Source organism: Phyllostomus hastatus, unplaced genomic scaffold, assembly GCF_019186645.2.
Source record: "Phyllostomus hastatus isolate PE091 unplaced genomic scaffold, TTU_PhHast_1.1 phas_contig_38, whole genome shotgun sequence".
Lineage (NCBI taxonomy): Eukaryota > Metazoa > Chordata > Mammalia > Chiroptera > Phyllostomidae > Phyllostomus > Phyllostomus hastatus.
This window is the reverse complement of record NW_025333869.1, coordinates 3167214-3311392: the sequence shown is the minus strand read 5'-3', so window position 1 is coordinate 3311392 and position 144179 is coordinate 3167214. Positions and strand designations below refer to the sequence as shown.

At 38.2% G+C, this 144179-nt stretch overlaps 2 protein-coding genes across 9 annotated transcripts in view; both read right to left on the bottom strand.

Annotated features, from left to right (window-relative positions):
- Positions 1–45930, bottom strand: part of BMS1 (BMS1 ribosome biogenesis factor) — a 49872-nt gene extending 3942 nt beyond the window's left edge. Inside the window, exons 1-20 of one of the 3 annotated variants that reach the window (XM_045842168.1) lie at positions 45826–45930; positions 44174–44385; positions 43283–43473; positions 41456–41535; positions 28115–28303; positions 27335–27477; positions 26501–26622; positions 26006–26199; positions 24823–24962; positions 22423–23168; positions 22117–22218; positions 21528–21551; positions 21263–21423; positions 16675–16756; positions 6734–6807; positions 5558–5734; positions 2636–2824; positions 2365–2545; positions 2111–2169; positions 987–1109 (exon numbers count right to left, since the gene is read on the bottom strand). In XM_045842168.1, coding sequence (XP_045698124.1) covers positions 987–1109; positions 2111–2169; positions 2365–2545; positions 2636–2824; positions 5558–5734; positions 6734–6807; positions 16675–16756; positions 21263–21423; positions 21528–21551; positions 22117–22218; positions 22423–23168; positions 24823–24962; positions 26006–26199; positions 26501–26622; positions 27335–27477; positions 28115–28303; positions 41456–41535; positions 43283–43473; positions 44174–44349 — 3153 coding nt within the window. In that variant the 5' untranslated portion in view covers positions 44350–44385; positions 45826–45930. The other 2 variants (XM_045842169.1, XM_045842170.1) reach the window with 2 other exon arrangements.
- A 40038-nt stretch (positions 45931–85968) lies between these two features.
- Positions 85969–142909, bottom strand: ZNF248 (zinc finger protein 248). Of its 6 annotated transcripts, XM_045842004.1 has the most exons (8): positions 142668–142909; positions 142173–142235; positions 141601–141646; positions 141363–141461; positions 141229–141267; positions 107674–107821; positions 107290–107385; positions 85969–92101 (listed from the first exon to the last, which is right to left on the bottom strand). In XM_045842004.1, the coding sequence occupies exons 5-8, from the start codon at positions 141241–141243 to the stop codon at positions 90612–90614; spliced, it is 1749 nt and encodes a 582-aa protein (XP_045697960.1). In that variant the 5' UTR covers positions 141244–141267; positions 141363–141461; positions 141601–141646; positions 142173–142235; positions 142668–142909; the 3' UTR covers positions 85969–90611. The 6 variants fall into 6 exon arrangements, with proteins under 6 accessions (XP_045697960.1, XP_045697961.1, XP_045697959.1 ...); XM_045842005.1 differs by lacking the exon at positions 141601–141646; XM_045842003.1 differs by lacking the exons at positions 141363–141461; positions 141601–141646.
- Between the last annotated feature and the right edge of the window lie 1270 nt (positions 142910–144179).

Sequence of the window (144179 nt, the reverse complement as noted above, 5' to 3'; positions counted from 1 at the left end):
TAAAACATAAAACAACACACTGAAGGGTGATAAAAATAATAATAAAATGTATTTTCCCTATAAAAGTCAAGAATTAATGGGTCAAGAATACAACTCTATTTTATCTTCCCCTAAATAATATTAATTAAGACTTTATTGTGGACTCATTAACATGCTCATCACTAATATCATTGTTGAACAGAAGATCCTAAGGTATTTATTGGACTGAACTGGACTAGACAGCCTTTGCTGTAATCCCACAGGGCTGGACTGTAGCTCATTTAGCATTACTTAAGGTGCGAACAATCAGAAAATAATAAAAAGCTAGATAAATGCTACATAAAAGAACATTTTAATACCACCTTAACTCTGTGTTAATGGGAACACCCCTTCTAATGAAATTTTCAATAAAGGTCACTCAAACTACCCTCCTATATTATATTGTGTAAGTGTCCATTTCTGTCTACACTTGCCAAGAAGTCTTTTGAAAACTGCTTTGTCTAACTTTCTACTGATCTGTTCGACAAACTTACGATTTTTCTCTTTTCTTAAGGCAAATCAAAAAGGTAGGAAACAAAGCCCAGTGAATGATTACACATTTCAATACTCTATGACAGTCTCACATGGAAGTAGTAATAAGTTAATAGTCTCATTTACTAAATATCTCTATTTTACTTCACCCTAAGATTTCTGAGAATATTTAAGTAACACAGAGACCAACAGAAACAAGTAAACTAAAAACATCAAAGATAAAGTTTATAAAAGATTTAAAATCCTGTCCTGAAACATCAGACCTATATTTCAGAAGCATTTCATTCCTCCTTTAACAATACAGGGGTGGGTAAAATAGGTTTCTCATACAAATAATACAGTCACAATACAAATAAATTCAGTAGTTAATAAATTACAATAAAAGAATAAACTGTGTTTTGCATATTCACAACTGTAAACCTTTTGTCCACCCTGTATCTACATTTATATGTATGTGAATATACAGATACACAGACCTTAATGAATGAAGTATTCTTGAAAATCTTATATGGAAAACCCGTTAGCTTTAATTTTTTCACAATTTTTATGGATTTATCCAGATCAAGAACAATTCCTGTGGCAGCAATCCGGAAATCAGGCTAAAAAGGAAACCCCCAAAATTTGAATTCAGGAATAGTATCAGCAAAAGAAAAATGACAATTCTTTGTAATATAATAAATTAACAAAGTATATTTCATTAACAATCAGCTAAGGAAAAATAAGAATACCTGAACATGCAAAACAATATTTTAACAAAAGCTATCTGAAACTATAAAACACACATAAGTCAAATTAATGATGATGTCTTCAGTATTTTTCTGAGTATGATTTCATAGTAACATAATTTCACAACAACGTTGTACTTGAAAAGTAAAGAAATATGAAAATTTGGTTACAATGTTTAAGAAAGTAAATTTTGGACCTTCAGGTTGGGTTCCACCTGCTCATTATTCTGTTTTCTTTTCTGTTAAATGGTGCCAATAAAACCTGCTCTCATTGATCAAATGAAGACTGTGTGAACATACTTTGCTAAATCAACATTACAGGAAAGTGGTCTTGCCCTGACTGGTGTGGCTCAGTGGACTGAGTGCTGGCTTACAAAGCAGGGGTTGCTGGTCGATTCCCAGTTGGGGCACATGCCTGGGTTGTGGGCTGGGTCCCCAATGGGGGGACACAAAAGAGGGAAACACACACTGATGTTTCTCTCCCTCTTTTTCTCCCTCATTCCCCCTCTAAAAATAAATAAATAAAATCTTAAAAGAAAAATTCCAGGGAAGTGGTCTTATATCTAGCTAGTATCTGATATATCCCCTGAACCTAGTATAGTATTTAGCACATGGTAACCACTGCTTCAGTATTTTTAAAAAAATAAGTCCCAAAAGTGCGTAAAAATATAAAATGTCATCAGTACCATTATAATTCTTCTAATTCCCTCTTCTCCACTCTGCAATGTATTTAAAAAGTAGGAAAATTAAAAACAAAGAGAAATTTACTCTACACACTAAAAATAAGTAATTTTCAACTTAGTTTCATGTACATATTCCATGTTCAAGATATAATTCAAACACAATATGTAAAATAAAACATCCAAGATATTTACCGTTATACCACTGACAAACTGTATTGCCAACACTCCAGTTCCTTGTGGAGTAATAGGACCTTAAATAAAACAGAAAAAAATATATAGTGAACCACATAATTTGGGATCTGTTTTAAATACATACTTCAATCCAAAAATAAAGAGAAAAATATTATGAATTGAGATTTTAAAAAAGGAAAAAAGCAAAACTATAATGATAAAGCCTAAAAGGTTTAAATTAACCTATAAGCAAATTATTCTTCATCACATTTTACCCCAAAAGGTTGCTCCACAATGCATGTGCTGTGGGGTGTACTTTAAAAGCCTTTGTCTTCCATTATGGTCTTCAATATAATACAGTGGGATGGTCTGAAACCTCCTCCACCCTACAGAAAAAATGATTGGATCTCGGGACTTGAGGATTTTCTTATACCAACGATGTTTCTTCAGGCGCATCTGAGAGGAGAAGAGATTTCAATAAGATTATTCAGTGAAAGTATGTCCAAAAAAACCTCAACTCTCAACCACACAGCACACGGTACCTACCTGTACATATCCAAGACTGCCCTCACTATTGCCCAAACCACCCAAAATAATTGGGTAATGGGGGTCAAAGTTAAGCACGAATTCACAGGGGACATTCTCTATCTCAATTCGGACATACATCCCAGGTCGAAAACCCTCATATTGAACTCTGGCTTCATCATCTTGATCTTCAAATTCTGCCCGGTTAAGCTATGCATGGGAGGAAAAATTTTTTAAAAATTAAAAAAAATTTCACAATGCCGTTATCTTTAATAAATATAAGATTAATACATAAAAATGAACAATTTCAAAATAAAGGAACCACGAACAGGACTATTTAGGCCTTATCCTTTAAAAATAATATGAATTATATCTGCATATTTTGTTCAGAATATGTCCCAGCAAGTTTCTTCTCTGTTGCTTCAAGGTGTAGCAAATGTGACCAACTCAGAAAGGACCCTTTAATGCTGGTCAGCAAACACTCTCAACTTCCCCAGTTTATTTCGAACTTGTTCACCTTTCTTCAAATACCCAAAATCAATCTCTTCATCCCCATTTTTTATTTAAACATTTATTTATTTTTAGAGAGAGGGGGAGGGAGGGAGGAAGAGAGGGAGAGAAACATCAATGTGTGGTTGCCTCTCACACACCCCCTACTGGGGACTTGGCCTGAAAACCAGACATGTGCACTGACTGGGAATCGAACCCATCACCTTTTGGTTTGCAGCCCGGTGCTCAATCCACTGAGCTGCACCGGCCAGGGCCATGCTCATTCTTAGCTGCTTTTCCTAATTTACTCAAAAGCTAAGCAATCTAAAGATCTTCAACAGCCAACCCTTCTACTGGTGTTTACCCAAATCTAGCCTTTTATTATAGCTCTACACTGTTCAATATGGTAGCCACACATGGCTTTTTAAATTGAAATTAATTAAAATTAAATAGAAACTTAAAAATTCAGTTACTTGGTCACATTTCAAGTGACTGGTATCAATCTGTGGCTAGTGGCTGCAACCTAGTGCAGCTCAAACACATCCCTCATCACAGGAAGTTCTACTGGGGGGCTGTTACACATTACTTATCAATCCATTTAACATCAAACTTTATTTGCACACTAGATATCATCTACTCCTGACTTTATTCCAACAAATCTTGCCTGTTAGTTCCCTCATCTTAAAACCTTTTTTTGACTCCACTTCCTTCAGTAGTTCCCATTTTTCTGCTTCTTTCTGAAGAAAAATGTCACAAAAGTTTTCTGTAGTTTCAGTCTTCATTTCTTCTGCAACCATTCTCTTAAATTCCTTAGAACTGGACTTTAGTCCACACTCCATAAAAGTGCTTGACAAAGTCACTTAAAGGCCTCAACATTCCTAATCCAGTGGTCATTTTGTCTTAATTATAGTTAACATATCAAGGAGATTTGAAGTAACTTATCACTTCCTTCTACAATGGCTTCCAGCATACCATATATTCTCTTAGATTTCTGATGTCTCCTGAACACTGCTCAATACCCACTGATGATGCTTCCTCTCTTCCCAGAACCTCATAATGGAGTACCTACCCAGTGTCAGTACTGGTCCTCTCCCCTCCTGTCTCTGTTTTTACTTTCCATGTCATCCTATCCATCTCATGGCTTTAAGCAGCATCTAGATCTAAGTCCCCGGCTCCAACTTCTCTCCAGAACTCCTCACTCACTACTTGCCACTCTACTGTCTGAAAGATAACCCAAACCGCATGGATCTAAACTTCATCTTCCCAAACCTATACCAACTAGAATTTTTTCTGTCTTACTTAGGAAAACCCAATTCTTCCAGTAAATCATCCTTACTTTCTCTCTCACACACCCCACATTCAATCCACCAGGAAATCCTAGTGATGTACTTTTAAAACAAAGTATAAACCCAGGATTTGATACTTTCTTTCACTTCCACTGCCACACACCTCCCCATCCCCCAGGGTGAGTTATCTTTCTTTCATCTTACTGAACTCTTGCCAGAGCAATCCTTTCAAAGGTAATTATATCATAAGTATTTCTCCTCTGATCAAAGGGCCCCTATTTCACTTAGAGTAAAAAGGTTAGTCCTTTACAATGGCTCACAAAGTTCTACGTGATTTTAAATTGTAAATGCCTAAAGCAAAGACTTCAGAACTAGCCTTACATTTCTCATTCACTTCTGTCAAGTCAGTACAGACCTGAAACCATCATGTTAACAAACAGTCAGTACGGGTATTTCTTTGACTAGATGAAGGCCTAGGTTGAATAAAACCTGTTGACCACATTTTCACAAATTATACATTTAACTTGCAGAAGGTGTATTAAGGTACGCTCCAGCTTACAGAGATTATTGGTAACCCCACTTGTCAAAGTACTCACACTGACTCCATACACATCTTTGTGTGTCTTTCAGAGTGAGTTCAACATCCCCAGGTAACAGGGCTAAACTATCTCCCTTTCAGCATTTTACATGCCCTCTTTATCTCCACATCTGACCTTAACTCAAAATATCCCCTGAACTCTGACCAAGTTTTCCTTAAGAACACTGGTGTGTGCATAAGCCGCATAGGCCACAAATCACCTTATTCAGATGATTTGATCATGGTTGCAGGAAGTAGCAATACGAATGCTAAGGCAATACTGGCATTTAAATAAACTCACTGCCTCAAATAACTATACTGTGAGGCCCTCAGAAGTAGTAGTAACGTTTCACCATTTCTGTTTCCTCAGTACTTAACGCTTGGTGAAAAATAGGTACTGATATCTTTCTGGTGAATTTCTAAGAGAAACAGATGACTGAATGAATAAACACACTCATCTGCACATTGATCTTGGAGTCCTACTGAGAAGCACAGAAATAGGTCAGAGAGCAGAGAGCCAGAGAAAGTTAAGTATTCAATACACTGTATTATAGCCTTGAAATGAGGCTGATAGGATCTTAGCTTTCTTACCTGTGTTTGTTTCTGCATTTCCCCTTTAAGATCATCAAAGTATGTGTTTTCTCCTTCATCATATTCCGCATCAAACAACTCCTTCAATTTTCTCTTCTTATCCAAATGCTTTTTCTTGACACTTTCCTCTGCACTGGGTTCAATTTCTTCTTTAAGTTCTTTCTCTACATCATCAATCTTAAATTTCCAGAAAAGAAAATATTGTAAAAGCTTGTGAAGATCTTTTTTCTTTTTAGACTTAAAAAACATTAAAAAACTTCTACTGAGCTACAAAAATCTAGTTATGATCATCATGAAAACAAAACAAAACACAGCCTTGGGCTATAAATAACATGTACTGCCATTCCTTAATCTGCCTGGGAATGCCAAATATGAAAAAAATAATAGCAAATGTCCCAAGCTCAGATGTGCCCAGATACTGTTCTAAAGAAATCTTAGGGAGAAGAGGGAATTAGTTTTTCTAAATGGCACTAAATTTTTTTTTTGCTTAGATATAAGTAGTTTCTTCCATTTTTAAAAATTGAATTTATTGGGGGTGACACTGGTTATGGAAATTATATAAGTTTCAAGTGTAAAATTCTATAATACATCATCTCTTTATACTGTATTGTATGTTTTACTATCCCAAGTCTCCTTTCATCACCATTTATCTCCCTCTTCTGCCTGCCCCCAACATACTTTCTTTCCTGTATCACCATACTATTTATTATCTGTGTCCATGAAGGTTTTCTTTTCTTAATCCCTTTGTCTTTTTCACCCAGGCCTACAACCCCCTGACCCCTAATAGCTGTCAGTCTGTTCTCTATGAGTCTATTTCTATTTTGTTAGTTAATTTTCTCCATTAGATTCTGCATATGATTTAAGAACAGAATGATGGCAAAAGGAACGATGGAGACAAACAAGGTGACCCAAGAGCTAAAACTTTCAATGACTGAAGAATCATAAGAAGGGGTAATGATAAGAAGGGGTAATAGGTATTAGTCCAAATATCAAGAATAACAAATAAACCAGTAACCTTTGATCTGACCCCAACCTCCACGTTTTCAGGAAGGAATCCATCCAGTCTCTAATCTACACAGATAATAAGATTAGGATTTCTTAAAACAGGTCTCTCTTGGAATATACTGACCACAGATCAAGGGCCAGTAGCTGACACTGACCATGGCAAATTCATACCTGAGTATCCAGGCCTGATTTTCCCTTGTGCACATCCCCTGTTTCCAAGTCTTCAAAGTCACCATAGAGCTCCTCTGGGAAAAGAACAACCAAATAACTCCTCTGTGAATAGGCTCTGCATGTGACACTCTAGTACCACTCAGAACCAGATGGAGAGTGTGTTCTACACCCCAAACTTCATTTTTACTATTCCTACTGCTACATGACTCAGAAAAATCCTGCCCTTACATAGGCTTCTTTTTCTTGTTACAACCCAACCTATATTTCCATACTTTACTTCAACATCCCACATAGCCAAGAGCTATTTTTCCACTATAAGTAATAGACACCATATCGGAGGTGCACAGTAAGTACTATGCACGGCCCTGTAGGTGAGATCCCCAAAACCTAAAGTTCAAAGAGCGGCTTGAAAAGCCATGGCTTAGATAACAGCACATGTGAAAAAGAGTCTCACCAGTAAGCTCAACATGACAAAACTGTGTGACATACCTAGGGGAAAATCTTAGATTACAAAAGAATAGTACCTAAAATAGTACCTAGAAAGAATTAGTACACCAAACCAAACAGTGTTGAGCCCGCATGGAGAGCTCATTCATTCATACAGTCACTTTTGAAGCTCTAAGTTCAGTTATGATTCTTACCCTTAAAAGAAATAAGACAAGTAAAAGTCCTCTGGGAGGCAACTTTAGGAGGGTATTAAAACATTTTCCTATAAGAAAGAGTGAAAAAACCAAAGAGCCAACGGAAATGTAAAAGATGGGAAGATTCCATTGAAATAAAAATAAGATATTTAGAAATAAACAAGAAATGTGCTAATCTTTAACTCAGTATTATAAAAGCTTTAATAAGCTACCAAAGGACACACAAAATAACACTAGCTAACACTGTTATTTGCTTTACATACCTGGCTCTGCTCAAAGTACTTTACATGTCTTAACTACACTTTTCAACATGACCCAGTGAAGGAGGTATTATTAATATTACCCCCTGAACAAATAAAGATTACCATGTATTTGGAAATGAAGACTCAATTATCATTAAGATGCCAATTCTCCCTTTAACAGTTACAATAAAAATAACCACCAAAATTCTGGTCTGGAAAAGATGGTGTATACATGTTTCCTTTGTTTCTCCCAGGTATGTATATAACCATCAACTCCAGAAATACCAAAAGAGCAAAACCAACGGAAACCCTCAGGAAAAAAACTGAAGAACCAAATGGAAATTACAGAACTAAAAACACAATTAACAGAAGAAAAAAAACTAGCCAGATGACTCTGTAATAAACAGAGGTGACAGAGGATAGAATCAGTAACCTTGAGGCCCAATCAATAGAAGTTACAGTCTAAACAACACTGAGGGGGAAAAAAAAAAAAAAAAAGATCAGAGCCTCATGGCCCTGTGGAACAGAAACAAATATATCATTAAAGTCTTACAAGGAGATTGAGGCTGAAAGACATAATGACTCAAAATGTTTGAATTTGATAAAAGACATAAACTTACTGAGCAAATCTCAAACAGTAAATCCAATAAACTCCACATCAATCAAACTTCTGAAAACTAAAGACACAACAAATTCTTCAAAGCAGCCAGAAAGAAATGACAGATTGCTTGTAGGGGCACACCAATTCCATTAATAGCACGTCTTCTCTGAAATTATGGAGGCCACAAAGTAGCACATTTTTCAAGTGCTGAACAAAAAGAACTGTCACCTACGATAAGTTCTGTATCTGGTGAGGCTATATACTTTTGGGAAATAAAGATATTCTTAGACAAAGGAAAACTGCAGGAATTTGTCATTAGCATAGCTATAGCTACCCTTTAAAATGGATAAAAATGTTCTTAGGCAGGAGGGAAATCATAAAAGGAAAACCTAGGACCATCAGGAAAAAAGACAAAACAAAAAAGATAAAAATATGGATACATTAAACTATCTTCATGAGTTTTCAAAATATTACACACTAAAACCACTGTAAACAAATCAAAATAGAAGAAAAAGGAAAAAGAAAAAAACAAGAATTAGAATTAGAATAAAAAATAAGAAAATATCAGGCTTAAGATACATACCCATAAATACCTTAAATGTAAATGGCATAAATGTGCCACAAAAAACACATAACTCTACTACACACAGTTTACAAGAGACTCACTTCAAACTGAATACATAAGTAGGCTAAAAGTTAAAGGACGAAGAAAGATATACCATGCAAATTCAACTTTTTAAAAAGCTGAAGTGCTCTATTTATATCTTATAAAGTAACTTCAGAGCACAGAAAATTACCAGAGAGAGTTAAAATTTCATGTGCTACCCTGATATCTTTGAGCCTCATAGGGTCCCTGACAGGTATGCTCCTTACATATGAAAAAATATCCCTACTCTACTAGTTCCTTTATCAGCTGAACCAGTGGCACCTCATCTAGTCCCCAAACTAAAAGACCATGAATTTATTGAAAAAAGCTAATCCATCTTCTCGAGGAAAAACCAATGGTTATCCTGTGCTCTTTTAAGTACAAAACTTGCCTCCCAAATGCAATCCCTGCACAGTGTAATGGTGTTTTTTTCCCTCTGGCTGTGAGTGTGCGTAACTAATAAACCACAACTGTCCCCATCTGTCTAGTGTCAGATATTGGCTGTTCAAGCATTCCCATTACACTAGGGCGGGAATCCCTCCCTCATAAATGACTGAATACAAAGGGACCACAATATGTAATGGCAAAAGGATAAATCTACCAGTAAGATGTAACAATCCTAAATGTGTATGCACCAAACAAAACCTCAAATAATTGAAGCAAAAAATGATAGAGCTGAAAGAAAAGGAAGTAAATCTATAATTTCATCTGGCAACTTCAACATCCTCCTCTCAGCAACTGATAAAACTAGACAGAAAATCAGCAAAGATATGGAAGATCTGAACAGTCAACCCATCAGAATCAAACTGATACATGTAGAATACTATACCCAACAGCAGCAGAATACATCTACCTCACATCTACAAAGACAGGATATATGTGGGTAATAAAGCAAATCAGAACAAACTCAAATAGTTTGAAATTGTGAGTATGGTGTTAGGAACTCCAGGTCAAGATGGCAGTATAGGTAGATACAGATTAGCTCCTTGCATAATCATTTCAAAAGCACAACTAAAATATAGAACCATCACTCAGAACCATCAGAAATCAAGTTGAATGAAACTCAGACAAGTACAGAATTAAAAAAAAAATACATCTATCCAAACTGTTATGAGGGGAAGAAACATGTAATAGGCTGGTCCCATATCCACACATGCTACATAAAAATTTGGGAGGGCTATCTCAGGAGTGAGGAGTTACAGCCTCACATCAGGACTCCAAGACCAGGGTCCTAGTTCGTGGAAGCAGAAACCAGTGGGAATTGAGTCAATGGAAGAAATTTCTGGAGTTCCAAGCAGTTCCTCTTAAACAATCCACACATGGACTTACACAGGCTCACTCCCTCTGAGCTCCAGCACTGGGGAGTAGCTTGAAAGGCACCAGAAGCATACAGGGAGGAACTGAAGTGTCTGGCATCAAGGCGAGAGCTGGGGGCATAGCTTTCTCCCAGACTGGAAGGCAGACAGAGGCCATTGTCCCCTTTCTGTACCCACCCCCCTACAGAGCCACAGAGCCAGCAGGCTGGTACCATATCTGAGACTCCATCAACCTTGCTAACACTGTTTGCCCCCGCCCTGAAGATCTCCAGAGACTCCCTCCTACCCAAATTACCTGCACACATGAACTGTTAAAGTGACTTTCCATAAGACTCCCTGGTCTTGGCTCATGCTTCAGAACACCACACAGATCCTCTTAAACAAGCAACAGCCAGCCTCAGTGAGCCCCCAGCCCCTTGTACCTCTCACTAAGTGACCCCCAGGCCTGGCACTACAGCAGGCAGCCTAGATTCACAGCTTAGCCTCACCTGGGAATTTCCCAGCCCAGTATAAGTAGCAACCTTCTGAGACTGCTTCACAGCTCATGCAGGGTGGGCCCAGGCAGAAACATGTGGGGGCTGACCTTGGCTTACACTGCCCAGGAAACTCCAGAGCCTGCACAACCAGTGGACAGCTACAGGCCACGGTGTTGTACCACCTTGCTGGCCCTGCACAGCTGATCCTCCATGGAGAGTGGAGGTTGGAGGGGTCACAGTCAGATCTTGCAGCTGACTGGCCTGGGAAAGTCCCTCCTATTGAATTGTCAAGAACAATGAAGGCTCAACTACAAAAGGATGGTGTACTCAGACCACACAAAAGGCACAGCCTGAGTATGCAACTTTGCTGATAGGGGAGGTTGTACCACTGGACCCTACAAGATACCTACTACATTAAGCCAAAACTACCAAGACAAGGAGTCCTGGCATCTCCACCTAATACATAGAAACAAAAACAGGGAGGCTGCCAAAATGAGGACACAAAGAAACATGACCCAAATGAAATAGACAAAAATTTCAGAAAAGGAACTAAACAAAAGGGAGATAAGCTATCAGATGCAGAGTTCAAAACGCTGGTTATAAGGATACTCAAGGAACTTAGTGAGGACCTCAACAGCATACAAAAGAGCCATTAAAAGGGGAATTTAACACCCCACTATCAAAAATGGATAGATCTTCCAAAAAAAAAAATCAACAAGATATTGCATCATTGAACAATACCCAATCAAATGGACTTAACTGATATATAGAAACATTCATCCCAAAGAGGCAAAATACACATTCTTTTCAAATGCACATGGAACATTTTCAGAGATAGACTACATGATGGGACACAAAACAAGCCTCAACATATTCCAGAAAACTGAAATCATATCCAGCATTTTTCTCAGACCACAAGGACCTGAAAGTAGAAACCAACCTCAAGATAAAAACTCAAAAACACTGATAATCTTCTCCAGATTACAACTGATACCACAGAAATACAAAGGATTGCAAGATATTATTATGAAGAACTATATGCCAAGAAATTTGAAAACCTAGGTGAAATGGACAAATTTCTAGAAAAATATAATCCTCCAAAACTGTATGACAACTGTGTAACAGTTGACAATATTGAAGCAGTAATCAAAAACCTCCAGGCACACAAAAGCCACGGACTGGACGGTTTCACACGAGAATTTTACAAAACATTTAAGGAAGAGCTAACCCCTATCCTTCATGGACTACTCAAAAAAATCCAAGAAGATAAAAGACTCCCAAACTCTTTTTATGAAGCCAGCACCATCCTAATCCCAAAACCAGTTAAAGACACAACAAAGAAAGAAAACGTCAGGCCAATACTACTGATGAACATAGATACTAAAATCCTCCACAAAATATTGGCAAACCACATGCAGCAATACATTAAAAAGATCATACACCATGACCAAATGGGATGCATCTCAGGGATGCAAGGATGGTACAATATTCACAAATCAATAAATGTTAATACATCACATAAACAAAAGGAAAGACAAAAATTGCATGATCATAGCAAGAGATGCAGAAAAAGCATTTGATAAGGTATAGCACCCATTTATCATAACACTCAACAAAGTGGGAATAGATGGAGCACTCCTCAACATAACAAAGGCTATATATGAGAGATCTACAGCCAACATCATACTCAATGACAAAAACTAAAAGCTTTCCCACTAAGATGAGGAACAAGACAGGACGTCCACTCTCACCACTCCTGTTCAACATAGTATTAGAAGGCCTAGCCACAGCAATCAGACAAGAAAAAGAAATAAAATGCATCCAAATTGCAAAAGAGGAAGCAAAACTGTCATTGTTTGCAGATGATATGATAGTATATAAAGGATACATGTATAAAGGAACATGTATAAAGGACACATGGACAAACCCAAAGGGTGGTAAGATTGAGGGTGTGAAGTAGGGATGGAGGTGGCAAGGGGGGAGTGGTGAGGGGGAAAAGGAGACAATTGTATTTAAATAACAACAAAAAAATGCCATAAAAAATAAAATTATGGGAAACAGGAAAAAACAAAAAAGAGCTAGTCAGAAACAAAAGATACATTATTTTCTGTCCCTGCTTTTCATGATTTTGTATGTTTCCTGCCAAGCCCTTCTGGCCTTTGATGTTGTTGGCAGGTCAATGGGAGGGGCTTACCCAGGCCAGTCAGCTGCAAGATCTGTGACCCCTCCAACCTCCACTCTCCATGGAGGATCAGCTGTGCAGGGCCAGCAAGGTGGTGCAACACCGTGGCCTGTAGCTGTCCACTGGTTGTGCAGGCTCTGGAGTTTCCTGGGCAGTGTAAGCCAAGGTCAGCCCCCACATGTTTCTGCCTGGGCCCACCCTGCATGAGCTGTGAAGCAGTCTCAGAAGGTTGCTACTTATACTGGGCTGGGAAATTCCCAGGTGAGGCTAAGCTGTGAATCTAGGCTGCCTGCTGTAGTGCCAGGCCTGGGGTCACTTAGTGAGAGGTACAAGGGGCTGGGGGCTCACTGAGGCTGGCTGTTGCTTGTTTAAGAGGATCTGTGTGGTGTTCTGAAGCATGAGCCAAGACCAGGGAGTCTTATGGAAAGTCACTTTAACAGTTCATGTGTGCAGGTAATTTGGGTAGGAGGGAGTCTCTGGAGATCTTCAGGGCGGGGCAAACAGTGTTAGCAAGGTTGATGGAGTCTCAGATATGGTACCAGCCTGCTGGCTCTGTGGCTCTGTAGGGGGTGGGTACAGAAAGGGGACAATGGCCTCTGTCTGCCTTCCAGTCTGGGAGAAAGCTATGCCCCAGCTCTCGCCTTGATGCCAGACACTTCAGTTCCTCCCTGTATGCTTCTGGTGCCTTTCAAGCTACTCCCCAGTGCTGGAGCTCAGAGGGAGTGAGCCTGTGTAAGTCCATGTGTGGATTGTTTAAGAGGAACTGCTTGGAACTCCAGAAGTTTCTTCCACTGACTCAATCCTTGCTGGTGTTTGCAGCCAGGACTTATGGGGATTTACCTATGGCACTGGAACCCTGGGCTGTGGGTCCTAGTGTGGGGCTGGGACTCCTAGGTCCTGGGATATCCCTCCTAAAGTTTCATCCATCACACATAGATATATGACCAGCCCATTTCACGTGTCCACCCATCCTACTAGTCTGGGTGGATGTGGTTTCTTCAATTCCATAGTTTTCGGTCTTCCATTCAACTCCATTTCTAATGGATCTGGGTAATGGTTGTTCTGTATGGTAATTCTGAGGATTGTGCAAGGAGGCGAGTCATGTTTACCTATGCTACCATCTTGACTGGGAGAGTAAATCCATTTCTAAATATCTGCTCTACAGGATATTGCCACAAATTATTAAGAATGTTCACTGTGACTTTATGTGTAAATAAAAAACTGAATATTGAATGATAGTTAACTGTTAAGTAAGTGATGGCCCATCAACAGAACATATAGCCATTAAAAAGAGGTTGCTCCAAAGAATGTGACAAAAAAGGATGTCTATGTCACAATTCTCACTTTAATAAATCTGTCTTATGAAAATAAAAAATGTGATCCAAGAGTTATATCAAGGTGGTGCAGTGTAGCATTATTTAGAATACGGGCAAAGTAAATTGTTTATATAACAATAAAACTATGAATTAAATTATAATGCTTCAATCATAAATGCAATCTTCAAAAAAATATTTGACTATTTGACATATAAGTAGAAAAATTTATTTATATACACACATATATCTCTATAACACTTGTAAATGACTTGAAAGGTTAATAAAAGGTTTTATTATAGATGATAGAAATTATGGTATGATATGTTTTTATTCTAGTGTTTCATAATATATACTACCTTATCATTCAAAAGAAAAAACGTACATATTATTTGAGTACATTTTTCACACACACACAAATCTATTTTTAACAAATACACAATTTATGAAACATTTCCTAGTTTTCTTCACTGTCCATATCTAGTAAATCATTTAACCAGGGGGATAAAATAAGGTCACCATGCAAGAACGAACCAAAATATTATCCATAACACTTGTCAGTGTTTCCCAAATATTTTACAATGATTTTCTTCATTAAACATGTAGAAGAGGACTTCCGGCGAGATGAAGGCATAGGTGGACGCACCGTACTTCCATGCACAACCAAGATTAGAACAACAACAATTTAGAGGCAGAATAACACCCAGAACTGACGGATAATTTATCTGAATGGAAGTCGGACAGCCAGTAAGTTGAAGTAGACCCATTCATCCAGACCGGTAGGAGAGGTGGAGAGGAGCAGCCGGGCAAGGGTCGTGGTGTGTGGAGAACAGGGAGAACTAGGTGCATAAGGCATCCGGGAGAGCGTAAGGCATCTGGGGTGCACAAGATTGCAGCGGGTGGACCCTGAGTACGCAAGTGGCAGCTGGCGGACCCAGTGAGGCGGCGATTGTGGAGCAGGAGAGAGTGCACAACCCAGGATCCCAGAGAAGGGACTGAGGTCCCAGGAGAACGGAGCTACCACCACTGTTCCCTCCCACCCCCACATACAACGTCACAATCTAGCAACTGGGGTGCCCAGCCCTGGTGAACACCTAAGGCTCCGGCCCTCACTGTAACATGGGGCGACCAGACCAAAAAAAAACGAGAGAGAGACAGAGAGAGACAGAGAGAGAGAGAGAGAGAGAGAGAGACATGTCTCAAACAGAAGAACAGATCAATTCCCCAGGACTCATCCTTTTGAGCGACCAAGAGATAGCCAATCTATCAGATGCACAGTTCAAAACACTGATGATCAGGAAGCTCACAGAATTGGTTGATTTTGGGCACAAATTAGATGAAAAAATGCAGGTTATCATAAAAGAGATGAAGGAAGATGCACGGAGAACCAATAATGATGGGAAGGAAACTGGGACTCAAAACAATATAGTGGACCAGAAGGAAGAAAAAAACAACCAAACAGGAAAGAACGGAGAAATAAGAATTCAAAAAAACGAGGAGAAGCTTAGGAACCTCCAGGACATCTTTAAATGTTCCAACATCCGAATTATAGGAGTACCAAAAGGGGAAGGGGAAAAGCAACAGATTAAACACGTATTTGAACAAATAATAAAGGAGAACTTCCCCAATCTGGCAAAGGAAATAGACTTTCAGGAAATCCAGGAAGCACAGAGAGCCCCAAAGAAGTTGGACCCAAGAAGAAACACACCAAGGCACATCATAATGACATTACTCAAGGTAAAAATGAAGGAGAGAATCCTAGAAGCAGCAAGAGATAAGGGGACAGTAACCTACAAAGGAGTTCCCATCAGAATGTCAGCTGATTTCTCAAAAGAGACCTTCCAGGCTAGAAGGGGCTGGAAAAAAGTATTTCAAGTCATGAAAGACAAGGACCTATATCACAGATTACTCTATCCAGCAAAGCTTTCATTTAGAATGGAAGGGCAGATAAAGTGCTTCTGAGATAAGGTCAAGTTAAAGGAGTTCATCATCACCAAGCCCTTATTTTATGAAATGTTAAAGGGACTTATCTAAGAAAAGAAGATAAAGAAAAAACATGTATAGTAAAAGGACAGCAAACTCATAATTATGAACAACCACACCTAAAGCAAAACCAAAAGAAACTAAGCAAACAACTAGAACAGGAACAGAACCACAGAAATGGAGATCACATGGAGGGTTAGCAACAGGGGAGTGGGAGGAAAAGGTACAGAGAATAAGTAGCATAGATTGTAGGTTGAAAATAGATAGGGGGAGGGTAAGAATAGTATGGGAAATGTAGAAGCTAAAGAACTTACGACACATGGATATGACTAAAGGGGGGGATATGGCTGGCAGAGGGTATACAGGGTGGAGGGGAGTAAAGGGGGGAAAATGGGACAACTGTAATAGCATAATCAATAAAATATATTTAAAAAAGAAAAAAGTAAAAAGGGAATCAGAAAATATGAACATGGAAAAAAAAACATGTAGAAGAAAATAAAGAGAAGGTAGTCTTCTCTGAAGAATATATCCCTTTACTTACCATCTTCTGCTAAGATCTTGGCTGCATCTTTATCCTCTTCCCACTTCCCAGTCACGAAACAATCTCTGATACTGTTCATAACCTTATATAGAAACATCAGCACTTAATTAAAGTGGATGGGGGAAGTCCTATCAGGCCAATGACCTCGTAAGTAAACAGTTATTTACCAATTCCACTGATTTTCAAAGTCTTTTAGTGTTCTTAAAGCAATGCAGTTAAACAGAATTTTTAGAAATTTGATGTTACTATTTGCTACTCCAGACATACTGTTGCTGTTTGAAAACTTAATTCCTTTGACCAATGATAATATTCTGACAAAAACAGAATGTCTTATATGAGCATAACAGTGTGAAGAGTACCGAGGAAGTTCCAAGTCTCAGATATGCCAGATCATCTAGTATACACAGGTAGTAGACACTTGGTGCACCTCTCAAATACAGAATAAAATCTTGTACAAACTCTCCATTTCAGAGTCTGTTTCCTGGGGAACCTGACATAAAACAGTCCACGACATTCACTGACAAGGCCTCAAAACCACACTTATGTAAATATTACATAGGTCTGAACTTTTACCTGAATTGTATTTTGGTTATGAATCATGTTTTTCATACACAACCTCACTTTCAAAGAGTACCCTCGAGGCTAGCATGATTACAATGAATGCAAAAGGAAACTTGTTCATGTACTCATTCCTTTATGCCTACAATCACTAACTAAGCATTCACTGAACATACCTATTTTATGCCAAGAAGTTCTGTAGGTAAACTCTTCCCAGGTAATCTTTATTTCATTAAGATTAGTAATCGACTTAGGGAAACCAAATTAGAACAAACAAATTAAAAAAATAAAGAAAGAAAGAACCTCTATTAAAAGCTCTCAATAAGCTAGGAATAGAGGAAAACTTAAAGTAAAAAAGGACATTCATTTAAAAACTCACAGCTAGTATCACATTTAATGGTGAAAGACTGAGACCTTTCTCTCTAAGATCAGGAACATGACAAGGATGCCTTCTCTCACTTCTCTTTTAACATTCACCTGGATATTCTAGGCAGGACAATTAGACAAGAAAATGAAATTAAAGATATCCAGTTTAGAAAGGAATATGTTTCTATTCACAGATAATATAATCTGGTAAACAGAAAATCCTAAGAAATCCACTGAAAAACTATCAGAATAAATGAATTCAGCAAGGTTGTAAAATACTAGATTAATATAGAATAATAAAACATTTCTATACATTGTCAATGGACAATCTGAAAATGAAAATGAGAAAATAGTTCCTTTTACAATAGCATAAAAAAAGTAAGGTACAAATCAACAAAAGTACAAAGCTTCTACTCTGATAACTATAAAACATTCTTCAAAGACATTTCAGATCCAAATAAATAGAAAAGCATCTTATGTTAATGGGTCGGTACATTCAATACTGTATTGTTAAGACAGCAATACTACACAAAGTGATCTATAGATTTAATACAGTCCCTATCAGAATCCCAGCTGGCTGTTTTGCAGAAATGGTAAAGCTGATCCTAAAATATGGAAAACCCAAGAGATCCAAAATAGAAGAAAAAATCTTGAAAAAGAGCAACAAAGTTGGAAGATTCACAATTTGTGATTTCAAAACTTACTATGAAACAATGGTAACCAAAACAGGATTATGCTGGCATAAAGACACATAGATCGATGAAATATACTTAAAGAGACCACAGATAAACCCATATTTCTATGCTCAAATGATTTTTTGCCTAGGGTGCTAAGACAAGGCAGCGGGGAAGGAACAGTCTTTTCAATAAACGGTGCTAGAACAACTGGAGCTCCACATGAAAAGAATAAAGCTGGGTTCATCTCACACCAAATACAAAACTTAACTCAAAATGAACTGAAGATCTTAATATAAGAGCTAAATTATAAAACACTTAGGAGTAAATCTCCATAATCTTGGATTTGGCAATGGTTTCTTAAATATGATACCAAACACACATCAAAAATATAGATAGACTGGGACTTCATTAAAATTTAAACCTTCAGGTTTCAAAGGGCACAGACAAGAGAAGCTACAGATTGGGAGAAGATATTTGTAAATCATATATTTGATAAGGAACTTCTATCCTGAATATATAAACTGCTTTTACAACTCAGTGATAAAAAGATAAATAATCCAATTTTTAAAATAGGCAAATGATATAGATATTTCTTCAAATAGTATATAGAAATGGCCAACAAGCACAGATGAGAAGTTGCCTGATATTATCAGCCATCAAGGAAAGGCAAATCAAAGCCACCCTAAGATACCACTCACACCCATCAGGTGGTGGTAATAATAATAATAATAATAATAACAACAACAACAATACAGATAATAACAGTTCTAGGACATGGAAAAATCAGAAGCCACTTTTAAAAAGAGAAATGGGAGAACATATGAGGAAAAAAACTTTAACTGTTTTAATAATCATATTAATAGTAATGTGTAATATTATGCTGACACTAGTATGTATAATGTGCCAAATAAAGCAAATGAATAATTATACAGTTTTCTAATTTCACCAAACAGGGAATAGTTTCTTCAGTGGAAAAACAGAGTTACAAATATCAGATGGAAGAGGTTAAATAAAAACCCTGTAGTTCTCTGAATCTGAATTGGAAATATCTGTATAAATCCTCCTACATTTGGTCACTGAAATGGTCTAGAAACAATGACCAACCTGTAGCAATGAATATTCCCATGTCTAGATTGTGATGCTGAAATACCATTTTGCACTGAAACAAATCAGCTCATTTCTTGGCTGCTTCATGTGTGGCATCAGCAACAAGACAATGTGGCGGATAAGGAGTACCTCATCATTTCAGAGAGCAACAAAGCACTCAAGGACCAGTAGGATCATGTCAAAAGAACACAGGGACCAACATGAAGACTCTTGCTGGCCACAGATGAAATAAACCTGAGCATCAGTAAGGATAACAAGTACAGTGGAAGGAAACACTCATCTATATTTAAATTTGTGAGTTCAAAATGATACTTTAAAAAAAAAAAAAAAAGTCACCTTTGGAGAATCATCCTGAAAACTGTTAGGAGGAATCAAGCATTTATCCTGCTTATATGGAACTGGGCAACCAAACAGTAGATGAAGGTAAGTTTCTCTTTATAGAAGTATTCTAGCTAATAAACACTAGAGAGAAATTTAAACAGAGTATCACCATTTTATATCCTTATAAATTAATGGATTGAGGCACGGAGGGTCAACAGCTTTTAAAATAGATAACTTTACGTGCCCCCTAATGAAAGAACACCACCACCTAAGAAGCAGCCTTGCTGAAAATAAAAATCAAACCTAAATCCAATCAAACTTCCAGATGTGCTGTCTTTAAGGTAGCTACAACCACATGGTTATTTAAATTCTAATTAAGATTAAATAAAACTTAAAATTAAAAATTTATTTCTTCTCATTAGACATTAAAAGTGCTCAACAGCCACAAATAAGCACATTGGACAGTTCATATACAGATTAGTTCCATCATCACAGAGTTCTAGTGCTATTTCTCTGTATCAATTTATAGGAAATACAGAGGACAGAGATGCCTGAAGAACTGTACATAGGACTGCAGTGGAATCCATGAAGTCCAGAACATGAGAAACTACACAACATATACTTAGTTTTTTAAACATATTAAGTGTAAAGGTGGTAGGGGAAAGATGGGCAGAGAAAAAATTGTATATTTGAAGATTAAAAGGCACAGTGAAAAACAAACCCCCCCAAAAACCAGTAAAAGTAAACTATGCTGTTTAATGATGCAAATTTAGAGGATGAAATTATTCTATAAAGAAAAAAATTATTACCAGAGAGTCATGGTTCCTTCCGTAGGGACAGAAATGACTGTGACTAGGATGGAAACAGTGCTTACGAGGGTGCTCACCTAGTAATCCATTAATTTAAACAACTGTTTTATGTGGTCTTCTAAAATCTATATTAAATTTTACCATAAAAGTTGCATAGAATCTTATAAAGTACCTATGTGCTGTTTAGTAAATTAAAATACCTAATATGATCAAGACTGCACCTCTTTGAAGAGTGACATTTAAGCTAAACTGAATTGATCAAAAGAAGCCAGCTTGGGAAGATCAGAACATTCTAGAATAGAGGCAAGAGGTATAAGATGGGATTAAGCCTGGTAAATTTGAGCACTGACTGAATTCCAGTGTGACTAGACAGTGGTGAGCAAGGAAAATTTATCACCAGTGTCATATATTTGTTTACAAATAGCATAAATTATAAATATTAACTCAGGGACACTGGATTTATTCTAATTATAAAACAAAATATTTTAAATGTATAAAATTTATGTGCAGTGCTTCAAGTACTATCCATGCTAAAAGTTGAATATTTTACTTTTCTCCATAACACATGCACAGGGTTTGACTTAAACTCAGAACATGTTACTGCTTAAGATGCACAAAAGATCCACTCCAACAACCGGGAAAATATCCTGTTATAAAGTAATAGGTAGGCAGTATTAAAATCACATGATCTTCTTTTAGAATTCTCTAATTCTCTCAAAAATCAAACATACCATTTATATTCAGCCTTACCTCCTCTAAATCCCAATCATGGGGCACCTCCAATTGAAATTTGGAGCAGTCCAAAGCCTCAGCCTTGTGCTTACACTCTCTGGTAGGCTGGGTGACACGAAACAAGCCTCCAAGCTCTTCCCTGGTATCACCTTCTTCTTCTTCTTCATCGTCCTCTGTCACTAAAGAGACCACATGATGGAAGAGAGGACTTGGGACTGAGGGTCCCTCTTGGATGTGTCCTTGAGCATATCAGTCAGAGAAAAGTCAGGGAACTACTGCTTACCATGTCTGGGAGACTTCTGCCTTCCTGTAATGCAGCAGCAAAGAGACCATTGAGGAGAAAATAGAGTTGGAGGAGGAAAGGGAAATATACAGGCAGAACTTCCAATTATCATAAAAGGGTTCTCTGGGGGAATGTTGAGTCCCTAGTCACTAAGAGCACTTAAGCAAAAGCTGAATGGAAATGAGTACACACCAACCTCCTAATTCAATTCTCCTAGCTCACACATACTCCTTTAGCCTTTTTCTAATCATGTAATAACTGGGGACTGCAATTTAAGTCCCTGCTTTATATTTTCGTGTCACTAAATTCTACAAAAAAATTGTCACAAAGGACTTTGTATAGAGGATACAAATTGACATAATGGAGAGTATTCTCATCCAAAGTTTTATGACAAACCCATAAATCTATTTCATATGACCAATTTGTGGTTCTCATAAGATGTTGATTAAAAACATCTGCCAAAACAACAGCCAGAAATACTTTATGGCTGTCACAAGCACCACTCAAACCTCCAACCAATTTCCTCACTGCATTTTCAGAAAATAGTCTAAGAATCTGTGCGTGTAGATCTGAACTGGAGGTCTTTTACCTGTCCCATAAATAAGCTTTTGAAGATTGGGAGTTGCTTGTTGCTGTCTCAGAAAGGCCTCAGCTGCCTTCCTGGAAAGGTCCTCCTTCCATTTGAGGGCACCTGAATGGACCAACACCAACATCAATTAAGTCTATTTTTCTGTCATCTCTGCTTCAAGCTCACTGTTCATTCATCCTGAATCCTTTTATGAGGTACAGTATTTGAACAGATAACAAAATATCCAAAACAGCAGACCCCCCAGTGTAGACATTCTAGTTGTAGAGCATTTTAGTGCCATTTATAAACAGAGTTAAATTTACATACCTGATGTTTCTATGGAATATATATTTTCCTCCTTGTAATCTTCTTCCTCTTTGAGTAAATCTATATCACTGGTCTCATCAGTTGAATTCTCTGACCACAGTTTCTGACCACTGACCACCTGAGAAAGCTTTGGAAACTTTTTTCTAATAACCTCTTCATTTTCTGTATCCTTTTTCTCTGTACTGAGAGAGGAGCTTTCTTCAGATGCAAATGCCTCTTCAGTTCTGTAATGACCTGAATCTGAAACAGCAAGGGTTACCTTTTTCATTGTCTTCTCCAGGTTCATACTGTCAATCAAACCATTACTTTGTAGAAGACCTGGTTTACTGCCTTTTTCTATAGACTTAGGTTCTAAAATAGCCTTTTCTCCTTCTGCAGAAGAACCCTCTTCTTCACTGCTTTCATCAGCTTCCTCTACTTCTCCTTCATCTTCTGAGCTCCTCTCAAAGTCATCATCACTGTCAGCAAATGCCAGTACATCTCTCTCAATGTTTTCTTCCATCTCCTCAAGTCTCGGCCATTTGACAACCTTATCAACCATATACACTTTACCAGTCATTTCAGCATCTTCTTCCTCTTCTGTTTCATCACTAGAGCTATTTTTCAACCTGTCACCTTCAGATATTTCTTCATCATCTTCAATATCACCAACTCCAGACACATCTTCATCACCTCCAAAAATGGCTTTCCGACGTACTCGACCAGTTTTCAAATCCATCTGCTTTTCCTCTTTTGGTATCCGCAGCCTAGATTACCAAGTAAAGCAAAATAATTCCATTTGTATAACAATCTGCTATTCTCGAAATGTCAAGTCAATAACTATGCAAAGAAGTAGAAAATAATATCAAAGGAATGGTTTTAAATAATATAGCACAGAAAGGAATTATCTGATAAATACCAGAATAGTTAATAAGCAAACTCATACATAATTCCTTAATAAAACTCTTCCAATAAACTTATAGAGAATAAAAAAATAACCTTAAAAGAATAAACTAGCCCTCACTGGTGTGGCTCAGTGGGTTGAGTGCCAGCCTGTGAACCAAAGGGTCACCAGTTCAATTCCCAGTCAGGGCACATGCCTGGATCGTGGGCCAGGTCTCCAGTACGAGGTACACAAGAGACAACCACACACTGATGTTTCTCTCCTTCTCTTTCTCCCTCCCTTTCCCTCTCTCTAAAAAAATAAATAAAATCTTTAAAACAATAGATTAATTTTAGAGAAAAACTGCTAAAATGGAAACGAATGTTTAATAAAATATCTTTTCCATTATGTTCATTTTCATAGTGTTCAATAAAACAGACATTAAGAATATTGCCATTTGAAATCACCAATATAATACTTGATAAAGAATCATCATCAAAATACTAAAACCACAGGATGAAATAAAAAATTATGAAGCTATTTAATGTAGCCTAAACCAATCAGGAAAATACTAAAAATTGTACTAAAAGAGAATGGACAGGCTACCATAACCAATAATAACAAAATGATAACTATATAAGAAAACTGTATAGAAAAGAAGAAATGCTCACAATATAAGCATAGAACTTTTACATAAATTATGACTGTAACTTTGTTAAAAAGATTATCTACGTAGACAAGGAGTACTTGTTATCTGCATCACGCTAAATAGTTTATGTATACATTACTGCATTTAATCATCACAACTCCTATAAGATATAAAATAGATGCTCAGAGAGACAATTTCCCAAAAGAGCAGGCCTACTGCACTCAACTACCATGCTACACTGTCTGCTAGTTAAATGGCAGCAGATGATTATTTCCTCATTTGTACATATTTATAAGATGTTACAAACTAGAAAATCTCAATCATTTTCAGACTGATTTTTACTGGTAGTCATAAATCACTACAATAAAACAAATTACCTACTAAGTATAAAGTATACAAATCCCCAACCCAGACTGAAAGTAACTCACATTAGGCCACACAGTTAGTGGAAACTGACCCACAGGAGATACAACACAATTTAAGTAAAATTTCTAGAGACAAGATATGTGATTTCTAGTCAGCCTCATGAACCAGCTCCCTGATTCTGCTTGTTCCACTATTTTGATCACTAAAAGAAAGCCAAGCAGCCCCAGATCTCCTAAAGAGTAATCTATAGAGAAGGCTTTGTGACAGTAGAGAAATATTCAGGGTTTGTTAAAAATGGAATTCTCCATATTCATACAAAAAATGTCATGTAAAAAAAAGGTGTTATGTAATGTCACCATGTAATGTCACCTAAGTGAAGAGCCCTCAGAAACAAATGCGCATACAAAGCAAAATAAAACATTCCAAATTAATCCCGCCAAAATGTGTTATGGTGGCAGTTATGAGGGACACAATCTTCTGTAGCATAATTTTTTTTAAGAAAAAAAAAAAACAAAAAACTTACCATTGATTATCTATATCCTCTGATCCCAGTGGTTTGGAGTCAGAAAAAAGTGTCACTCTACTTGAAGCTATCTTGGCATCAATAGTGGAATGGGTGGAAATGAGACTCTGAACCAGTTCATGGGTGGGTCTAGTCTCATCCTGTCAAGGTCACCAAGAAATGAAAGTCAGGAATGCACAAGGATTCTGAAGAGACATTTGTTTCAATTACTTTTTCAAAATTACCCAAAAGACAATTCTAAAACACCCTTCTTACTGTCCCCAAAAAGAAAATTCTTACAACAAAGTCTAAATCTGATTTCTTTCTTTATTAAACTTTTCCAAAGTTCACCAAGTATACAACCTGATAACCTACTTAGCTAGAAAAACTTTCAGTGATGCTGCAGAATGCACTCATTTTAGCCCAATAAAATATCATTTCTGAACAGTAAAAGATAAAAATCTGGAGTCCATTAAAAAAATTGCTACTTTTTAATTCAAATATTTCACTTCAAGGAATTTGCTGCATAGAAAGATCCCTCCTAGTGAGCAAAGCTACATGTGCAAGGTCTCACTACATCACTGTTCAAACCAGGGGGTATGGGGTGAGCCCATTAGCACTCCAAAGATTGCTATGGTAAATCAGGTTTATTCCTACAACGAAATAGTACAAAACTGTATAGAGATAGAAGCAGCTCTACAAATACTAATAGGGAACAACAGAATCACATATTATGTGCTCCCAAAACCTGTACAAGCATTTAAAACTGGATCTCATCAAATATGACTTATCTCTTTTTCACACACACACACACGCTATGTAGTATTATACCACATGATAGTATTTACATATAGCATGTAATAATCTAAACAAATGTGTATATGTTTAAAGAGGAAAAAAAGAGAGAAAGACCAAAGAGAGCTAGAAGACATTCATTTCATATAAAGAGAGGTGGAAGTACAAGGCACCAAACTGCTCGCAATTCTCATGTTGGGAGATGTGAGATCTCCTCTAGATCTTGCGGAAGAGAGGTACAAAGGACAGACTTCTCCTTTCTGCTTGGTAGAGTTAAATATTCTGCAGATTTATAACAGGCATTATCATAAATTTGAATACAGACTTAAAAGCTTAAGTAAATAAAAGGTATTTTATTTCCTCTGTGACTTCCTACTTTCCTTCCTACTTCCTGTAACTTTCCTCTCACCGATCCCTGAAAGCCATGGCTGCCACCAAGGTCGACATAGACAGCATCTTTGTCATATAGCACACCACCAACTCCAGAAAGCGGGGCATAAACCAACTTCTCCTTTTCATTTAAACAGCGCTTCTTTTGTTGTTCAGGAAGGGCACAGGGGTCTGGTAGGAAACTGATGTCACTCACAGCAAAATCCCCTACGCCTGGAAGAAAGACAGGAAGTGGCTTCAGCTGACAAATCTATCAACTGTCAGCAAAAATGGTCCATAGTCAGAAAGCTTCAACCAGGACAACAGCACCATTTGATACTGGCATTGTGCCTCTCGAGCTAAACACCACCATCAGAGCAGAGAGATCTGGTCAACTCAGTGTCTGCTGGCCAATACAGAGCTGAGTTACTCTCAAAATCTCCAGCAAGGGAGCTTTATCTTGTGATGCCATTTTTCAATATGCCCGAGATATGAAGTCATCTCAAAAGTTCTATAATTACTAGTGAAATAATACCTGGCATGTGAATGTGGCTTTTATTTTTCAAGTGTGCTCCTCTTAAATAACCATAGAGAGACAACTTTCGGTCACATTTGATATTCATTCGGATATCTTCTGGCTTTGTCAAATCTTCCATCCTAGAAAAATAAAACCCAAACACATGGCAGACATGAATGTCAGAGTTCTTGTACCTCCCTTTGTGTCAATAATTCATCACATTTACTAGTTCACAAAACATGTTAGAAAATTAAAGAAAATACAGAAATAAGCAGGCACAGTTCACCATCAACCAGAGGAAAAGAAGGAAACACACGACTGAACCTTTCTAAGGCTCTACGTAATATATATTCTATAAGTATGACTGAAGAAATGGGACATATATTCCCTGCGGTCAGAAAAGAGTACAGAACCTACCCAGAAAAAAACTTTTATGATAGAGGATTAAGCTTTGTTCTGGGTTTTTTCTTTTTTTGTTTTGTCTTGTTTTAGTGTGGCTTGGGTTCTGGCAGGTGGAAAAATTATAGGCTGAGAAAATAATATGAAAAAAAGCATAAAGGAAGGAAAACAAAATACACATCTGAGTGACTAGAGTACCATGGGTGAAGCCACATCCTGTAGCCCTAAATGCTTCAAAATCCTCACATTTTTCTAAATATTTCATACTTTATTCCCAAAGTCACAGCATCTTTAAATAACAATACAAAAAAGTAGGTATTTTCCATCAACTACATTTCTCCCCCAACTATTCAAAAATAAGCATAAAATAAGCTCCATTATTATTCTTTTTCTAACCTCCTTATCTTTGAAATATCTGGGCAAGGGAGAAAGAAATGTACATTAACTTTTTACCTGTCTGCCAGGATATAAGGATGAGAGGTTTGCCATGTAAGAGGCCTAAACTTCATCACTGTAATAAAACGACCCAGATTGTGAATTTCTTGGTTTTGATATTCTCCATGTACCATTCCAGAAAGATAGAAGAGCTTGGCACCCTAAACATTAAAAACAAAAAAAATTAAATTTCAACTAAATTCTTGTCAAGAACTACACTAAATAAAAGTCCTCTAAATAAGAAGCAATCCTAAGAAAGAGAGACTTCTAGGAAACCACTGTGCCAATGCTTCCAGAACCTCTCTGGCCTCTTTTGGGAACTGTCTTGTCAGGGCTTCCTACGGACAAAACTGTAAATACACTTAGTTTCAAAACTGCTCTCCAGTCAAGCAATGGCATCTGTCTGGAGTACTGCAGTGGGGTTCTTGGGCACAGAAAACATCCTGTAACCAATGGGCCATATCAGTATGGAGGGGAAGGAGGAGTAGCAGTATGAGTACACTATAGTTCTGGTTCTATAACTACAATATGAGAAACTCTGGGCAAACTCTATTAACTCACAAATCTAAAACACTTAGAGCCAGATACTGCCTGGTACTGGGAAGAGAGACAAATAAGACACACTAAAAAAGGTATGTACTAAAGACTATATTGAGGAAATATGCCAGGGACTATCAACAGATATATAAAGGAAACTCAGGAGGTGAATCTACAGACATATTGTTAATTTCTCATATTCATCCAGTCTATTTTTAAAGGATTACAGTGTTAGTATTCAATAATTAATTATCTTCATACTGGATAGACTTCTGTCCAGAATCTGTGCTTTAATCGCTTCTTCGTCTTCTTTAGTTGCTTATTGTACTTGAAGGAATCTAGGTGAGTGAGAACGCCCATAATTTTAGGAAAGCCATGTACTTGACAGATGTTTAGAAACTCAAATGTTTCCATTTCAAACCCGAAGCTGGCATCTATAAGCATCAGAACCTAAAAACAGAAGACATTTTCTCAAGTAAACTACCAAAACAGATCATCAGCAAACTATGGCCTATGGGCCAAATCTGACTCTTCACCTGTTTCCTAACTGAAGTTTTACTGGGACACAGCCATGTTAATTCATTTATGTATTGTCTACATCTGCTTTTACACTACAGCTACAAAGTTAAGTCATTGCAACAGAAATTATGATCCATAAAACCTAAAATATTTACTATCTGGCCCCTTACAGAAAAAAGTGCTAACTCCTGCTCTAACCTAAATCAAATGATTAGTTAGGGATAATCATGATAGAAAAAAAAAGAAAACACCCTTTTATTTCAAGCATTTCAGTGTATGAGAAATAACTCAGAAAAGGCTGGGTCTAATTTAGCCCATACCTGGAAAGTTCTTACTTTAAAAAATAAAGTGTTTGGCAAGGTGTTATTAAGCTAAATAACATCTCTACAGGGAAACAAAAAAACAGATCTCTGACACCCAAAAATGGGAGATAATGGTAATAAATGAAAAATATAAAAAATGTATTTTTAAACCAAGAATTTTTGTTTCGATCTAATACAGAAAACAAAAATTTTTTTTGCAAGGAAGTGTGTAGCAGAAAAGCTCGATCTTAGATATTAATCTGTAACACGATATTGCTCAGAAACTAAAAAAAAGAAGGCAACCAGTTTAGAATTGAGTCAGAGGACAGTAAAGCTATAAATGGTAATCTACAAGAAAGTACAAGCAGACTTCCAGCTAAAATAGAGGTGTAGGTGGATACACCATGCTTCCTTGCACAACCAAAAGAGGGACAACAAAAATTTAAAAGCAAAAAACAACCAGAACTGACAGAAAATAAAGCTGTTGTAAGTCTGACAACCAAGGAGTTAACAAAAGATTCATCTAGACCAGTAGGAGGGACAGAGATGGGCAGCTGGGCAGAGAGGACTTCCAGCAAGGTGGCAGCTAGAGGACTGGAGTGGGCGAGGCAGAGGTTGGCAGACCTGACAGTCCCACATTTGTGTTCAGATAAACTGGGAGGAACAACTGGGCAGTGAGACAAATCACATAATCCAGGGATCCAGTGTAGGGAAATAGAGCCTCAAAGCCTCTGCTGAAAAAACCTATGGGGGTTGAGGCAGCAAGAGAAAACGCCCAGCCTAACAGGAGAGTTCGCTGGAGAGACCCACAGGGTCCTAGAATGTACACAAATCCACCCACCTGGGAATTAGAACCAGAAGGGCCCAATTTGCTAGTGGGTAGTAGCAGAGGGGACTGGAAGCCAGCAGAGAGCTGACCTGTCCGCACTGTTCTATCTGGGACCCCACCCACACATATAGCACCACAACATAGTGACGTGGGTTGCCCCACCCTAGCGAATACCTAAGGCTCTGCCCCTTACTATGTAAGACCTGCACTGAGACAAAGAAATATGGCCAAAATGAAAGAACAGTTCAAAGACCCAGAAAAACTACTATTAAGCAATGAAGAGATAGGTAACCTATCACATGCAGAGTTCAAAACACCGGTAATCACGATGCTCACAGAACTGATTGAGCTCAGTTGCAAAACGAAGGAAGAAATGAAGGCTATACAAAGTGAAATAAAAGAAAATATACAGGGAACTAACAATTGAGGGAAGGAAACTAGGACTCAAAACAAGAATTTGGAGCACAAGGAAGAAAGAAACATCCAACCAGAACAGAATGAAGAAACAAGAATTCAAAAAATGAGGAAAGGTTTAGGAACTTCCAGGACAACTTTCAACATTCCAACATTCAAATCAGAGGGTTGTCAGAAAGAGAAGAGGAAGAGCAAGAAATTGAAAACTTAATTTGAAAAAATAATGAAGAACTTCCCCAATCTGGTGAAGGAAATAGACTTCTAGGATCCAGGAAGCTCAGGGAGTCCCAAAGAAGTTGGACCCATGGTAGCACACGCCAAGGAACATCATAATTACATTACCCAAAATTAAAGATAAGGAGAGAATCTTAAAAGCAGCAAGAGAAAAGGAGATAGCTATTTACAAAGGAGTTTCCAAAAGACTATTGGCTGATTTCTTAAAGGAAACTTACAGGCAAGAAGGGGCTGGAAAGAAGTATTCAAAGTCATGAAAGGCAGGGACTTACATCCTAGATTATTCTATCCAGCAAATCTATCATTTAGAATGAAAGGGCAGATAAAGTGCTTCCCAGATAAGATCTAGTTAAAGCAGTTCATCACCACCAAGCCCTTAATTATATAAAATGTTAAAGGGACTTATCTAAGAAAAAGATAAAAAATATGAACACTAAAATGACAATAGATTCACAAACATCAACCAAACTTAAAGAAAAAAAAAGCAAGCAAACAATTAGAACAGGAACAGAATCACAAAAATGGAGATCACCTGGAGGGTTATCAGAGGGGAGGGGGCAGGGAGGAATGATAGGAAATGCACCGGAATAAGTAGCGTAAGTGGTAGGTATAAAATAGATGGGGAGGTTAAAAATGTGTAAGAAATGTACAAGCCACCTGGCTGGTGCAGCTCAGTGAACTGAGAGCAGGCCAGTGAACCAAAGGGTCGCTGGTTTGATTCCCAGTCAGGGCACATGCCTGGGTTGCAGGCCAGATCCCTAGTAGGGGGCGTATGAAAGGCAACCACACACTGGTGTTTCTCTCCCTTTCTCCCTCCCTTCCTCTCTCTCTAAAAATACATAAATTATTTTTAATAAAAAGAAAAGAAATTTTGAAGCCAAAGAAATTATATGTACAACCCATGGACATGAACTAAGGAGGGGGATGCAGGTGGGAGGGCGCGGTGCACAGCAGAGATGAATAAAGGGGATAAAAATGAGACAACTGTAATAGCATAATCAATAAAATATATTAAAAAAATAAAGAGAAAAATGGCACCCAAATCGAAAAGGAGGAAGCAAAACTATCGTTTGCAGATAACATGATAGTGTACACAGAAATACCTACAGATTACCCCAAAAAACTACTCAATCCCATACATAAATTTTGCAAAACTGCAGGATATAAAGTCAAAATTCACAAATTGACCAAAGGGTTGTAGGTTCGATTCCCAGTCAGAGTACATGCCTGGGTTGCAGGCCATGATCCCCAGCAACCGCACATTGATGTTTCTCTCTCTCTTTCTCCCTCCCTTCCCTCTCTAAAAAATAGATAAATCTTAAAAAAAAAATTCACAAATCAGAGGCATTTTTCTACACCAGCAATGATATATCAGAAACAGAAATCAGGAAAAAAAAACAAACCATTTACTATAACAAGAAAAATAAAATATTTAGGAATGAACTTAACCAAGGAGATAAAATACCTGTACTCAGAAAACTATACAACACTGAAGAAATTAAGGAAGACACAAATAATGGAAACATATACCATGTTCATGGATTAGAAGACTTAACATTAAAATGTCCATACTACCCAAAGAAATCTATAGAATCAATATACTTCCTATCAAAATACCAATGACAATATTTCACCAATATAGAACAAATATTTTAAAAATGCCTATGGAACCATAAATGACCCCGAATATCATCAGTAATTCTAAGAAAAATGTAGGTGGGATCATAACACCTGATATCAAACTAAATTATAATGCCACTATATTCAAAACAGTCTGGTACTGGCACAAGAACAAACACATAAATCAATGGATCAGAGAGCCCAGAAATAAACCCATGTCAATAGTCAGTTAATATTCAACAAAGGGGGCAGGAGCATAAAATGGAGTGAAAATAGCTTCTCCAAGGCGGCAAGGTAGGTGGGAGTGGAGCCAAGTTCTCCCTGTGCCCAGCCGGAACACCTAGCAGGTTGACTGAGGAACAGAGTGAACAGCCAACGGAATCCCAGCTTATATGAAGTTTGGAGGCCAAACTTGCAGAGGACACTGAAAAACAGTGAAGATACTGTGCTCTAACTGTAAGGTCTCTGGGATCTGCACAGGGGACCAGAGCTGCTGTGGCACCGGCCTGGCACCTGCTGCAGGGTATGAGGAGGAGAGTTAGCTCACCAGCTGCCTCCCCTACCAGAGCAGGGACAACACCGTGGCACCAGGAGGGATCTGGACGCTGGTGGTTGCTGGGGAAAATAATGATGAAGTGGGAGAGACACACAGAGGCATTACACATCCGCTGGGACTGTGGACGCCAGCACCAGAGAAACGGGGATGCCAGGAGACACCTGGAGAAGAGAGGAGTTGGGCTGTGTGGGACCCTGACTCGGATAGTCTCTACACTGGTTGGAAAGTCGGGCTGTGTGGAAAGCCTTGCACTTGTTAAGAATGTTGGGAAGCTGCTTTGGAAGGAACTCTCCAGCAGTGACTGGCTTGCCCCAGGGTGATTTCAATTGCCGACGCCCAGAGACTGAGTGGCCCAGTATGGAACTCGGCCACTTAGCTTGTCTCATGCTGTGCATAGCTAAGTGGCTGATTTGAGCCTGGCAGCTCATGGAGGACATGGGTTAGAGGCCAGGAAACCATGAATCTTGTGGCCCACACCTGGTCCCCATCCTCTCAAAACCATAGGAAACGAGAAAAGCAAAGCCCAGCCCCCCCCCCCCCCTTCCTGTGGCATCTAGGAAGAGCAGCAGAACTTGCTGAACAGTTTTAAAGTCAGCAAGAGGTTTATTATTTCTTCTTTCTTTTTGGTTCCTCCTCTTTTTTTTTTTCCCTTTTTTTGCTTCCCCCCAAGTGAGACACTAAGATGTGGAGTTATGAAGGGTCCAGAGACAGATCAAAAGGGAGAGGGTTAAGACCTACCCCAAAACTTGAGAAACTGAGACAAATGTCATTTTGCTATCCCATAGAGCTGGCATTTTATTGTTTGTATTAATATTGTAATATTAATATTATTAATAATGTAATATTAATATTATTTTTTCACTATTTTTAGCACTTTCGTTAGTATTTTTTAATTTCTCTTCCTTATGTTTAGTTTTGCTCATATTATTTCTCTGTTTAATTGCATTATTTCCTTATTCTTTCTTCATTGTATTTTAATTTTCCTTCTTTCACTTCACTCAAGTTCCAATAACATACAACTGTTGATCGGGTACTTTCTATTCTGGTTATCCAACTCTTATATTTCCTGTCATATTACTGTTGTTCCAGTACTATTGTAAATAATTGTTGTTCCATACAATTGTACATACTAACACCAACCCTCTATAATCTTAGCCCACTTCCCTTTAATCCTGAGCATTACTACTGTTGTGGTTAACTCTATTCTCTCTCACACTACACCTACCTTCTATCCTTTAATCTCACTATATCTCATCATCTAACCTTGCACAAGAGCTCTGTTTTCTGGATTCAGCTCACAATCATCCTCCCCTCAAACAAGAGTCTTTCCTCTCTTTCACCCTTTAAAAAAAAGTGGCTAGTTTGGTGAAATATGACAGTTAACTCTATACTTATCCAAAGAATCTCCTATTTCTTCTCTACTTGCTGCTATTTTAAATCCCATAAAATACTCTTCCACTGTCTTAATTCATTTTGCCTACCCCCTGACACTGACCACATACAAGAATAGGTGGGAGCTGTGAACATCAGTATACCAACTGGAGGAGAAAAACCACCAACAAAGGAACCACCAAAAGGTGAAAACCCAAGGACAACAAGAGAGCCCACACAAACAGAAGAAAGGGCAAACTTAGAGGGTCAGGACAAGGAGATCAAACAGAACATACCACTGAACCCCACAGAATTCTTACAAGTTCACCCTACAAAGATAGCTAACAAAACAAAACATCAGCAAATGCAGAAAAAAACAAAGAGTCATCTAAAATGGAGAGACAAAAAAAGAACATGCAATTGTAAGGAATAGAAGACTCCCTACTAAAAGAGCTAAATGACATGGAAGTAACCAAACTATCAGATATAGAATTCAAAAGAATGGTTATGAAGATGTTCAAGGAACTCACAGACAACTGCAAGGACGCTGAGTGAGAACTACATCAGCATGAAAAAGGAAATAGAAACTATAACAAAACAAGGAAGAAATGAGCAATAAAATCTCGGAAATAAAAAACACATTAGAAGGAATTACAAGCAGGATGGATGAAGCAGAGGATCAAATCTGTAGGCTGAAGGATAAGGTAGAAAAAAACACCCAGATAGAACAAGAAAAGGAAAAGAAACTCAGAAAGACAGAACAGGTGGTAAAGGAACTGCAAGACAACATGCAATGTAACAATATACACATAACAGGGACACCAGAAGAAGAGCAAGGGATAGAAAACCTGTTTGAAAAAGTAATGATGGAAAACTTCCCTAATTTGATGAGAGAAAAAGTGACACAAATACAGGAAACACAGAGAGTCCCAATCAGAGGAACCCAAAGAGGCCCACTTCCACACACATCATAATCAAAATGGCAAAATTCCAAGACAAAGAGAGAATCTTAAAGGCAGCAAGGGAGAAACAGGAAGTAGCATACAAGGGAGCTCAGATAAGGCCAGCAGCTGACTTCTCAATGGAAACCCTCCAAGCCAGAAAAGAACGGCAAGAAATTATTCCAAGTAACAAAAACCAGATGCCTGCAACCAAGACTATTTTATCCAGCAAGGCTCTAAATTAAAATGGAAGGCCAAATAAGGAGCTTCACAGACAAAACAAGTCTAAAAGAATACACCTCCACCAAACTAGCTCTGCAAGAGATGCTAAAGGGACTGCTTTAAGAAAAGAAAGGAAAAGAGTAGCGGAGACAGGAGCACAGGTACAAAAAAACGGCAATGAATAAGTACCTATCAATAATAACCTTAAACATAAATGAATTAAATGCTCCAATCAAAAGACATAGAATAGCTGAATGGATAAGAAAGCAAGATCCACGCATATGCTGTCTACAAGAGACCCACCTCAGAATTAAAGATCTATACAGACTGAAAGTGAAGGGGTGGAAACAAGTATTCCAAGCAAACGGACAAGAAAAAAAAAAGCCACAGTAGCAATACTCATATGAAACAAAGGAAAATTTTAAAAAAGGGCCATAAAAAGAGATGCAGAAGGTCACTTCAAAATACTCAAGGGAAGAATCCATCAAGACATAAACATTGTAAATATATACACACCCAACATAGGAGCACCCAAAAACATAAAGAAAATCTTAGAAAACTTCAAGAAAGTTATTGACAACAACACAATTATAGGAGGGGTTTTCAACACCACACTGTCAAAAATGGACAGATTTCCAAACAAAATATCAACAAAGATACTGCAGCACTGAACAATGTCCTAAATCAAATGGACTTAAAGGATATATATACAACCTTTCCTGAAAAAGCAGCAAAATACACATTCTTTTCAAATGCACATGGAACATTTTCAAAGACAGACCACATGACAAGGACACAAAATAAGCCTCAACATATTCAAGAAAACTGAAATCATATCAAGCATTTTCTTTGACCACAAGGGACTGAAACTAGAAACCAACGCCAAGGGAAAAAACCCAAAGCACTCAAAATCATGGAGATTGAATAGCCTGCTATTAAACAATGAATGAGTCAAGAATGAGATCAAGGAAGAAATCAAAAAGTTTCTGGAAACAAAGCCCTGGCTGGCGTAGCTCAGTGGATTGAGCGTGGGCTGTGAACCAAAGCCTTGCAGGTTCAATTCCCAGCCAGGGTACATGCCTGGGTTGCAGGCCATAACCCCCAGCAACCGCACATTGATGTTTCTCTCCCTCCCTCTCTCTCTCTCTCTCTCTCTCCCTACCTTCCCTCTCTAAAAATAAATAAATAAAATCTTTAAAAAAAAAAAAAGGTTTCTGGAAACAAATGAAAATGAACTCACTACAACCCCAAATTTATGGGACACAGTGAAGACAGTCGTGAGAGGGAAGTTCATAGACATAGTGGCCTACTAAAAAAAAATAGAAACATTTCAAATAAACAACCTACCCCTACACCTACATGAACCCAAGGAACAAAGACAGCCCAGAGCAAGTAAAAGGAAGGAAATAACCAAGATCAGAGCAGAATTAAACAACATAGAAACTAAAAGCACAATTCTAAGGACCAATAAATCCAGCAGCTAGTTCTTTGAAAAGATAAACAAAATTGACAAGACTGTAAGTGGACTCACCAAGAAAAAAAAAAGATAGAGTACCCAAGAAAACACAATCTGAAATAAAAGAGGAGAGATTACAATTGATACCACAGAAATACAAAGGACTGTAAGAAATTACTGCGAACCACGTGCCAAGAAATTTGAAAACCTAGGTGAATGGACAAATTTCCAGAAAAATATAATCTTTTTTTAAAAAAACTGAATGAAGAACAAGCAGAAAGCCTGAACAGACCAATAACAGCTTATGAAATTAGAGAACTAATCAAAAAACTCTCAGCACACAAAAGTACTAGACCACATAGTTTCACAGGAGAATTTTTCAAAACATTTAGGGAAGAGCTAATCTCTATCCTTCTCAGACTATTCCAAAAATCCAAGAAGATGGAAGACTCCCAAACTCTTTTTATGAAGCCAACATCAACCTAATCCCAAAACCAGATAAAGACACACCAAAGAAAACTTCAGGCCAATATCACTGATGAACATAATGCTAAAATTCTCAACAAAATATTGACCAACCACGTCCAGCAATACATTAAAAAGACCATACATCATAAGCAAGTAGGATTTGTCCCAGGGATGCAAGGATGATAAAATATTCACAAATCAATAAATGCAATACATCACATAAACAAAAGGAAACACAAAAATCACATGATCACATCAATAGGTGCAGAAAAAGCATTTGATAAGGTAAGAAATCCATTTATGAGTAAAACACTCAACAAACTGGGAATAGAGGGAGCATTCCTCAACATAATAAGGGCCATATATTAGAGACCTACAGTGAACATCATACTCAATGGGCAAAAACTAAAAGATTTCCCACTAAGATCAGGAAGAAGACAAGGATGTCCACTAACACCACCTCTATTCAACATAGTATTGGAAGTCTTAGTCACAGCAATCAGACAAGAAAAAGAAATAAAAGGCATCCTAATTAGAAAGGAGGAAGCAAAACTGTCATTGTAGATGACATGATAGTGTACACAGAAAACCCTTAGACGCCACCAAAAAAATGCTTGACCTAAGAAATGAATTTGGCAAAACAGCGGAATACAAACTCAATATTCCGAAATCAAAGGAATGTTTGTACACCAACAATGAAATATCAGAAACAGATATCAGGAAAAATAATCCCACTTCCTATAGCAACAAGAAAAATAAAATACCTAGGAATAAACCTAACAAAGGAGGTAGTAATGTATACTCAGAAAACTACACAACACTGAAGAAAGAAATTAAGGAAGACAAACAAATGGAAACGTATACCGTGTTCATGTACTGGAAGAATTAACATCATCAAAATGTCCACACTACACAAAGCAATGTATAGATTCAGTGCAATACCTATTAAATTACCAATGGCATATTACACAGATATAGAACACTTCATGAACTTACATGGAACCATAAATAACCCTGAATAGATGCAGCAATTCTGAGAAAGAGGGCAAAGTAGGAGGGATCACAATATCTGATATCAAACTGTATTATAAGGCCACTGTAATCAAAACAGCCTGGTACTGGCTTAAGAACAGACACATGGAACAATGGAACGGAATAGTGAGCACAGAAATAATCCCAAGTCTCTATGGTCAATTAATATTTGACAAAGGGGGCAGCAACATAAAATGGAGTAAAAATAGTCTCTTCAACAAATGGTGCTGGGAGATCTGGACAGCTACGTGCAAAAAAATGAAACTTGACCACCAACTTACACCACACACAAAAATAAATTCAAGGTGGATAAAAGACCTAAATGTAAGCCGTGATGCCATTAAAGTCCTAGAGGAGAACATAGGCAGGAAAATCTCAGATATTCCACACAGCAATATTTTCACTGATATGTCCCCTAGAGCAAGGGATATAAAGGAAAGAATAAACAAATGGGATCTCATCAAGATAAAAAGCTTCTGCACAGCTAAAGAAAACAGCATTAAAATGAAAAGAGAACCAACTATATGGGAAAACATATTTGCCAATGATACATCAGAAATGGGATTGATATCCAAAACATATAAAGAACTCACACGACTCCACTCTTAAGGAGACAAGCAACCCAACTAAACAATGGGCAAAGGACTTGAACATACACTTCTCCAAGGAAGACATACAGAGAATCCAGAGACATATGAAAAAATGCTCAATATCGCTAGCCATCAGAGATGCAAATTAAAACCACAATGAGATACCATCTCACATCAGTGAGAATGGCCATCATAAACAAAGCACCAAACAAGTGTTGGAGAGGTTGTGAGAAAAGGGGACCCTACTACACTGTCGGTGGGATTGCAGGCTGGTGCAACCACTATGGAAAACAGTATGGAATTTCCTCAGAAATCTCAAAATAGACCTGCCTTTTGACCCGGCAATTCTACTGCTAGGATTATATCCTAAGAACCCTAACACACCAATCCAAAAGAACCCATGCACCCCAATGTTCATAAGAGCAGAATTACAGTAGCCAAGTGCTGGAAGCAACCTAGGTGTCCATCAGTAAATGAAAGGATCAAAAAGCTATGGTACACTTACACAATGGAATTCTACACAGGAGAAAAAAAGGAGCTCCTATCCCTTTGCAACAGCATGGATAGAACTGGAGAGCATTATGCTAAGTGAAATAAGCCAGGCAGTGAAAGACAAATACCATATGATCTCACCTTTAACTGGAACCTAATCAACAAAATGAACAAGCAAGCAAAATATTACCAAAAACACTGCAATTTAGAACAGGCTGACAGTGACCAGAGGGGGAAGGGGAGGAAATAATAGGGGCAAAGGGTGAAGGGTTTACGGGATTATATAATCCTGTAAATGGACACATGGATAATAACAACTGGGGGTGGAAACAGGAGAAGGATCTGGGAAGGGCTGGGGTGGTGGGGAGGGGTGGGGGGAAAAGGCAGAAAACTGTAGTTGAGAACAATAAAAAATACATACATACATACATAAAAATTTAAAAAGGAAGTGACATCATTAAAGTCCCAGAGGAGAACATAAGCAGAAAAATTAGATATCCCATGCAGCAATATTTTCACCGATACATTCTCTAGGGCACTGGTGTCAAACTCATTTTAACGGGGGCCACATCAGCTTCACAGTTGCCTCTAAAGGGCCGAATACAATTTCTTCAACTCTTTAACAGTTAAAAGTGTAGTTACATTTATACAGTCCTAAAATTATTTCGGCCCTTTGAAGGAAACTGCAAGGGTGAAGTGGCCCCTGGTGAAAATGAGTTTGATGCTCCTGCTCTAGGGCAATGGATATAAAAGAAAGAATAAACAAATGGGACTACAGCAAAATTAAAAAGCTTTTGCAATGCTAAAAAGAACATCAACAAAATGAAAAGGGAACCAACTCTATGGGAAAACATATTTGGAAATGATACCTCAGACAATGGTTTGATCTCAAATATATGAAGAACCCACATGACTTCACTCCAGGAATACAAACAATTCATTTAAAAAATGGGCAAAGAACCTGCACAGACACTTCTCCAAGGAGGACATGCAGATGGCCCAGTGACACATGAAAAAGTACCCAACATCACTAGCCATTGGAAAGATGCAAATTAAAACCACAATGAGATACCACTTCACATCAGGTAGAATGGCCATCATTAATAAATCAACAAACATGTGATGGTGAGGTTGTAGAGAAAAGGGAACCCTAGTACACTGTTGGTAGGAATGCAGACTGGTGCAGCCACTGTGGAAAACAGTATGGGATTTCACCAAAAAGCTCAAGATGGAACTGCCTTTTGATCCAGTGATCCCACTGCTGTGATTATACCCTAAGAATCCTGAATCACCTGTATCAGAGAAACTATGCACCCCAATATTCACAGTAGCATTATTTACAATAGCTGAGTGCTAGAAACAGCCTAAGTGTCCATCAGCAAATGAGCAGATCAAAATACTGTGGTTCATTTACACAATGGAATACTATGTAGCAGAAAGAAAGAACTCCTACCCTTAGTGACAGCATGGATGGAATTGGAGAGTATTATGCTAAGTGAAAAAAGCTAGGTGGTGAAATACAAACACCATATTATCTCGCCTATAACAAGAATCTAATCAACAAAACAAACAAGCAAGCAAAATAGAATCAGAGACATGGAAATAAAGAACTGTGAGTGACCAGAGGGAGGGTGGAGGGGGAAAATGGGGAAAGTAAGGGTCAGGGCAAGTCAAGAAACATGAACAGAGGACTCATAGGCAAGGACAATAGGGTGGGGATTGACTCTGAGGTGGGGCAGGGTAGGGAAAAGCAAAAGGAAAACTTTGAAACACTGTAACTGAACAACAATAAGAAAAAATGTCTTGTTTCCCCACTCTTTATATGGCTTAACTTATTTTTCACTTTGGCTTTACTTTTGCTAGTTTAAAAAATAATTGATGAACACTAGCATGTCTGTAAATGCAACTGAAGCTGCACAATTTCCGTATGTTGAGTACTATGTACATTTTTTTATTATAAGCTCTCACAACTCCTCAAAGGCAATCCATGTATTTATTTTATCACAATCTTTTAGAATGGAGGATGGTTCTGGAATCATCCAAGAGCAGAGCTCCCACCCCCTAAAAATTATTTAACTTTATTAACTTTATTTAACTTTAATTATTATTTAACTGGGATCCTTGATTTCATCATATGTAAACTGGAGATAATTCCTATTTATCTCTAAGGCAGACTAGGGGATTTGATAAGCTAAAGTTGTAGAAAACACAGTGCCCAGTAAGAAACCAAGTAATGGTACTTAATCTTGTATGTATGTATGTATGTATGTATGCACGTATGTATCTCAATGGGCTTTTATTAGCTATGATTGTTAAAGGTTTTCTCTGTCCTATGATTTGCTTTTAGATTTTAAAATTCATTGTGCACCATCTATTTTTATTATAAAAATAGTTATCATGACCATCATCATCAATTCAAACACCTGTTACATCCCTGATAATACATTTCTCTAGTAATTATAAACCTTCCTTCTCTTCAACATGGGATAAATAATCAACATGGGACTACACTGGTCTAAGTCCCCATCAAAAATTCTACTGCCTACACCACCTTACCAAATCTGCTACTTTAGCCAGGTCAATCATCATGTTAATGTCACATCCACATTCAATAATGGTGAGTCTACGCTTTTTACCTGTAAGTGAAAAAGATAAAAATTTTACTTTTAAAGAAATCTTGAAAAAAATATATCCATTAACTCTAATTAACATTTTTTAACTGCATCCAGTAAAACACCATATATACTTACAGGAAGGAGTAGGCAAAATGTTCATTTTTATAGGCAAAAACTGATAAGATATATCCCATCTTGGTTTTTGTGCTATGTTCTCTAATTTTAAAACATTACCAGAAGCCTACTCACATGAATAAAGTGCTCAAGCAGGTAAAATTCCAACTAAAATGGGCAAACAGGTAGGTTTCATGACCCTGATCCTGCTGTTCTGCAGTGGGCTAATACTTCTATCTCTATCAAAGCATCCTGTTTCCATTATAGCTAAAAAATCATAATAGAATGTCTTAAAAACAAAGAAAAGCCTCAGTCCTACTACAGCTGATTCTTGAATGAGGAGGTTAGAACTACATCTCTGAGCAGTGGAAAATCTGCATATAATTTCTGACTCCCCCAAAACTTCAGTCATCCCTTGGTATCCATGAGGAATTGGTTCCAAAATGCCCATAGATATCAAAATCCACAGGTGCTCAACTGCCTTACATAAAATGGCATATGACAATGCACACAGTTGGCATCCACATGCAGACTCCTAACCGCAGATCAAAAATACTCTTTTGATCCATGGTTGGTTGAATCAGACGTGAAACCTAGGAATGCAGAGAGCTAACTGTACATTTATCAAAACAAATCCACACATAAGTAGACCTATGCAGTTCCAGGGTCAACTGTACATTAGCTACAATAAAATTTCAGATTCTGCCCTGGCTGGTATAGCTCAGTGGATTGAGCACAGGCTGAGAAGCAAAGTGTTGCCGGTTCAATTCCCAATCAAGGCACATGCCTGGGTTGCAGGCCAGGTCCCCAGTGAGGGCCACATAAAAGGCAACCACACAATGATGTTTCTCTCCCTCTCTTCCTCCCTCCCTTCTCTTCTCTCTAAAAATAAATAAATTTAAAAAAAAAAAAAGGTCAGAGTCTACCACTGTCATTTTAAGAATCTGTTTCATCTTCCTTCAAATTTAGACAGGGTACTATCTTCCAAAGCAGATAAACTCTTACAGGAAAAAAAAAAAGAGAAAAACTCCCTTACTTCCACAATGGAAGTACCTGCTATCTGTTAAATGAAGGTGCTCCCACAACCAAGCCAGCATGCCCAGACTGCCAAGCCTTTCAGAGGAGCATACCTAGCATATCCACACTGCAGTCAGAATAAGGTATACATCTACATCATTATTATCTCTAGGAATCTTTTTCTGAAGCTACAGCCAACTTAGTAAAACTACAAGAGAGGTAGTATGAAGTGACAGTATTACTTTAGTATTTACCAGTTAAAAAAATGGTTCAATAGCCCTGTGTGAGTCAGTTGGTTGGAGCATTGTCCCACACACCAAAAGGTTAAGGATTCCATCCCTAGTCAGGGAACATACCACATATCTAGATTGTAGGTTTGATCCCTGCTTGGGACGCATACAGGAGGAAACTAATTGATGTTTCTCACATTGATATCTCTCCCCCCAACATCCCCACCGCCTCTCCCTCTCTCCCTCTCTCTCCCTCTCTCTCCCTCCCTCTCTCTCTCTCTCTCTCTCTCTCTCTCTGATCAATAAATGTATCCTCAAGTGAGGATTAAAAAAAAAGTTCAACAAAGACAAGCATGCTTCTCAGACAACACCACCTGCCATGTTAGTCTTGGGTAGCACCCTCCCACCTGACACAATTGTTACAGGGCCTCTGATTTCCGTCAGCTTCTGCCTGGTGAAGTTCCGAATGAGGCACCGAATCAAAGTGCTCTTTCCAACTTTTGGAGGTCCCATCACCACCACCACTATTGGAGGGGGCTCTAGTGGAGTTCGATCAACTACTGGAACATGATGCTTTTTTGTCTTCAAATCCTGAGTCCTATTTGTAAAAAAAAAAAAGTATATTCATTTTCAAAATATAAAAGGCATTATCCTTATAAGTAAAGATTTTAAAGAGAGCAGAGTGGACAATATATAGATACAATTGACTTGTTAACTTCTGGCTCCAGCCCAAATAACCACTTCAACAGTGTAGAATATTGTATAGTTTTATTAGTTGATTACAGTAGTTAAAAAGAAAAAGGACATACATGGAGACAGTGAATCATAATGAGTAAGAACAGAGACTATGGAGTTAAAATTTGGCTCTCCTACTAGGAGAATATAATTCAATCATGTTTAAAGTATACTTCTTGGTACATAGTAAGGATTCATTAAATAAAGCTGTTTAATATTACACATTACAACTATATAAAACATACCCAGAGGGAAAAAAAAATAAGCACACTGATTACCATAGAAATTCTTTAAAGTTTACAGGTATATAAATTTTATAAAGAAAAACTACTACTAAGCTTTTTTTCTTGGGGGGAAAAAAAAAGCCAATCAGTATACAGATGCTGGTGGCAAGGCAGCTTCCACAGGAAATATTTCTTATATTTTTATAAAAGAAATATGGCATGCATCCCCATGTCCATCAGAGCTGAACAGACTCATAAATCTAAAAATCACCTGAAGAAACTCTTACTGTTTAAAAAGAAAAAAAAATGAAAGAACCACTAGAATCCAGCTAAACGTACCTGTGAAAGGATCGAGCCATCCGTACAGCAGATTGGACTGCAAAAGCTTTGGGGTTTCTCTTCTGGGTGTCTTCTTCATCACCAAGTTGGAGATCTTGCAAATGTCGTTTCTTTTTCTTATCAGGTTTGGGCCCACTGTTTTTCTTTCTGTGTTTCTTCTGGTCCTTAGCTTCCATGGTGACTTTTTTTACCAATTCACAAGTAACTCTAACCTACAATGAATGAGATGGGGGTGGGGGAAGTATTTTATAATCCAGACAACACCCAGGGAAAAACAGTAAATTTCATTTTTTTTCTTTAAAAAGTTATGTATTTGTTCACCCAACATGAGTAGGCACTACTTAATATTATGCCCAAATTCATGCTCTGCTATGCTATAAATTAAGTTACCTCTGCTTAGGTTACTACCTATTCATCTTAAGTTTCTACATCAACATTGTTCCATTTCTACAATGATGGAAACATCTACAGCTATACTTTTCAACACAGTAGCCACTAGTCACATGCTGTACCAAGTGAAACTGAGAAACTGAAAATTTTAATTAATTCAATTCTAAATTTAAATAGTCATATGTGGCTAGGAGTCACCATACTGGACAGGCTCAGCCCTAAGTATCAATTGGACTAAAGAAGTGGCTCCAAATGTACACTATTTTTAAGATATTTTATTTTAAAAAATTAAAGCATTTTAACAACCCTCCAACATGATAGCAGTATTATTTTTCTTGATTCTGTAGAACTTCTAAATTATAATCACCCATGCACATTTAAAAAACAATACTACCTCTGTTTGGTTGGTTGGTTGTGGATGATGCCTAGAGACCCTCATGATCTCTGAACTTCCTAATAATTCATGCCCCATAAATTGGGAACCACTAGGTTTAGTTTTTTAAGGAAATCAGGCTGCATAAGAATATGGTTAGCAAAAGGGGGAACGGGGGATCATGTCATCAAATTGCGTTACTGAATTAACTTCAGTTCAGAAAATATGTGTCTGCCTATGATGTGCTAAGCACTGTGCCAGGAGATGACTACAGCTATGATCTGACCAGTGGAGAAATTCAAACTAATGTCTTCAGAGCCATGCAGTAAGGCCCACATCAGAAGGTTACACAGTAGGTCAGTCGGATTTCCACACACACCAGCAGGAATATTTAGCAAGTCGATATACACCACATAACATCAAGAAATAGTACTCGGGAGTTAGGAGAGCTGGATTCCAGGAGCACTTTGAAACTAAATAGGTACGTGACTCTAGGCCATTACTTTTCTTCTCTACACTTTGGTTTCAAACTTGTACGTACTTGATGACTGTCTTCTTTTCGGAGGCGGAGATGAGGGGGGAGAAAACGCATTTTGGAATTAAAGAGATGTGGCTCAAGTCTAAATCACCGGCTAGTATTATTCCGCCATGAAATGACCACTCAACTCTCCATCCCATCTTTTCCCCGAGTCTAGGGTCTCATTACAAATTCATTAGCCACTCCAACGACTTCGGAGCACTTACCCCGCAGCTGCCGCTGAGTCACTCGTCGGGAGGAGATTGCCCGAGAGACTGAACGAGGACCTTAGGCGCTTCACACGCGACCCTCCCAGCGCCCCAACTCCAGAGACCCCATTACCGCCTCCTCCCTCAGGCCACAGGCACTTACCTAGTTTACAACTGCTACTCTCCCTCAGGCCCGCGTGGAGGATAGCCGGAAAAGGAAGGACGCCTTAAGCGAGTACTGTAACCAAGGACCGGAAACAAGGCGAGGGCAGAAGAAAGAGACCCGTGGGGGAGGACTTTCCAGGTAGAACCACAAGGAAGACTTGTGATTGGCTAATGGTTGGGCGCGAGTGACGTCTGGGCGAAGCGTTTGTTCCCAGCCGCCCTGACTGCCCACGGAAAGAGCGGCACTGGGACCGCCCGCCACAGCAATTACCGTATTCTGCTGTGTATAATGGCCAATGGTTTTTCCCAAAATTTTGGGGGGGGGGGAAATAAGGATGTGCATTGTATATGAGTAAATACCTAGTATCTGTTTTTGTGTTTATATATTTTTTGTAACATTGGATTTCTTGAACCACAGTATGTTCAAAAGAATGCTAAAATTTCTTTATAATATAAAAATAAGTATCCAAATATAAATAATTAGCCCTGGTTGGTGTAGCTCAGTGGATTTGTTAGGATTGAGTGCCAGCCTGTGACCCAGAGTGTCACAGGTTCAATTCCCAGTTAGGTCACATGCCTGGGATGCCGGCCAGGTCCCCAGTAGGGAGCTTGTGAGAGGCAACCACACATTGATGTTTGTCTCCCTTTTTCTCCCTCCCTTCCCCTCTCTCTAAAAATAAAATCTTTACAAATATAAATAAATAAATAAATGAATAATGAATGAATGAATAAATTATCGAATTAAAAAGTTAAAATGAAAGATATTTTCCTGAAAGTTTGGACCAAAAATGTGAGTGTGGGTTACACACGGGAGTGCATTTTACACGGCAAAATATGGTACTATACGTCCGATGTGAGATTCCCAGCATACTGTGCTACAGACGCCAGAGTGACCAGGGAGGCCATGATGACAGTGCAGCCTGGCACCTCTTCCTTGGTGTTAGACAAAGCCTGGAGTAACATTTTGTTCTGTTCATCCGAGAGGCACCGTCCCCGTCCCCAAACTGGCCTAGTGGAATGTCACTCAATTGGGTCACTGTGACTTATCTGCTTGGTCAACCTTAAAGGGGACAAAGATGGACATTTCTTGGGCTCCATTCATGCTATAATTCCCTCCTTTGCCAGGACAAACCGACTCTGAGGGCAAGGATAAGCTGACTCAACATGAAATGCCTCTGCCTTTCTCTGTTCCTGGGAAAGGGGCTTTCCATGAAAGAATGCAGCCTCTTGCAGGTTTCTTCTGGCACAAATTTGTCCATTCCCACATGAAGGACTGCCTTGGAGGTTATCTAACCCCTTTCTCGGGTGAGGTGGATGCTCTTGTGCCTACAGAGTTTCTACCTACCTCTTGTCTTGGAGGTTTTCAGTATTCTACCACTGCCCCACAGGGCACAGTTCTTCTGCCCCACAAAACTTGAGTGCGCTCTAGTAATTAAAACCCGCCCCCATACTTCATGCCCTTACAGTAAGCCTTTTTTCTCCCTCTGTATGTCACAGGTATCCCACTGAGTGTCACTATACATTCTGCTATACTAGAGAGGCTACCTTCCAGGGTGCACACTTTCCTCATCTGTGAAGTGCTTATAATTTTATAACTTGAATGCTATCCATCTATCTTCTTGTAGATTTCAGTGTACAGATAATCCTTCTAACATCTGCTTGCTTGGCTCCACATATCTCACAGCCCTTGTAGTCATACCCCAGAACTTGTTAGGTCTAAGGTCTGCAAACCCTGAAACATCCCACTCTGACTACCACCTCCTAACTTTCCAGGTTACTCCCAGAAACCAAAAGTCCTGTACCCTTACCTGTACCTCCAACCCACATCTTACTACCTTCCTCCCTTGATGACTTCCCCTCCCTCCCTAGTAAACTAGCTTACACTCTATGGAAAATCATTATCAGGAGTCTCCTGCATATTTTCTTAACTCCCTCATCTCCCTGTCACCTCACCACATCTGCTTAGTAAAATGAGAATGCTGGAGAAACCCAATTCTCCACCTCTATGCTACAGCAGTGCAACTAAACATGGCTAGGGGAAAACCCAGAATCACGCTGAATGCCCTCACTTTAATAATTCTAACCTTTGCTTGGTCTAAGCCATTCTTCCAAATGAGTATTTCTTACCTCTCTTCTCCCTTTAGTCTTCCTCACTACCCACCCATCCTACTTCACTATGGAAATGGATGTAGAAACTCTCACCACTGCCAACTTCTGCCACCATATTTATTAATGCCCTCTTCTGCTCCCTGCTTATTACAGTAGATGAACTTATTGTGTCCACCTAAACAAATCCTGCACTTGAATGCTGGATCCTATTATCTCCAGGGCATCTCTCCAGAAGCTAGTCTCTTCTTTTCCCAACATCATCAGTTTTTACTATTCTCATCATCCTACAGCATGCAGTTATTTCTTTCATCTTCAAAACAAATAAACTCCTCTTGACCCCATTTCCTATACCAGATGCTACACCTTTTCTCTACATTACCTTGTAACAAAATTTCACAAGAATTGTCGATGTGTTCTCTGGTTCCTCTCCTATACTGTTTTAGGTTCACTTTGCTCTCAGAACACCACCTACTAGCCCGACTTATTTTCCTCTCAGTGGCATTTACTGGTACTTCCACTCCTACCTGACCTATTTAAGTAAGACTTTATTCTTTTTTTCTTCTGTGTCTATATTTATTCCCTATCTTGGGTGTTGTTATTCTGTCTTATATTTTTATATGCCATCTGTATTGGTTATCAATTTTTATATCTCTCCTACAAATTCATTCTTCATTGCCCACTAGGCAAAAATGGAGTTGGGCCCTTAAAATATTTTTCCTTTCACTCTAGCATGATGTTAAGTTTTGTCAGTAGAGGGAGATGGAGAGACTTTGCAGGAATAAGCAGATTTTCTTTCTGGTTCTGCTCTGCTTTCTGCAGGTGGGCGACTTCTCCCGGACTGATGCTTCCAGTACTTGCTGGCCAGCAACACCCTTACTCATTCTCCCCACCATGTCCCAGCAGGCTTGTCATGAAGTGACTCTTCTGAAACACCTCCCCTTTCCCAACACCTAGAGAAAGATTATCAATAAGTTCCAGTGGTACAGTGCCACAGGGACTCCCAGCACCAGTAGGCCATGGCCATACTCCTCCAATGGGGTGTAGAACCCTGCTGGGTAGAGGGAAGAGGGGACTCTTCCTGGGCCCTTTCTATGCTCTAGGGTAGTGGCTACTCCTTAGATCTTCTATCATATTCTTTGAAGTTTTTTTTTGTAGCTCATACCTTGTTGCTCCAATTCTCTGTTGTAGTTAATAATTGTTAATATAAACTTTTCCTGTTCAAATTACTCTATGGTTCCTATTTCCTGACTGTACCTTGACCAATATGCCATCATTGGCCAACAACTCCAAAATTTACATCAAAGATTCAGACATTGCTCTTGAACTCCAGCTGCCTCTCTGATATATCCATTTGGATGCCTACTAAACATCTCAAATGTAGCATGACCATGAGAAAGCTCATGATCCACCCTTTAAAACAAACTGCCTTGTTTTTATCTTAATATATGACCATTCCATCCTTAAAGCTGATTAAGCCAACCAAACACCTCAGGCATATCGTTATCTCCTCTCATTTTCTATTTTTTATATCCAACCTGTCAGGAAATTCCTGGTGACTTTACCTTTACAATATACCAAGAATCCAACAACTAAGTACAATCTCCAATTTAACCATTCTGTGCTGAGTACGCATCTTATCACACATGGATTACTGCAGAACATCTTGATTGGTCTTCCTGCTTCTATCCTTCCTCTTGTACATTCACTCCAGAATGTGGTAGCTAGAGCAATCCTGATAAAATATAAGGCACCATTGGGAATTTATTTTATTTTTTTATTGTTGTTCAATTACAGTGGTCCCAAATTTTTCCACATCCTCTCCCTACACTAACCATTCCATAAAACCTCAGTCCCACAGTCAATCACCACCCTGTGGTACCTGCTCAGGGATTCTTTATATGTATCCTTTACATGATCCTTTTACATGTTCCTTACTTGCCCCTTCTCTTCCTTCCCCTGTTATCCCGCCCTCACCTTCCCTCCAGTCACTGTGATTTGTAACTTAGTTCCATATCTCTGGTTCTATTCAGCCCCTTTGTTTGTTTTGTTCATTAGGTTCCACTCAGAGGTGATATCATATGGTGTTTGCCTTTCATGGCTTGCCTTACTTCTCTTAGTATAATACTCTACAGTTCCATCCATGCAGTCACAAAGGATAAGAGTGAGTTCTTTCTTTCTGCTGCGTAGTATTCCATTGCATAAATGTACCACAGTTTTTTTATCCACCCGTTTATTGATGGACACTTAGGCTGTTTCCAGTACTTGGCTATTGTAAATAATGCTGATTTGAGCATTGGGGTACATACATTCTTTTGAATTGGTGTTTCAGGATTCTTAGGGTATAATCCCAGCCATGGGATGACTGGATCAAAAGGGAGTTCCATCTTTAGTTTTTTTATGAAATTCCTTGCCATTTTCCACAGTGGCTGCACCGGTCTGCATTTTGACCAACAGTGTACAGGGGTCCCTTTTCTCCACCACCTCACCAGCATTTGTTTGTGGATTTGGTTACGATGGCCATTCTGACCAGTGTGAAATGGTGTCTCATTGTGGTTTTAATTTGCATCTCTCTGATGGCTTGTGATGCTGAGCACTTTTTCATGTGTCACTGGGCCATCTGTATGTTCTCCTTGGAGAAGTGTCTGTTCATGTCCTTTGTCCAATATTTAATTGGATTGTTTGTCTTTCTGGTGTGGAGTCATGTGAGTTCTTCATATATTTTTGGATCAACCCTTGTCTGAGATATCATTTGCATATGTTTTCCCATACAATTGGTCCCCTTTTCGTTTGGTTGATGTTTTTCTCTAGCCATGAAGAGGCATTTTCATTTGATGTAGTTTCATTTCTTTATTCTTTCTTTTATGTCTCTTGCCCTAGGGGAAGTGAAGTATTGCTGAAAATATTGCTGCATGGAATATCTGAAATTTTCCTGTCTATATTCTCTTCTAGGGTTTTTATGTTGTCAAGACTTATATTTAAAGCTGTTATCCATCTTGAGTTATTTTTGTGTATGGTGTAATTTGGTGGTCGAATTTCATTTGTTGCATATAGCTGTCCATATCTCCAACACCATTCACTGAAGAGACTATGTTTACTCCATTTTATGTTCTTGCCTTCTTTGTCAAATATTAATTGACCACAGTGACATGGGTTTATTTCTGAGCTCTCCATTCTGTTCCATTATTCTATGTGTTTGTTCTTCTGCTGGTACCACACTGTTTTCATTACCATGGCCCTGCATTATAGTTTGATGTCAGGTATAGTGAAACCTTCTGTTTTTTTCTTTCTCAAAATTCTGAGACTATTCAGGGTGGTTTATGGCTCCATATAAATTTTTGAAATGTTTGTTCCATGAATTATGTCGTTGGTATTTTAATAGGGATTGTGTTGAATCTATAAATTACTTTTGGTTGTGTGGACATTTTGATGATGTTAATTCCTCCAATCCATGAACACAGTATATGCACCCATATATGTGTCTTTATTTGTGTCTTTTTTAATTTCTTTCTACAGTGTTTTGTGGTTTTCTGAATACATATCTTTTACCTCACTTTTTAGATTTTTTCCTAGGCACTTTATTTTTCTTGTTGCTATATCAAATGGGTTTTTTTTCTGATTTCTGTTTCTGATATTTCATTGTTTGTGTACAAAATGCCTTTGATTTCTGAATATTGACTTTTTATCCCACTGTTTGGCCAAAGACAATTAGATTGAGCAGTTTTTTGAGGAGTATATCGGGTTTTCTCTGTACACCATTATGTCTTCTGCAAACAATGACAGTTTTGCTTCCTACTTTCCAATTTGGATGCCTTTTATTTCTTTTTCTTGTCTAATTACTGTTGCTAGAACTTCCAATACTATATTGAATAGAAGTAGTGAGAGCAAAGCCCCTTGTCTTTTTCCTGATCTTAGTAGGAAAGCTTTTAGTTTTTGCCCATTGAGTATGATGTTGGCTGTAGGTTTCTCATATATGGCCTTATTATGTTGAGGTATGCTCCCTCTGTTTCAACTTTGCTGAGTGTTTTTTATCATAAATAGATGTTGTACTTTATAAAATACTTTTTCAACATTTATTGATATGATCATGTAATTTTTGGCTTTCTTTTTGTTTATGTGATGTATTATGTTTATTGATTTGTGAATATTGTACCATCCTTGCATCCCTGAGATGAATCCCTCTTGATCATGGTGTATGTTCTTTTTAATGTATTGCTGGATGCAGTTTGCCAATATTTTGTTGAGGATTTTAGTGTCTGTTTATGTCTTGTAAATAGATTCCTCCACTAGGTATTATGAAGTGACTTTGTGTCTCTTTTTATGAGCTTTCCTTTCAAGTCTATTTTTGTCTTATATAAATATTGCTACCCTGGCTTTCTTTTCCTGCCCATTTTCTTGGAATATTTTCTTACAACGCTTCACTTTCAGTCTGTTTAGTTCTTTTGTTCTAAGGTAGGTCTCTTGTAGAAAGCATATGTGTGGGTCATATTTTCTTATTCATTCAGCTACCCTATTCCTTTTGATTGGATAATTTAGTCCATTTACATTTAAGGTTATTATTGATAGGTAATTATTCATTGATATTTTTCTCTTTATAGCTGAGTTCCTCTCTCTGTCACTCTTTTCCCTCATCTCTTAAAGCAATCCCTTTAGCATGTCTTGCATGCTGGTTTGATGGAGGTGTATTGTTTCAGCCTTCATTTTTCTGGGAAATTCCTTATTTCATCTTCCATTTTAAATTATAGCCTTTCTTGGTTGAGTAGTCTTAGCTGCAGGTCTTTGTTTTTTGTTGCTTAGAATATTTCTTGGCATTTCCTCCTGGCTTGCAGTGTTTCTGTTGAGAAATCAGCTGCTAGCCTTATTGTACCTCCCTTGTATATTGCTATTTGTTTCTCCCATACTACCTTTAAGATTCTCTCTTTGTCATTAACTTTTGGGATTTTAATTATGATGTCTTAGAGTAGTCCTCTTTGGGTTCATCTGGATTGGGACCCTCTGTGCTTCCTGAACTTGCATGACTTTTCCTTTTACCTAGTTAGGGAAGTTTTCCATCATTAGTTTTTCAAGCAGGTTTTTTATCCTTGCTTCTTTTCTTCTCTTTCTGATATTCCTGTGATGTGAATGTTGTCATGTTTCATGTTGTCTTTAAGTTCCCTTATGTTATCCTCATTCTTTGTGAGTCTTTTTTCATCTTGTTGCTCTGCATGTGTGTTTCTTTTACCTTATCTTCCAGCTGGCTGATTTGGTTCTCTGCCTCATCCATCCTGCATTTAATTCCTTCTAGTGTATTTTTTTTCAGATATTGTATTCTTCATTTCCTCCTAGTTCTTTTTTATATTTTTGATTTACTTTCTCATGCTGTTGTAGTTCCCACTTAGATCCTTGTAGTTTTCACTGAGTTCCTTGAGCATCCTTGTAACCATTTTTTAAAATTTCTGTGTCAGATAAATTTCTTGCCTGAATTTTATTACCCCCTTTTCTGGGGTTTCCTCCATTACCTTTGATTTGGGGTTCTTCCTTTTTCTCCCCACTTTAGGTGACAATTTTTGTTTTCTTCATGTCAAGATGTTCTGCTTTGCCTTCCTGTTTTTGTTTGTTGGACTTCTGTGTTAGGAGTTCTGTGGAACTTGGTGAATTCTCATTGATCTCTTTATCTGGATGCTCTAGGGTTATCCTTTATTCAGTTTGTGTGGGCTCTCTTGTTGTTTGGGTCGTGCTTGTTGTTGGCTCATCATTGGTGGACTCTCCCTTCCTACTGGCTTACTGGTAGTCACAACTCCTACCACATCTTGTATGTTGCTGTAGAGGTGTTGGTTGACAAAGCAATAGTACTAGAAAACCAAATCCATGCCAGCAGAAACCCCCCTCCACCACATCAGCAATATCAACTGCAATTGAGCAAAGATTATTAAAGGCAAAGAGAGATTAAGGATACTATAAGATAGGAAAAGGGAAATATGAGATAAATAAAAGAGGGAAAATGATTTTGAGTGGGAAAGGGGAGGAGAAATAAAAATTTAGGGAATGGAAATGAGGCAAAGAAAGGGAGAGAACACAATTTAAAAGAAGTAAAATGTGGAAGCATGATCACAAAACAGAACAAGAAAAGGGAAGAGTATACTATGAAGTTTGAAGTAAAATTTAAAAAGGTATTGAACCAACAGGAACAAAACTGCAGAAAAAAACACAGCAGGGTCAATAGCAGTGACAGCACAGTGAAGATTAATAAAGGTGGAAAGAGAATAAGAATATTGTACAAAAGAGAAAAGTGAATATAAGATGTCTACAGAAAATAAAAATGATTTTCAGAGGATGAGGGGAGAAAAGTAGTAAGAGTAAATCCCAAGCTAAGAAAGGGGAAAAAAGTAAAATAAAATTCCTAACTCAACTGATAAAGGGCAATCAGGAGGCAAAATGAAGTAAGGCAGAGGGAGAGTATCCTATGGGATTCAAAGTGCAAAGAAATATTGAACAAATAGGAATTCCACTGGAGAAGAACAGCAATAACCATTGTATCCTCACCAAACTAAACACAATGTATAAAAGTGGAAAGGAAATAAGACTATTATAATGGGGGGAGAGAATGTGAGCTTACTCAAGGAAGGAACAATTCTTTTGTGAGGATAGATGGTGGAAAAACAGTAAAAGTAAGGAATGGGAACATGGCATAGTGTCAGAGAAAATAAAGTTTACAACAACAATAAGGCAGGCTAGGAAGATGGATAAATGGAGGAAGACTGTAGAAGGGTGCTAGGTGGCATTTTGAATAACAATAATATTAAATATACATATATAATCTGAATAAAAATATTTTTAATCTGAATAATATATAAGTATGTTTATATCTAATCTGAATAAAAAGAATAAAAAAGAAAAGATTGAGTAGTGAGTTAGTTGGAATACACATGAAATGAAAGGAGAAATATTAAAAGGCTATATGAATGGGAAAAAAGAAGAAATAAAGAAAGAAAATATGTAAGTTCTGAGGAAGAGCAAGGTGAGATTCATCTCAGCTGTTGGAGTTTGCCTTCTGACGTCTTTCTGGATCTGTCTCTAGTTTTTTATCAGCTAAAGGACCCAGGATGCCTCAGGGGACCAACTTCTGGCAAGACCACCTTTAACTCCTTCCCCTACCTCTAGAGTGAGCTTCTATTGCGATGGAGAGGGTGAGACCTCTGTGTCTCCTCTGGGAGGCACTGCTCAGTCTTCTGGGGAAATTGTGGGTGCATTCCTCCAACTCCTGTCTGTTCCAGTTTATTTCCAATTATATGTAGTTTTTTATTAAATAGCTGTCCATTTCATAGGGAAGAGGGGCAATCTATGTAAGAGTGTCAGCTCTTTCCTGCTTGGTGTATACTGCAGTTCTGTGTGTAAGCCAAGGCTGGGTGGCACCCTGAATCCCCCTTGCTGCACACTGTTGAGCTTCCTGCTTTTATGGCCTCAGTGAAATAGCATCCTAGGACCCAGTGTACTTTGTCTGCCTATGGGGAGTTCAAAATGGGCCCTTTTAGGCATTAGTCTTGCTGTCTTACTCTTGCAGAAATGCCCCCTTCAGGTTGTTAAACCTGCCCAGATGATTTTGCACATCTTTCCCACTCCTGCGGGAGGTGGGGATTGGTCTCAATCTTCCATTCCCAGAGGTTCACTAAGGAAGGGGGCCCAGTCTGGCCTCCAATAATCTCAGGTACACAGTTCCCTACCCACTGCCCTCACAGCCCTCTGTGGCCTACACTCTCCACTCTGTGTTGTTGCACTGGGCTAGAGCCAAAGAACTACCTCACTTTTCACCCCTTTGAATAATTGGCCCAAGAGCACTGAGTGGTAGCAGATCGCACGCACAATCTTCCCTTCTCATTGTCTAGACAGCTGTGTGTATAGTGTCCCTCCCCTGCCCACCTCCACTCCCCTTTTAAAACAGTCTCTCTGGGTGCTTCTACTGCAGCACCAAGCCACTGCCCAGCATCACACACACACTCCACCTCTCTAATAGGTCAAGAGTCTATCTGAGTCATGATCAATTGTGGCACTCTTTCTTTCACCAGCTCCAGGTATAGACAATATCTCTCTCACTCTGGCACTATCCCAGTTGGCATCTGCTGCCACAGCTAGGGTGTGCTGCTAGCTGTGTGCAATATAGGCTGTTTCATCCCCATGACTTTGCATATTCAAGTCATTCCTGGGTGGATCTGGGGGTTCCTTGCACTGGGAGGGGAGGGAGCCTCTAGGTTGCTATCTCTGACCGGACTCTCCAAAATGCTGGTGCTGCAGTAGCTGTTTGCTGGCACCACACCTGGGGACTTTCCCCTTTCACCTATAAAACATCCTTACTGTTCATTTTGAAATGTCCTCTGTACTCTTTGGCTTCAAAACTTCATATCAGCTAAGATTCTGTTCACTGTTCACTTTACTTTTTGGAAGATCAACTAAGTGTCCAAGTTGGGTGCAAGAGCAAGTGGGCTTGGCTCCCACCTACTTCACTGCCATCTTCTGATCTTTTGGGAATTTAAATTAGTATCAACACTTTGGAAAATGGTGCAGCATTTTCATTATTAGTGAGTATACGCTTACCCTATTAGCCAGCCCCTGACAGAAATATACACTGAAAGACCTGCATTAATACAAGAAGTCCATGGCATTGTCCAAACTGGGAAAATGTCAAAAGTCTATCAGCAAAAGCATAAGTAAAACTGTAATATATTCATACAGTGCAATAATATTTAACAATGGAAATAAACAACTATGAGCAAGAACATAGATGATGTTTAGAAAAAGCCATACACAAAGGAGAATGTGTTGTTTGATTTCATTTATAAAAAGTCTGGAAGTAGAAATAATGTGGCAATTAAAGTCAAGATGATTGTACTTTTGTAGAGAAGGGGATGCATAACCTGGAGGGAAGAGCCCTGTGAACAGCTTCTGCAGTGTTAGTGATGTTCTCTTTCCTCAACTGGGGCAACTCAATGGATTGTTGACTTTGTAAATATTTTTTAAAATTTTCTTGTTCTATCGATTCCAGAGAGAGGGGCATTGCGTGGGTTTCCGGCCAGCAGTGACCACGGAACGCTGTGGATGGCTCGACGATAAACACGCAAGAAAAAACACATGCACAGAGACAGACTAGTTTCTGTGGGGAAGTAGGGACAAAATGGCCAACCCCCCTAGTGCGGAGCGTGCCAATTTACAATCCATACCTACTTTTATTGGGCTCATTTTGCATAATAATTCAGGTAAAGTACAGTACTCATTAGGGGGAAGTAAGGAACCATAGAAAACAAAGAACTCTGCCGGTCTATTGAGTCGGGGTCAAAGAGCTGTAAGACTGAGGAACACAATAACTTCCTCCTAAGACCCTTCTCATTCAACTGAGAGCATTCTAAACAAAGAAGGTTTCACAGTAATTTACATATTCTTTCTTAGGCCTGATCACCTGGGGAATCCGCCCTTTTCAGCACAGAGCTGCACCACCCTGTCATTGTTTCAGGCTTAGGTGGAGCACGGGAACTAAGGCAACCAGGAGATAAGGAGTTTTTCTCTCAGACGATGAAATCTCAGTCTATGTCAAAACCGAGGAGTGAGGGTCCATCACCCCCTTTTGCTGCAGCCCCCCAAGTCCTTCTTTTGAGGGACCTCCCAAAGTGATCGTGCCTGGCTTAGGTCGTTCCCCCCGTGGGGAATCTTACCCGTCTTTGGCTAACCGACCAAGCTTTTTGGGGTTCAGTCATGAATAAAGCAGCAGAAGCAGCATTCCTGCCAGGGAGATAAGCTTTTGTCTCCTTGCTGGCTCACGGTTCCAAGGGCATTCCCTTAGCCTTAGCCTAGGCGGGGGTTTCAGCTTCTGATAGCAGGCAGGGCGGTTCCCAACAGAGGGGGAGGGAGGGAAATAGAGAAAGAGAGAAACATCAGCATGAGAGAGAAACATTGCTTCTTTGCCTCTTGCACATGCCCTGACTGGCAAACAAACCAGCAACCCAGCCATGTGTCCTAGCCAGGAATGGAATCTGGGACCTTTTGCTTTGCAGGACAATGCCCAACTAACTGAGCCACACCAGCTATGGCTGGTTTATAAATATTTAACAAGCTATTTTTGTATTTTGTGTGATTTATGACGGTATATTTATTTCAATTTTTAAAAGGTTTATAAAACAACAAAAGCATATAAGATCATTTGATTCTTCTGCTCAAAACCTTTCCATCACATCCATTTCCTTTCAGGAAATAGAAAATATCCTTACAATAACCTCCCCAAAGTACACATTTTGGCTCTTCCTTCTCAGTTCCTTCATCTCCTATTATGCTGTAAATTGCTCACTGGACTTCAGTGTCACTGGCCTCCTTGATCTTCCTTGAAGGTATTGGTATACTTGTTACAGAACAGAACAAGGGGGGCCTGGAACGATACACTATTATTGAAAGAAGGCCCCGGGTCCGTTATGTCCGCCGCCAGAGGCAAGACGTCTCTCAATGCCAGAGATTCGTGAAAAGGAAAGGAAATGTTTATTTAATGCTATACAGACATAAAGTAGTGACCTAATGTCTTCATCAAAATCCCAAAGTCCCTTAAAACACCCACAAACAGACACAGTCCTTCCTTCCTTCCTTCCCCCTTTGCCCAGTCCAGAGTACCGTATCTCAGGAAAGGAAACAGAAGTCCATGGCTCAGGCAGTCCTCTGGTTCTTCCCAGTTAGTCCTCCATCTCGACTGGGAGACCTCCCTGCGTTCCCGGCACCCTCAGCTGAGTCACCGGGATCTCTGCTAAAACCAGGTGGTGGTTCCCCTTCTAAAGCTGTGGGGGTCCCTGCTCTGTCCAGGCCTCGTGGTTCTCCCTTTCAGGGCTGCGGGAGTCTCCACTCTGTCAAGGCCGCGTGGTTCTCTCCTAAAGAAGCACGGTTCTCCTCCTCAAGGCTGTGCATGGCTCTTCTTCTCAGGGCTACGCATGGCTCTCCTTCCTAAAGCAGCATGGTTCTCCTCTCAATGGCCGAGGTCCTCCCCATTCTGCTAAAGCCACATGGTTCTCTCTTCTCTCAGGGCTGCGCATGGTTCACCTCCTCAGGGCTGCACATGGCTCTCCTTCTCAAAGCAGCATGGTTCTCCTTCAATGGCCGCCAAGTCTGGGTTTTAAATCCCCGTGGCCAATCTTTCTCTGCAGCCTCATTTCCAACTCCTCCCACACTTGGCTTCACATGCCAGAACTCGTATCCTTCCAGCTTTACTGGGCTGCCATCTTGAGTCTGGGCAGGTGTGGCCCCATATCCTGGAGCCAATCTTCTCCGAGCTCCCACGCAGGCGCTGTAGCTTGGGGGATCAGCCCCCAGTCACGTCTTGGTGGGGAAGTTACTTCCATTCCCCTGGCTCAGAGATGATCACAGCTATTTAACGTATCTAAGCGACCAGCCAAAGGCTATAGATATGTTAAATGACCATGCCAGAGGGTAGCTGCAAGGCTGTTGCTATGCAAAACAGCTCTCAATGGCCCTGCTCCATTTGTCCCTTCCCCCAACCCACACCGTGGGGGGTGGGGTGGAGACATCTTAAAATCTCCTGGACACCTTGAGTTCTGGACCCCATTTTAAATGCCCATTTGGGGTCCCCCCTCTTGGCTGCACCCTGTAACATACTCAGGTTTTGTAGTCTTTGCATTGGTTCCTCTTTCTCCACATATTCATGTAGACAATTTTCTTACCTCCTTTAAACTTTTGTTCCACTGTTGCCTATATGAGTCTTTCCTTGACTCACACACCTTACCACCAGCTCTCCTAGTGCTCTTACTTTGCCATATTGTATAGCATTAACTTGAAACATATGTGCATGTAATTGACTATCTCTCCTTGCTAACAGCAGGAGAAATTTTGTCTTTTTTATTCACCGATGTGTCAAAAGTGACTAGAACAATGCCTGGCATATAGTAAGTGTTCAACCTATTTGTTGAATAATGAATGGATTTGAAAATGAAAGTATGATAGGCAGTTTCTGATATGGCCCTAATGATACCCACACCATGGTATTCACAACTTTGAATTCATCCTTAACTGTGAGCTGTTCCTACTTTACTCACTTCTAATGAATGAAATCCAGTGACAGTAGTGGGATGTCACTTCCATAGTTAGGTTTTAAATGACTGTGATTTCTATTTTGTGGGTATGCTCTCTATTTCCATCTCAGCTCACACACTTTGATGAAACAGGTTGCCCTGTGGGGAGGTCAAGATGGCAAGCAATGGAGGACAGCCCCTGAGGGTTCCTCTCTGCATCAGACTGAGACCCTCAGGTTAACAGCCTGCACACAACCTGGAAGATTATCTTTCCCCAGTTATGCTTTGAGATTATTACTGCTGAGGTTTCAGTCTGTGAGAGACCCTAGGCCAGAGGCATCTACCTAAGCTATGCTCACATTGTGACGCATAGATACTGAGATAAAAGTGTTGTTATAAGCCACTAAGTATTGAGGTAATTAGTTACACAGCAATACATAGACAGTATGGGAAAAGAAAACATGAAACTCTGTTGGGAACTGTCCTGTCTGCTCTCAGAAGTTGTAACCCCACCCCCCACCATGGCTAAGGCTGAGTGAGTGACCTTTGGACCATAAGCCACTAAGGAGACAAAGCTTATCTTCCTGGCAGGGGCACCGCTTCTGCTCCTTTTTCTTCACCCTGCCTGGTCCCCAATGCTTGATCGGTTAGCCAATGATAGATAAGATTCCCCAAGGGGGGAACGACCTAAGACAGGTATGATCACAGGGAGGCCCCAGGGAAGGACTTGGGGGGCTACAGTAAAAGGAGGTGATGGACCCTCGCCCCTCAGCTTTGACATAGCCTGAGTCCTGATTCTGTCTGCAGGAAGTCTCCTAATCTCTTGGCTGCCTTACTTCCCCTGCCTGACTTAAGCCTGAAACATTGACAGAGGGTGGTGCAGCCCTGTGCTGGAAAGGGTGGGTTCCCCAGGTGATCAGGCCTAAGAAAGAATATGTAAAATCCTATGAAGCCTGCTTTGTTTAGAATGCTTTCAATAAGTGATAAGGGTCCAAGCAAGAAATGAGTTTGTTCCTCAAAGTTTTATGGCTCTTTAGCTATTTGACCCTGACTCAAACTAGGCCCTCAGAGTTCTTTGTATGTTATCTATTGCTTGATCCTCACTGCCTGACAATGATTAATGAGCTTTACCTGTATTCCTGTGCAAATGAACCCAATAAAAGCCCATTGAGGAAAAGGCTCTTGGCCCTTCTCCTTTGAGATTGGCAACCTTTCCTCCCCAAGCAGATCATGTTTTGGTAGACTTATTCTCATCCGTGGTGGCTGGTGGGGGGGGGGGGCCTGTCGGTGGAGCCACCCCACAAAACTTTTAAATAATACTCATAGAAAGCCAAAGTCAGAGAAAAATAAACATGAATGATTATTTGTATCTAAAACTTGCCACAGACTTACAGATGTTTTTAATGTTAGGCCAAAAATGGATATAAATGATATATCAGAAGTCTCCGGAGACATGGAACCAAGAGGATGTGCATATATATCGAGGGGGAGAGAGAGAGAGAGAGAGAGATATTTTAAGGCATTGGCTCATGCGATTGTCGGATTGTCAGGTCTGAAATCGTTAGGGCAAACCCAGATGATGCAGCTCAAGTTTCTGGAGGCAGAACTCCTTCTTCTTTGGGGGATGTCAGCCATTTCTTTCAAAACTTTCAGCTGATTGGATGAAGCCCACATATATTATGGAGGGTAATCTCCTTAACTCATAATCTACTTATGTAAATGTTGATCTCATAAAAAGAAAAACCACAGCAACATCAGGACTGATTGAAATAGAGAACTATTTATAGGGAAATAACAGTAGAGTGAATGAAGCTGAGAATCAAGTCAATGACTTGAAACATAAGAAAAAATAAAAACAACCAATCAGAATAGTAAGAAAAAGAGGGGGATGGAAGATGGCAGCGAGGTAGGTGGGAGATGAACCCACTTGCTCGTGTATCCATTGGGACACATAGCCAATCTTCTGGAGAACAGAGTGAATAGCCAACAGAATATCAGCTTGTTTGAAGTTTGGAAGTCAAAGATTGCAGGGGACATTTAAAAATGGACAGTAAGGAGATTTCAGAGGCTGATGGGAAGGTCCCTGTGCCCTGTGCCCTGTGCCTGTGCCAGCAGCCCTCTGCCAAAGCTGCTGTGGTCCCTGGGCCCTGCATAAGGGACTGTAGCTGCCTTTGGAGCTTTGGAGGAGAGCTGGGTTAGCGATTGTAACTTTGCAGCTCCCTCCTTTCCCAGAGCGGGGAAGGTAGTCCCTAACCAGGAGAGACCTGGATGCTTGAAGTCACTGGGGGAATAAAGATCAGTGGGAGCCCTGGCTGGTGTGGTTCAGTGGATTGAGTGCCTGCCTGTGAACTAAAAGGTTGCCAGTTTGATTCCCAGTCAGGGCACATGCCTTGGGTTGCATGCCAGATGCCCAGTAGGGGGTGCATGAGAGGCAACCACACATTAATGTTTCTCTCCCTCTCTTTCTCCCTCCCTTCATTTCTGTCTAAAAATAAATTTAAAAAAATGTTATTTAAAAAAGATGCAGTGGGAGACATAAAAGGCTGTGTTTACTGGCTGGGACTGTGGTAGCTGCCTGGGACAGTGGCAGCATAATTGGGGAGTGGGGTGACACCTGAGGGTGGGAGAAGAGAAGGGCCATGATAGGCTGTGACCCACATAGTCTGGAGACTGGTAGGAACACTGGGCTGTGTGAAAAGCCAGGCACTTGTTAGGGAAGGCCTCCCACAACCAAGGGGAATTTGCTCAATAAAAGACTTGCAGCCACTGGGCAAAGACCTGTTGAACTGTGGCCAGGCCAGCCAAGAGGGAGGAGGTAGGGCAAGACTTGCTCCAAATCAGGGTGCCTCATGGACTGATCAAAATGATAGGGGACTCAAGGGTTGGAAAATTTTAGTTTAAGGTAATTATAAGCCTAGCAAGTAATGTATATGTTAAAGATTTTGTTTCAGAAACTACAGATAGATAAGGCCCATTCTGGCTCTTCAGAAAACAGCTGACCTCCTGAGGCACTGCTAAAGATTAAAGATTACCACCTGGGGACAAGTTGAGGCATCTGGGCCTTTGTGTTCCAGGGAGAGACAGATGACCACCCACTCCTGGCAACAGCTAACTGCCCAGGACAGGAATGTTGCAGCTTCTTTCACCTAATTCTCCCTGAACTTCAAAACCCCTCACCGCACCTTATTTATTCCCTGCTATAAAAACCTTGGCCCTAGAAAGAAAAGACAAAATGGTTCTTTTGGGTGCAAACCCATTGTCTTCTCAGATCCCTGCCATCTGAATAAAGCTCCCATAAAGATTCAATTGTTGTCATTGCTTATTGGGTTTGGTAGTGACAGGCAGCTCGAACACCAGTTGCTTTTCCAATTTCTCTTCCAGTTTCAGAAGAGAAGCATCAGGGACTCAGAGAGGTGGCAGCACCCAGAAAAACTTAAAGGGGAACTAAAATGCCCTGAAGCGACTTTGCACATGCACTGTGCCCGGGCCTACATAGAGGGGGGAGGAGGGATGAGAGTTGCACCCACTTGGTACACCTCAGGAACTAATCAAAGGGTAGCTCAATGAGGTGGATTAAAGGTGCTAGCCTGGCACATATGGACAGTGTGGGCCAAGCACTGGTCTGACTGCATGGGCTGGAGAATGGGCCCCTATGAATATTGTAGCCCAGACCAAGCCCCCGTCCTCACAAAGCCACAGAGAAGGAAAAAAGAGAGCCCAACCCTCCTCTGCCTGAACCATCCAGGAAGACCAGCAGAACCCACCTGGCAGGTTTAAAGCCAGCAGAGGACTTTTTTTTTTTTTCCCTCAAGTATGAGACAGTAAGACCTGGAGCTGTGAAAGGAACAAACATAGATCCAGATAGAGATCAGAAGGCTAATACCAGCAACTAAGACAAATATCACTTGGCTATCCTGCAGAACTTGAATTTGTATTTTTATTATTATTATTATTTTGTTATATTTATTTTTTTATTTTTTAAATTTTTTATGGTTGTTCAAGTACAGTTTTCTGACTTTTCCCTGACTTCCCCCACCAGCCCCAAGGATTCCATCTCCCCTCGGTTTTGTCCACATGTACTACGTACATGTTCTTGACAACCACTCCCCTTTTTCCCCCTAATGTCCCCTCCCACTGCCCCTTTAGTTACTGTCAGTTTGTTCTTAATTCAAATGTCTCTAGTTATATTTTTCATGCTTGTTTGTTTTGCTGATTAGGTTCCACTTAAAGGTGACATCATATGGTTTTTGCCTTTTAGCCCCTGGCTTATTTCACCTAGCACAATGCTCTCCAGTTTCATCCATACTGTTGCAAAGGGGAGGAGCTCCTCCTTTCTTTCTGCTGGATAGTATTCCATCATGTAAATGGTCCATTCATTTACTGATGGGCACTTAGATTGCTTCCAGCACTTGACTATTGTAAATTGTACTGCTATGAATAATAGGATGCATTAGGGTTCTTTTGGATTGCTGTTTTAGAAATCTTAGGACATAATCCCAGCAGTGGAATGGCTGGATCAAAAGACAGTTCCATTTTAAATTTTCTGAGAAAATTCCATACTGTTTTCCACAGTGGCTGCACAGTGTGCAATCCCACCAACAGTGCATTAGGGTTCCCTTTTCTCCACATCCTCTCCAACATTTGTTTGTTGATTTGTTTACAATGACCATTCTCACTAGTGTGAAGTGGCATCTCTTTGTGGTTTTATTTGCATCTCTCTGAGAGCTGGTGATGCTGTGCATTTTTTTTCATGTCTTTGGCCCTCTGTATGTCCTCCTTGGAGAAGTGTCTCTTCAGGTATTTTGCCCATTTTTTATTGGGTTGTTTGTCTTTCTGGAGTGGAGTCATGTGACTTCTTCATATATTTTGGAGTTCAAACCCTTGTCTAAGCTATTATTGGAAAATATCTTTCCCCATACAGTTGGTTCTCTGTTCATTTTAATGCTATTTTCTTTAGCCGTGCAGAAGCATTTTAATTTTATGAGATCCCATTTGTTTATTCTTTCATTTATGTCCCTTGGGGACATATTGGTGAAAATATTGCTCTGTGGAATATCTGAGATTTTCCTGCCTATGTTCTTCTCTAGTATTTTTATGGTGTCATGACTTATATTTAAGTCTTTTATCCACTTTGATTTTATTTTTGTGTATTGTGTAAGTTTGTGATCAAGTTTCATATTTTTTTATAGCTGTGTATATCTCCAAACACCATTTGTGGAAGAGGTTACTTTTACTCCATTTTATGCTTCTTCCCACTTTGTCAAATATTAATTGACCATAGAGACTTGGGGTTATTTCTGGGCTCTCTTATAGGAGACAGTTCTGCGTGGGATGGGCCCAGACAGGACTCATACTCACAGATAGATTCTCTCGGGGGAATCAGGCCTGCATTGTACCTAGACTGCTATGAGACTTGCTTTTGCTAAAACTTCCTCTCCCTGAATTGAGGCAGCAATATTTACTGCATTTAGGAAGTAACTTCCTAAAATCCATGCTAAACCTTCCAAGGACGAGTGTAACCATTTCAACTACTTTTCCCTTTGCATTTGCAAATATCCTTCTGTGATGTGATTAGAGGCATCCTCTCCTTTGTTTTCTATAAAAGGTAACCACCTAAAGCAAACCTGTGCATAGTAAGTGAGGACCATCATGTAATGTACCCAGAAAAGCAATAAAAGCTTATGAAAGCAAGGGTCGAAGTGCTCTCTTCTTGAGAGAGTGGCCATGCTGTCCCTTTTCCTCCATAGGACTCGGGAGTCTATGTGAATTTGTCTCATGTCTCATCCACAATGTTGCAGGCCCCATTAGCCGGAGTCCGCATCACTCTCTATTCTGTTCCATTGTTTTATATGCCAGTACCAGGCTGTTTTGCTTACAGTGACCTTGTAATACAGTTTGGTATCAGGTATTGTGATCCTTCCTACCTTGTTCTTCTTACTCAAAACTGCTGAAGCTATTCAGGGTCATTTATGGTTCCATATAAATTTTTGAAATGCTTGCTTTATATCTGTGAAATATGCCATTGGTACTTTAATAGGGATTGCATTGAATCCATAAATTGCTTTGGGTAGTATGGACATTTTGATTATGTAAACTCTTCCAATCCATGAACACAGTATACGCTTCCATTTGCTTGTGTCTTCCTTAATTTCTTTCTTTAGTGTGGTGTAGTTTTTTTGGGAAAGGTGTTTTACATCCTTGGTTAGGTTTATTCCTAGGTACTTTATTTTTCTTGTTGCTATAGGAAGTGGGATTTTTTTCCTGATATCTGTTTCTGATATTTCATTGTTGGTTGTCAAAAATACTTTGATTTCTGAATATTGACTTTGTATCCCACTGTTTTGCCAAATTCACTTATTAGGTCAAATAGTCTTTTGGTGGAGTATAGGACTTTCTATGGACACTATCATGTCATCTACAAACAATGACAGCTTTGCTTCATCCTTTCCAATTTGGATGCATTTTATTTCTTTTTCTTGTCTGATTGCTGTGGTGAAGACTTCTAATACTATGTTGAATGGGGGGGGGGTGAGAGTGGACATCCTTGTCTTCTTCCTGATATTAGTGGGAAAGCTTTTAGTTTTTGTCCATTGAGTATGATGTTGGCTATAGGTCTCTTGTATATGGCCTTTATTGTGTTGAGGAATGCTCCCTCTATTCCCACTTTGCTGAGTGTTTTTATCATGAATGGGTGCTGAACCTTATCAAATAATTTTTCTGCATCTATTGATAGGATCATGTGGATTCTGTCTTTGCTTTTGTTTATGTGATATATTACATTTATTGATTTGTGAATACTGTACCACCCTTGCATCCCTGGGAAGAATTCCACTTCATGATGTATGACCTTTTTACTGTATTGTTGGATGCAGTTTGCCAATATTTTGATGAGGATTTTAGCATCTATGTTCATCAGCGATATTGGCCTGAAGTTTTCTTTCTTTGTTGTGTCTTTCTCTGTTTTTGGGATTAGGATGATGCTGGCTTCATAAAGAGTTTGTGAGTCTTCCATATTCTTGGATATGTTGGAATAGTCTGAGAAGGATAGGGGTAGCTCTTCCTTAAATGCTTTGTAAAATTCTTCTGTTAAACTGTCTGGTCCAGGGAATTTGTGTGCCAGGAGGTTTTTTTTTTTTTTAATTAGTATTACTGCTTCAATTTCATCAGCTCTTATTGATCTGTTCTGGCTTTCTGCTTCTTCTTCATTCAGTTTTAGAAGATTATCCAGAAGTTTGTCCATTCCACCCAGGTTTTCAAATTTCTTGGCATGTAGTTCTTCATAGTAATTTCCTATAATCCTCTTGTATGTCTTTGGTATCAATTGTAATCTTTCCTCTCTCCTTTCTGATTGTGCTTATTTGGGTCTTTTCTTTTCTTGATTATGCTTAAAAGCTTGTCAGTTTTGTCTATCCGTTTGAAGAACCATCTGGATTTATTGATCCTTAAAAATGTTCTTTTAGTCTCTATGTCATTTAATTCTTCTTTTATCTTGGTTATTTCCTTCCTGCTTCTTGTTGTAGGTTGGCTTTGATGTTATTCCTCCAGTTCTTGCAGGTGTAGGTAGGGGTAGGTTGTTTATTTGAAATGTTTCTATCTTTCTCAGGTAGGCTTGTAGCTCTATGAACTTCCCTCTCAGGACTGCCTTCACTGTATCACATAAGTTTTGGGTTGTTTTGAGTTCATTTTCATTTGTTTCCAGAAACTTTTTGAATTCTTCCTTGATCTAATTCTTAACCCATTCATTGTTTAGTAGCATGCTATTCCATTTCCATGAGTTTGAGTGTTTTTGAATTTTTTCTTAGGGTTGGCTTCTAGTTTCAGCCCCTTGTGGTCAGAAATATTGCTTCATATTTCAAAATTCTAAAATTTTTTGAGGCTTGTTTTGTGTCCTGCCATGTGGTCTATCTTTGAAAATGTTCCATGCTCATTTGATAAGAATGTATAATTTGCTTCATTGGGATGAAACGTTCTATCTATATCAGTTGAGTCCATTTATCTAGGACATTGTTCAATGCTGCAATACCTTTGTTAATATTTTGTTTGGAAGATCTATCCATTTTTGACAGTTTGGGTGTTAAAATCATCTACTATAATGCTGTCATATCTCTGTTGAAGTCCTCCAAGATTTTCCTTATGTATTTGGGTGCTCCTATGTTTGGTGCATATATATTTTTAATGTCTATGTCTTCTTGATGGATTCTTCCTTTCAGTATTATGAGGTGACTTTCTGGGTCTCTTTTTGTGGTCCTTGTTTTGAAGTCTATTTTGTCTCATTTGAGTATTAATATCCCTGGTTTTTTTCCTGTCTGTTTGCTTGGAATATTTTTGCCAGCCCTTCATTTTCAGTCTTTGCAGGTCTTTTGTTCTCAGGTGGGTCTCTTGTAGGCAGCATATGTGTGGGTCATGCCTTCTGATCCATTCAGGTATTCTATGTCTTTTGACTGGAGCATTTAATCCATTTAAGTTTAAGGTACTTCATAGGTACTTATTCATTGCCATTTTCCTTCCTTGATATCTGTATCCCCCCCCGCCCCGTCTCGCTCACTCTTTTTCTTCCTTTTCTTAAAGTAGTCTCTTTAGCATGTCTTACAGCGCTGGTTTGGTGGAGGTGTATTCTTTAAGCCCTCTTTTGTCTGGGAAAATTCTTATTTCACCTTCCATTTTAATTGAGAGCCTTTCAGTATAGATCAGTCTTGGTTGCAGGCCTTTGTTTCTCATTACTTGGAATATTTATTAACATTTCCTTTTGGCTTTCAGGGTTTCCACTGAAAAGTCAGCTGCTAGCCTTATCAGGGCTCCCTTGTATGTCACTTCCTGTTTCTCCCTTGCTGCCTTTAAGATTCTCCCTTTGTCTTGGAATTTTGCCATTTTGATTATGATGTGTCAGCCTCTTTGGGTTCCTCTTGATTGGGACTCTCTGTGTGACTTTTTCTCTGTACAAATTAGGGAAGTTTTCCATCATTAATTTTTGAAACAGGTTTTCTATCCCTTGCTCTTCTCCTCCTCCCCTCCCCCTTCCTCCCCCTTCCTCCTCCTCCCCTTCTTCTTCTCCTCCTCCTCCCCCCCCTCCTCCTCCTCCTCCTCCTCCTCCTTCTTCTCCTTCTCCTCCTCCTCCTCTTCTTTCTTCTTCTTCTGGTATCCCTATTAGATGGATATTACTACATTTCATGTTGTCCTGCAGTTGCCTTAACACCTCTTTTTTCTTTCTGAGTCCTTTTTCCTTTTCTTGCTCTTTCTGGGAGTTTTTTTTTTTTACCTTGTCCTCTAGCTTGCTGATTTGATCTTCCGCTTTGTCTAACCTGCTTTTGATGACTTCTACTGTGTTCTTCAATTCAGAAATTGTATCCTTCATTTCCTCTTGGCTCTTGTTGATAGTTTCTGTTTCCTTTTTCACGCTGATATAGTTTGCAGTGAGTTCATTGTACTTTCCCTGTAGTTTTTGGTAATTCTCAGTGAGCTCATTTAGCTTCCTTATAACCATCGCTTTGAACTCAATATTTGATAGTTGACTTGCCTCTATTTAATTTAGCATTCTTTCTGAGGCTTCCTCCTTTCCTTTCTTTTGGGGTTTATTCCTTTGTCTTCCCATTGTTTGTGAGACTCTTCTTGTTAGCTTCTGCTTCTTAAATTGACCTGTTCTGACTCCCTGGGTTTGTGGTGTGAAATTCTATGGTTGGAGACCTGTGAGGTGAAGTCTCCTTGATCTTCTGAACTTGCTGCTCTTGTGCTGTCATTTACATTGGATGTTGGGATGTATTTGTCTTTTGATTGTTGTTGGGTCTTTGGTGGGTCCTTCCCTCCAGCTGGCTGACTGAAGGTCACTCTGCCCACCATGTTTTGTATGCAGTTGTGCATGTTCAGACAAGTTGTGTTGAACCTCGTTCTTCTGTCTGAGGTTATGAGGCTTCTCTCTCACTATTGTTCAGTTGTTTGTTATTGTTTCTCCACCATTTAGTTGTAATTCTAGATTGGTCCTGGGTGGAGGTGTGTGTGGCTTCCACTCATTCCTCACCACCTTCCTTTATTTTCTCTTGGAGTTCCTTTGTTGATGGGCTCTCTCCCAGCAGGTATATTTGTGTTCACAGATCCCACCTACTCTTGTATGTTATCAGTTGTAGGTGGCAAAGCAAAATGGTTTAAGACAGTGGAAGTGTATTTTATGGTGTTTAAAGTACCAACACATAGAAAAGAGATAGGAGGTCCTTTGGATATAGGTAGTGTTAGCCGTGATACTTCACACAACTAGCCACTTTTTATAACAGGTGGAAAATAGATAAGACTCTTGTTAGGGGGGGAAGTCTTGTGAGGTGAATACAGCAAACAGTATTTGTGGGTGGTCAGATTTGAGATATAGTGAGAGTAAAGGATAGAAAATAGGTCTATTATGCAAGCGAATAGAGTTAACCACAATAGTAAAACAGCTCTGAAAGATGGTGAAATGGGCTAAAATCCAGGAGGGATGCTATGTAGTATTTATAATTGTATGGAAGAACTACTATTTACAATAATACTGGAAAAAACAACATATGATGGGAACTATAGTATCTGAGTAAGAAGAGTAGGAAATACACCACCTAGAGTAGTGTGCTACTGGAACACAAGTGAAGTGAAAGAAGGAAAATTAAAATACATTATGAAAGAGAGGACAAGAAAAGCCAATTAAACAATGCAATTAAACAAAAAAAATAAAATGAAGAAAACTAATCAGAAGGAAGAGAAATAAAAATACTAATAAAATAAAAGAAGTAAAAATAATGAAAAAATATAATAAATAAATAAACAATAATTGTAAGTTCTATGGGACAGCAAAGTGAAATCTGTCTTAGTTACTCAGTTGGGATTAGCTTTGTGTTCCCTCTTTGGGTCCATCTCTGGACCTTTCACAACTCCAGGTCTTATTGTCTCACTTGGGGGAAAAAAAGAAAAGAAAAAAAGAAGAAGAGAAGAGAAAAAAGGCCTCCTGCTGACTTTCAATCCATCAAGCGAGTTCTGCTGGTCTTCCCGGATGCAGCAGGCTGAGGTGCATTGAGTTTCGCTTTTCTCCCTTCCTATAGTTTTGTGAGTACAGGGGACAGGTTGGGGCTGCAATCTTCACAGTTGCCCAGCCTCCAGCCCAGTTGCTCCATGCTTGCCAGGCCCTCACTGCCCATCTGCACCAGGCTGTGACTTTAAACCACCAGTTGTCCTGTCCTTGAGGTTCACTAAATAGGGATAACTCACACACCACCTCCTCCCTCTTTCCTGTCCTACATGCTAGGCATTCTCAAAGCCCCTTTGGGGTAGTTTATCTCCCCCACTGAGTTAAGTCTTTCTGGGGACTGCTAACTACCTGAGCCTTGCTGCTTTCCTCTATGGGGGCCACCTCTAACTTCCTTTCAGTGAGCCAGCCCAGCTGCGCAGGGGCAGGGGCACTGCCATGGCTTCTGCATTGGGGATAGGGGCATGGCCTCAGCAGTGCTGAGGCAGAGTTGCCAAACAGTGGCCAAAGCCTTTTTTTGAATAAAATCCTCCTGTTAAAGCCTGCCACTCTTAACAAGCTCCCAGCCTCTCACACAGCCCAATTTTCCAACCAGAGTGAAGATTATTTGGGTCAGGGTCCATCATGGCCCAACTCTTCTCCCTTTTTCAGGTGTCACCCGGCTCTCCAATTTCTCTGGCAATGACCCAGCCAGTGTCCACAGTCCCAGCAGGTGAACACTGCCTCTGTGCATCTCCCACTTCATCTTTATTCCCCCCAGCAATTTCAAGCATCCAGGTTCATCCTGGTGCCTCTGTGTCCTCCCTGTTTGGCAGGGGAGGTAGCTGCTGATTTGGCTCTTGTCCAAAGATACTGCAGCAGGAGCCAGCAGGCACCAAGCTGGGAACTGCAGCAGCCCTGGTCCCCGAGCTGCTTTCAGGGAACTTACCGTCCCAATGCAATCTCCTTACCATCTGTTTTTCAATGTCCTATACAGTTTTGGTCTCCAACCTTTACATATGCTGGGATTCCATTGGCTTTTAACTCTGTTCCTCATAATATCAGCTAGGTGTTCCACCTGTGCACAGGGGAAAGTGGGCTTTTGCTCCCACCTACCTTGATGCCATCTTCCAACTCCAACAGGCAGCTAAATTGAGAACAAAGAAGTAAAATTGTCACTCTTTGCAGGTGACATGATTTTTTTACTTTATTTTTTTACATGATTTTTTTAAATATAGAAAACCCTAAAGACTCCATCAAAAGCAATTAAAAACATTAAAAAAGAAAAGTTGCAGCACACAAAAACAAAGTTTCAGTACAAAAATGCATGTCATGCCCTGACCTGGTGGCTCAATTGGTTAGAGAGTTTTCCCATGCACCAATAGGTTGCAGGTTTGATCCCTGAATCCCTGACTGAAATGCATATGAGAGGCAAACAGTGATCTCTCTCTTTCTCTCTCTCTCTCTCTCTCTCCATAAGATCAGTGAACATGTCCTTGGAGAAGGATTTAAAGGAAAAAATCCATGTCATTCTTACATACTTACAATAAAACTTTAGAAACTAATAAAAAATTCCCTTTGTAATTACAACAAAAAAATAAAACTGGTAGGAATAAACTTAACACAAAATGTTTATAAACTCTGTATTAAAATACACATTATTTATAAAATTGAAGGCACAAATAAATGGAAAGATGTTTTGTGTTCATAACTTAGAAGAAATGGCGTAGTTAAAACAAGTATCCATCAAAATCTCAATGGCATTAAAATATAAAACAAAAAATCTGAAAATTTGTATAGAACCATGAAAGACCTGAAATAGCCAAAGCAATCTTTAGAAAAAAGGACAATTTCAGGGGTATCACACTCCCTTACTTCCAAATATAATACAGTGCAACAATAATTTTAAAAAATTATTGGAATAAAAAGACACATACATTGATGCAAATAAATTTAGAGCCAAGAAATAAACGCAGAAGTATATGGGCAAATCATTTTTGACAAAAGACTCAAAGCATACAATGTAACAAAGCCTCTTCAATAAATGGTGTTCAGAAAACTGAAAAGCCACATGCAAGAAAAATGGTATAACTGTAATAGAAATGAAATAAAAATGATTTAAAATAAAAAGGAAAGCAACATGCTAAAGAATGAAAATAGACTGTGATGTCATCATATACAAAGACCTAAATATAAGACCTGAAACAAACATTACATAAGAAAAACTATGTACTAAACTTATGGACCTTGGTCTTTAAAAGGGTTTATTAATTGTACTCCAAAGTCAAGGAAAGTAAAATAAAACTAAACAAAATAAACTATGTCAAACTTAAAAACTTCTGCACAGTGAAAGAAACCATTAACAAAAAGGCAGTCAATTTTGCAAATGATAGTTCCAGCCAGGGGTGAATATCCAAAATATATAAAGAATACGCACAAATGAACAACAAACAAACAAACTAATTTAAAAATGGACCAAAGACCTGAACAGACACTTCTCCCAAGAAGGCATACAAATGGCCAACAATATATAAAAAGAAGCTCAATTTTACTACCTTTTAGGGAAATGGAAATCAAAACCACAAAGTGATACCTGTCACATCTGTTAAAATGGCTATGCTTAACAAGACAAGTAATAAGTATTGGAGTGATTGTGGAGAAAAAAAAAAAAACAAAACCTCATTCACTTCTGGTGGGAATGTAAACTGGTACAGCCACTCTGGTAAACAGAATGGAGGTTCCTCAAAAAAATGACAATAGAATTACCATAAGACCCAACAACCTATCTTCTGAGTATCTACCTGAAAAATTTACGAACATTTATTTGCAAAGATATATGATCCCGTATATTCACTGCAGTGTTACTCACAGTGGCAAAGACACCCATACAACAAAAATGGGGTTTTTTTGTTCTTTATTTCAATGTCTCTGGTTGTACTTTGCTTGCTTGTTTGTTGATTGGGTCCCATTTATAGGTGAGATCATATGGTAATTTTTTCTCACCTCCTGGCTTATTTCACTTAGCACAATGCTCTCCAGTACAAACTGATGGTAACCAGAGAGGAGGCAGGAGAGGGATAATAGGGGATTACAGGGGAAGGGCCATCTAGGAACATGTATAAAGGACTCATGGACAAAGCCAAAGGGGATAGGTTCAAGGGTGGGAGGTGAGGATGGGTGGGGTGCAGGATATGGTGGAGTGAAAATGGAGACAACTGTACTGAACAATAAAAATTTTTTGATAGATAATTGAATAAAGAAGTGTGTATATAATGCAATGGAATACTACTCAGCCATGAGAAAGATAAAATACTGCTATTTATGAAAACATGGATGGTTCCTGAGAATATCATGCTAAAGAGAGTAAGACTCAAAAATTCAAGAACCATATGATTTCACTCATATGTGGGATATAAAACTGAAAGCAACAAATGAACAAACAAGGGGAAAAATGCATATACACAGACAACAGTATGGTTGTAACAAGAGGGAAAGCATGGCAGAGAGAAGGTAGTAAATGATAAAGAGGTTCAAATATATAGTGATGAAAGATTTAAATTTAGGTAATAAACAACATTAGGCAATTTCAGTGGATATATTATAGAATGGTACACTTAAAACTTATATAATTTTATTAACCAATGTTGCCCCAACAAATTTAATCAAATATCATCATCAAAGAAATCTAACAAAAACAAGTTCCTTTACTAATATAGATTAAAAATCATCAACAAAATATTAGCAAACCAAATTTAGCTGCATATTAACAGGAACATCATTATCAAGTGAGGATTATTGCTGGATTACAAGAACAGTTTAATATAAGAAAATCAAATAATGTAATGCATCCTTTTTTATAGAACAAAAGGTAAAACCAATGTTATGATCTCAACTGAAAGAGAAAAGGCATTTGACAAAATCCAAAATCCTTTCATGATGAAAAAACTATTTAAATGAGAAATAGATGGGAATTTACTTAACCTAAAGGCTTCTATGAAAAGCCCATGGCTAATCTTATATCACTGGTTCAAGACTACTGGATCCTTCCCTAAAATCAGAAACAAAACAAGGATGCCTGCTTTCATGACCGCTATTCAATAGTGTACTGAAAGTTCTAACCAGAGCAATAAGAATAAAAAAATTTAAAAGGCATCCAAATTAAAAAGAGGAAGTAAAACTATGTCTATTCAAAAATTATATGATTCTTTACCCAAATAGTCCAAAGTATCCACAAAAACAACTATAGGTAATAAATTCACCAAAATTCCAGGGTATAAATAAGGTCAACATGCAAAATTATTATAATCAAATTTTTAATGTTTTCAGAATTTATTTTTTATTGTTGTTCAAGTACAGTTGTCTCTATTCCCCGCCCCCCCTACACTCCCTCTGCCCCACCCATCCCTGCCTCCCACCCTCAATCCTACCCTCTTTGGCTTTGTTCACGGGTCCTTTATACATGTTTCTTGATGATCCTTGCCCTATTTTTCCCCATTATCCCACTCCTCCCTTCCTTCTGGTTACTGTCAGTTTGTTCTTTTATTTCAAAGTCTCTGGTTCTGTTTTGTTTTTTTGTTTGTTTTGTTGATTAGGTTCCACTTACAGGTGAGATCATATGGTATTTGTCTCACCAACTGGCTTATTTCACTTAGCATAATGATCTGCAAATCTATCCATGCCGTGGCAAAGGGTAGGAGCTTCTTTCTTTCTACTGCATAGTATTCATTGTGTAAATGTACCATAGTTTTTTTTTTGTTTTTTTTTTTTTATCCATGCATTTACTGTTGGGCACTTAGGTTACTTCTAACACTTGGCTATTGTAAATTGTGCTATTATGAACATAGGGCTACATAGGTTCTTTTGAGTTGGTGTTTCAGGATTCTTAGGGTATAATCCCAGCAGTGGAATTGCTGGGTCAAAAGGTAATTCCATTTTTAGTTTTCTGAAGAAATTCCATACTGGTTTCCACATTGGCTCTACCAGGCTGCATCCTACCAACAGTGCACTAGGGCTCCCTTTTCTCCACAATCTTGCCAGTACTTGTTGTTTGTTGATTTGGTTATGATGGCCATTCTGACTGGTGTGAAGTGGTATGTAATCATGGTTTTAATTAGCATCTGTCTGATGGCGAGTGATGCTGAGCATCTTTTCATACGTCTCTGGGCCCTCTGTATGCCCTCCTTGGAGAAGTGTCTGTTCAGGTCCTTTGCCCATTTCTTAATTGGATTGTTTGTCTTTTGGTGATTTTATTTACTTGGGCCCTCTCTTTCTTTTCTTGATGAGTCTGGTTAAATGCTTGCTGATTTAGCTTATCTTTCAAAGAACTAGCTCCTAGATTTATTGATCCCTTGAATTGTTCTTATAGTGTGTATGCCATTAACTCTGCCCTGATCCTGATTATTTCCTTCCTTCTACTTGCATGGCATTTTTTAAAGTATATTTTATTGATTATTCTCTTACAATTGTCTCAGTTTTTTCTTCCCTTTATGCAGCACACCACTGCAGCATTCCCCCAAACTTAGTTCATGTTCATGGGCTATACATATAAGTTCTTTGGCTTCTCCTTTTCTTATACTATTCTTAATGTCCCCTGTCTATTTTATGTCTACCAATTATGCTTCTTATTCCCTGTAACTTTTCCCCTTATTTTCACCCTCCCTCTCACCACTGATAACCCTCCATGTGATCTTCATTTCTGTGATTCTCTTCCTGTTCTAGTTGTTTGCTTCATTTTTGTTTTTATTTTTTAGGATCAGTTGTTGATAGCTGTGAGTTTGTTTCATTTTACTGTTCACAGTTTTTTTTATCTTTTTCTTAGATAAGTCCCTATAACATTTCATATAATAAGGGCTTGGTGATGAACTCCTTTAACTTGACCTTATATGGGAAGCACTTTATCTGCCTTTCCATTCTAAACAATAGCTTTGCTGGAAAGCATAATCTTGGATGTAGGTCTTTGTTTTTCATCACTTCAAATATTTCTTTCCAACCCCTTCTTGCCTGTAAGTTCCCTTTGAGAAATCAGCTGATAGTCTTACGGCTACTCCTTGGTAGGTAACTGTCTCCCTTTTTCTTGGTGTTTTTAAGATTCTGTCCTTATCTTTAATCTTGGGTAACTTAATTATGATGTGTCCTGGTGGGTTTCTTCTTGGATCCAAATTCTTTCAGACTCTCTAAGCATCCTGGATTTGCATGTCTAGTTCATTTGCCATTTTGTGGAAGTTCTCCTTCATTATTTTTGCAAATAGGTTTTCAATTTCTTGCTCTTCCTCTTCTTGCACCCCTATAATTCAGATGTTGAAAAGCTCAAAGTTGTCCCCGAGGTTCATCAAACTTTCCTCATTTTTAAAAAATTCTTGTTTCTTCATTCTGTTCTAGTTGAATGTTTATTTCTTCCCTTTGTTCCAAATTGTTGATTTGAGTCCCAGTTTCCTTCCCTTCACTGTTGGTTTCCTGTATATTTTCCTTATTTCACTTTGTATAGCTTTTGTTTCTTCCTTCATTTTGCAACTGAACTCAATCATTTCTGTGAGCATCCTGAATACCAGTGTTTTGAACTCTGTATCTGATAGGTTGGCCATATCCTAATAACTTAGTTCTTTTTCTGGAGTTTTGATCTTTCACTTGGGCATGTATTTTTTATTTTGCCTCCACTTAACTGTTGTGTTAGATTGGGTGGAGCCCTACGTATTTGACACAGTGGGCTAACCAATTTCACTGCATTGTGGTGCTTTATGTGGGGGAGGGGTCAGAGAGGGATCAATGGTGTTTGTTCAGCTCTTGCTACACTTTCCATCACTTCCCTCCTTCCCACAAGTGGATTGTGCCCTTTCACATGCTGATTCCCAGGTGGATGGGCTTGTGTACATTCTAGGATCCTGTGGGCCTCTCCAGTGGACTCTCCTGTGAGACTGAAGGTTTCTCCCATCAACGCAACCCTCACAGGTTTTTACAGCTAGAGTTTTTGAGGCTTTATTTCACTGCACCAGATCCTTGGGTTTCAGGGTTTATCTTGCTCCCCAGTTGTACCTCCAGGCTTATCCACATGCAAATGTGACACATCCCATCCATGTGCTGTCACCTTGCTTGGTGTACTATCTGTCCCAGCTTCCCATCTTCACTCCTCCTATTATTCTGAATGAATATTTCTTCTTTAACTCCTTGGTTGACAGACTTTCATGCAGTTTGGTTTTCTGGAAGTTCTGAGGTTTTTGTTTTTAAATTGGTTGTTATCCCTCTTTTGGTTGTGTGAGAAAGTAAAGTGTTTTCTACATATGTCTCCATTTTGGCTGGAACTGATCTGTTTGTTGTTGTTCCTCCAGTTCTTATAGATGTAGGGTTAGGTTTTTTATTTGAAATGTTTCCTTTTAAGTAGGCCTATATTGCTAAGATCTTCCCTCTCAGGACTACCTTTGATGTGCCCCATAGGTTTTGGACTGTTGTGTGTTCATTTCCATTTGTTTTCAGGAACTTTTTGATTTCTTCCTTGATCTCATTATTAACCCATTCATTGTTTAATAGCATGTTATTCAGTTTCCATGAATTTGAATGTTTTTGAGTTTCTTCTTGATGCTGGTTTCTAGTTTCAGGCCATTGTGGTCTATGAAAATGTCTGATATGATTGCAATTTTCCTGAATTTGTTGAGGCTTGTTTTGTGTCCTATCATGTGGTCTATTTTGAAAACACTTCATGTGCATTTGAAAATAATGTGCATTTTGCTTCTTTTGTTTTTTCCCCACATTTTTTATTGTTCAAATAGAGTTGTCTCAATTTTCCCATCACCACTCTCCCCCCAACCCTAGCTATTCCCACTGCCTCCCTTTATCCTACCCTCCTTTGGTTTTTCAAAAAATAATAAAAACGAGTAAAGGACCTAAACAGACCTTTCTCCAAAGAGGACATACAAAGACAACAGGTACATAAAAAGATGCTCAATGTCACTAATCATCACGGAAATGCAAATCATACTCCTGCTACTTACTTACTTATGTTTACTTACTTACTTATGTTTACTTACTCCTGTTAGAACTATGTCTTCTTTATTAATTTACCCCTTTGTCATAATAAAATTCATTCTTTTTCTCTAGTAATAAATCTCATCTTGAACATTTTGTCTCATACTAATATAGATGCTTCAACTTTTTAAAATCATAATGATATGCATAATGTTTTTTATCCTTGATGTTTGAAACTTTATATTTAATAGTTATTTCTTGTAGATTGAATATAGTTGATTCTTAAAATCCAATCTGAAAATATCTATTTTAATAGAGATATTTAGAAAAATCTACAAAACAGTATCATTTTCTACCTTGATAGTTTAATTCTTTTATCTTTCTGGGGTTTTTTTCTAAATGTTTTGTATGTTCTTTGCTCATTTTTCTCCTTTTCTGGTCCTTTGCTGAATCAACTTTATTTTTGTATTCCATTTTATGTCTATTTGACTTATTATTATATCTCTTTGTTTTATTTTTACTGGTATTTCTTTTATTTATCTATTCTTTTAATTTTAATTGTTATTCAGGTATAGTTTTCTGCCTTTTAACCCCATCCCAGCCCACCCCCAGCCCTCCCCACCTCCCTCCCTCCTGTATTTTGCTTCTTTGGGATGAAAGGTTTTATATATATATATTATATATATTATATTATATATTATATATTATATATTATATATTATATATTATATATTATATATTATATATTATATATTATATATATATATAGTCTGTTAAGTCCATTAGCTCTAGTGCTTCCTTTTAGTTCCACAATATCCTTGTTGATATTTTGTGTAGAAGAGATACCCATTTCTGACAGTCGGGTGTTAAAATTCTCTTTTAAAAGTTTGTTGCTGTCTACATCTTTCTTGAAGTCCGCCAAGATTTTCCTTATATATTTGGGTGCTCCTATGATGGGTGCATATATGTTTACAATGTTTATGACTTCTTGATGGATTCCTCCACTGAGTATTATGTAGTGTCCTTCTGCACCTCTTTTTATTGAGACTATTACAATGGACTCTTGCAGTTGATTTTGTCTAGTATAAGTATGATATCCCAGTTGTGTTTTCCTACCCATTTGCTTGGAATATTTTTTCCTAACCCTTTACTCAGCCTGTGTGGGTTTTTTGTTCTGAGCTGGGTCTCTTTTAGACAGCATATGCATGGTTGATGTTTTCTTGTCCATTCAGCTACCCTATGTCTTTTGATTAGAGTGTTTAATCCATTTACATTTAAGGTTATATTGGTAGGTACTTATTCATTGCCATTTTCCTGCTTTCTGCCTCTGTTGCTCTCTCTCTCTCTCACTCTATACTTTCATCTTCTTAAAGCAATCTCTTTAGCATTTCTTGCAATGTGGGTTTGGTGGAGGTGTATTCTTTTTGCCTATTTTTTTCCCCCTGGGAAACTCATTATTTTATCCTCCATTTGTTGTAGGCCTTTTTGCTTTTCATTACTTGAATATTTCTTGCCATTCCCTTCTGGCTTGTAGTGTTTCTGTTGATAAGTCAGCTCCTAGCCTTATGGGAGCTCTATTGTATGCTACTATGTTTCTCTCTTGCCTCTTTTAAGATTCTCTCCTTGTATTTATAATTTGGCGTTTTAATTATGATGTGTTTTGGAGTGGGCCTGTTTGGGTTCAAATTGATTGGTACCCTCTGTGCTTCCTGAACTTGCATGAATTTTTCCATCTGTAGGTTATGGAAGTTTTCTGTCATTATTTTTTGAAACATGTTTTCTATCCCTTGACCCTTTTCTTTTTCCTTCTGGTATTCCTATGACTTGAATGTTGTTACATTTCATATTGTCCTGAAATTCCTTTAAGCTATCCTCATACCTTTGAGTCCTTTTTCATGCTGGTGGTCTGCCTGGGCTATTATTTCTGCCTTGTCTTCCAGCTCACTAATTTGGTCATCTGCTTCATCCAGCCTCCTTGCAGTTCCTTCTAGTGTGTGTGTGTGTTTTTTTTTATTTCAGATACTATATTTTTCATTTCTTCCTGGTTCTTGTTTATAGTTTCTATTTCCTTTTCCATGCTGTTGTAGTTCCCACTCAGTTCCTTGTAGTTGTCACTGAGTTCCTTGAGCATCCTTATAACCATTCTTTTGAATTCTATGTCTGATAGTTTGCTTGCCTCCATTTTTTAAGCTCTTTTACTGGGGATTCTACTATTCCTTTTGCTTGAGAGTTCTCCTTCTGTCTCCCCATTTTAGTTCATTCTTTTTGTTTCTGTGATTCTAGATGCTCTGCTTTGCCAGATGTCTTTGTGGGGTGAAGTTTCGTGGTAGGTGTTCTGTGGGACTCAGTATTGTGGTCTTTTTGATCTCCTTGTCTGGATGCCTTAGGGTTGCCCCTTCTTCCATTTGTGTTAGCTCTGTTGTTGTTATTGGGCTGTACTTGGTGGCTTCTTTGTTGGTGGGTTCTCCCCTTCAGTGGGCTTACTGGTAGTCAGAACTCCCACCTTGTCCTCTATGCTTTTGTGCAGGCATTGGTTAACAAAGCTGTATTAACAGACAACCAGACCTATGCCAGCAAAAAAACACCCCTACCACATCAGGCATCTCAAGCACAATTGAGCAAACACTAGCAAAGGCAATGAAAGGTTACAAATATTATGTTATGACAAAGGGGATATGAGATAATTTAAAGAGGGAAAAATGTTATTGAGTGGTAAGAGATAGGAGAATTAATAAGAGTTGTTATAGAACTAAGGTAAAGAAAGGGAGATAACAACATTTAAAATGTAGGTAAATGAAGGAAGGGCAAGGCAAACAATGTAGTAAGAAGAGGGAAGAGTATACTATGAGGTATAAAGGAAAATTGAAAAGATATGGATGAATGGGAGCAAAATTGTAGAAGAACCATCATAGGGTAGAATGCAACACCAACTGAATGAAGTTTAGTAAAGGTGGAAGTGAATAAGAATATTGTATAAAAGCAAAATGTGAATATGAGATGTCTACCATAAAGATAAATCATTTTAGAGCATGGGGCAAGCAAACCAATAAGAGTAAAGACTAAAGCCCAGTTAGAGAAAGGTTAAAAAAAGAAAGAAAGAAAGAAAGAAAGAAAGAAAGAAAGAAAGAAAGAAAGAACATTCCTCAATCAACTTGTCAGTGGTAGGGGGAAGGTGAAATGGAATAAGACAGTGGGAAAATATTCTATGGGATTTAAAGTACAAACAGTGAACAAACAGGAGTTCCTTTAAAGTATAGCAATGACCATGGTATTTCACCCAACTAGCTACTTTTTATAAAAAGAGGAAAAGAAATGAGAAATTAGAGGGGAAAAAGAATGTGTGCTGACTGAAGAAGAGCACTTATGTGAGGTTAGATGGAGAAATAGTATTGGTAAGGGATAGGAACATGGAATAATGTGAGAGAAAATAAAGTTTAACACAACAGTAATAAAGCTCAGGAAGATGGGGAAATGGTTTAACACAAGGGAAGGGTGTTATGTGGGATTTGGAATAACTATGATAAAAAATATATAATCTGAATAATAAGAATAAAAAGTAAATGACCAAGTAGCAAGTTATTTGGAACATAAGTGAAGTAAAAAAAAAGAAAAATTAAATGCAATATGAAAGGGAGAAAAACAATACGAACAAATAAACAGAAAACCTCCTTAAATGAAAAAGAAGATACATTTTTAAAAACATGCTGATGAAGAGCAAAATGAAATTTGTCTCAGGGGTTGGTGTTTGCCTTCTGACTTTTTGGATCTGTCTCTATGTTTGTCTCAGCTCCAGGTCTTACTGTCTTACTCTTGAAGAAAAAAAAAAAGCCCCTGCTTTTCGTTGTTAAGCCTGCCGGGCTGGTATTGCACATCTTCCTGGCTCCTGCAGGCAGTCAGGGTTTGGGCTCCATTTTTCTTTTCTGGTGGTTCAGCAAGGAAGTGGACTCAGCCTGGATAACAATAATTACAGGTACCAATTTTCCAGCCCATGCCCTCAGAGCACTGTTGGCCCACACTCTCCACTCTGCATTTATGTCAAGCTGGCACTGATAAAGCATCTCGATTTATACCCCTTTGATCAATCCATGAGGTGCATTGAGTGTGGGCAAATTGTGCTCACAATCCTCCCTTCTTGATGGCTTGGCAGCTGTGTGCACAAGGTCCCTGCCTAGTATGCTTTAGTTCCGCTTTTGAAAAATTTCTTTGGGCACCACTGCTGCTCTGAGCCACTTCCCAGCTTTCCACACACTCCAACTCTTGGGCAAGTCCAGAGTCTCTCTCAGACATGGCCCACCGCCGCCCACCTCTTCTCCCAGCTCTAGGTGCCGCTGGGATCACCCCTGCTCTCTAGCACTGCTCTGGTCAGCAACTGCCACCTGGCTTGGGTCCCCTGCCATATTTGCCTGCGTGACTTCCCCCCCCACCCTCCGCTCACTCCCCCGTGACACACGTTCAAGTCTCTCCTTGCACAGGTCTGCGATTTGCCCTCCCTGGGAGCAGAAATGGCTGCTAGGTTGCTATTACTGACCCATCTCTCCAATGTTTTCCCTGGGGCAGCTAATCAATATGTGTTCTGATGTGGTTTGAAGCCAGCTACTGGGTATGTTGGTTCTGGTGCCTTTAGAAATGGACTCCCGTAGGCATCAATGTCAGACACTGCCTGTGACTAGCTTTGGGCTACCATTTAGCAGGTACTTGGCAATCCGTGGATGGTAGTTGCCTGTGGTGGGACTGGGTTCTTGTGGGACTGGGTTCTTATGGAACATACCAAGCCATACACCAAGACTTGCTATCACCCATACTTAGTCCAGGGCAGGTCAATGAGAGCACCAAGGAAACCTGAGATCCATCATTATTTGCTGGCTGCCCTCTAGGCTTAGCCTCTGAGTTTCAGGCAGTTTGTGATTTGTGAGAAGCTGGTTTCTCAGTTATTTACCATGTAGAGGAAATGATATCCACTTGGTGTATACAGATTCTAGCCTAGCACTTGTGCTGGCCTCTGAGGTCACTCAGCAAAAGTTTCAGAGTATGCCCAGGCCAGTTGCTACCTGCCTGAGGATTCTGGGGCATTTGTGGTGGGGCTAGTGCCTCTTTCCAGGCTGACGTGTTGAGGAGTTGGGGTGGGCTCAACACAGGAACAGTTGTGCCCTTCAGGCACACAGGGAAGAAATGTCTATCTTCTGAAAGCCACACAACTCAGCCTGTGTCTCTGGCACTCCAAAACCTGGTCAAACTTCGAGAGCTTCTCAATAGAGGCTGTACTGTGAACTCTCATGATGGAAGACTAAAAAAGACCTGTCCACCTGGAGCAATCCTGGTAGGGAAGGGCCTCAGGGGACTGCCAAGGAGGGGCTGGTGCCACTCCCCAGGCTGATGCCTTGGGGAAGTGGGGGCCAGTCCAATACCAGAAAGGTGGTACTGCTCAGGGTACAGGAAAGAAATAGCCCTTGCCCAACAGCCCCACAACGCAATTTCTCCATTTGTAAATCTGGGTGTTGTTTCATGAAACAGAAACACAGATATACAAAACTGTTGGTTATAGATGTACAGCGGAAACTTGGTTCTCAAACTTAATTCATTCAAGAAGCATTTTGTTTGAAAACTGAAATCTTTGTCACCTGAGCTATGCATGACTGATCATACAGGTATCAAGCATGGAAGGTTGTTGGGTCAAGAATCAAGAACCAGATTTTTTCAACAACCAAGGCATTTTTCCATGAACAACTTGGTTGAGAACAGAGTTGTTGGAGAACCAAGACATTCAAGGACTCAGGTTTGACTGTATAAATATTGCACACACACATAGTTCTTCCAGATACCCAAATAGCTCGCTCTCCACAGCAGGCTTTTCAGTGAGGTCTTTCCCACTCCATGCTATTTAAAATCAATCCATCCTTTAGATGACTTTTTCTAATTTTATTTTTCTTTATAATACTTTTCCCCTACAGGTGTATTTTCCTGATATAATTGCTGGTAGCAACAAGGATTCAAACTACATAGTTACGGTGCCTTCTCAATAAAAAAAAAAATCATTCCTAGATTAATACAAACGTGGGGCCAAGATTTGCTCTCAAGGACTGCACGTTACTATAGAACATAAAAATGTTGCATTGAGTAGCCAAAAGCAAAATGTTAAAATGTCCATTGAGGCTTTGGATCCATGCCCAAAGTTTTTTTGAAATTTGGTCCAGTCCCTAACCTCCATGGAGACATTTAGTCCACAGCAAAAGGTCTTGAAATCTGTCACACCAAAACATTACATGAGTGTATCTGGTCCATGCCAAATGGTCCTGGATATTTGGACTTGTAAAAAAAGTTCACACTTAGAAAATATCTGTGGATTCAAATAGCCTATAATGTTTATTTACACTTTTGTTTTACAGGACTAAAACACAAAAAATGCTCTCATGTTTCACTGGTAATTGTGTTGTCGCTGTATTCACAATAATCCTTGCTTTAGTATAGAAGCTGGAAAAGGCACATGGGGTTAGGTACCTGGATCAGATTTTGAATTGTAAATAAAGAATGGGATTGGAATTAGCTGTGTGCACTGAAGATTCAGAGAAATTCATAGAGGATTAAAAACCACAGATGGGATCTCGTGATGCATGGTGCAGTTAATATGTCACTAGGCATTTGGTTGGGTATGGCTGTTTTCAATAACCATAGAGTATAAAAGGGAAAAACTATTCAAAAAGCATTTCAGGAATAAGAATGGGTGTGGCTCTCTTACCACATAACAGTCAGGTATAACAGCTGTCATAGAGGGAATACTGGACATCCAGAAACCCCAATAAATATCTTATTGCCCCAGATTAATGTTTGATGTGTCTCTTGAATTAATGTCCTACAAAGGCATGACTGCAGTAGACTGCAAGAAAGAGTCTGCTGCTATTTGTAGAAGTTTTAGCAGGTGTAACTCTTACCTGATGGCATGGACCACTATACTCTTGCCTGGGGCCTACTTACTGGCTGATCCAGGGTGGCCAAATCAGGTGTCAAATCCGTAAGACATTAATAAGAATTATTCCTCCAGTAAATCAGCAATCATTGGTCAGCTAGAAAAGGAGAAAAAATATCTTCTGTTCCTTAGCAAAATGACATCTTTATTTGAAAACTCTTCACATAATATGGCAGAAATAATATACTCACATAAAGAAAAGGCAATACATATTATAAGTTTTTGTATTTTCCATTCCTTTTACAAAGACAGTACTAAAAGGTACCGGTACTGTGAAGATAGGAGAACCTACAATGCCTGATGTACAACTATTCAGGATATGAATAACATTCAAGACAGGAATGGAAAACATTAGAGAAAGATGGTACTGAAAGGAGAGTAAGGAAAACCCTGGGTGAGTTAAAACATGCAGAAGAGCCAAATGTAATACCATCACAGGTACTTCAAAGAGTTCTCCAAGATATTCATCATAAAGAGATCCTGTTAATGCTACCAGGAAGGAAACTTATTAAAGAGGCATGTAAAGATTAAAAACAGACACTAATCACCAAACTCAACTTTATTTCATGAAGTTGAAATTAGAGGAGTATAAAGTGATCAGGTATGAAGAACCACTTCTTATGCACAATTCTGGTTCTTGAGATGATGTAATAATTTTTATTTATACAATTTTGGACAATATTCAATATTTAAGTGCCAGTACTACATTATTCAGTGATGGCATCTTCAGTACAGCATCAACACAGTTCAGTTATTTACTATACATAGTTTAGTATTGGGTTATACTCGCCACTGATTAATGCCCAAACAATAAAAGATGAGGAGCCACTTACAGATATATTTGCACAGGGAAGAAATCACATTAACCCTTCATTGTGCATGATGGATTTTGATATTGCAAATATAAATATGATTTGACTACTACTAAATGAAAATATGCAAGTAAAAGGATAGTCATTCCACAACCACTATAGTAAACAAATATTTTGGGGGGATCAACATGCAAGTAAATGACAATAAAAAGTAACTCCTGTAAGTGTATCCATGTTGTTTAGACATCAATTTGTACCTTTGGAAGATGTAAATAAAACTTAAATACATTATAGAGAATGCCCAAGAAAATTTAGATGACCTAATAGATTATGTTGGGGGAATTTATGTTCTTGGAAGGTGTGGCAGAGGCAGTAGACCAGAATCTTTCAAGACTTCTACCAGAAACTTGGAATTTATACAGAGCAATACTGAAGGCTGATCACGGGACAAACAACACAGTGAAATGGTGGCATAACAAATTTCAAAACTGATGGTGGAGTATTATCCTTCAATTTGGAGAACTACTGAAGTGTCAAAAGATAAACAGCAAAGCAATAAAGCTATCACACAGGTACTTGGTGGTCACGGTCAAATACAGTCACCAACTTCACAATATCATCAACAAAATCAAATCTGTGTAACTAAAATTGTTAACAGATATAATAAAGTCAATAATCAGGTTGATATATTCTTGAGAGAAATTGGTCATTGACTTTTAAAAGTAAATGTACGACAAAGTTCATGACAAAGAAAAACAAGAATAAATGTGAAATACAAAATTCATCATAAATTATAATAACAAATAACATTTTAACAAAGTTAAATGTATTATTTAATGAATCAAGGACCAACTGTTTCAGCAGATATTTTAGACAGGACCAAATGCCTCCATGGATGCTTTGTACAGGACCAAATACCAAAGACATTTTGGTGTGGACCAAAGGTCACCATGGATGTTTTGGACAAGACCAAATATCAAAGACCTTTTGATATTTGTCTTGGTGTGAAAGGTATAGACCAAATATCTCAATGTTTTGGACAACACCAAATGTAAGGATGTGATAAAAATGCCCTATCAAGCCAACAAGACAAAGCGTGAATAAATCAACAGTGCAGGGACAACTGGCTATTTATTTGGAATATAGAAACACTTACTTCAAACTACATGTAACAAAAAACACCACAGACAGATACATGAATAATGCAAATATACATGTCTGCTTCAGGCATGTTAGAAAGACACACCTGCTACAATGCTCAGTTCCAAAAGGAATTTCCTTAGGACTCCAAAGCAATACAAAGCAGAAACACAACTTTCAACTAGTAGAATAAACTTCTAATACCCAGACTTTACATAGGAATTTATAGGAATTAAAAAATACTGTGCTGCTTGTTCTCCACTGGCTCCAACCAGATCTTCTCTGTGCCCACTTGGGCTTACCTGCAGATGGCATCTGCTTGGGTTCTCCGAAGGGAGGCACCAGCAATTTGGTGTCACATTTCTGGTAGTGACAATATCTACTATACGGTGGCCTCTCCTTCATGAGGCCAAGTTTTGTTGGGCTCTGGTAACACTTGTTTCCCTCCTTTGCTCCTTTAGGATTTAGAATGGTAACCATGGCTTCCTGATGATGCTAGTCTCTAGGTTTATCAACAGCCCTTGTCTCTGGCCCACACCAAATCAAGTCTGCCATTAAAATCCTCTAGAATTGTGTTTTTCCCCAGAACCACGGCTGACACAAGGCCCTTCCCTATATTAACCTGTCAAAAGAAGTAATTCTTCCCAAAAATCACTGTATAGAACATTAACACTTAGAAAAGAATTCACCTCTGTTGGGGGGAATGCCTTCAGCTCTAAGCAATAGCCCTAAGAATAAATACAAAACCATTATTATCACATTAAGTCCTCACAGAGAGAAGATCCAGATGAAGTTGCACATCTCAGTGGATGTCACCTCCAAGTCAAGGTTTTCCCATCTTTTGTACTGTTAACTTCAGGCTATTGCCCTTTGGGGCCACAAACTATAATATAACATATAGACATGAAAAAGTCCAGTAGAATAGAGACATGTCTTTTTATGTCTGTCCTAACAATATTTTATTGATGAGATTTTTCCCAGAAGTACTGCAGAATATTTTCCAAACATCTCATTGCTCACATGACCACTCAACAAAATCTTTAGAATATCCATGATTAACTCAGACTTGTTGGATTTACCCTTGTATCATCTGGGAGAACAAAACAAAGACATAACAGAGCCCAGCAATTAAGAAGTACAGTCTCTTGGAACTGCTTATCAACATGTTGCACTGAAACATGGGGAACAGTAGGACAAAGGCAACAGAGAGAATATATGATATTCTATCACATGAAAAACAAATACATAGTTCCTGGATTACATACAACTCAGGTTACACATACCATGCCTAAAGAGATACAGCAATGAAATAGCAAGAGTATAAAAGAGGCATTTCATTACATGCCACTACTATTTATATAGTACAGTATTACTGTTTATAACTGCTGTTAATCTATGTGAAATATATGGAAATATCATTATTATTAACAATTACAATACTGACTGACCAAGAAGCAGCATAAAAACCTCAGAAAAAAAGTTTGGCTTTTTAATGGAAGTAGTAGTTCAGTAATAATGGCTGTGCTCATTCATATATGCAAAAAAAAAATTCAGAAGGTAGGTGATATGGTTGTAAAATAACATATACTGACCACACTTTAAAAAGACTAAGGTACTATTAAGAATAGAAATGAAGCAGAGGTAGTTAAAACCCTCATATTTTGCCTTATTTATTGAAGAGGCAGTTTAGCAATAATGGCCATGGCCATGTATTTATATTAGGAAAGAAGAGAAAGGGTATGTGGTTTGTACCCTAAATTTTCCAAATATATATATTCTTATATCCTATTGTGCTGGTAAATATTTGACAATAGGTTCTATGAGAAAATAACCATAAATTGTAGAGTTTGCCAAATTCCATGGTGTAAATACTTCCACTAAAGTCAAGCTACCAACATGATGGAACTGAATGTAGAGTTAGAAAGAGATTGTGCAGTAGCACACCATTATACAGTATTTTCTCTATGTAGATTAAAAATATAAGTAACATAAAGAACCAACAGTAAAATGTTATAAAATAATTAGGAAGTAGTGAGTGTTGAATATTTATTATGTTTTTAATATAATTTAATTGTAACTCTATATAATTTAATTTTTCAGTGACTATGTGTAACAATTGGCACACAAAATGTCTGAAAATTTGACAATCAGCAGTACTTCCATGCTAGTATGATCTTATTCTAGCACACCACTATATGTGTGTATGTGTGTTTAAATATATTTATATGTACATAGTGTAATTATGTCAACCTATAAAGATACTGGTGCTATTTTGTGTGGGAAATATTAATATAGACCTCAATAGGTGTTTAACTCATGTTCATACTTTCTCTTCACAAGCATGTTGGGCTCTAATGTACAAATTAAGCATACATCAAATTTCTGTTATATCAGAATACTTCTACTTAAATAAGGCCTGCACACATTAGGGACTCTTTACATAAATGTTTAATGCTAGTTATTCAACATTTTTTAAGCCTCAAATTACACTGTGAATACCAATATAACTGAATATCGCACATTATACTTACAATAAAATTTTGGTATCATTTGCAATATGACACTTAGGTAACATAAATTCTGTATGAAGATCTTTACCATATTACTTAAATAAATTTTCCCTTAGTAAAAATTTTCTGACAAAAATTTAGTTTTTCTTAATATCTTCTACATATTTAAAACATTAATATGGTTTTATTTGAATACCGATTATCTAAATTACAATAACTTTTGAGTAATTTGCCATGTTCTTTGGGTTTCATTAATCTCATTTTTAAAAACTAAATAATGAATTTGAAAGGGTGGATGAAGGTTTCTGAATATTCAGGATGTTGAAAGAGCTTTCACCCTTGCATGAATTCTCTGATGTTTAGTGAGCACTGACCTCTGACTAAAGGTCTTCCCACATCCATTACACTCATAGGGTTTCTCTCCTGTGTGAGTTCTATGATGCTTAGTAAGAGCTGATTTCTCACAGAAGGTTTTCCCACACTCATTACATTTATAGGGTTTCTCTCCCGTGTGAGTTCTTTGATGTACAATGAGATTTGACTTCACACAGAAGGATTTCCCACATTCATTGCATATAAAGGGTTTCTCTCCTGTGTGTGTTCTCTGATGTACAGTTAGTGCTGACCTGTGGCAGAAGGATTTTCCACATGCATTACATTCATAGGGTTTCTCTCCTGTATGTGTTCTGTGATGTTCAGTGAGGTTCGACTTCACACAGAATGTTTTCCCACACTGCTTACATTCATAAGGTTTTTCTCCTGTATGAGTTCGTTGATGGTTGGTAAGGTGTGGTTTCTGACAAAAGGACTTCCCACATTCAGCACATTCATAGGGTTTCTCTCCTGTGTGTGTTCTCTGATGTTGAGTGAGGTTTGACTTCTCCCAGAATGTTTTCCCACATTCAGCACATTCAAAATTTCTTTGTCCTGAGTGAGCTCTCCGAGGTTGGGTGAGATGTGACTTCTTGTTGAAATTATTTCCATTTTCTTTGTGCTCATAACGTTTCCCCCCTATATGTACTATCTGATGTCTAAAGAGAGCTGATTTTACCCCTGTTTTGTGCCTTACATTATATTCATGGGGAATCTTTCCTGCGTAAGTTCTCTGATGGATAATGAAAGTTGAATTATCATAGAAAATTTGCTCATATTTATTATATTCATAAGGATTCTCTCCTGTAAGAGCTTTTTGATGTCCCAATCTTAAATCCATACAGAAGGAATTCCCACAAATACTGCATACATATAGTTCTCTTTTCAAATGAGTTCTCTGAGATAAATTGAGCTTGAAACTTTGGATGAAGGTTCTTTGACATTCATTATATTTACAGAGTGTCCCTCCTATCTGAGCTTTCTTGTTTGAGAAAAATGCTGCCTCCTCTTGGAAGCTTTGTCCATTGTCAGTATACTCAAAAGGCTGGTCGATAATTGGTTGAGTAAGATCCTGGAAATGACCAGGGATATTCCTTTTTTGATTATAGTTATAAGATTTTCCTCCAGTAGGAATTTTCTCATGCCTAATATCAAAAAGCAATTTTTCATATAAATTAAATTTATCAGGCTTTGTTTCAGAATAGTTCTTTCTACTAGTAATTAAGCCTGAGATGTTCTTCAAATTCATTTCACAAGAGTCACATATCTCATCTGAAATATTTCTTGAAGGAACACAGTCTGCACCCAGACTGAAAGTTTTCCTTACTTTATCACCACTTAATGTTTTGTTGGTGGTGACAGCAAATTCCCAAAAATGTTCATCTTCATTTTCCTGGCTGTTCTCTATCAGGTAATCAACTTTCCAGTTTTCTAGAAATGAGAAAAATAACCACATATATGAATATCAGTATCCTTCTATTGGAACTGGACTTTTACATAAATGTCTTATTATATAGTCAATTTTTTGTTTTAGGCCCATTTTCCTGGTATGAACTAAATCCAAGTATACATTTCCTGTACCTTCTGCTTTGAGTGGAAACTACATGCTGCAGAGGAAACAGTGAAAGGAAAGCAGCAATGATATTTAACACTTAGATAAAACTTCAAAACTGGACAAAAATAGAAATAAAATTCAAAGCACAGGGAACTGAGGAGTGGCTGATTCAGAAACATATAAACTCAAGGAAATGGAGTGAGCCCAAAAGAGACATTAAACACAGAATAAACTGACAGTGAAGATTAGTAGACATGGGTCTTCAAAGGATGAACTACATTTGGTAAAGGGAGAAGAACTTAGTCCTAATTCCCTCATACACAGATTACTAAGTTAGGATTTTTTTTTTTTTTAGAATACATGCCTCTACTCTACACACCAGTACCAAACTAAAGTTCTGAAAACACAACTTCCTCAAGTTCAAAAAAATAGTCCTATAATCTAGGACCTAGATTTTCCCTTAATTTAGTTCACAAAAAAATAATTATTTAAAAAAATGCTATGAGGCAAATTTGTAAAGGTGAAATAAACTCAAGACATGGTGAATGAGCATAGAGGTTTTCTGAACATTGTTTATTTAGGAAGAAACTCAGAAAACTGGATGAGCTCAACAAGGGAAGTTATTGTTTTTGTGGGGTTTATTTATTTATTTATTTTTAAGGGAAACAGACTGAAAAACATATTAGAAGAAGAATTTGATTTGGCAGAGGCAGATCATGGTTTATGTCCTTACCTTCTTACAGCTTGATTACTATGGTAAGTTCCTCATTAATATGTACTTTTTCTCACCATTTGATATATCAAAATCAAAATCAATTTCTGAAAGCATCCATTTCCTTATGTTTTACAGAACACTGTTTTACTGTAGATTTCAACTCTCTATCTAGCTGTGATTCACCACAACACAAAAGTTCAACAGAAAATACAACATAGATGAATAACAGACCATCTCTGGAAATGGACTAGGTTCATTTTATTTCCTCACAGCTGTTAATAAAATTGTTCTAACCATCAAGTCATATGTTTCTTACTTCCCCAAATAATTTTATTTCTTTAAATCTGCTTTTATTTCTGAGTATATCTATTATGTTTAGGTTTATAGCCTTTATACTTAGTATCATCTGTGGATTTTATTCACCTGTAAGACCCTTAACAATCACATTGCTCTATATGGTTCTGAGATCTTAAAGTAGACATTATCATAAAAATTTTGGGGTACACTTCACTGTTGTTACCTAAGGTAACAATGACAAAAACATGTTTAAAAAACCTATAAAGGTCCTGAGCCCAGCTCGCAGGACCAAATGATAGTTATTATCCTGGAAAAAAACAAATCAAAACAAAAACTAAGTTAACTTCCACAGATGTGAGTACTAATTCACATTTTGTACTCAAGCCACCATTCCACAAGTCCATTAAAAATATCTCTCTGTAACCCTGGCTGGTGTGGCTCAGTGGACTGAGTGCTGGCCTGCAAACCAAAGGGTCGCCAGTTCGATTCCCAGTCTTAGGGCACATGCCTGGGCTGCGGGCTAGGTCCCCAGTAGGGAGAATGCAAAAGGCAACCATACACTGATGTTTCTCTCCCTCCCTATCCTTCTAAAAAAAATAAATAAAATCTTTAAAAAATATATCTCTGTGGCTCTAACTGGGTCTCTTATAAATTGCTCATTTCCAACAATACACCTTTGACTTAACTAGCTGCATTCCAGCCTGGTTCTCTTTGGAACCTGGACATCCTTCAGAAAATGATACTTTCTTTAATGCTACAACAAACCACCAAAATAAAAAAAAGAACAAAATCAACAAACTCTATAACATTCCTACCATTTTTACTCCATTTGCTGCCTTTAGAAGTTACTGTCTGTATAATTCACTTTAATGTAAAATAAATCTCTTGTTCAATGTTATGCCCTTTGTAATGGCCACAATCTGGATTGTGGCAGGTGTTACCAAAATCCCTCTGACTTCATTGAGGAGACAGTACTTTAATAATTATTAAAAAGAAATGTGCATTTCTTTTCAACCTGTACATGATGAACTGTAATACAGAAGGATAAAATATGGAATGTGTATTTAACACAAGGATTACTGAATGCTTTGTGAATGGATAAAAAAGGAACTCTTCTAAATTTGACTCCAGGATTAATCAACATAATAACTATTAAAATAATAGAATTAGGGAAAGTAAGAAAGAGCCTTCAGTTAAGGAAATAAGAAAAAAACGCTTAGCAAGAGACATATGATCAGGTTTGAGTTTTGGGGGATACAGCCACTAGTGGGTTAGGGTCATCAAATATGGACTATTAGTTATAGCAAATTAAGCTCTAACTTAAAATAAATGAAATACAACAGCCATTACTATGTACCATGCAATATCTAAACACTTTATATGTACAATATTAAGTGTCTGAAAATGCAAGAGAATAAGAATATAAATTAGATAAATGAGTCGGCATTTGCAGGGTTCTGGTCCAGATGGTGGCATAAGTAAATGAGGTACTCAAATCTTCCCACAATCACTTCAACACTACAACTAAATTACAGAACAACCATCTTTCAAAACCACCTGAAATCTAGCTGATCAAAAGTCCTATAACTAAGGATATATAGAAGCCTACATTGAGACTGGTAAGACGGGTGGAGATGTGAAACAGACAGGTCTCACCCATGTGTGGCAGAAAAAGTCAGGAGGTATACAGAGCAAGGGACATAAAGGAAAGAACAAGCAAATGGGACTTCATGAAAATAAAAAGCTTCTGCACGGCTAAAGAAAACATCAGCAAAATGAAAAGGGAACCAACTGTATAGGAAAATATATTTGCCAATGATACTTTGGACAAGGGTTTAGCTCCAAAATATATAAAGAGCTGACATGACTACACTCCAGGAAGAGAAACAACCCAATTAAAAAATGGGCAAAGGACCTGAACACTTCTCCAAGGAGGACATACAGAGGGCCCAGAGACATATGAAAGGATGCTCAGCATCACTAGCCATCGGAGAGATGGAAATTAAAACCACAATGAGATACCACTTCATACCAGTCAGAATGGCCATCATAAACAAATCAACAAACAAGTGCTGGCAAGGTTGTGGAGAAAAGTGAACCCTACTACACCACTGCTGGGAATGTAGACTGGTGTAGCCACTGTGGAAAACAACATGGAATTTCCTCAGAAAACTGAAAATGGAGCTGCCATCAGAACCGGCAATTCCCACTGGTGGGATTATGCCCTAAGAATCCTGAAATACCAATTCAAAAGACCTATGCAGCCCAATATTCATAGCAGCACAATTTACAATAGCCAAGTGTTGGAAACAGCCTAAGTGTCCATGGGTAAATGAGTGGTACATTTACCATGGGTAAAAACTGTGGTACATTTACACAATAGAATACTACACAGCAGAAAGAAAGAAGGAGCTTCTACTCTTCATGACCATATGGATAGAACTGGAGAACATTATGCTAAGTGAAATAAGCCAAGTGGTAAAAGACAAATACCATATGATCTCACCTATAAGTGGAACTTCATCAATAAAACAAATAGGCAGGCAAAACAGAACCAATGACATGGAAATAAAGAACAAACCAACAGTAATCAGAGCGGGGGGAGAGGAGGATAATGGGGCAAAGAAGGGGAAGAGTCATTAAGGAAAATGTAGAAAGGACTCATGGACAAAGACAACAGGGGTGGTGGTGGTGAGGGCTGAATGCGGAAGGTGAAGGTGGGTAGGGCAGGGGAGAGAAATGGGGACAACTGTAATTGAAAAACAATTTAAAAAAGAAAAAAGAAAAAAGAAGGAAGGATATCTCAACTACAGAGGTCTCCCCTGAGGAGTAAGGGGACCCAACCCTACACTGCACTCCCCTGCCCACAATTCCAGTGCAATGAAGAGAAGTTCCCATAATTTCTGGGACTAAAACACAGCTTGGATTGCGGTTGAGTAAGATGGATGTCTTCAGAAGTCTCAGACGCTCCTCTTAAAGGGCCTGTGCACAAACTTACTTGGGCTCACTCTGAGTTTCTGTGGTGGGGCACCAGGGACATAAGGAGGGAAACAGAGTTGTCTGGCATTGGGCAAGAGCTGGAGGGGCAGCTTTCTCACAAACAGAAGGACTATCAGAGGACATTGTTCCTTTCCTGGTACCTCCCCCGCAGCCTGTAGGCAGGCACCATATCTGAGTCTCCTTCAGTGCAGCTAACTCTGTTGGCCCCACTCAGGTGATTCCTTGAAACCCTGCCCCACCAGTCTTTTAGGCCCAACCCAGGCTGTTTCCAGTGGCTTTTCCATACAAATGGCTTCCCTTGGCTCAAGCCATTTTAGGAAAGTCTGAAGCCATACTTCAGACTTTCCTAAAATCTCTCAAAGTAGCATCATCTGGCTTCAGAACGTGGCCTTTCCCGGTCAACTCCAAGCCCAGTACAAGTAGCAGCCATCTGCAGACCACTTTACAGGCCATGCTAGGTAACCCTAAGCAGGGCACAGGTATCAACTGACCTTGGCCTGTACCACTTGAAAGTCTCCAGGAGCCAGCACACCCAGTGCACATCAGGCTACACTGAAGTCCCACCCAACCTCTTCCACAAGGGACTCACCCAAGAGGTGGACTCAGCAGGCTCACTGAGTAAGTCCTGTGCTATGGGGTTGGCCCCTGCAGAGCTGATCCTCCATGGTGGTGCAAGCTGGTCCTTGCAGCCATTTGGCCTGGGGGTAAATCCAGGCCACTAAGGTGCCAATGGCAATCATGGCTCAACTATAATAGAAGGGTATACACAGCCTACACAGGGTAGGAGGTACACCTGGAGTGTCCAGCTCTGATAATTGAGAAGGCTATACAACTGGACCCTACAGGATACCTACATAAGGTCACTTCATAAGCTCAGGAGACATAGCAGCTCTACCTAATATACAGAAAAAAAAAACAAAAAACCAGGGATACAGTCAAAATAGTGAGACAAAGAAATATGTACCAAATGAAGTAACAGAACAAAACTCCAGAAAAAAAACTAAATAAAATGGAGACAAGCACATTCTATTAGATGCAGAGTTCAAACATTGGTTATAAGGATGCTCAATGAACTTAGCCAAAAAGTAGATGAAGTTAGTGAGAACTTTTAACAAAGGGATAGCAAAAATAAAAATGGACCTAGAAAACATGAAAAAGACCCAGTCAGAAATAAAGAATAAGAGCAGTGGCCAGACCAACAATGAAGGAGGAGTGTGGGTGCGATTTGCTCCCACTTAGTGCACCTCATGAACTGATCAAAAGGGTGCAAAACGAGGTGATTTATTGGAAATGGCTGGGCACAAAAGCACCAAGTAGGGAGTGTGGACCGCACAGTACTCTGAGCGCGTGGGCTAGAAACTGGGCACCTGTGATTATTGTAGCCCAGGATGAGCTCCCATCCTTCTGGGACCAAAGGAAAGGAAAAAACAGAGCCCAGAACATCTCTGCCTGGAGAAACCTAGAAGATCTGCAAACTGGGCTGGACAGGCTTTTTTTTCTTCTTCAGAGTAAGAGAGTAAGACTTGGAACTGAGAGAAAATCAGACACAGATTCAGAAAGAAGTTAGAAGGGGAACACCAACAGCTGCTGAGACAATTTTCACTTTGCCTTCATTCAGAAAGAGCACCTTTCTAAAAAATTTATTTCTTCTTTCAGTTTAGTTTTTTGTTCATTTTTGTTGTTGGTTTTTTTTTTTATTCTCCCTTTCATATGGCATTTGAATTTTTCTTCTTTTACTTCATTTGTATTCCAAATAACCCACTGCTCTTGGTCTTTCACTTTTTATCCGAATCCCACACAGCACCCTTCTCTGGTCTTAAACCATTTCCCCATCTTCCTGAGTTTTATTTACTACCATTGTTGTAAACTTTATTTTCTCTGACACTATGTCAAGTTTCTCTCCCTTAATCTTACTATTTGCTCTCAATCTAACCTCACTTAAGCGCTCTTCATTCTTAAGTCAGCTCACATTCTTTTCCCCCTCTAATAGAGTTTTATTTCTTTTCTACCTTTTATAAACAGTGGTTTAGTTGGGTGAAATACCATGGTTATTGCTGTACTTTTCTAAAAGAACTCCTATTTGTTCACTATTTGTACTTAAAATCCCACAGAATACTCTACCTCTGTTTTACTCTGTTTCGCCTTCCCTCTGCCCCTGGTAAGTTGAGTGAAGAATTTTATTTCACTATTTACACCCTCCCTTCTTTTTCTTTTTTATCCTCTCTCAACCTGGGCTTTACTGCTTACAATTATTAGGTTGCTTCGCTCATCTGCTCAAAATTAGTTTTCTTTACTGTAGACATCTCATATTCACTTTTCACTATTTTGTTTCCACTGGTCCAATAACATTTCAATTTTACTACAAACCTCATAGCATACTCTTCCTGTTCTTATCCCATTGTTCTCATCACCCTTTCGTGTTTTGCTTATGTTTTAAATTTTGTTCTCTCCCTGTTGTGGCCTCAGTTCTATCCCCACTCTTATCAGTTCTCCTCTCTCTTACCATGCAAAAGCATTTTCCCCTCTTTTAGTCATCTCATATTTACTATGACATATAATACCCACGATCTCTCTCCAGGTTTATTAACCATAGTTAAATTACAGTTGAGATTGCTGATGTGGTAGGCAGGTTCTTTTTCCTGGCGTAGGTTTGATTGTCTGGTAATACTGCTTTGTTAACCAATACCTGTACAATATTATATGAGACAAAAGGGAACTTGTGACTATCAGCAAACCCATAGAAGGGGAAAACCAACTAACAAAGAAGCCACCAACAGGTAATGCCCATTTACAACAAGAGAGCACACACAAATGGAAGAAAGAGCAACCCTGCAGAATCAAACAAAAAGAACAGAGAGACCCCACCACTGAGCACCACAGAACCCCTACCACAGAAATTTACACCATAAAGACAACAGGCAAAGCAGGGCATCCGGGATTGCAGAAAAAAAACAAAAAGAGTTACCTAAAAGGAGAGACAAAGAAAGAACTCACAGTCAAAAGGTATGGAAGAATCCCCCATAGAAGAGATAAATAAAATGGAGGCAAACAAACTATCACACATAGAATGCAAAATAATGGTTATAATGATGCTCAAGGAACTCAGTGACAACTACAAGGAACTGAGTGGGAACTACAACAGTATGAAAAAGAAAATAGAAACTATAAATAAGAACCAGGAGGAAGTGAAGAATACAATATCTGAAATAAAAAATACACTAGAAGGAACTACAATCAAGCTGGATAAAGCAGAGGACTAAATTAGTGAAATGGAAGACAAGGTAGAAAGAAATACCCATGTAAAGCAGCTGCATGAAAAAAGACTCAAGAATATGAAGAAAGCTTAAGGGAACTGCAAGACAACATGAAATGTAACAACATTTGAATACTAGTAATACCAGGAGGAGAAGAAAAGGAGCAAGAGATAGAATAACTGAAAAAATGACAGAAAACTCCCCTAACCTGAAGAGGGGAAAAGCCATGCAAGCTCAGGAAGCACAGAGGGTCCCAATCAAGATGAACCCAAAGAGGCTTACTCCAAGACACATCATAATTTAATGCAAAATTTTAAAAACAAAAAGAGAACCTTAAAGGCAGCAAGGGAAAAACAGAGAGTAACATAAAAGGGAGCTCCAATAAGGCTAACAGCTTTCTCAACAGAAACACTACAAGCCAGAGGAGAATGGCAAGATATATTCCAAGTAATGAAAAACAAAGGCCTGCCACCAAGAATACTCTTCAGACAAGCTTCTCATTTAAAATGGAAGGCAAAATAAGAGTTTTCCAGACAAAAGAAGGCTATAAGAATACAACTCCACCAAACCAGAATTGCAAGACATGCTATAGGTACTGCTATAAAACAATGAAGGAAAAGAAAGGAACACAGGAAAATGGCAATGAATAAGTACCTACCAATAATAACCTTAAATATAAATGGATTAAATGCTCCAAACAAAAGACAAAGGGGTGGGTGAATAATTAAGAAATATGACACATATGTATGCTGCCAGAAGACAACCACCTCAGAACAAAATACCTATACAGAAAGTGAAGGTTTGGAAAAAAGTATTCCAAGCAAATGGCCAGGGGAAAAAAATGCTGGGGCAGCAATACTTGTATCACACGAAATACTCATGTTCAAAACAAAGGCAATGAAAAGAGACACAGAAGGACACTTCATAATACTCAGGGGAAGAATCGATCAAGAAGACAAAAACATTATAAACATATATGCACCCAACACTGTGTATATATGTATATATGTTCAAATATATTTATTTTTCAAATACAAAAGGAAAATCATGGAGGACTTCCAGAAAGAAATCAACAGTAATACAATTACAGTAGAGGATTTTTAACACCCCACTGTCAAAAATGTATAGATCTTAAAAACAAAATATCAACTAGGATATTGCAGCACTGAACAATGCCCTAGATCATCATCAAATGGACTTAACTCATATATATATATAAACTTTCATCCCAAAGAAGCAAAATACAGATTCTTTTCAAATGCATATATAACATTTTCAAAGGAGACTACATGATAGGACACAAAACAAGCCACAACAAAGTCAAAATCAATGAAATTATATCCAGCATTTTCTTGGACAACAAGGGCTTAAAACTAGAAAACATCAGGGAAAAAATTCAAAAACACTCAAATTCATGGAGATTGAATAGCATCCTAGTAAACAATGAATGGGTTAATAATCAGATCAAGGAAGAAATAAAAAAGTATTGGAAACAAATTTAAATGAACACACAAAAAGCAAAAATGTACTGGACAGAGCGAAGGCAGTCCTGAGAGGGAAGTTCATAGACATACAGACCCACCTAAAAAGATAGAAAAACTTGAAATACAGAACTTAACCCTATACCTACAAGAACTGGAGAAGTAACAACTAAGCCCAGATTGAGTAGAAGGAAGAAAATAACCAAGATCAGAGCAGAATTACATGACACAGAGACTAAAAGAACAATTCGAAGGATCAATAAATCCAGGAGCTGGTTCTTTGAAAAGATAAACAAAATGGACAAGCTTTTAAGCAGACTCATCAAGAAAAAAAGGGGACCCCAAGAAACACAATCAGAAATGAAAGAGGAGAGATTACAACTGATACCATAGAAATACAAACGATTGTAAGAAATTACGATAACTACATGCCAAGAAATTTGAAAACCTTGGTGTAATGGACAAATTTCTAGAAACATAATCTTCTGAAACTAAATGAAGAAGCAGCAGAAAACCTGAACAGATTGATGACTGCTGGTGAAATCAAAATGGTAACCAAAACCTCTTGTCACACAAAAGCCCTGGGTAGGATGGTCTCAAAGGAGAATTTTACAAAATATTTAAGGAAGAGTTAACCCCTATCCTCCTCAGACTATTTCTAATTATCTAAGAAGAAGGAAGACTCCCCAACTCCTTTTATGAGGCCAGCATCATCATAATCCCAAAACCAGATAAAGATACAACAAATAAAGAAAACTACAAGTCAATGTCTCTGATGAACAAACACACTAAAATCCTCAACAAAATATTTGCAAACTGCATCCATCAATACATTAAAAAGATCATACACCATGATCAAGTGGGATTCATCCTAGGAATGCAAGATGGTACAACATTCACAAATCAGTAAATGTAATACATCACATAAACAAAGGAAAGACAAAATTGCATTATCATATCAATAGAAACAGAAAAACCATTTGATATGGTACAGCACCCATTTATGATAAAGACACTCTGCAAAGTGGGAGTAGAGAGAGTATACCTCAACATGATAAAGGCCATATATGAGAGATCTACAGCCAACATCATACCGAAGGGGCAAAAACTAAAACTTTTCAAATGAAACACAGGCAGAAGACAAGGGTGTCCACTTTCACCATCTGTATTGAACATAGTGTTGGAAGTCCTAGCCACAGCAGTGAGACAAGAAAAAAAATAAAAGTCATCCAAATTGGAAAGGATGAAGCAAAACTGTCATTGTTTGCAGATGACATGATAGTGTATATAAAGAACCTTACATAATCCACCAGAAAACTACTCAACCTAATAGGTGATTTTGGCAGCACAGCAGGATACATTCAAGATTCAGAAATCAAAGGCATTTTTGTACACCAACGAGACATCAGAAACAGAAATCAGGAAAAAAAAATCCCATCTGCTAGGGTAACAAGAAAAGTAAAGTACCTAGGAATAAACCTAACCAAGGAGGTAAAAGACCTTTACTCAGGAAACTACACAACACTGAAGAAAGAAATTAAGGAAGACAAAAACAAACAGAAGCATATATTGTGTTCATGGACTGGAAGAATTAACATTATCAAAATGTCCATACTGCCCAAAGCAATTTATAGATTCAACACAATCCCTATTAAATTACCAATGACATATTTCATAGATATAGAACAAACTTTTCAAAAACTTACATGAAACCATAAAGGACCCCAACTAGCTGCAGCAATTTTGAGAAAGAAGAACAAAGTAGGAGGGATCACAATACCTGACACTGAACTATATTACAAGGCTACAGTAATCAAAACAGTCTGGTATTGGTGTAAGAACAGGAACATAGATCAATGGAACAGAACAGAGAGCCCAGAAATAAACACATGTCTCCAAGGTTAATTAATATTGTGCAAAGGGGGGCAGCAGAGGCATAAAGTGGAGTAAAAATAGCCTCTTCAACAAATGGTGTTGGGAGAGCTGGACAGCTAAATGTAAAAAAATGAAACTCAACCATCCACTTATACCATACACAAAATAAACTAAAAATGCATAAAAGACTTAAATATAAATCACAACACCATAAAAGACTTAGAGGAGAACATTGGCAGGAAAATCTCAGGTAATCCATGAACAATATTTTCATCAATATGTCCCCTAGGGCAAGGGACATAAAGGAAAGAATAAACAAATGGTATCTCATCAAAATAAAAAGGTATCTTCAGCCTCTGACTGGCTGAACAGGGAACCAATTGTATGGAAAAATGTATTTGCAAATGATACCTGGGGCAAGGGTTTCTCTCCAAAATATATAAAGAACTCATACCATTCCACTCCAGGAAGACAAACAACCCAACTAAAAATGGGCAAAGGACCTAAAATAGACACTTCTCCAAGGAGGACATACAGAGGCCTAGAGACATATGAAAGGATGCTCAGAACCACTAGCCATCAGTCAGGATGGCCATCATAAAGAAATCAACAAACAAGTCCTGGTGAGTTGTGGAGAAAAGGGAACCCTAGAACACTGTTGGTGGGATGTAGACTGGTGTAGCCATTGTGGAAAACAGTATGGAATTTCCTCAGAAAACTAAACATTGAATTGCCTTTTGACCTGACAATTCCCCTGATGGGATTACACACTAAAAATCCTGAACTACCAGTTCAAAAGAACCTATGCATCCCAATGTTCACAGCAGCACAATTTACAATAGACAAGTACTGGAAGCAACCTAAGTGCCCATCAATAAATGGATAAAAAAACTACAGTACTTTTACATGATGGAATACTATGCAGCCAAAAGAAAGAGCGAGCTCCTAACCCTTTGTGACAGGATGGAACTGGACAGCATTATGCTAAGTGAAATAAGCCAGGCGGTGAAAAACAAATACCATATGATCTCACCTATAAGTGGAACCCAATCAACAAAACAAACAAGCAAGGAAAATTTAACCAGAGACATTGAAATAAAGAACAAACTACCAGTGACCAGAGGGGAAGGGATATGGGGACTATTGGGGAAGGAAGGAGAATGGTCATCAAGGAACATATATAAAGGACACATGGACAAAGCCAAAGGGATGGAGGATTGAGAGTAGGAGTTGGGGAATGGAAGGGTGAGGGGAAGTTGTTGGTGTAAATGGAGACAACTGTATTTGAGCAACAATAAAAAATATGAATAATAAAACTACAATAAATACATATCTGTCAATAATTACTTTAAATGCAAATGTATAAAATGCTTCAATCAAAAATCATATGGAGGCTGAATTCATAACAAAAACACACTCCTATATGTTCTGTCTACAAAAGACTCACTTCAGATGCAAAGACACACAGAGACTGTAAGCAAAGGGATTGAAAAAGATATTTCATGAAAATGGAAACAAACAAAAGCTGGGTTAGCAATGTTCACTCTAAACAAAGCAGATCTAAAAAACACAATAAACAAACAAGCAGAACAGAAACAGACTCAGAGATACATAGAACATTTTGATGGTTGTCAGATGGGAGAGCCATTGGAAACATGAGTAGAAAAGATGAAAGATTAAGAAGTACAGATTTGTAGTTACAGCATAGTTATGGGAATGTAAAATACAGTGTAAGGAATAGTCAATTATATTGTAATAACTATGTATGATGTCAGATGGATACTAGATTCACCAGGGTGATCACTTAGTAAGTTATATAATGTCTGATCATTGGGTTGTATACCAAACACTAATATAATACTGTATGTCAAATGTAATTGAAACAGAAAACATTATTTAAAGTTAAATAAGAGAAAATATTCATAAGTGAAGTTTAAAATATAAGATAGTATGGTTTTCATATAAATTCTGGAGAGCAGAAAGAAAGAAATTGAGAAAGGTAGAATAGGACCATATTGTAATAGTCATGAAAAGAGACTTAATTTTCATTAATTAATAAGAAGCAACTTTGTCAGGCTAGTACATGGATGCTTTAGGTTAAAAAATAAAAGATATTTAGGAATTGGCTCACGCCAGAAATAAAAAAAAAACACACAGTGACATTTCTGGTTTTATGTTGTATCAGTGTTATGTGAGAAAATAATGAGACGCAGTAGATGGTTTTGAAAGGAAAACAACAGGAGTCTGAATAGACTAGTAATAGAAAATAGCAGGTTTAGTAGAGTGACCTATGATTACCACTTAAAATAATAAAAGGATGGTAGAATGTCCCTTATTTGACCTCTGGGAAACAGCCTCTCTGGTTTTCATTTCACTCTGACTTTCTTCTCAATCTCCTGTAATGATGAGATTTAATGGTTTCAAGCTTTGTAAGAGTGTACACTCCCCAAGACTACTTCTCTCAGACAACCACTCTCTAGAAAAGGAGTTAGCAAACTATGACTGCAAGGCAATGGTCCTTGAGCTAAGAATGTTTTTACATTTTGAGAGGAAAAAAGTAGAAGAGGTAGTAGGGAGGAGTAAGGATGAAGAAGAAAGGAGGAAAAAAAGAAGAGGAGAAAAAGTAAGAAGAGAAAGGTGAAAGGGGGAGGAGGAGGAACAGCATCAGGAACAGAAAATATTTGCCATCTGGTCTTTTATTAAAAAAGTTTGCTGACATCTGTTTTAGTAGATCTCCTGTAGCCCCAAGCCTTTAACGTCACCTAAATTGATGCCTTTCAAACGGATACTTCTAGTTTTATATTCCATACTTGTTTTCATCCAATCTCCTATTCAACACACAGACTAGAAGTGAAGTTATCTCGAGCTTCTTGAATCCAAATTTAAATTTGTAATAACTCTTCTATAATCTCTCCTCCATAATTTTCTCTATCTCAGTAAATGATACCTTACTTTATCCAGCTGCTTGAGACAAATCATTGAAGTCAAGAATGAGTCTTCTCTTTCTCTCACATGCTATTATACAATCTAACAGCAAATCCTCTGAGTTTCACCTTCAATGTATCTGTACAAATCTACCATTTCTGAGCACTTCCAACATAGCTTTAGCCACCCACTTTTTCCCTCTAGAGTACATAATAGCCTCCCAACTGGTATTCCTTTCTTACTCATGCCTAAGTGCCACCCACTCACCAAAGTTTATTCACTGTTTAGAGAAGTCAGGGAGACTCTTTTAAACTATAAAATTGGATTTGATGACTCAATCTATTTCCATTTACTAAAACCTCAAATTTCCCAAGTTATTCAAGATAACTTTAATGTATCTACTTTGTCCATGCTACTTCTTATCACATCATCTCTTATCAATCTTCCCCATGCCCACTGGACTCCAGCTATATTGGCCTCCTTTCCATTCTTGACTCTAAGAATACAACTGTCTGAGAAATTCAGCACCTGATGTTTCCTCTGCCTAGAATACTCAGAATCTACATAGCTCACACTTTCACTTTATTAGAATCTCATATTCATTGACCTCATCAAAAAAGATTTTCTCTGACTTTCTTCCCAAATAGTATAATACATGCCATCATTATCCAGCCCCCTTTCCACTGCTTTAACAATCTTTACAGTACCTATCACCACCCAACACATATCTACACACACACACACACACACACACACACACACACACACCCTTGGCTAAGTGGCTCAGTTTGTTGGAGCACTCTCCTATACAACAAAAAGGTTGTGGGTTTGATTCCAGGTCAGAGCACATACCTAGGTTGTGGGTTTGATCCCTGGTTGGGGCACATATGATAGGCAACAGATCGATGTTTCTATCTCACATCTATGTTTCTCTCTCTCCCCAACCCCTTTCTCTCTCTAAAAAAATAAATAAATAAACATATCACAGGTGAGGATAAAAAAATAAATGTGTGCATATACATGTATACTTTGTGTCCTTCCCTGTAATATACACCTTATGATAGCAAGGACATTACTCATTTAAATACCTAAAAACATAACTGGATCATAGTAAGTGCTCATCATATACTTGTTAAATGGATGAAAAGAAGTACTACATGAAAACACACGAGTTAACACAAGGTTTCCAAAGACAACAGAGGGAAGGTAAACAATTCTAAAAGCTACACTAAGAAAAATTATCTAAGATGAAGTCAACTGACTTTGAATTATGGGTATAGGTAAATAACTTATAAAAAGTCAACGAACAGAGGAAAACATTTAGGAGTAAAAGTGACATGGAGAAATGTGAATACTGTAATGGAGGGATATGGGTCAACCATCCTTAGTCACTTGCAAAGGTCTGGGGCTATAACAAGAAACTTCTGAAAGGTATTTAAAAGGTGATACACTGTAAACCAGTGGCTTAAGATCTCATTTACTGTGGCTTCCATCTGCTTGTGAACTCATGAACTCACCTGGGTGACACTGGCTTTGGAATCCTTGCTTTAGTATCCAGGGCTCTTCTCCTTGCTCTATCTTGATGATCACTTCTGGCTTAGTAATGCAATACCCTGATAACAACAAAAAAAAAAGTATAGCTATCTAAACAGCCTGGTTTTAGGGACTCTGAAAAAATGATGGGAAAGAAAGTTAGACTTTAAGAAGCTATTCAAAAAGGTACCCAAATGAACCAACCCCTGAGGAGGTAAGACAACAGCATTCTTTATGATAGCCAAAATAGAGTGTTCATCTCAGAACATTAAATCTCAAGCTTCAAATCAGAAAATTCTACAGGAAGTTCACATGTTTTATCACCTAAGAAATGCATGCTACATGTAGTTACATGGAAAAACTCTTACCTACTGAGACAAGGTGGCTATAATTTTCCAGCATCATGTCTCTGTATAATATCTTCTGAGCAGGATCCAGAAGATACCATTCTTCCTTCGTGAAGTCCACATATATATCTTTGAATGACACTGGTTCCTGTAAGGGTATATTCTTTTTCTTTTTTTTTAAGATTTTTATTTATTTTTAGAGAGGAGGGAGGGGAGGGGGAAAGAGAGGGAGAGGAACATTAATGTGTGGTTGCCTCTCTCGCATCCCCTACTGCAGACCTGGCTCACAATCCAGACACATGTCCTGACTGGGAATCAAACCAGCAACTCTTTGGTTCACAGGCCGACACTCAATCCACTGAGCCACACCAGCCAGGGCACGGTATATTCTTTCTCTATATGAAGCTATCAGAACTATATCATGAGGAAAAGATGTGACAGAAGTAATCTCTTTAGAGTTTACTAAAAATTGTTATACAGGATGCCTTCTTTTGTGTTATATTATGTAGGATAAAATATGTACAGTTGCCACTGAGGGCCTGAGACTGTCCTAACTGCTACAAATACTATTGATGAAAATAAATACAGTTTCTGTTCTCAAAGTGCTTATGACCTGATAAAGAAACATATATATTATCATTTATTAAATTAGACATTGTAGGAACTAGCAGTATGCACAAAGTAGATTGGGGTTACCAAAGAAAAGTTAGTTGTTTTATATTATCTTTTATATTACATTAACTTTCACTGAGAAAATGAAACTGTCAGTTGTTAAAATGAATAGTGGGATTAAAATGAATATGGTGCAGGCCTTGACCAAGTTCAACCTACAATTAATTAAATCTACCAGCCTGCATTTTACCTGCCCACCTGAGAAAAAGACGAACTCTCTCTACTAAAAGAGATAATTTTCTGGAGCCTCTACCATTTTTTATTGTTAAATATGTTTGGCATTCAAAAAAATATTTCATGTTCTGTGAAGAGACAAGGACCAAGAAAAAAAATAGAAGACTCACAGGGGACCCAGATATTTACATTGATAAGCAAAAATTTCAAAATAAATTATGAATATTTTCAATAAAACAAATGAAAATATGAACAAAATAAATGAGAAAGTGGGAGTTCAACAGATACATGGTATGTGTGTTGTGCAGAAAACAATTAATAGAGCAGGCCTGAGACTGTCAGCCCTTGGAAGGTCTGCCACGAGGGGCCCCTTTGGCTGGTATCTGGAAACTTGGATTTCAGGATCATTCTCTGATAAGAAGGGTTCACTGAACCTAATCTGTTTGTGTAAACAATATGGCTTATATTGTGCATTCCTTCTGGAGTCTGGGATTTTACGTGTTAAACAGAGAGTACCTGTGTGACCAGGCCTCTATAAAAACTCTGAGCACTGTCTATTGAACTTCTCTAGCAGACATTTCATGTTTGTTATCACAGCTCATTGCTAGAGCACTAAATGTGTCCTGGGAGAAGACTTTTAGAAGCTTGTGCCTGGTTTCCTCTGGTTTAGACTCCATATGCCTCTTCCCTCTGTTGGTTTTGCTTTGTAACCTTTCACTTTAATAAGTCATAACCAAATACAACTAAATGCTGAGTCATCCCAGTGAATCACTGAACCTGAGAATGCTCTTGGATTTCCTTTGATACATGTGTGTATGCATACACACATGTGATATATACATTCACAGATATATTAAATGGGCATGCTAAAGCTGCAAAATATAGTATCTGGAATTAAGAACTTATTAGATGGGTTCAAAATCATACTACAGAAAGGAGAGACAATCTGAAATATGTATGTATCTAACAAAAGAGTATGAAAATAAATACAACAAAAATGATAGAACTGAAAGAAAAATGGACAAGTCATAATCATAGTTAGAGACTTCAACACTCCTCTCTTAGTACTGAGAGATCAAGCAGACAGAAAATCAGTAAGTATATAAATGAACTGAGCAGCACTGTCAATCAATATGATCTAACTGATTTCATCCAAAATAGTAAAATACACATTCTATCCTTCTATTCTAGCTCACATGGAACATTCACCAAGATGGAACACAGTTTAGGTCACAAAACACACCTTAATAAATTTTAAACAACAGTTAATTATACAAAATATATTCTCTGACCACAATGGAATTAAATATAAATTACTGAGCAAGTGACAGCTGGAAAATTCCCCAAATACTTGAAAATTAGGCAACAGATTTATAAATAACTTACAGGTCAAAGAAGTCTCAAAAGAAATTTTAATATATTTTAAATAAAATTAAAATGAAAATACCACTTATCAAAAATGTGTGGAATGCAGTGAAAGGAGTGCATAAAGGGAAATTCATAGCATCAAATGAATATGTTAGAAATAAAAGCTTTAAAATCAGTAACCTGTAATGTCAGAGGAATGGCACTGTGAGAGATCCCCCTAGATTTCTCCCCTTGAAGTTTCAACAACTTGAGCAGCTATAGTTCAACAAAGGATTCTCTTTTCAACACACAAACACATCTGAAAGATATGCACATTTAAACATCTAACAGAGACCAAGTGGGAATGAACCAGGGAGTTAAGAGGGAGAAGAGCTCAAAGGAGCCAGGGACACAGCCCTGCGGCCTGTGGGTCACTGTGGGAACCAGCCAGGAAAGGGGAGAAATCAGGTTGTGGCTGGCACTCCCTTCAGCAGAAAGGAGTCAAGAGATTTAGTGAGCATTACTTTATCAGTGGGCAGCATAAGCTGTGGCTGATCCCAGTGACCTGGGCAGAGATGAAGTACAAACGTGTGGCCACACTTGTCTGGCAATCAGCATTCCAACAAAGCCCAGGACCTTGGCAGCCTACTCTTAACCTCCCAGAGCTCTTCTCCTCAGTCTTTGATGTCAGGCTGCAGAGCACATTATCTGCAAACTCGAAAACTGTCACTACAGAAATAGCACACTCTATGACTAATCCCAGGGTCAGGTGGAGGCACAGGAAGGATGACACTAAGGTCTACTAGTCTTCATTGCTGGGAGGGCAAAACAAAAAAGGAGGCAGATAGGTTCCCTAGCCTACCTCACTCACACACTGAGGATGAACTGCCACAGAGTCTGGTTGTTGGGGAATACCACTGGGATTTCAAAGATTTGGAGCCCCATTGCCCACATTGCCTCAGGGGGAGATCAAGGTGACTTGAAAATGCAGAATAAGGAAAAAATAAATGGGACTATATCAAACCAAAAACCTTTTGCACAGCACAAAAAGGCAACTAACCTATGGGGAGAAAGAATTTGCAAGCAGCAGCTCTGAAAAGGAGGTAATAACCAGAATATATAAAGAATTGATATAACCCAATACCAAACAAACAATCCAATTAAAAAATGAGCAGAGAGCTTGAACACTTCTCCCAAGAAGATATATAAATGGCCAATAGATACATGAAGAAATGCTCAGCTTCATTAGCTATTAAAGAAATGCAAGTCAAAACTACAATTAATTACCACCCCCACACCTGTTAGAATAGCTATTATCAACAAGACAGATAATAACAAGTGTTGAAGAGATTGTAGAGAAAAAAGAACCCTCATTAACTTCTGTTAGGACGTGTACACTGGAAAAGCCACTATGGAAAATAGTATGGAGGTTCCTCAAAATATTAACAATGAAGTTAAAATATAACCCAGCAATGCCTTTTCTGGGTATCTACCCCCCAAATTTTAGAAAGATATATGTACCCCTATGTTCATTGTATCATTATTCACAGTAGCCTGAACATGAAACAACTAAAGTGTCCTTTGATACAGGATTGTATAAAGATGTAGTACATACATACAATGTAATATTACTCAGCCATAAGAAAATATGAAAAACTACCATTTGTGACAACATGGATGGACCTTGAGAATGTTATGCTAAGTAAAGTAAGTCAGTTAGGATAAGTTAAGAACAATATGATTTCACTCGTGTTAGATATAAAACTGAATGTCACAGACGTACACAACAGTATGGTGGTTGTCAGTAGGAATGCAGGTGGGATGTAGTAAAGGGCAAAGAGGGCCAAATATTGCTGATATATGGTGATTTGACTTTGGGCAGTGGGTACACGATGCAATATAGAGATCATGTATCACAGAAATGTACACTTGAAACATATGAGCTTATTAACCAAAGTACCCCCAATAATTAAAAATAAAATAAATATAAAATGTAATAAAATAAAAAGTACAAACTACCAGTTATAAAATTAGTCACATGTTGTAAAGTATATGATAGGGAATATAGTCAATAATACTGTAATAACTATGAATAGTGCCAGATGGGTACCAGAATTATTGTAGTAATAACTTTGTAAGGTATATAAATGTGCAAGAATTCTGTTGTACACCTGAAACTAATGTATTATTTGTCAATTATAATTAAAAAATAAATTTAAAAAATTGGTAACCTAAGTGTAAACAAGAGAAAAAATTCTAATTAACTCTAAAGCAAGCTAAACAAAGGAAATAATAAAAATCAGGTTGTCTATGAAATTAAAAACATGAAAAAATAGAGAAAAATCAGTGAAGCCAAAGCAGCCTCCTCAAAAAGATCAGTAAACCTCCAGACAATATCACCAAGAAAAAGAGAAAAATTACAAGTTACAAATCTCAGAAAGATAGGTCGACACTACCTGATGCTAAAGGGCATTAAAAGTATTCTCTTAATGAAAATATTACGAACAATTCTATTTCTGAAAAATTGATAGCTTAGATGAAATGGACATATTGCTTAAAAGACACAGCTACCAAATGAAAACTAGATAACCTAAATAGAACTATATCTGTTTTAAAAATTGAATCAGCAACTAAAATTCTTCCGAAGTAGAAAGCTCCAAACCCAGATGTTATCACTATTAAGTTCTACTAAATATGTAAGGCAGAAATATTACTAAGTACCCATAATCTCCTCCAGTAAATAACACCTGAGTACTCATTACATGAGACCAACATTACCCTGATAAGAAAACCAGATAAAGAGAATATAAGAAAACTAAAGACCAATCTCTCTTATTAACATAGATGCAAAAATCTTCAGATTGGCATATGAAACTTCACAATATATAAAAAGAATTGTAAACCACAACCAAGTAGAATTTATTCCATTTATGGAAAGCTGGGTCAACATTTAAAAAAAAAAATCAATCAATAGAGGAAGATGGTGGCGTGGTAGGAGGGGGCAGATACCACTTACCTCTATACACAGAAGAAAAACCTAGCCGATCTACGGAGTAACAGAGCAAACAAACAGCCAACATACCCCAGCATATATGAAAACAGGAGACGAAAAATTATAGCAGACATTAAAAACCAGACATGAGACAAAGAAATGCTGGAACTGTGAAAAGACCACAGTTGGAACCAAAGAGGGGGCATCCCAACAGCTGAGAGAATGAGACAAATTTCACTTTGCTATTACAAAGAACCTGCAAGTTATTGCATATTTGTATTATTATTTTTTCATTATTCGTACATCTTTTATTTTAATACTATTTTTGTATTTCTCTTCTTTCTGTTTAGTCTCCTTGGCTTGGCTGGTTATATTGTATCGTTTGACAGGTTTCCCCTGTTCTCTCTTTCAGAGTGTATTGCTAATTTACTGTCCTTCGCTTAACTTGTGTTCCATTAGCACAGTATTCAAGGTCCTATACTCCCTATTCTTGTTATCCAGATCACATAGATTCTATCACATGATTGTTGCTCTAATATTATTGTAAATAATAGCTGTTCCATACAATTGTACCCACACAACACCCCTCTCAGATCTTAGCCCACTTCATGGTTTCCTGAACTCTATTACTGTAGTGGTTAACTCTACTCTCTCACACACTACACCTATTTACTATCCTTTACTCTCACATTACCTCAGAATCTGACCTCCAACAACCTCACTGCCTTCTAGATCCAACTCACAAACTTTTGCTTCCCAACAAGAGACTTATCTTCTTTCCATTCTTTCTAAAAAGTGGTTAGTTGGCTGGAAGATCACGGTTAACACTATATGTAGACAAAGGATCTCCTATCTCTTCTCTACCAGCTGCTACTGTAAATATCATAAAATACTCTCTTGCTGTAGTAAACCATTTTGCCTTCCCCTTCCAACTTATCACAAAAAAGGGTAGGTGGAAGCTGTGAACACCAGGATATATGCTGGAAGAGGAAACCCAACAACAAAGGAACCACCAACAGATAACAACAGAAGAACATGAAGGAGGTAGTGGAAAGCACACTAACCTCAATCCAGGACCTATCTGGAAATACAACTAAATAGTGGAGAAATTACCCAGAAAAAACAACTGAACAAGAGGAGAGAATCATCAAAACCTTGTACAAACAGAAGAACCAACTTCAACACAATCTGTCTTCACCAGCACAACAAAATACAAGAGGTGGTGGACAGAGTGACCCTCAGTTAACCAGCTGGTGGGAAGGAACCACCAAAAAAGACCCAACAACAATCAAAACCCAAAGAAAAACACAGAGCCAAATTAAATGACAGCCCAAGACCAGTGAGCTCGGGAGATCAAGAAGACTGCACCATTGAATCTCACAGGTATTCTACCACAGAAGTTCACACCATAAACCCAGGGAGCCAGAACAGGTCAATTTAAGATGCTGAGGCTAACAAGAAGAGTCTCACAAACAATGAGAAGACAAAGAAACAATCCCCAAATGAAAGGAAAGGAGGAAGCCTCAGAAAGAATGATAAATGAAATAGAGGCAACTCAACTATCAGATACTGAGTTCAAAGCAATGGTTATCAGGAAGCTCAATGAGTTTACAGTGAATTACCAGAAACTACAAGGAAACTACAATGAACTCACTACAAACTGTATCAACATAAAAAAGAAATTAGAAACTACCAACAAGGGCCAAGAAGAAATGAAGAATACAATTTCTGAACTGAAGAACACAGCAGAAGGAATAGAAAGCAGGATCCATGAAGCAGAAAATGAGATCAGTGAGCTGGAGAACAAAATAGGAAAAAAACCTCAGAAAGAGCAAAAAAAAGGAACAGAGGCTCAGGAACAGAGGCTCAGAAACAGGGGATTAAGGGAAATGCAAGACAATATGAAAGGTAATAATATCCATATAATAGGGATACCAGAAGGAGAATAAGAAGAGCCCAGGATAGAAAACCTGTTTGAAAAAGTAATGATGGAAAACATCCCTAATTTGTACAGAGAAAAAGTCACAGAAATCCAGGAAACACAGAGAGTCCCGATCAAGAGGAAACCAAAGAGGCCCACTTCCAGACACATCATAATCAAAATGGCAAAATTCCAAGATAAAGAGAATCTTAAATGCACAAGGGAGAAACAGGAAGTAACACACAAGGGAGCACATATAAGGTTAGCAGCTGATTTCTCAATGCATACGCTCCAAGCCAGAAGAGAATAGCAAGAAATATTCCAAGTAATGCTAACCAGAGTCCTGCAACCAAGGCTACTTTACCTAGCAAGGCTCTCAATCAACATACAAGGCCAAATAAGGAGCTTCCCAGATGAAAGAAGTCTAAAAGACTACACTTCCACCAAACCAGCCCTGCAAGAGATGCTAAAGGAATTGCTTTAAGGAAAGGAAGGAAAAGAAAGAGAGAGAGAGAGAAAGAGAGAGAGAGAGAGGAACACAGGTAGGAAAATGGCAATGAGTAAGTACCTATCAATAATAACCTTAAACATAAATGGATTAATGTTCCAATCAAGAGACACAGAATAGCTGAATGGATAAGAAATCATGATCCACACATAGGCTGCCAACAAGAGACCCAACTCAGAAAAAAAGACGTACACAGACTGAAAGTGAAGGGCTGGAAACAAATTTTCCAAGCAAACAGACAGGAAAAAAAAAAAAAGACAGGTAGCAATACTCATATCAGACAAAATAAACTTCAAAAAAAAAGGGCCATAAAGAGAGACCCAGAAGGTCACTGCATAATACTCAAAGGAAGAATCCATCAAGAAGACATAAACATTGTAAATATATATGCACCCAACAGAGGAGCACCCAAATACATAAAGAAAATCTTAGAGGACTTCAAGATAGATAGTGACAACACAATTAAAGTAGGGGATTTTAACACCCCACTGTCAAAAACGGACAGATCGTCCAAACAAAATATCAACAAAGATATTTTTGCATTGAATAATGCCCTAGATGAAATGAATTTAACTGATATATATAGAGACCTCCATCCCAAATAAGATAAATACACATTCTTTTCAAATGCACAAGGAACATTTTCACAGACAGACCACAGGATAGGACACAAAACAAGCCTCAACAAATTCAAGAAAATTGAAATCATACCAAGCATTTTCTCCAACCACAAGGGACTGCAACCAGACACCAACCCCAAGGGAAAAAACCCAAAACACTCAAAATCATGGATATTGAATAGCATGCTATTAAACAAGGAATGGGTCAAGAATGAAACTAGGGAATAAAAAAGTTTCTGGAAACAAACAAAAATGAACTCACAACCACCCAAAACTTATGGGGCACAGTGAAGGCAGCCCTGACAGGGAAGTTCATAGTGATACAGGCCTGCCTAAACAAGATAGAAACATTTCAAATAAACAACCTAACCTTACACCTACAACAACTCGAGGAACAACAACAAAGAGAGCCCAGAGCAAGTAGAAGGAAGGAAATAACCAAGATCAGAGCAGAATTAAATGACATAGAGACTAAAAGCACAACTTTAAGGATCAATAAATCCAGCAGCTGGTTCTTTGAAAAGATAAACAAACTGGACAAGCTTTTAAGCGGGGTCATCAAGAAAAAAAGAGAGAGGACCCCAAAAAATACAATCAGAAATGAAAGAGGACAGATTACAACTCATACCACAGAAATACATAGGATTGCAAGAAATTACTATGAAGAAATGTATGCCAAGAAATTTGAAAACCTAGGTGAAATGAAAATTTCTAGAAAAATATAATCTCCCAAAACTCAATGAAGAAGAAGCAGAAAGCCTTAACAGACCAATAACAGCAGATGAAATTGAGGCAGTAATCAAAAATCTCCTGACACACAAAAACTCTGGACCAGATGGTTTCACAGGAGAATTCTACAAAGCATTTAAGGAAGAGCTAACCCCTATCCTTCATAGACTATTCCAAAAAATCCAAAATGATGGAAGAGTCCCAAACTCTTTTTACGAAGCCAAGATCATCCTAATCCCAAAACCAGATAAAGACACAATGAAGAAAAAAAACTTCAGGCCAATATCGCTGAATGAACATAGACACTAAAATCCTCAACAAAATATTGGCAAACTGCATCCAACAATACATTAAAAAGATCATACATTATGACCAAGTGCTATTCATCCCAAGGATGCAATTAATGGTACAATATTGGCCAATCAATAAATGTAATATATCACATAAACAAAAGCAAAGATAAAAATCACAGGATCATATCAATAGATGACGAAAAAGCATTTGATAAGGTACAGAACCCATTTATGATAAAAACACTCAGCAAAGTGGGAGTAGAGGGAGCATTCTTCAACATAATAAAGGCCATATACAAGAGACCTACAGCCAACATCATACTCAATGGGCAAAAACTCAAATCTTTTCCACTAAGGTCAGGAATAAGACAAGGTTGTCCACTTTCACCACTTCTATTCAATATAGTATTGGAAGTCTTAGCCACAGCGATCAGACAAGAAAAGGAAATAAAAGGCATTCAAATTGGAAAGGAGGAAACAAAACTGTCATTGTTTGCGGATGACAATATAGTGTACATAAAAAATCCTATAGACTCTGCCAAAAACTGCTCAACCTAATAAATGAACTTGGCAAAACAGTGGGATACGAAGTCAATATCCAGAAATCAAAGGCATTTTTGTATACCAACAAAGAAATAGCAGAAGCAGGAATCAAGAAAAAAATCCCATTTGATATAGCAAAAGGAAAAATAAAATACATAGGAATAAACCTAACCAAGGAGGTAAAAGACCTGTACTCAGAAAAGTACACAACACTGAAGAAAAAAATCAAGGAAGACACAAACAAATGGAAACATATACCATGTTCATGGATCGGAAGAATTAACATCATCAAAATGTCCACACTACCCAAAGCAATTTACAGATTCAATGCAATACCTTTTAAAGTACTAATGGCATATTTCAGACATAGAACAAACACTTCAAAAATTTATATGGAACTATAAATGATCCCAAATAGCTGCTTCAATTTTGAGAAAGAGAGCATAGTAGGAGGGATCACAATACTTGATACCAAACTGTATTATAAGGCCACTGTATTCAAAACAGCCTGGTACTGGCATAAAAACAGGCACATGGACCAATGGAACAGAACAGAGAGCCCTGAAATAAACCCAAGCTTCTATGGTCAATTAATACTCAACAAAGGGGGCAGCAACATAAAATGGAGTAAAAATAGCCTCTTCAACAAATGGTGAGAACTGGACAGCTACAAACAAAAAAATGAAACTCAAGCACCAACTTACACCATACAGAAAAATAAATTCAAGGTGGATAAAAGATTTAAATATAAGTGTGACAGCATTAAAGTCCTAGAGGAGAACATAGTCAGGAAAATATCAGGTATTTCACACAGCAACATTTTTACTGATATGTCCCCTAGAGCAAGGGGCATAAAGATAAGAATAAACAAATGGGATCTCATCAAAATAAAAAGCTTCTGCACAGCTGAAGAAAACAGTATTAAAATAAAAAGAGAACCAACCATATGGGAAAACATATTTTCCAATGATACCCCAGACAAGGGTTTAATCTCCAAAACATATAAAGAACTTACACAACTCCACTCTAAGAAGACAAGCAACCCAACTGAAAAATGGTCAAAGGACTTGAACAGACACTTCTCCAAGAAGGACGTACAGAAGATCAAGCAACACATGAAAAGATGCTCAGTATTGCTAGCTATCAGAGAGATGCAAATTAAAACCACAATGAGATACCACTTCACACCAGTCAGAATGGCCATCATAAACAAAGCAACAAACACAAGCGTTGGATAGGTTGTGGAGAAAATGGAACCCTAGTGCACTACTGGTGGGATTTTAGAGTGGTACAGCCACTATGGAAAACAGTATGAAATTTCCTCAGAAAACTAAAAATGGATCTGCCTTTTGACCCAGCAATTCTACTGCTAGGATTATACCCTAAAAACCCTGAAACACCAATCCAAAAGAACCTATGCACACCAGTGTTCATAGCAGCACAATTTACAATAGCCAAGTGTTGGAGGCAACCTAGGTGCCCATCAGTAAATCAATGGATCAGAAAACTATGGTACATTTACACAATGGAATTCTATGCAGCAGAAAGAAAGAAGGAACTCCTACCCTTTATGACAGCATGGATGGAACTGGAGAGTATTATGCTAAGCGAAATAAGCCAGGCAGTGAAAGACAAATACCATATGATCTCACCTTTAACAGGAACCAAAACAAGAAAACAAAAAAACAAGCAAAATATAACCAAAGACACTGAAATAGAGAATAGGCTAACAGTGATGAGAGGGGAGAGGGGAGGGAATTTCAGGAGGAAAGGGGAAGGGTTTATAGGAACAAGTATAAAGGACATATGGAGAAAAACTAGGGTGGGGGTGGAAATGGGAGGGGGCAGGGCTGGGGGGATGGGCTGGGATAGGAGTAAAAGACAGAAGAGTGTACTTGAACAACAATTAGCATAAAATTAAAAAAAATAAAAATAAATAAAAAATCAATCAATATAATTCAGCACATCAACAGGCCAAAGAAAAATCATATGATCATGTTAACTGATGAAGAAAAAACATTTGACAAAATCCTACATCCACTCATGATAAAAACAAAAACTATGCAACTCAGCAAACTATGAAAAGAGTGGAACTTTTCAGCTCGATAAACACAATCTACAAAAACATTACATTTAATGTTAATGGACTGGACACTTTTTGCCTAAGCAAAAAACAGGGCAAGGATGTCCTGTCTCAATATTGCTATTCAACTTTGTACTGGAAATCCTGACTACAGTAAGATAAAAAACAAACAAATAAAATGTATACATGTAAAGATAAAACTGTCTTTATTTGAAGTCAACTTGATTATCAATATAAAATTCCCAACGACTACAAAAAGAAAAAAACAGCTCCAAGTTATAAGCATATACAGCAACATTTTATAGGGTAAAAGGTCACTATATAATAAAAAAGTCAACTATTTACCTCCAAGATCTGTCCAGAAGGTATCCAACCATGTAATATAAAAAATAGAGACATTTAGTGAAGAGGATATAAGGTACAAGGAACATTGTACAAGAGAAAATGACACCTCAGTCCCCTTCTATGTAGGCACCTTGGGACCTCACACAGTTCTCTCAATAGCTATCAGCTGCCCTGTTGTATATTCCTGAACCTCACTGATGGTCTGAAATCTCTCCTCTTTCAAAGGCGATTTTAGTCTTGGGAAAAGCTAGAAGTCTCAAGGCGCCAAATCTGGCTTTGAGCAGGAACAGGGCTGAGTCACCTGGGTGATTTGATGTTTCACCAAATATTACACAAGACGTGACCCATGAGCTGGTGGTGTGTGGTCGTGATGAAGTTGCCAATTACCAGTTGGCCATAGCTGTGGCCTTCTGAATCAACCAAATAGTTTTCGCAGAGCAATGTTCAAGCTTAATACAATAATTGATGCAGATTCACTGCTCTACTCAGTCATTTTGAATGGGATGGCCACACAGTACACATGCTTTCTCAATGGTGTCTATTGCCCTCACTGACTAGTACAGTGAAGTCATCACTGTTTGTGCATGCTCATTCTAGTCCAATCTCCTTAGCTGTCAGGTAACATAAATCTCTCACAAACTGTTCTTGTTACATTAACAATAGTTAGGCTTTTTCCAGACATGCCTTGGTATATCAGAATAAGCAACTGGAATTTCATGTTTTCAAATGAAAAAAAAAAAAACAATTATAGTATCACACAAATAGAAAAGTACTCAAGTATAAATCCAACAGAATATCTACATGGATTTGAAAGAAAACACAAAACAAATGGAAGAAATCAAAGATCTAGGTAAATGGAGATATATTCCATATTCATGAATTAGAAGACTCAATACTGCTAAGATGTCAATTCCTTCCAACTTAATCTATAAATTCAATACAGTTGAAATTTTTAAAAAAGCTATTTTGTAGATACTGATGAAATGATTCTAAAGTTCATAGAGAAAGGTAAAAGACCTAGAATAGCCAACATAATGTGGAAGAAGGAAAAAAAGGATTCACATTATCAGATTTCAAGACTTACTACCAAGCTACAAGTAACCAAGACAGCATGCTCCTAGTGAAAAAAGCACATAGATCAATGAAACAGAATAGTGGGTCCAGGAACAGACACACCAAAATATATTGCACTGGTTTTTGACAAAGGCACAAAGACAATTAAATGAAAAAAAAAAAAAAAAGTCTTTCAACAAATGGTATCTGATCAACTGGAAATAAAAAATGAACCTAGACAAAGACCTTATAACTTACACAAATATTAAGTAAAAGTGAATAACAGACCTGAATATAACATGCAAACCTATAAAACTTCTAGAAGATATAGAACATAAAACATAACAGAAAAAATATTTATGTGATCTTGGATTTGGTGCTGAGATTTTATATATAACAGAAAAAGCACATTACATGAAAAAATACATGGGTTGGGTTATATTAAAAACAAAATCTGCGGGGCAGAAGCGGGGAGGAATGTGGGAATGGCTGGAGTGGGAGGGTAGGGAGTAAATGCAGACAACTGCGATTGAACAACAATAAAATAATTTAAAAAAAACTGACCTCTAAGAAAATGAAAAACAAACAAACAAACCACAGCCTAGGGGAAAATATTTGCAACAAATATATATACTAAACAAGTTGCATCCAAAATACACAAAAGACTCAATAAGAAAAACAAATATACAATAAGACTCAGTAAGAAAAACAACTGACCTAATTAAAAAATGGGCAAAAGATCTGAACAATCATGTCACCGAAGATATGTGGATAGCAAATAAACACATGAACAGATGCTCAACATTATCTGTCATTAGCGAAATGCAAAAATGAGACACCATAACACATTCATTACAATGGTTAAATCCAAAAGAGTAACCATATCAATTTCAGTTCCAAATGCAGAACAAGAGGAATTCTGATTCATGGTTGGTAGGAATGCCAAGGGATATAACACCTTTGTAAAACAGTTTGACAGTCACTTGCAAAGATAAACAGTTTTAACATATGATCCAGCAACTTCATACCCTAGGTGTTTGAAAATTTATATCCATGCCCAAACCCACATCTGTATACTTCTAGAAACTTAATTCACCATGGCCAAAAATTGGAAAGAAACAAAAGCCCATGGGTTAACAACTTTGAAATCACTTATACACATATGCTAAAATGGAATAGTTAAGTAAATGAAATTTGGATGTTGATAGCCAGATTCTCATTGTTAGAGTAGGAGACTACAGACAAGCAAGAGGAAAAAGCTAGATAGAATGTTCCATGTAGCAATGATTATACCAGGAGACATCAGTATGAACTAATACTTAATAAAGATACAGATGATTTCATACTAAAATATTCATATATTTTATATATATATATGTATATACATGAGTTAGTATACACATTTACTTCCTTGTTCAGTCAGCTGAGAGTCTACAAGCAATGACACACCAGTAGCAATAAGCACACCTAGCCTCCCAAACTTGGTTTCTAATACCTTGTCCCAATAAAACAAACCATAGCTCCTTTGAAAAGGCCAATTCTAGAACAGGGGCTATATAAGATGATACTGGGATATCTTCTTTTTATTTTTTAAAAGTTTATTTAAAAAAATTTTTTTTTCAAGTACAGTTGTCTCTATTTTTCCCCAACCACTGCCACCCACCCCAGCCATCCCCACCTCCCACACTTGATCTTAACCCCTCTTTTTGGCTTTGTCCATGTTTCCTTTATACATGTACCTTCCCTCTTTTGCCTCATTACTCTCTCCCACCTCCTCCCTGGTTACTGTCAGTTTGTTTTTTATTTCAATATATCTAGTTATATTTTGCTTGCTTGTTTGCATTGTTGATTAGGTTCCACTTATAGGTGAGATCATAATGGTATTTGTCTTTCACCACCTGATTTATTTCGCCTAGCATAATGCTCTCCAGATCAGTCCATGCTGTCGCAAAGGGTAGCAGCTCCTTTTCTGCTGCATAGTATTCCACCGTGTAAATGTACCACTGTTTTTTTTTTGTTTGCTTGTTTACTAGATTGGCTTATTTGCTCATGGGCTCTTAGGTTGCTTCCAGCACTTGGGCATAGTAAATTGTGCTGCTATGAACATTGGGGCGCATAGGTTCTTTTGAATTAGTGTTTCTGGATTCTTAGAGTATAGTCCCAGCAGTGGAATTACTGGGTGAAAGGCAGTTCTATTTTTAGTTTTCTGAGGAAATTCCATAGTGTTTTCCACAGTGGCTGCACCAGTTTGCATTCCCACCAACAGCGTTCTAGGGTACCCTTGACTCTACAACCCCACTAACACTTGTTGTTTGTTGATTTGGTTATGATGTCCATTCTGACCAGTGTGAAGTAGTATCTTATTGTAGTTGTAATTTGCATCTCTCAGATGGCTAGTTATGCTGGGCATCCTTTCATATGTCTCTGGGTCCTCTGTATGTCCTCCATGGAGAAGTAAGGAAGTATAATATAAAAACACTAAAATGTGGTATATCAAAAAGACAGAGAAACTAATTGAAAGTGGTCTCAATAACTGAGCTGGAACAATGTGAGCAACAAAATCAACAAGGTAGTGTTCTATAACTAAAGAGTAAATACCTAGTTATGAGTTCAAATTAACATAGGTAATTGAGTAAAATAAACAAAAGACACAACTCTTATGTACAAAATTCCTAATAATTTATGTGAACACTCCATCATGAAGGAGGTGTGCCATAACTCCTGTAAACAGTATTATAAATGAAACCACTTTAAAATGAAGCTGAACCCACCATGCCAAATGAACTGCCTTCCACATCAATGCTGCAAATCTTTGGAATGTTTAAAACAAGATAAAATAATCTTTGGACTGAGCCTAAGCAACCTTGTTCCCCAAAAAACTGTTTGCCAAAACGGTAACAACAAAAACAGATATGACTACTAGACTGATGACTACCAGTCTAAAAATCTAAATAAACTGTTTAGAATTAGCATCACTATGTTATCTACATAATAAAAATTCCTTTCTTCTATTGATGTTAATTATCCCCCTTCCCTTTCTCACAAATACCCATTTGTCTCCTAAATGGAACATTATTTAGGCTTCTGCCTGAATTAATGATACCTAAAGAGTTATTCTTATTGATCTCAACTTATTATCAAAGTGAGAGGCTTGACTGCTTCTCACTTTGGAAGCCCATATTATTTGGGGGTTAATATTAGAGACTACTAAGAGAACTAAAGTGGCCTCACCTTCATTGTTCAGTGTACCCTGGAACTAGGTATGGTACCTTCCATGGGCTGCAGTTTCTTTCACTGTAAAGTTCTCATAGGTTCATGGACCTCCCTCCTTGTTTGGTAGAGGTCAAATGCATTAATTGAAATCAAGAGAGGTTTTTCCCGCATGCACCCACAGGAGCCATGAAAGACTGTTTCCAAATGGGTAAGTACTCATTTAATGAATACTCCTACAGAATGCACAATTAATAAACAGAAGTTTCTAAAGGACAAATAATTTCTAAGTGAATCCTAAAAAATACATTAGCTATATAGGTATGTGCTTTAAAATTTCTTACCGTTTGTCCTAGCTAAAACCTGAGAGGATATTTCAAATAATCTAATAACTCTATTTCAGTAATTAGGCAAAATTATAAGTTAGTAGCAGTTTTATAACTCTCAGTAACTTCCAAGGATTCCTACAGACAGCAGAAATATAAACACTGCCCACAACAGCCTAAGACTAAACCAAAGGAGGAAAAAATGGAAAAATGTTTGTTAAAAGGCACAAGAGGCTGAAAAGGTTCCTTTGCTTAGGTAGACCCTGGCCTTGGTCTCCTTATAAAAATGTTTATCAAGGACAAATAAAAATAATAAAAGTCTCAGCCATCTAAATAAACTTAACTTATTCCAATTGTTACAAATTAATATTTGGGTTGTATGTGTATGTGTACCTGTCTTATGGCTAAAATTTTAAAATAAACCTTTCACATCTCTACTTGTATCTGTCTGTGTATGTATATGCTTGTCTACTACTGGAAGAAATTATTAAAATTGGTTTATAAAAAGATATAATTTGGTGTAAAAGATATAAATAAGGTGTATGTAATTGGCTTAAAGAAGTTTAGTACCTAAAGACGGCGGCAAGGTAGGTAGGAGCTTATCCCACTTGCTCATGCACCCAACTGAAACACCCAGCCAATCTTCAGAAGAACAGGGTGAAGAGCAAATGGAATCCCAGATTATATGAAGTGTGGAAGTCAAAGGTTGCAGAGGACATTAAAAAGCAGATGTTAAGTAAATTTTGTAGGCAGACGGGAAGGTTGCTAGGCCCCCGTGCCTGGGACTTACCATGGCAACCTTGGTCCCAGTTCCTGTTGCCTTAGCAACTCTGGAAGAGAACAGAGTCAGTGACTAATTTTGCAGCTCCCTCCCTTCCCAGAGCAGGGAAGCCAGACCAGCCTAGGAGAGACTTGGATGCTTGAAGTCACTGGGGGAATAAAGACACAGTGGGAGACACACAGCAGGGGGTGCTCCCTACCTTGGACTGTGGTCGCTGGGTGAGATAGTAACAGAGAAATCTGGGGGCAGGAAGACCCCTGGAGATGAGAGAAGAGTAGGACCATGATTGACTGTGATCCACAGAGTCTCAGGGCTGGTCAGAGAGTTGGGCTGTGTGAAAAGCCTGGTGCTTGTTAAGAACAGCAGCTGGCAACCAAGGGAAATTTACTAAAAAAAAAAAAAAAAGCAGCCACAGACGCTGTGGCTGTGCAAGGACCTCTCCTGCAAAGTAGCCCGGCCAGTGAAAGCATAAGAAGAGGGGTGCTGCATGGACTGATAAGAGGAGGGCAGCAAGGGCTCAGATTGTTAGCAGTCCCCAGAGAGACTTAATTTAATAGGGGAATTAAACTGCCTGGAAGGGATTTTGAAAGTACGCAGCAACCAGGCAAGCAAAGAGGGAGCAGGAGGGTTGCAAGGTGCTCCTAATCAGTGCACCTCAGGGGTCAGAACAACATGGGGGATTAAAGGTGCCCAAATGGGTAAGATCCGACAGTAGGGGCAGCACAGTGATCTGAGGGGTTAAGCTGGAGGCTGGGCACCTGTGAATATAGCAGCCCACACCTAGAACCCATCCCCACAAAACCACAGAAAAGAAAAAAGTGAAGCCCAGGCTCCCCTTTCCTGGAGCATCCAGGAAGATCACCAGAACTACTTGGCAGGGTTTAAAGTCAGCAGGAGGCTTCCCCCTTGCTCCCTACCCCCCCACCCGACGAAAGTGTGAGACAATAAGACCTGGAGCTGTGAAAGGACCAAAGACTGATCCAGAGATAGATGAGAAGCTAACTCCAACAACTCAGAAATGAGACAAATTTCATTTTGCTCCTATAGAACTTGCATTTTATTTTTTATTTTATTATTTCCTTCATTGTTTTTATTTTATTATTGTTTTTTTAATTTCTCTTCTTTCTGTTTAGTTTTCTTCATTTTGTTAGTTTGTTTAATTGTATTGTTTGACTGGTTTTCTTTGTTCTCCCTTTCACATTCTCTTCACTTGTATTCCAGTAACGCACCACTCTTGGTCTTTTAGTTTCTATTCTTTTTATTCAGATCATAGATGTCTTGTCATATTATTGTTGTTCCTGTATTATTGTAAATAATTGTTCCATATTATTGTAAACCCTACACACCACCCATCCTGGTCTTGGCTCAACTCACTATCTTCCTGAGCTTTATTATGTTTTGACTAAGTTTATTCACTCACATACTATGCCTAGTTTCTATCCCTTACTCTCACTATATGTCACCATCTAACCTCACACAAGTGCTGTTTTCTGGATTCAGTTCACATTCTTTCTCCTTTTAATAAGAGTCTTACGTATCTCTTTTTCACCTTTTATAAAAAGCAATTAGTTGGGTGAAATATCACAATTAACCTGTACTTCTACAAAGGATCTCCTATCTGTCCTCTACTTGGTGGTACTTTAAGTCCCATGGAATACCCTCCTGCTGTCTTATTCCATTTCACCTTTGCCCTGCCACTGATCACACAAGATAAGGTAGGAGTTGTGAACACCAGTAAACCCACTGGAGGAGAGAACCCACCAACGAAGGAACCACAGATAGGTAAAACCCAAGTACAACAAGAGAGCCCGCACAAATGGAAGAAGGGGCACACTAGATCATCCAGGCAAGGAGACTGAAGAGATGACACCACTGAATTCCATAGAACTCCTACCACAGAAGTTCACCCTACACAGACAGCTAGTGAAGCAGTGAATCGGTAATCACAGAAACAAAGTCACCCAAAATGGGGAGACAAAGGAAGACCCTACAATTGGAAGAAATGGAAGACTCCCACTAAAAGAGCTAAATGATTGAGGCAAGCAAACTATCAGACATAGAATTCAAAAGAATGGTTATAAGGATGCTCAAAGAATTCACAGGCAACTACAAGCACCAGCATGAAAAAGGAAATAGAAACTATAAACAAGAACCAAGAAGAAGTGAAGAATACAATTTCTGAAATAAAAATACACTAGAAGGAATTACAAGCAGACTGGATAAAGCAGAGGACCAAATTAGTGAGATGGAAGACAATGTAGAAAGAAATACCCAGGTAGAGCAAATGCATGAAAAAAACACTTCAAAAATATGAAGACAGCTTAAGGGAACTGTAAGATAACATGAAATGCAAAAAAAAAAAAAAAAAATCATAGGAGTACCAGAAGAAAAGGAGTAAAAGATGGAAACCTTGTAAGAAAAAATAAAGAAAACTTTCCGAATCCAGGGAGGGGAAAAACCATCAAGTTCAGGAAGCACAGAGGATTTCAATCAAGATGAACCCAAAGAGGCCTACTCCAAGACACATGATAATTAAAATTCCAAGTTTTAAAAACAAAGAGAGAATCTTAAAAGCAGCAAGGGAGGAACAAGAAGTAACATACAAGGAAGATCCAATAAGGCTGGCAGCTGATTTCACAATAGACACAACTACAGGTGAGGAGAGAACGGCAAAAAATATACCAAGTAATGAAAAGCACAGGCCTGCAACCAAGACCACTCTATCCAGCGAGGTTCTCAATTAAAATGGAATAAAAAGGAATAAAATGGAATTAAAATGGAATAAAATGGAATTAAAAAGGAGTTTTCCAGACAAAGAAGGCTGAAAGAACACTCCTCCTCCAAATCAGCACTACACGATATGCTAACGAGACTACTATAACAAAATGGAGGAAAAGAGTGCAAGAGAGAAAAACACAGGTGTAAAGGGGAGAAAATGAGTAAGTATCCATCAATAATAACCTTAAATGTTAATGGTTTAAATGCTCCAATCAAAAGACATAGGGTAGCTGAATGGATAAGAAAACATGACCCACACATATGCTTCCCACAAGAAACCCACCTCAGGGAAAAAAATACCTTCACAGACTGAAAGTGAAGGATTGGAAAAAAATATTCCAAGCAAATGCACAGTAAAAAAAAAAAAAAGCTGAGGTAGCAATACTTATATCAGACAAAACAGACTTCAAACAAAAGTCATAAACAGAGAAACCAAAGGACACTTCATAATAAGGGAAGAATCCATCAAGAAGACACAAACATTGTAAACATATATGCACCAAATATAGAACCAAATATAAAAGGAAAAGCTTGGGGGACTTCAAGAAAGATATAGACAGCGACACACTTATACTAGAGAATTTTAACACCCCACTGTCAAAAATGGATAGATCTTCCAAAGAAAATATCAACAAGGATATTGAGGCATTGAAAGAAATCCCCTTGATCAAATTGACTTAACTGATATATATAGAACCTTTCATTCCAAAGAAGCAAAATACACATTCTTTTCAAAGCACATGGAACATGTTCAAAGACAGACTATATAACAGGACACAAAACAAGCCTCAACAAATTCAAGAAAATTGAAATCATATCAAGCATTTTCTCAGATGACAAAGGCCTGAAACTAGAAACCAACCTCAAGGAAAAAACTCAAAAACACTCCAACTCATGGAGACTGAATAGCACGCTAAAAAACAATGAATGGGTCAGTAATGACATCAAGAAGAAATCAAAAAGTTTCTGGAAATAAATGAAAATGAACACACAGCAGTCCAACACTTACGGGACACAGCCCAGGAAGTCCTGAGAGGGAAGTTCATAGCAATACAGGGCTACCTAAAAAGATAGCAACATTAAAAAAAAAACAAAAACAGAAAACACCTAACCCTACATCTACAAGAATTGGAAGAACAACAAATAGAGCACAGAGTGAGTAGAAAGAAGGAACTGACAAGATCACAGCAGAATTAAACTACATAGAGACTAAAGGAACAATCCAAAATCAATAAATCCAAGAGTTGCTTTTTTGAAAAGATAAACAAAATTGATAAGCCCTTAAGCAGATTCAGAGAAAAAAGGAGAAAAGACCCAAATAAATAAAATCAGAAATGAAAGAGGAGATTACAACTGATACCACAAATATACAAAGGATTGTAACAAATTACTACAAACTATATGCAAAGAAATTTGAAAACATGGGTGAAATGGACAAATTTCTAGAAAAACATAATCTTCCAAAACTGAATGAAGAAGCAGCAGAAAGGCTGAACAGACCAAAAACAGCTGATGAAATTGAAGCAGTAATTTAAAATCTCCCAGCACACAAAAGCCCTGGACCAGATGGTTTCACGGGAGAATTTTAAAAAGCATTTTTAAGGAAGGGTTAACCCCTATTCTTCACAGACTATTCCAAAACATCTAAGAAGAGGGAAGACTTCCAAATTTTTTTATGAAGCCAGCATCATCCTAATCCTAAAACCAGATAGAGACACAAGAAAGAAAGAAAACTACAGGCCCATGTTGCTGATGAAGACAGATGCTAAAATCCTCAACAAAATACTGGCAAACTACATCCAGCAATATATTAAGATCATAAACTATGATCAAGTGGGATTCATCCCAGGGATGCAAGAATGTTACTATATCTGTAAATCAATAACTGTAATACATCACACAAATAAAAGGAAAGACAAACACCACATAATTATATCAATAGACATGAAAAAACTATTCGATAAGGTACAGTGCCCATTTACGATAAAAATACTCAGCAAAGTGGGAATAGAGGAAGCATTCTTCAACATGATAATTCCATAAATGAGAAATCTACAGCCAACATCCTACTTCATGGGCAAAAATTAAAAGCTTTCCCACTAAGATCAGGAACCAGAAAAGCATGCTCACTTTCACCACTTTTATTCAATATGGTATTGGAAGTCCTAACCACAGTGATCAAACAAGAAAGAGAAGTAAAAGTTATCCAAATCAGAAAGGAGGACATAAAGCTGTCATTGTTTGCAGGTAACATAGAAAACCTTATAAACTCCACCAAAAAACGACTCAACCTTATAAGTGAATCTGGCAAAACAGCAGGGTTCAAGGTCAATATCAGAAATCAAAAGCACTTTTATACACAAATAATAAAAGATCAGAATCAGAAATCAGGAAAAAATCCTATTGTTATAACAAAAGGAAAAATAAAGTACCTAGAAATAAACCTTATCAAGGAGGTAAAAGACCTGCTGTACTCAGGAAACTACCCAACACTGAAGAAAGAAATTAAGGAAGACATAAAAAAATGGAGGCATATACAGTGTTCATAGACTAGAAGAAATTAACATCATGAAAATGCCCATATTACCCAAAGCAATTTATAGACTCAATGCAAACCCTATTAAAATATCAATGATATATTTCACAGATATACAACAAACATTTCAAAAATTTATATATAACCATAATTGACCCTGAATAGCCATGGCAACTTTGAGAAAGAACAAAGTATGAGTGATCACAATACTTGATATAAAACTATATCACAAGGCAACTGTGATCAAACAGTATGGTGGTGGCATAAGAACAGACAAATAGACCAATGGAACACAATAGAGACCCCAGAAATAAGCCCAACTTTCCATGGTCAACTAACATTCAACAAAGGAGGCAGAAGCATAAAATGGAGAAAAACAGCATCTTCAAGAAATACTGTAGGGAGATGTGGACATCTACATGCAAGAAAATAAAACTCAATCACCAACTTACACCATGCAAAAGAATAAATTCAAGGTGAATAAAAGACTTAAATATAAGTCATGACACCATAAAAGTCCTAGAAGAGAACATAGGCAGGAAAATCTGATATTGCATGCAGCGACATTTTCACCGCTATGTCCTCTAGAGCAAGGGACATAAATGAAAGAATAAACAAATGGAACCTGATCTAAATAAAAAGCTTTTGCATGGCTAAAGAAAACAACAGCAAAATGAAAAGGGAACCAAACATATGGCAAACATATTTGCAAATGATACCTCAGAGAAGGGTTTAATCTCCAAAACATATAAAGAACTCATATGACTACACTCTAGGAAGACAAACAACTCAATTAAAAAATGGGCAAAGGATCTTAAAAGACCCTTTTCCAAGGAGGACATACAGAGGGGCCAGAGACATATGAAAGGATGCTCAGCATCAGTAGCCGTCAGAGAGATGTAAATTAAAACCACAATGAGATACCACTTCATATCCAGCAGAATGGCCATTAACAAATCAACAAGAAACAAGTGTGGCAGAGGTTGTGGAGAAAAGGGAACCCTAGAACACTGTTGGTGGGAATGCAGACTGGTACATCCACTGTGGAAAACACTATGGAATTTCCTCAGAACTAAAGATGGAACTGCCTTTTGACCCAGCAATATGACTGCTGGGATTATAACTCAAGAATCCTGAAACACCAGTTCAAAAGAACCTATGCATCCCAATGTTCATAGCAGCATAATTTACAATAGTCAAGTGTTGGAAGCATCCTAAGAGCCCATCAGTAAAAAAGTGGATGAAAAAACTATGGTACATTTACACAATGGAATGCTACGCAGCAGAAAGAAAGAAGCAGCTCTTACTCTTTGCGACAGCATGGATGGAACTGGAGAGCATTATGCTAAGTGAAGTAAGACAGGCAGTTAAAGACAAATACCATATGATCTCACCTATAAATGGAACCTAATGAACAAAACAAACAAGCAAGGGAAATACAACCAAAGACATTAAAATAAAGAACAAACTGACATTAATCAGAGAAGAGGAGGTAAAGGGATAATGGGGGATAATAGGGGAAGGGCCTTCAAGGAACATGTATAAAAGACACATGGACAAAGCCAAAGGGGGCAGGTTTGAGGGTGGGTGGTGGGGATGGGGAGTAGGGACATGGTGAGGTGAAAATGGAGACAACTGTACTTAAACAAGAAAAAAAAGGAAAATATTTATCCATCATTTACTGTTTAAAAGGAAAATAATAATAAAAGTTATTTGATATGCCCCCCAAGATTTAGTACTTATATAAATAAGAAATACAACAGAAAGTAACCAAAATCCTTTACAGTATCACATGATGTTAGAAATTATTATTATTTAATATTAATAGTGGTTTCAGTTTTTAGGTTTTATTAAAACAGACATTTCATTAGATTTTTTAACATTTAATGCAATTATTTTAATTGGGTTTACAAATCATAAGTTCATGTTATCTGCTGCAATAAAATGAAATTTTAAAAATATTAATTTATAAATGAATGGTGTACCTACTGTTGGCTTCTTTTCAAATTGATTAGTATACTTTATTATGGTATTACACTTGCCCCATTTTTTCTCTCCTTTATTCCCCTGCATCCTGCACTCGCCCCACCAATATTCCCACCCCTTAGTTCATGTCCATTGGTTGTACATATAAGTTCTTTGGCTTCTCCATTTCTTATACTATACTTACCAACCCCCTGTCCATTTTGTACCTACCATTTATGCTTCCCATTCCTTATACCTTTTCCCCCATTCTCCCCACTCCCTCCCCCTGCTCATAATCATCAATGTGATCTCCATTTCTCTAATTCTGTTCCTGTTCTAGTTGTTTGTTTTTTCTTTTTCTTTTTTTTTTTTTTTAGGTTCAGGTTGTTGATACCTGTGAGTTTTTATCTTTTTTTACTGTTCACATACTTTTCTTTTTTTAAAATATGTTTTATTGTTTATGTTATTACAATTGTCCCATTTCCCCTCTTTATTCCCCTTCACCTGTACACCCTCTCCAACCTGCATTCCCTCTCTTTAGTTCATGTCCATGGGTCATACATGTAAGTTCTTTGGCTTCTACATTTCCTATATTATTCTTAACCTCCTCCCTGTCTATTTTCTACCTACCATTTATGGTACTTATGCTCTGTAACTTTCCCCCTCTTGCCTCACCCACTCCCCCACTGATAACCCTCTATGTGATCTCCATTTCTCTGATTCTGATTTGCTTAGTTGTTTTTTTTTTTTTTAGGTTCAGTTAATAGCTGTGAGTTTGTTACCATTTTACTGTTCGTATTTTTGATCTTCTTCATTTCTCAGATAAGTCCCTTGAACATTTCATGCAGTAAGGGCTTGGTGATGATGAACTCCTTTAACTTGACCTTGTCTGGGAAGCACTTTATCTGCCCTTCCATTCTAAATGATAGCTTTGCTGGATAGAACAATCTTGGATGTAGGTCCTTGCCTTTCCTGACTTGGAATACTTCTTTCCAGCCCCTTCTTGCCTGCAAGGTCTATTGAGAAATCAGCTAATAGTCTTATAGTAACTCCTTTGTAGTTAACTGTCTCCTTGTCTCTTGCTGCTTCTAAGATTCTCTCCTTCTCTTTAATCTTGGCTAATGTAATTATGATGTGCCTTGGTGTGTTCCTGCTTGGGTCCAACTTCTTTGGGACTCTCTGAGCTTCCTGGACTTCCTGGAAGTCTATTTCTTTTGCCAAATTGGGAAAGTTCTCCTTCGTTATTTTTTCAAATAAGTTTTCAATGTCTTGCTCTTCCTCTTCTCCTCTGGCACCCCTACAATTTGGATGCTGGGACATGTAAAGTTGTCCTGGAGGTTCCTCAGCTTCTCCTCACTTTTTTGAATTCTTGTTTCTTCATTCTGTTCTGTTTCAATGTTTTTCTTCCTTCTGTTCCAAATCATTGATTTGAGTCCCAGTTTTCTTCCTGTCACTGTTGGTTCCCTGTACATTTTCCTTTATTTCTCTTTCCACAGCCTTCACTTTTTCCTCTATTTCATGACCATGCTCAACCATTTCTGTGATCAGCCTGATTACCAGTGTTTTGAACGCTGCATATGATAAGCTGGCTATCTTTTCATCACATAGTTCTATTTTTGAAGCTTTGATCTGTTCTTTCATTTGGGCCATATTTCTTTGCTTCCATGTACCTGTTACATAGTAAGTGGCAGAGCCTTAGGTATTTGCCAAGGCCAGGCAACCCCCTTTGCTACTCTGTAGCGCTGTATGCAGGGAGTGGGGTGGGGAGTGGTCAGAGAGGGAACAGTGCTACTTGTTCAGCTCTCACCAGCTTTCAGTCACTTCCCTTGCTAACCGCAAGCAAATTGGGCCCTTCTGACACTGATTACAGGATGGCAGGTTTGTGTATGTTCTAGGACCCTGTGGGTCTGTCCAATAAACTCTCCTGTGAACCTGTGAGTTTCTCCTGCCACCACAACGCCTATAGATATTTACAACCAGAGGTTTTGAGGCTTTATTTCTCCACACTGGAAACCTGGGTTGCATAGTCCATCTCTCTCCCCAGGTGGTCCTCCTGGTTTATCCTCGTACAAACGTGGGACCGCCTGGGCCCCCAGCCACTCCCTTGCCCACCTTCCCTGACCTTGTCACCAGCCTCTGCCTTGCTGCACATTCTCTCTGCCTGATCTGCCCCTCTCTGTCCCTCCTACCAGACTGAATGAATGCTTCTAAACTCCTTTGTTGTCAGACTTCCATACAGTTCAATTTTTAGCAGTTCTGGTTATTTTTGTTTTTAAATGTGTTTTTATCCTTTTGGTTGTGTGAAGAGGCAAAAATATTTACCTACACCTCCATCTTGGCCAGAAGTGCCTCCTGGCTTCTTAATACAGAGAAACTGAACATTTGCATGTCAATAAAAATGTCTATGCTATAATATGAAAACACATGTTTCTGGAAATTATAAATTATTATTATAGAGAATATGAAATGTTAAAAAATTCGCCAATCTAAAAACTTCTAAATGCTTACTTTTGCTTCTTATAAAAATAAGGTTTCTAATGGTTAAAAATTCTAAATATGAAAAAACTTGATATGTATTTTCAATAAAAGATGGTATAAAATGTGGAGATATGCTTTCCTTAGGAAAAACAAAATTAATTTTGTCCTGGTTATTTCAGAGAAGAAAGAGAAAAAAATAATTTTACCTTACATATTAAGCTGGCTAAAGTTAAAATATTATTATATAGGCTTTTTAAAAATTAAGTTTTACTATCAATGATATACTTTTGTAAAGATAGAACTTAATAAAAAGAACATTTGTCTGTATTATTGGTAAGGTTTTAATAAGTGATTATAAAAGGAAAACAAAGATTTTATTTAAATAATTTCCTGTGCTTTTTATCATCAAATCTTTAATTTTGTAAGTACACTGAGTCTTCTCAATATTGGAAAGCAAAAATTTTGCTTATGACTATTTAATTATCTGTATTTGCCTGCAAAGTCTTTATTGTCCTGATTAAATAAATACCTTAAGTGTTCCACAATACCTTAAATGTTTTAAAACTTTAGATATGCTGACAAATTTCCCAAGATTCAAAATAAAGTCTTTTTAGGCTTTGACATTTTAAAGAACTTTGAAATTTTTCAGAAGTAACCCTGACACACCTCTAAGTTTTTTTTCCCCTCTTTACAAAAGTATGAAATTAAACTAATTAGGCTTACTTGGTATATTAAATTACATGGAAAACATTGCCAAATAATAATGCCAACAAAACTTACAGTATTTCCCTGGCTCTTTTTTTTTTTTAAGATTTCATTTATTTTTAGAGAGGGAAGGGAAGGAGATGAGAGAGAGAGAGAGAGAGAGAGAAACATCTATGTGCGGTTGCTGGGGGCTGTGGCTTGCAACCCAGGCATGTACCCTGACTGGAATCGAACCTGTGACACTTTGGTTCGTAGCCTGCGCTCAGTCCACTGAGCTATGCCAGCCAGGTCCCTGTCTCTTAAAATTGTGATTCTAAACATAGCCCACAGAGACTAAGAGAAAAAAAATTCTTTAAGTGGACTTTTTAAAATACAAACTGCTGACTTACAGCCAAGATGGAGGCATAGGTAGACACACTGTGCCTCCTCACACAACCAAAAGGACAGTTTTGAAAACAAAAAACAACCAGAACTGCCAGAAAATCAAACTGTATGGAAGTCCGAAAACCAAGGAGTTAAAGAAGAAACACTCACCCAGACTGGTAGGAGGGGTGGAGACAGGTAGCCAGGAGGAGAGGACCTGTGGTAAGGCAGCAGCTGGCAGACCCTACGAGGCAGCAGCTGGTGGAGCAGGCGGTCCACATTCCCGTGCAGATAAACTGCAAGGAGCAACTGGGGAGCAAGACAGACTGCAAAACCCAGGGCTCCAGCATGGGGAAATAAAGCCTCAACCATCTGATTGAAAACACCGGTGGGGGTTGAGGCAGCAGGGGGAGAAACTCCCAGCCTCACAGGAGAGTTTGTTGGACAGACCCACAGGGTCCTATCCTAGAACATACACAAGCCCACACACATGGGAATCAGCATCACAAGGGCCCAGTTTGCTTATGCATCGCAGGGGATGTGACTGAAAACCATCAGAGAGTGGAGCAAGCACCATAGTTCCCTCGTGGACCCCTCCCCCACATATAGAGTCACAATGCAGCAACTTGGGTTGCCCCGCCCTGGTGAACACCTAAGGCTCTGCGCCTTACTACATAATAGGCATGCCCAGACAAAAAACAAACAAACAAACAAACAAATAAACAAAAACGGCACAAATTAAAGAACAGATCAAAGCTCCACAAAAAATACAACTAAGCAATGAAGAGATAATTAACCTATCAGATGCACTGTTCAAAACACTGGTAATCAGGATGCTCACAGAATTGGTTGAAGATGTTCGCAAATTAGATGAAAAAATGAAGACTATGCTAAGTGAAATAAAGGGAAATGTGCAGGAAACCAACAGTGAAGGGAAGGGACTCAAACTGGGACTCAAATTAACAGTGTGAACCAGAAGGAAGAAAGCAACATTCAACCAGAAAAGAATGAAGAAACAAGGATTCAAAGAAATGAGGAGAGGCTTAGGAGCCTCCAGGATATCTTTAAATATTCCAACATCTGAATCATAGAAGAGAAAGAGAAAGAGCAAGACATTGAAAACTTATTTGAAAAAATAACGAAGGAGAACTTTCCCAATTTGGCAAAAGAAATAGACTTCCAGGAAGTCCAGGAAGCTCAGAGAGTCCCAAAGAAGTTGGACCCAAGCAGGAACACACCAAGGCACATCATAATTACATTAGCCAAGATTAAAGAGAAGGAGAGAATCTTAGAAGCAGCAAGAGACAAGGAGACAGTTAACTACAAAGGAGTTACTATAAGACTATTAGCTGATTTCTCAATAGACCTTGCAGGCAAGAAGGGGCTGGAAAGAAGTATTCCAAGTCAGGAAAGGCAAGGACCTACATCCAAGATTGTTCTATCCAGCAAAGCTATCATTTAGAATGGAAGGGCAGATAAAGTGCTTCCCAGACAAGGTCAAGTTAAAGGAGTTCATCATCACCAAGCCCTTACTGCATGAAATGTTCAAGGGACTTATCTGAGAAATGAAGAAGATCAAAAATACGAACAGTAAAATGACAACAAACTCACAACTATCGACAAGTGAACCTACAAACAAAAATTTAAAAAACTAAGCAAACAACTAGAACAGGAACAGAATCAGAGAAATGGAGATCACATGGAGGGTTATCAGTAGGGGAGTGGGAGGGGGAGAGAGGGGAAATAGGTACAGAGAATAAGTAGCAAAAATGGTAGGTAGAAAATAGACAGGGGGAGGTTAAGAATAATATAGGAAATGTAGAAGCCAAAGAACTTACAAGTACGACGCATGGATATGAACTAAAGGGGGGGAATGTGGGTGGGAGGGGGTGTACAGGTGAAGGGGAGTAAAGGGGGAAAAATGGGATTAACTGTAATAGCATAATCAATACAACATAGTTAAAAATAAAATGAGCATAATAATTATAAATAGAATTTGAAAATATAGGACATTAAAACAAACCATTATTTAGAATTAGCATCATTATGCTATCTGCACCAACAGAAATACCTTCCTTTTATTGATGTGATTATTCCCTTCCCTGTCTTACAGATAAATATCCATTGCTTTTGTTTCCTAACTGGAATAGCATTTGGACTCTAGCCTGAATTAATGATCTCAAAGCAGTTATTCTTATTGATCTCAATAAATACTTTCTGCCTCTCACTTTATTTTAAAGGAGGCCTTTTTGCCCTTGCTGGGTAGATCAGAAGAGTGTCATCCCAATATCCTAAGGTTCTGGGTTTGATCCCACATCAGGGCACACATAAATATCAACCAATGAAAGCATAAATAAGTGGAACAACAAATCAATTTTATTTCTTGCTCTCTTATCCTTTCTCTTTCTCTAAAATCAATAATAACAAAAAGCCTTTTTATTTTTAAGTTAACACTCCCCACTTCCTACCAAAGAATACAGTATGAAAATAAAGAAAATAACAGTAACTTTACAGTGGAGAAACTTGACCACAAGACCTCAGCCAGGTGATCAGCATTGATACATCAACTTGATAGAACTTTTCCTGTTGATTAGACATTACCAAATGACATGACCTGTTCCTTCAAGAAACTCATAATCCCAGACTAACATGAGAAAAAGAGCAGACAACTCCTAATTGAGGGACATTCTACAAAACACCTGACCTGTACACCTCAAAACTGTTAAGTTAATCAAAAACAAGGAGAGTCTGAGAAAGTGTCACAGCCATCTGTAGCCTAAGGAAATCTGATGAATAAGTGAAATGTGGTCTTCTGAAACAGAATATCTGCATGGCGGGGGAAATACCATGGGCAATTATCAAAAAGACAAATGATATACCAGAAAATTGTTAGTCATATAATAAACAACCATTAGTATCCCTAATACGATATATAAAGAGCTAACTAGATACTGGAAAAAAATAAATAAAAGCCAAAAACCTATGAGCAAAATAGACAAAAGGTATGAACAGACAGTTCACTGAAACTTTAATACAACTTTTAGATACATGAAAAAATATTCAGCTTCACTCATAGTTAGGATATTGCAGATGCAAACTACATAAAATATCACTTTTTTACCCATCAGTGGCCAAAAGTTGAACCACATAATCTATAAAGAATAGCTATGGAGAAATAAGCAGTCTCATGTAGTGTAAAGGGAATACAAAATGATATTATAATCGCACCAAGTACAATCGCACAAACTAATCAAGATTATCAACTGTATTTACTGTTTGATCTAGTGATCCTACTTCTGGTAATTTATCTGACAGAATAAATCTATATGTATAAGGTTATTCATTCAAACATGGCTTGTAGTAGAAAAAGATTGGAAGTAGTTAACACCTAGTTAAATAAACTATGGAACATCCATAATTGGTTTACTATACAGTTGTAACATAAAATGAAGATAAAATGAAGCAACAATCCATGTTCTGTTACAAAGAGATCTCTGAGACTGGATAAAAAAAAAGAAGTGGAAAAAAACCAGCACCAACAAAAAAGGAAAATAGTGTGTGAACTTGCTATTCAATGTATGGTTCCTTTAACAGCAGAATCAGCTTAATTTGGGAGTTTATTAGAAATATAGAATCCAGGGCCCCACCCAACTCTACTACATCAAAATCAGCATGTTAACAAAATGCCAGTGATGTACAGCTGCATCTAAACTTGAGAAGCATTTAAGGATAATGCATTTCTCTTTAAGTAAAGAGAGAGGGCATACAAGAACATGCATACATATTTTCTATTAACTGAATAAAGAAATACCTGGAAGACAAACAAAAAAAAACATTAATAATGGATATCAATAGTAGGGCGGTCATAACACTCCAGTTTGTCTGGGATTCCAATATATGCCAGTTGTCCCAGCATAATTGTCTGTAGAACCTCTTCCACTCTTAGTGAAAAGTATCTCGGTTTATACGATAAATATATTTGTACTTAGAGGGAGCATCAAGTATAGAGAGAATGGAAATGTAAGGTTTTACTTATGATCTTCTATATCACTTTTTAAACCACGTTTAGGTGTGGCTCAGTGGAGTGAGCGCCTGCCTGCGAACCAAATTACTGGTTTGATTCCCAGTCAGGGCACATACCTGGGTTGCAGAGCAGGTCCCCAGTAGGGGGTGCTCAAGAGGCAACCACATATTGATGTTTCTCTCTCTAAAAATAAATAAATAAAATCTTAAAAAAAAATAAACCACGTTTATATATTAACAATTCAAAAGCTTTTATTTTAAAAAAGATAATACTATTCATGAAAAATACACAGGCTGGGGAGAACAATGGGCCAAGCACAGATAAGCAATGGATAATCAATAACCCAGAGATAAAGCAATGTCTGGAGCAAAAGGAAAAGATACTTCATGGGGTGTTAGAAATAAATTCTATCAGAGTTACAAAAAGATAGCTATGAGGGCAGTATCATAGACAACAGAGGAGACTTTCAAAACAGACTATCGATCAAAGTGTCAAATACTGCAGAGGGATCAAGAAAGACAAAAACAAAAACTGGATTTTACTACAATTTGGTGGCCTTTTCCAGAACTGATTCATGTTAGCAGTGGTGAAGGACCAAGACTGCATTCACTGGGTTGAAATGTGAATGCAAATGCAGAACTGAAAGGCAGAGATATCTATTCCTCAAGGTAAAAATACAAACACGCTGATATAAACATTTATGGGGAATTATTTTGGAAACATAAAGTCTCTCCATTCAACCAGATCTTCATTTTATTCCTGGATCAAGCAGGACCATGAGAAAGCTGTCAACTCAAATCTGAAAATTATATTTACTAAGTTCTACCTTAGCACTGTGCTGTTTCCACCAAGCAATGATTATAGGCAATATAATGCATTTATGTCAGTACTGTTATTAGAAAGATCAAAGAAATTCTACAATAACTTGGTTAACTGTAAAATTAAATATCTTACCCCTAATTTTACCAACTGTTCCACTTTGGATTTCCTACTCTTTCTACATTTCCCTTAATGTAAAATTATGCCTGTTTCTACTTTTTCATTATAAAAATATTAATCTTTAAAAAATTTTAGAAAACACATTTTTAAAAAGTGGGGATTAATAAACAACAACAACAAAAAAAACTCACCTGGGATTTGTTCATTTTCTGTTCTTGGAGAAAGCAGTGCTGAGGGAAAAGGAAGAAGGAAGTGAGGAGAACTTATCCTGCCTCGCAGTTCCTGCATTCACCTGCCTACACAGCTCCACACACAAGATACTTACATGTCCACGTGTAGCTCCGATATATGTTGAGCTTAGACATATTTTTCACTGAGTGAATGTAAACATTTGTTTCTTACTGATTTATTATCAATTTAGGTTCTGTGACACAAAAATTAAAAACATAAAAAGATAAGTTTAACATAGAATAATAATCTAAAGTAGGATGCACTACGGATTTGTTAAAACTGATGTTGTAGAGAAAAAAAAAACCCTCAAGCCATATTGTTTATCTATTTACCTGCTAACACCATTGATCCCTTGAGGTCAAATAATCCAAGAAACCTCTGAAAAAAGGGATGGGGATGTTTAAGACAAGGTAAATTTTTTAATGTTTGTTCTAACCTGCTTACAATTTTCAAAAGGATCTTTTAGTAAGAAACTAAATTTGACCTAACAGTGAGAAAAACAGATAGTAGCTAGGAATCCGCAGACCTAGCTTTCAATATTTGTTTCGCCACTTAGCAAATCACATGATCCTAGCATACTCATTTTTAAAACATCTTTCAAATAAGTTCAAACCAGATAATCCAAAAAGGAACTGACAGCACTACCACTCTCTGTGTGTATAAAGCCAGGAGGCAGGGAACCTCAGTACTTCTCTAGATACCATCAACAATCAATGGGACACTGGGGGCAGCTCACCTCTGGAAAGAATTAAGAGTAAATCAAGAAGGAGGGGAGTACGAGGTATCGAGAGAAGAGTTATGACAGAATTTCCTTAGTTTCATCCCTGAATATAAGGTCACAAACTCTCCAAAGGGGTGACATTTATGACGTAGCTTATGCACCCACCCCTCAGCTCCATCTCACCTCTCTCTTCTGAAATTTGTCCCAGACTTTCCACGTCACACAGCCGTCCATGGCTTCAGGATACTGTGTCATGATTATACATAACAACAAATGAAAACATAACAAATAATAATTTTGAATCTGGAGAATGCTAGAGCCAAGAAAGGGCCTTGTTTGACTAGCTAGTCCAGCCCTTTCCCTGTTCCATTTTCCCAGTGATTTAACTGAAAAATGGAGGCCCTGAAAACCTGTCCAAGCTCCAGTCGCATGTATTATATACATAAAGAAATATAAAGCAGCTAACGAAATATAAGTGCTCAGAACAACAAAATACAGCAAGTACTCCTGATACCCGCATTTCACAAAAAACCTATCGCGCGCACGCGTACTTCTCCCCCAGTGCACACGTCACACACACGCACTCCCTAACAGCGGCCACATGAGGACGCCGTCCGTTCTGCACTGGGGCTGGACGCCCACGAATCCTTGAAGCCCGAGAGCCACGCTGACACTCACCGTTATGGACAGGGAAGCCTCCGCCCGGTGTTCCTTCAGCTGTAAGTGCTGCAGACTCCTGTAGTACCGCTGAGGTTCTTGGGACTTCCCCTATCAACGGGCACTGCCTCACCCTTGAACTGTGTGGGCCCCAGCGGCCTTCCTTCCCACCCTCAGCTCCCTGGCAGAGTGGACGTGGAGGCCTGGGATTGTTTCCCCCTGAGGGCTGGAGGCCGGGAAGGACTAGCCGAGAGGAGGAGGCGGGGTTGCACATGCGCATAGAGAGGAAACGGCGGGGGGTGGGTGCAAGGCGGCTTTGACAGGAAAAGTGGTTCTCCCTCCTAAGCTGTAAAAGGATGGTGATAGTGGTACGTAGCTAACAAGGTTTTTATGAATATTAAAAGTGTTTACATTGTGAAAATACTTAGGACGATGAGTGTTACGTAAATTGTTAAATACATTTTCCAGATTACCTTTCCCAATATATACACCACACCTGGTCCTTTAGAAACTAGCTGGTTTTCTGTCTTGTTTGCTGAGTTGAGAGATGGCTATCTGAGAGACATGCTGTCTGGATCCAGGATTCTCAAGAGAAAGGAAAGATGTGCATGAATTTCATGTCTGAATGTGAACAGCTGGCACTGTACTTTAGATAAAATTCTTAGCAGAAAATAAATTTATCTAAACTAATATTTGTGACCATCTTACTCTATAAAATGAGGGAAAAGCAAGCTAGCAACTTGGTATTAACACTAAAATTGCCCATATGTAAGAAACTGTATAAAGTGAAGGGCACACACCATTTCCCGAGACCAACTGAAATTTACCTGACACCAAACATATATTCTTTTATGTGCACATCCTTCTGACATTTTCAGCACAGTATGTTCATGTGACCATATTATTATTTTTTAGTATTTATTTTACTTATTTATTTTTAGAGAAGGGGAAGGGAGAGAGAAAGAGAGGGAAACATCAATATGTGATTGCCTCTTGCGTGCCCCCTGCTGGAGCGTGGCCGCAACCCAGGCATGTGCCCTGGCAGGGGATCTATCCCAGACCTTTTTGTTGGCAGACCAGCACTCAGTACAAATACACTAAGCCGTACCAGCCAGGGTGAATTTTTGTTGAATTTATTGAGGTGATATTAATTAATAAAATTATATAGATTTCAGGTGTACAATTCTATATTATCTGTATATTGTATTGTGTGTTCACCACTGTAAGTTGAGTCTCCTTCCATCACTCTCCCCACCTTTACCCTTTTCTACTTCCCCACCCCCTTTTCCTTCTGGAAATCACTATACTATTGTTTGTGTCTGTGAGGGTTTTTTTGTCTGTTTGTTTTTAGAAGGGGCATATTTTATGATGAGCTTTCTATGAAACAAAATATAGTCAACTGTTTTTGGCCAATGTCATTTTTTTTTACTTTTTATTTTTTAATAACTCTAGATTTACAGAAGAGTTACAAAGCTAATTCCCATATGCTCTTTACCTAGCTTCTCCTAATGTTAACATTTTACATAACCATGG

Excerpts from the sequence above, each read along its gene's own strand:
- ZNF248 (XM_045842003.1), bottom strand. The coding sequence starts at position 142,223 with ATGGACGGCTGTGTGACGTGGAAAGTCTGGGACAAATTTCAGAAGAGA. Across the intron at positions 107,386-107,673 it reads TAGCCACCTTGTCTCAGTAG|GGTATTGCATTACTAAGCCA; the intron begins GTAAGAGTTTTT and ends TGTTGTTATCAG. Across the intron at positions 92,102-107,289 it reads CCAAAGCCAGTGTCACCCAG|AAAACTGGAAAGTTGATTAC; the intron begins GTGAGTTCATGA and ends TCTCATTTCTAG.